This window comes from Mustela putorius, unplaced genomic scaffold (assembly GCF_011764305.1).
Source record: "Mustela putorius furo isolate JIRA1106 unplaced genomic scaffold, ASM1176430v1.1 tig00003853_pilon_pilon_pilon, whole genome shotgun sequence".
In the NCBI taxonomy this organism is placed as follows: Eukaryota; Metazoa; Chordata; class Mammalia; order Carnivora; family Mustelidae; genus Mustela; species Mustela putorius.
Window position 1 is genome coordinate 77,755,608 of NW_025422005.1, and position 120,415 is coordinate 77,876,022.

General features: G+C 36.9%; 1 protein-coding gene across 1 annotated transcript; it reads left to right on the forward strand.

Moving 5' to 3' along the window:
- Nucleotides 1–15,576: 15,576 nt before the first annotated feature.
- BTBD8 (BTB domain containing 8) lies at nucleotides 15,577–119,730 on the forward strand. The gene is made up of 18 exons (XM_004752601.2): nucleotides 15,577–15,917; nucleotides 22,431–22,628; nucleotides 41,293–41,528; nucleotides 46,331–46,448; nucleotides 72,220–72,309; nucleotides 81,678–81,758; nucleotides 82,976–83,072; nucleotides 90,546–90,634; nucleotides 91,073–91,175; nucleotides 103,231–103,413; nucleotides 104,084–104,221; nucleotides 105,086–105,215; nucleotides 107,641–107,702; nucleotides 112,213–112,924; nucleotides 113,183–113,267; nucleotides 113,651–113,790; nucleotides 115,258–117,585; nucleotides 118,863–119,730. The coding sequence occupies exons 1-18, from the start codon at nucleotides 15,769–15,771 to the stop codon at nucleotides 119,330–119,332; spliced, it is 5,409 nt and encodes a 1,802-aa protein (XP_004752658.1). The 5' UTR covers nucleotides 15,577–15,768; the 3' UTR covers nucleotides 119,333–119,730.
- Nucleotides 119,731–120,415: the final 685 nt, after the last annotated feature.

Sequence of the window (120,415 nt, forward strand, 5' to 3'; positions counted from 1 at the left end):
TTATATCAGTTTGGAATGGTGACTGGTTCATGTGGACTCATGTTAATAATATGAATCAAATGTGCTATGGCTAATTCCAGCCCATGATAATGGATGTATTCTAATTTGCTATGTATGTAGAAGAGGGCTTGTAACAGATATAAAGGCTCATGGGTGCCATCAGTTAAACCTCTTAGCATAAAGAGATATCATGGTCTCTGTAGAGATCAATTTGTAGGGAGAGTAAATGAATTTGGCTTACCAACTCCCAAAACATTTCACAGTAAGTAAACTTTACTGGTAACGGCATTTAAATTAAAAAGTTATAATTAAATATTCATCTATTTAAATTATTATATCCCTAGTAGGCATATAATATATCCTTAATATAAATGTAAGAAACCATGTGAAAATAATTAAGCCTATATGTCAAAAGGAAGACATTTAGAAAAAGCAAAAAAGATTGAACTGTTGATATGATTCTAATTCTATTACACTACTTATCATTTTTAATTTTTCTAATTTTAAGAAATCATCAAGGGTAAGACACCCTCATTTCTGATTAACCCACACTGTATCTGAGAGTTCTAATTATGTGTGACTAGAAAGGGCACTTAAATATGGGGAAGGGGTTTGCTTTGGGGGGTTGCCCTCAGACCCAGTCTACTGACATCCTGAGACCCCTGAGAAGTTGGCCTCATGGCTTGGCCATCCTTTGACTTGGAGATGGAGGTGTGAGAGTCTGCCTTCCACCACGGGATGATCAGGTCGCACAGCCCTCAGTGGCCAATCTCTCCATGCAGCCGAGGTTTATCAGCCTGTGGTGCTGGCTACATCATCTTCGCTGCGACTGTGCTGGTTCCAGTCTGGGAGTCCTGCATCGCCTTCTTCATCATCGTCTTCTGGCCAATGTCCTCACTTTCCACCGAGGGCGGTTCTGCTTGACCAGTCAACCCCGCGAAGAGTTCGGTGGAAAAAACTGGTGCAACCACCTCCCAAATTCTTGTTTCAGGCAACGTTCTGTTTAGCAGCATCCCTGGTTAAAGTGAAAGGGGAAAAGGGACCTTAGATGAGGTCCTCATCTTCATTACAGCCCCACACTCCACTTCCTTTAACCAAATCACCTCTGAGGTGATGCAGTTTGGGGGAGAAATGGATAGGAGGTGCCATGGAGGGGAGGGAGCTGTGGTCACAGAGAGAATGGAACACATGGGGGAACATATAAGAGAACACTTCCCCAAAGCCATTGGCTGAGAAATGAGAGGGGATGATTTTCATGAGTTTCTGCAACAAGTGGGGCTCAAAGAATGGAGTTTTAGAGGTTGGCAGGCTTGGCTGTGATAGTCTTAAAAGCACTGCCCTATTTCTGGAGATAAGGCAGACAAGCAACCCCAGGGCAGACAATATGATCTGAGGATCACTTAAGGAGCATGGCCAGGGGAGTAGGGGGGAGGGGGAATGGGACTATTTGCTCTTCTTGGAGCTTATCTGTGAAAGGTGGCATTCACAGAGTCATCTCTCTGGGAACAAAAGAGTTAGCAGGTGCTAACATTTCCCTCCTCTGCTCCTCAGCATAGGCACAGAGACACCTGCTGAGGGCAACTAACCAGACACTGGCTGTTTAGCCTGCTTTGCTCCAAATCCTACACTCCCGTGTTCTGGCATGACTGCCTTTCTTGGTCAAACCTGTATCCATCCCAGTGCTGCAAAACCCTCCCCCAGGAGACCAGTTTAGGCCCGTGCCACAGCACGTCCCTAAAGTTTGGAGTTTTAAAAGTCAACAGGATTGGCTGGGATAAAGCCCCAAGGGCATTGCACTGCTTCAGGCAGGCAAGCAACCTAGAGACAGATTGCATGAAAATAGCAATCTGAAAAACACCTGAGACACATGCGGAGAAATTATTCACTCTTCTGGGAGTGCTTCACCAAGAGTAGCAAGCACAGAGACCCCTCCCCAGGGATAAAGGAGCAGGCTGGCGTCATTTCCCTCCTTCAGTAAATTGCACAGCACCAACACTGTCTGCCTAGCCTACTTACACCAAGTCCCATCCCTTGTGCTCTGCTGTTGCTGGTTTTACTTGGGCAAGTGTGCCTAAGGACCAGTGCAGCAGGCCCCTTCCCAGAAGACCAGCACAAACCCCGGCACACAAAATGTCTACTGACCATAGAATTCTGCAAGGCTTCAATTCCACATCAGGTCTTATTTAACAAGTAGACCAGAGCATGCTTAGCTAAAACCACTACACTCTGGCTGAAGTCCAAACACTATCTACTGCAGGCAAGAAAAGCCTCTGCAGATGATTGACCTGAGGGATAAGTAGCCGAAATAAAGCAGCAGGGTGCTCCAGGCACACACCAGAGACCCTTGCTGAAGAAACAGGGCCTGGACACTATATGATCTTTTCTTCATAAAACCATTACTCTTCAGAGCAGGAAACACAACATGCTTTTCTGACACAGAGAAGAAGACAGAGACCTACACAAAATTCCAAGATGGAGGAATCCATCCCAAAAGAAAGAAAAAGAAAAGGTCACGGCCAGAGAGCTAATCAAAACAGATATAAGTAATTTAAAGCAGTAATCATAAGAATCTCACTGGGTTTGAGAATAATATGGACAACATCAGGGAGACTCTTACCACAGAGATAAAAGAGTTTAAAAAAAATCAGAAATGAAAATATATAGTAACTGAGATTCGAAATCATCTGAATGTAATGACTACAAGGATTGAAGAAGCAGAGGATTGAATAAGTGTTATAGAGGATAGAATAATAAAAAGTAATGAAGTTTAACAAAGAAGAAAAGAGCTGAAGAGAGAAAGAAGAACTATGGATGATGAGAATAGGCTGTGACTCCATCAAACATAGTAACATTTGTATCATTGGGGTCCTAGAAGAAGAGAAAAAATGTCGGCAGAAGATTTATTTGAGGAAATTATAGCTAAAAATTTCCCTAATCTGGGGAAGGAAACAGACATCCAAATCCAGGAAGCACAGAGAACTGCCATCAAGATCAACGAAAGCAGGCCAATACCAAGACATATTATAGTTAAATTTTCAAAATATAGTGATAAAGAAAGAAATCCTAAAAGCAGCAAGATAATAGAAGTACCCAAATTGCAAGGGAAACCCCATAAGGCTAACTGCAGATCTCTACACAGAAACTTGACTAGCAGCAAGTGCCATGATATATTCCACTGGTTGAATGGAAAAAATCTGCAGCCAAGAATGCTCTATCCAGCAAGGCTGTCATTCAGAATAGAAGGGGAGATAAAGAGTTTCCCAGACAAACAGAAACTAAAGGAATTCATGACCACGAAGCCAACCTTGTAACAAATATTGAAAAGGACTCTTTGAGTGGGAAAGAAAAACCAAAAGCGACAAAGACTAGAAAAGAACACAGAAAATCTCCAGAAATAATGACAAAATAAGTAATAAAATGGAACTAAATACATATCTATTAGTAATTACTCTGAATGTAAATGGACTAAATGCTCCAATCAAAAGAAAGAGTGTCAGAATGGATAAAAAAAACAAGATCCATCTATATGCTGTCTATAAGAGACTCATATTAGACCTAAAGACACCTTCAGATTGGCAGTGAGGAGTCAGAGAAAAATTTATCATGCAAATTCATGTCATAAGAAAGCTGGAGGGACACCTGAGTGGCACAGTGGATTAATCCTCTGCCTTTGGCTCAGGTCATGATCCCAGGGTCCTGGGATTGAGCACCGCATTGGGCTCTCTGCTCAGCAGGGAATCTGCTTCCCTTTCTCTCTCTCTGCCTGCCTACTTGTGATCTTTCTCTCTCTGTATCAAAAAAAAAAATCTTTTAAAAAAAGAAAGAAAGCTGGAATAGCAATACTCGTATCAGGCAAGCTAGATTTTAAAACAAAAACTATAACAAGAGATGAAGAGCACTACACCATAATAAAGGGGTATATCCAACAAGAAGATCTAACAATGATAAATATTTATGCCCCCAACTTGGGAGTGCCCAAATATATAAAACAATAACACACATAAAGGAACTCATTCATAATAATACAATAATAGTAGGGGACTTTGACACCTCATTTACGCCAAGAACAGATCATTTAAGCAGAAAATCAACAAGGAAGCAAGACAGTAAATGACACAATGGACCAGATGGACTTAACAGATATATTTAGAACATTTCATTCTAAAGCAACAGCATACTCATTCCTTTCAAGTACACATGTGACATTCTCCAGACTAGATCACTTACTGGGTCACAAATCAGGCTTCAACCAGTACAGAAAGACTGAGTTCATACCATGTATATTTTCCAACCACAACACTATGAAACTAGAAGTCAGCCACAAGAAAAAATTTGGAAAGACCACAAATATATGGAAGTCAAACAATATGCTACTAAAGAATGAATGGGTCAACCAAGAAATCAAAGAAGAAATTTAAAAAAAAAAAAATGGAAACAAATGAAAATGAAGACACAATTGTCCAAAACCTCTGAGATGCAGCAGTAGCAATCTTTTTTTTTTTTTTAAGATTTATTTATTTAGTTAGTTAGTTATTTGATAGACATCACAAATAGGGAGAGAGGCAGGCAGAGAGAGAGAGGAAGAAGCAGGCTCCCTGCCAACAGAGGGCCCGATGTAGGGCTTGATCCCAGAACCCTGGGACCATGACCCAAGCTGAAGGCAGAGGCTTTAACCCACTGAGCCACCCAGGCACCCCAGCAATAGCAAGCAGTCTTAAAAGGGAAGCTTATAGCAAATAAGGGCTACCTCAAGAACCAAGAAAAATGTCAAATAAACAACAAAATCACACCTAAGAAGCTATAAAAAGAACAACACGCCAAGTCTCAAGTCAGCAGAAGAAGAGAAATAATAAAAATTAGAGCAGAAATAAATGGTATATTGGGGCACCTGGATGGCTCAGTCGGTTACCATCTGACTTGATTTTGGTTTAGGTCATGATCTCATGGTTATGAGATTGAGCTCCACATTGGGCTCTGCATTGGGTGTGGAGCCTGCTTAATATTCTCTCTTCTCCCCTGCTCCTCCCTATTTCCTCTCTATGTTTATCTCAAAAAAAAAAAGAGAGAGAGAGAGAAAAGAAATGAGTGGTGTAGATATTAAAAAACCCAGCAAAACAGATCAATGAAACAAGGAACTAGTTCTTTGAAAGAAATTAATAAAATTGATAAACCTCTGGCCAGACTTATCAAAAAGAAAAGAGGAAGGACCCAAAATAAATAAAATCACAAATGCGAGAGAAGAAATAACAACTAACACTACTGAAATACAAAAAATTATATGAGAATATTATTTAAAACTATATGCCATCAAATTGGACAATCTGGAAAAAGTGGACAAGTTCCTAGAAACATATAAATTACCAAAATTGAAACAGGAAGAAATACAAAACTTGAACAGACTGATAACCAGCAAAGAAATTGAATCAGTAACCAAAAATCTCCCAACAAACAAAAGTCCTGGGCTAGATGGTTTCACAGGGAGTTCTACCAAACATTTAAAGAAGATTAAATAGGGGCGCCTGGGTGGCTCAGTGGGTTAAGGCCTCTGCCTTTGGCTTGGGTCATGATTCCAGGGTCCTGGGATCGGGCCCTGAATGGGGCTTTCTGCTCGGTGGGGAGTCTGCTTCCTCCTCTCTCTCTCTCTGCCTCTCTGCCTACTTGTGATCTCTATCTGTCAAATAAATAAATAAAATCTTAAAAAAAAGAAAAAAAAGAAAGAAGACTTAATACAGGGGCTCCTGGTTAAGTTGGTTAAGCATCTGACTCTTGGTTTGGGTTTAGGTTGTGATCTCCACTTCATGAGATCATGCCATGTGTTGGGCTCCATGCTAGGCATTGAGTCTGTTTGAGATTTTCTCTTTCTCCCTCTGCCCCTCCCCACCTTGTGCACTCATGCTCTCTCTCCCTTTCTGTCTCAAATAAATAAATAAATCTTTTAAAAATGGGCAGAAGACATGAATAGACTTTTCTTCAAAGAATACATACACATACTAACAGATATATGAAAAGATGCTCAACATCATTCATCATCAGGGAAATACAAATCAAAACTACAATGAAATATCACATCAGTCAGAATGGCTAAAATCAACAACTCGGGAAACGACAGGTATTGGCTAGCATACAGAGAAAAGGAAACACTCTTACACTGTTGGTGGGAATGCAAACTGGGGCAGTCAGTCCAGAAAACAGTATAGAGTTTCCTCAAAAGGTAAAAATAGAACTACCCTATGATCCAGCAAATGCAGTACTAGATATTTACCCAAAGGAAACAAAAATACCGATTTAAAGGGATATATGCAACCCAATGTTTAGAGCATCATTATCAGCAATAGCCAAATTATGGAAACAGTCTAAGTGTCCATTGACTGATGATTGGATAAAGAATAGGTGGTATACAGTCAGAATGACTAAAACTAACAAGTCAGGAAACACCAAATGTTGGCAAGGATGTGAGGAAAGGGGAACCCTCTTATACTGTTGGTGGGAATGCAAGCTGTACAGCCACTCTGAAACACAGTATGGAGGTTCCTCAAGAATTTAAAGATAGAGCTACCTTATGACACAGCAATTGCACTACTGGGTATTTACCCCACAGATACAAATGTAGTGATCCGAAGGGGCACGTGCACACCAATGTTTATAGCAGCAATGTCTACAACAGCCAAACAACAGAAAGAGCCCAGATGTCCATTGACTGGTGAATGGATAAAAAAGATATGGTATATATATATATATATATATATATATATTCTATCTATCTATATATCATATATATGTGTGTATATATATATACATGAACACACATAATCGAATATTACTCAGTCATCAGGAAGGATGAATACTTACCATTTACATCAACATGATTGGAACTGGACTGTATTAGGCTGAGTGAAATAAGTCGATCAGAGAAAGACAATTATCATATGGTTTCACTTGTGGAATATAAGAAACAGTGGAGAGGATCATAGGAGAAGGGAGGGAAAACTGAATGGGAAATAATCAGAAAGAGAGTCAAACCATGAGAGACTCGTAACTATAGGAAACACACAGGGTTTCTAGAGGGGAGGTGGATGAGGGCATGGGCAATTGGCTGATAGACATTAAAGTGGGCATGTGATATGAGAGCACTGGGTGTTATATGCAACTGATTAATTATTGTATAGTACTCTGCCATAAAAAAGGATGAAATCTTGCCATTTGCAATGATGTGGATGGAATGAGAAAGTATTACACTAAGCGAAATAAGTCAGAGAAAGACAAATACCATATGATTTCACTCCTATGTGGAACTGAAGAAACAAAACAGATGAACATGGCATTGGGGAAAGAGAGACAAACCATTAAACAGACTCAACTATAGACAATAAACTGAGGATTACTGGAGGGGAGAAGGGTAGAAAGATGGGTATTAAGGAAGGCACTTGTTGTGATGAGCACTCTGCATTGTACATAAGTGACGAATCACAGAATTCTACATCTGAAACTAATATTACACTGAATGTTAATTAACCGGAATTTAAATAAAAACTTTAAAAAGTAGATTAGAAAAAATACATCTATTGATAAACATTGTTCACCTTGTTCTAGTTAATATCTATCTTTTGTTTAGTGTTAAATTAAGGCCAGAGGAACATTTTAGACCATTGCCTCTTCTTCATTTTTGCAAAGAAAATATCTCATTAAGAGCTCCATTGGCAATAAATAAATACGTGTAACAATACAGTACAAGAAAAATAAAAATAAACATCAGTAAAATATAATACTAGGAATACCACTGAAATGATTATAAGTGATATGGCTGCCACTTAAAATCTTTTTCTAGATATATAAATGATTATTTAGAATGAGAAAAGAAATTACAAAAGACTACAATTTCTGGAAAGCTGATAATATTACAAACCTAAGTTATAAATTCTGAAAAATTCTACTTTGAGTCCCATTAAAGGGGAAATTTGTGTTTGTAATTGCATATTCTGCATTATTAAGAATACTCCTTTCACTCTGACTACACACCAATGAGAACTGAAGCTTCTAATCTTATACCTTCTAACTACCTATATACTTCTAGCACCCTTTGTTGTAAGACATCTTCACATGTGATGTGATGTGACCTTGGGCCCTATCCCTTTATGTCACTCTGCAAGATGAATCAGCTAAGTATTCCTGGAAGCCATTCCTGCAAATAGGAAGCAATAACTTATGTAGATGTGGAAATGATTGCGAACCAATAAATATGCCTTGCTAACTCAAACTACTGTATCCTCAACTTATTTTCATTGTGGTCATATCCCAAAAATTGCCTATAGGCACTCAGTGCCACAATATATGAGGGGACATTTGATTAAGAAGAAAGTCTTGGGGCACCTGGGTGGCTCAGTGGGTTAAAGCCTCAGGTTAAAGCCTTTGGCTCAGGTCATGATTCCAGGGTCCTGGGATTGAGCCCTGCATAGGGTTGTCTGCTCAGCAGGGAGCCTGCTTCCCTTCCTTTCTCTTTGCCTGCCTCTCTGCCTACTTGTGATCTCTCTCTGTCAAATAAATAAAATGTTAAAAAAAACGAAGAAGAAAGTCTTGATCAAATGTGGTAAAATTTCCTACCTTTGCAAAATTAAAAAAAAACATACCCCAGAAGTACAAAAAGGAAACACATTTCTAGGGATTCCACTGGAGCCTTCTTGTACAAGGTGGGGGAGGTCCCTAAAGCTTAGGTTTCATTAATTAGCTTCCTGGTATTCTGAGAAGAAAGGAAGAAGAGGTGAGGGGGAGGTGAGCAGAGGACGAAAACTTAAGGAAAGTGACAAAATATTAAATATTGTTCTGAGATCATTTGCACGCATTTCTCACCTGAGAAAGGAGGTGGGTAAGTGACATTTTATAATCCTCACTGTCTTAGTTCAGGGTGCTATTACAAAAATACTATGGACTGGGTTATTTCTTATAGTTCTGGAAGCTGGGAAGTCTAAGATCAATGCACTAGCAAATTTGGTGTCTCATAAGAGCTTGCTTCCTAGTATGTAAATAGCTGTCTTCTCACTATATCATCTCATGGTGGAAAAGACAAGGAAATTCTCTGGGGTCTCTTTCATAAGGGAACTAACCCATTCATGGGGGTTCCATCCTCATGACCTGATCACCTCCCAAAGGCCCCACCTCCATATTCCATCACACTAGGTATTAGATTCTCACATATGAATTTTGGGAGGTCACAAATAGTCATTCTATTGTATCCACCCAACTTGATGTTTCTTTTTTTAAAATTTTGTTTTTATTTATTTAACACAGAGAGAGAGAGAGCACAAGCAGGGGGAGTGGCAGGCAGAAGGAGAGGGAGAAGCAGAGAGAGGGAGAAGCAGGTTCCCCACTGTACAAGGAGCCTGATGTGGGGCTCAATCCCAGGACGGTGGGATCATGACCTAAGCCAAAGGCAGATGCTTAACTGAGTCACCTAGGTCCACCCTTCCCCCAACTTGATATTTCCATGATATTAATTCACAAAACCTTAAATTGAATATAATCTAATTGTTAGTTGTAATATTCATATTATGATGAAACTCTAATAACTTCCATAAGAATGTATAGGTAAGTAATTCTATTAATGTTGTTAGGAACCAAGAGTTTTTCAGTGCAAGAAAAAAAGAACAGAGTTTAAAAACAAAGAATCTAAAAATCTCATAATATTAAATTTGAATCAGATATAGTATAAATTCAGCAATCTTTTTTCTTATAAAAACATGTATTGCTTAGGAACAACCCAGCACCCATTATGCTTAGCAAAATAACTCAATCAGAGAAAGACAACTATCATATCATCTCTCTGATATGAGGAAGTGGAGATGCAACGTGGGGGATTTGGGGGGTAGGAAAGGAATAAATGAAACAAGATAGGATTGGGAGAGAGACAAACCATAAAAGACTCTTAATCTCACAAGACAAACTGAGGGTTGCTGGGGATAGGGGGGTAGGGAGAGGGTGGTGGGGATATGGACATTGGGGAAGGTATGTGCTATGGTGAGTGCTGTGAAGTGTAAACCTGGGTATTCACAGACCTGTACCACTGCGGCTAATACATTATATGTTAATTAAAAAAAAAAAAAAAAGAAGAAGAAGAAAGAAAGAACCCAGACCAAGATTAATGAGCATAGTTAACACCCAGATTGTGAGCTCTATCTACCAGTACACACTAAAAGGAACTATAGCTATTTTGGAGAATAGCTGGGGTGGAAAATAAACAACATATCTAGTATCTGGTTGTGCCAGAAAGCAAGGAAGATACCACAGATTAGAGAACGTGTCAAAGGGACACAAGAGCCAATACAAAGGAACTCCCATTGGTCAGATAAGGCAATTTGAGCATCAAAAAGAATAAATGCAATTGTCTTTGCATAAATAAAAATCAGTGAGTTCATGAACAAAAATGATAAACTGAACACATTGGAATTAATGAGGTTATCAACTCCTTACTTGGAAAAATGATAATTTAAATAAGAGAATTAAGTATTTATCCTGCCTTTGCAGTGTGAAACGTCTTTCTGGATATCCAGTATTTCTAACTGATGAAGGATGGTTCTTCTTTAAGGAACATTTCCAGCAAATTTCCAGCAAATGAATGATGCAATTATAAAATCATTTTGCAATCCCTAGTTGGCCCAAGCAAGAATTATCAACAGATAAAACTATTAGATGAAAATGTATGATTCATATTAGCAACATTGAGAGGAGGATAACCAAACATTATGTATCTCCTGATATGATACAAAATGAATTACCACTTGTGGGAAGCAGGATAATGCCCGTGCCCATCCTCCCAAAAGATGTCCATATCCTAATCCCAGAATTTGGAAATATGTTGGGTCACATGCCAAAGGGCAAAAGGGAATTAAGGTTGCAAATAGAATTAAGTTCGCTAATTAGCTGACCTTAAAAGAGGGAGATTATCCTGGATTATCCAACTGTACAGAATGTAACCACAAGAGGCCTTAGAAGAGCAAAGATGAGGCACAAGAAGAGGTCAGAATGATGCAATGTAAGAAGGAATCAACCTGCTGTCTTGGAAGATGGCAGAAAGGAATTCAAGAGCCAAGGAATATGGGTAGCCTCTAGAATCTGCATAAAAGAAGGAAATGTGGGGAATGCAGTCCTGCCCAAACCTTGATCTTAGCCCAGTCAGATCCATTTGGGGGTTCTAATCTACAAAACTGAAGGGAAAAAATTTGTTGTTTTTGAGCCACTAAATTTGTGGTAATGTGTTAAAGTAACAATAGAAAACTAATATTCCACCTAATATTCCATTTATTAAATATTTTTTTGTTAAGGAATTGAACCTCAATCTAATCAAGCCTCTGAAACCAACTTTTGCAGGAAATGTATGGTATAAATGAACATAGAAAGTGATACTACAAGGACACAAACAGTAAAATTTAAAATGTGGGATATTCTACAGCTCAGCTGGCCAGGCTTCTGCAACATCAATGGCATGAAGATAAAAATGGGAGAGGGAACTGCTCTAGATTAGAAGAGACTCAGGAGACTTAAGAACCAAATGCAACCTCTGAATCATTTGAAAATGGATTCAAACAAACCAACTATCAAGGATATTTTTAGGACAGTTGTGAAAATTTTACAATGGGTTATATAGTAAATAAATTATTGTTAATTTGTAAGGAATAATGTTAGAAGTTAGAAATCAGGGCGCCTGGGTGGCTCAGTGGGTTAAGCCGCTGCCTTCAGCTCAGGTCATGATCTCAGGGTCCTGGGATCGAGTCCCGCATCGGGCTCTCTGCTCAGCAGGGAGCCTGCTTCCTTCTCTCTCTCTCTGCCTGCCTCTCTGCCTACTTGTGATCTCTCTCTGTTGAATAAATAAATAAAATCTTTTAAAAAAAAGAAGTTAGAAATCATCCAATTTTTTTTAGAGATGCATACTGAAGTATGTAGGAATAAAATTAAATAATGTCTGTGCTTTTACTTTCAAAATTTTTAGAAGGAAAGAAGGAAGGAAAGAAGAAAACATGAGAAAGGACCAAAAGAAGAGAAGGCTTGATAAGGCACATATGCCCATTTTGGTAATGGGTATATTGGGGTTTATTGTATCTCTCTCTTTACTTATTTGTATATTTGAAATGTTTCAAATGAAAACATTTTTTAAAAAAATATTTTATTTATTTATTTGACAGAGAGAGAGAGAGAGATCACAAGTGGGCAGAGAGGCAGGCAGAGAGACAGGAGGAAGCAGGCTCCCCCCTGAGCAGAGAGCCCAATGCGGGGCTTGATCCTAGGACCCTGAGACCAGGACCTGAGCGGAATGCAGAGGGTTAACCCGCTGAGCCACCCAGGCGCCCCTCAAATGAAAACATTTTTAAAGAAGAAAAAAATAATGCATCCAAAAAGTCACTTTTCTTTCATAAAATGGTAGTTCTTAGAAGAGGGTTTTATTTTTTTCTGGTTTTTTTTTTTTGCCTTCCTAAATTGATTTTCACACATGAGAACCATGGTTAAGGCCAACCCAACCCAAAATTATAGATTTAGCTGTCTACCTTCAAAGTTCCTGTTAGGGTACGGAGTCGACCACCCCTCAATTAGACAGAGAACACTCTCAATAATGCAAGTCACACAGCGAGGTTTATTTCCAGCTAGCTGGGGTCCAAGTATCCACCTGGCGCAGCAGGTTTCAACAAGGACCCCAAGTCCTGAAAGCCAAGGGTTTATATAGCATTTTCAAGGCACTTCTTCATAGCTACATACATATCTTGCACCCGACTTTGACAGTTTAACTTTGTTTAACCTTTTGCCACCCCGGCGTCACCCTGGAGCCATCCTGGCGGTTAAGTGAGATTTAGGTTTAGAAGAAATTTAACTTTATTTACATTTCCTTCTGCCTCATCCTCCTTCAGTTTTATGGTGCTACCTCAGGCCTTGAGGAACTGAGCCATTTGTCTCTGGAAACTGGGCCATTGAAGAGATAGCCCTTTTTGTTGTAAATCATTGGGACATTTGCAAACCAAGGGAGATTCCTGTCTTGCAGGATTGTGATCTCTGCATGTTAACTATTTGTTTTTCTTTAACATTTTGTCCCTGTGGCACCACCACCTAACCGCCCTGGTGGTATATGATTAAGTTGTTTTTCCAGGTTTTAGCTACTTTCTCTTATCTCAAGTTACGTGTACAGTGTGGCCTGGTTAGGGACGCTCAATAAAATGGCTTCCCAGCCTTCAGGATGGCCATTCTTATGCTAACCCACTCTTACAGTGCAAGGTGCCGGCTTTTGCTTTGCCAAGATGGCTGTACTTAGGTCAGGGCTAGACTCGAGGTGGGTACAGCCTTGTTTTTCTTGGCCTCCACACCTGGAGCTCGTTTCTGGGACTTGTTTTTAAGTCCCTGGGGGAAGGGGAGCAGGGACAGTTTAAGGGTTAAACAACAAAGTTATTGTTTAAACTCAATGGAAACCTCTGGCTAAAATAAAAATATAAAATACGTCCTTGCAGTTCCCATTGTTTGTTCCTTAGGGTTCTCTTTTTTTCCTAAGTGTCTTTCAGGAAAAAAATCTGATCTCTTCACTTGCAGTAAGGTATAACTGACTCCACAGCCTGAATTAATTAAAATAAAAATAGTGCTTTAGGTAAAAATTTTCTAATGGTTAAATGGGAAGTATCATTGACCAGATTTTCGTTATTTATTTATTTATTTTTAAGTATTTTGATTTTTAAAAGGGCACTTTTTCTTTAATTACTTCACATAATCAATTGCCTAAGGTGTTTTAAGAGAATTAAATTATATGAACCAGAAACCATTCTGTCATCCTTTCCCAACCAGTGAGTTAATAATAAACGCAATTGTGGATGGTAAAAATGCCTGTTACCTCAGCTGATAAAGGGGCATGGTAGAACTCTTGCAGGACTTTGAAGGGAAAGAGTTGGTTGCTAGTCAGCCTAAGTTTTAATACTTAGACCACCACTACACTGACTGTGGCCTTTGCCAAATCACCTATTTTCTCATACCTCAACTTCCTCACCTGCAGATTAGGCTCATATTAGTGCCTAGCTAAATGGTGGTTGTGAAGATTGAGTTAATGCATTTAAAGCAGGAGAGCAGTTCTTTCACCTAATAAAAGCACTCAATAAATATTAGGTATTATTATTTTTGACACTCCTCTTTTCTACAGGAATAATTAAGAATCAGTTATCCAGTTATATTTTTCATTATTGATGTGTCTGAATATTTGAGAGGGGCATTATTTGGAGAAACAGCTACTTTCTGGCCAATCTTAAGGTACAAGGTCCATCTATTTTCCAAATACTTAGTATTTAGAAGAGACTCAGGGGACATAAGAACCAAATGTAACCTCTGACTCGTCTAAAAACCGATTCAAATCAAATCAAATCAACCACAAAGGATACTTTGTGCGAAGCTTCTGAATGAAGCGTAACTATTGAGCTTTCTTCCTTCCGAGGAGATAAGTTAAAAAATACCAAAAGATTTTTAAATGATATCTAGTCCAGCTATTTCCTTCAGGCTGAAATGTTCGAAATTCGATAGCTCACCAATCCATGCACTTCCCCATTCAATTAAAGGCTCTATCCCATTCAGCCTTACCTCCTCCCTTCCTCATCATAAATATTACGTCTTTGTATGCAAAGCGTTAGAATACAAGCGGATAGTTCCTTCGTTTTCTTCCTTTCTTTCTTCCTTCCTTCCTTCCTTCCTTCCAGTACAAAACTAATTTCCATAGGCCAAAATCTAGGTGTGGACAGGGCTATCCTCCCTCTGGAGGCTCTAGCGGAAGATTTATTCTTTGTCTGTTTCAGTTTCTGGTGACTTCCGGCATTCTTCTGCTTGTGGTCACATTGCCTTTTCCCTTCTAGGTATAATCTCTTTCTGCTGCTCTCTTATAAGAACACTTGTGATTGCGGGGAACCTGCTTCCCCCACCCCCCCGCCTGCCTCTCTGCCTACTTGTGATCTGTCTTTCTGCCAAATAAATAAATAAAATCTTAAAAGAAAGAAAGAAAAAAAAAGGAACACTTGTGATTGCATTCAGGGGCTATAATCTAGGATAATATCCCTATCCCAAGGTCACAAGCTGTTATTTCTCGGTTGAAGTTCAAGAGCGGTTATAGGAGACACTCCCTGGATTAGAAAGCGACCGGGGGCTTTTAGACTGTACACACCCTTTTCAGGGGACTCAGGAGTGTTCTCACTCTTGCTGATTTTACTTAGCTCTTTCCCCGATCCTCACATCCCCAGTTTTTCTTGCCTAAAGCAACAAAATAAGGGAGCGTGACTCGCCACCGTAAAGGGTCCTGTGAACCTATTTTTTCGTGGGGGGGGGGAGCGCTGACATCCCAGGAAGACATAACGTGGAAAGGTTCGCAGGTTGATCTGAACTTGGTTCGCAATAAAACTATTAAATTGAGTGATTGGCACCACCTCCAGCGCAAAGAGACCCAGGAAAAATAACCGGAGAGATTGGATACTCCCTAGACGTGGTTTGCTCCCAGGCAATGGGGGCGGGGTGCCTCCCGGCCTAAGTAAACAGAACTACTACGCCTGCGCACACCCTTCTGGGGTCACGTGTCGGCGCGAGCCTCCCAGATCGCCCCGCCGAGCTGCCCTGCTGCCGTAAGGGACCGTGTGCAACCGGGGAGGCGTCAACCTTTCTCTGAGGGGCGGATTCGGGTCGGACCTGAGCGTTGGGTCGGCAACGCCCCCTTCTTCCACAGCCGGCGATTGAGATCCCACACTGGGCCTGCGGGGTGCCTCGGTACCTTTGTAGGACATGGCCGGCTGTGGGGAGGGTAGCGCGGCGCCCATGGTACTTCTGGGGTCCCCTGGAGTTTGCAGTAAGGGGTTGCAAAGAAAGGGGCCCTGTGAGCGGCGCCGGCTGAAGGCGGTGGTGTCGGAGCAGCTCAGCCAGGATCTGCTCAGGTAGGAGGAGGCGGGAACTCTGGCTGCTTCAGTTCTTAAGGCATCTACCTCCGCCCCAGAAGCTGTGGCCCCTTCTCGGCCACTCCATCCCCCGCTCCTCCTTCTCCTCGCCTCAGGCTTTTGTGGGACGTCCACCAGTCTCCTCACTACAGAGCTGTTACCTCACCCTAAAAAACCCAGTCCCGAGCACCTCGGAGATAACGTACCAGATTAAAAACGGAAACCAAAATTAGTATCATAGTTATATGCAGCCCCCAGTTTATGACAGAATAAGACGACTAGGCTTAGTTCTGTTTTTTTTTGTTTGTTTGTTTGTTTGTTTTTTTTTTGACAGAGAGAGAGATCACAAGTAGGCAGAGAGAAAGGGGAAGCAGGCTCACTGCTGAGCAGAGAGCCCGATAAGGGGCTCGATCCCAGGACCCTGGGATCATGACCTGAGCCAAAGGCAGAGGCTTTAACCCACTGAGCCACCCAGGTGCCCCTAGGCTTAGTTTTTGAAAGACACATCACTAAGGTTGGAATGGATCCAGGCAGGTTTCATGGTACTGAAGAGTACACTTTAAAAAAAGAAGCTTAGTTTAAGAAAAACGTTAGGTATAAAAATGAATATTTACTTAGATTAAGGAAAAAATAGATTAGTGGAGTCTTGGAGGTCTTTTCTTCAGAATTTTATTTAAACAGTTTACCAGAAATATTTACGTAGAAATATTTCCTGACTGCAAACTGGTTTCCCCTCTTCACCTAGAACACTCTACAGCTCCCAGCAACTTCCCCCTCCCATGAGGACACAAGCAAGTGGAGGGATGTTCTGAAGCTTAACTCAGGCTCTAGTGAATCCGGTTAATGACATCTCAGTCTATAAAGAAAATAAAGCCTAGAAGTATTCCCTAGCCAATTGCCATTTCCACCAAAACTGATTTTGTAAGCTTTAGTGTGCATCAGAATCACCTGGAGGGCTTGTTAAAACTTAGATTTACTGGGTCCAAGACCATAATACTCATTCAGTTGGTCAGGAAGAGAGTCTTTGCATTTCTAACAAGGTCCCAGGTGATGCTGCTGCTGCTGCTAGCTGCTGAGTCACACTTTGAGAACTACTGAACTACAGTAAACATAATTACCACTAATAACCAACAGTTGTGCAGCATTCTGCTTTTTTTTTTTTTAAGTGCTTTCTATCCCCTACACTTAAGCTCCAGCAGCTATAAACTGTGCTTTCTATGTAGTAAAAAAAATTCCCTTTAATTTGGACTCATCTGCCAGAGATGCTGCTTTGTCTCCTCCAGTGAGGGATTAATGAAAAATATGGAGAAATAAAACTGAAGTTGTTCGGTTTCTAGGGCGAATCTGTAAGAATGAGGCACTCCTTCTTTTCAGTGACTTTATTCTTTGGATTGAATTGTAAGTGTTACGGTGTCAGGAATTTAAGGAAGATAAGATGTCTGATTTATATAAAGAAAATGAAATTCAGGTATAGTAGGTGAACTCATCTGAGCAGCAATTAAGGATAGGATCCTGAACTCCCAGGTTCCTATTACAAGCAAAAAAAAAGAAAGAAAAAGATGTAGCAGTTCTTTTTTTTTTTTTTTAACAAGAAAACTTCATATGTGTACCCAGCACCCTAATTCTTGTTCCAAATTAATCTTTTTCAAACACAGAAATAAAATGGATTTATTCTGCAAATATTAATGAAGTATCTGGCACCCACCATGTACCTAGATTTGTACTAGGTCCTGAAGAATCAAAGATTAATAAGACGTATCTTCGGTGTTGTGCTTACACTCCAGTAAGAGAGATAATAGTCAAACAAAAGTTATGGGGACTGGGGTGAGTTTAGGGAACATTTTTAGGGTGGTGTTTGATCTCTTGAGGATTAATTCCTAATTGATTAGGTAAAGATTAGGAAGGGAAAAGTCAGAGGATATCTCAGCAAAGGAAATTGCTTTTATAAAAACAGAGATTTGAAAGAGTTTGATATATTTTGGGAAAGCAAGTTGTATTAGATTCTTAAACATCAGGGAACAGAGACACCTCTGGGTGACCTGAGATAATAGAGTAGATGGAGAAGTGAGTAAAAAAACGGTTTCAGTGGTCAAAAAGCCAGATCTGTTGTAGAATTGGAAAGTTGCTTGGGATATAACAGCAATTATACAGTAAGACCTCATTGAGAAGTACACCATTATTCAGGACAGTTGTAATAAAAATACCTAAACTTATTGCTCTTCTACTATTAGCTAGATGCTGGGTTGACTACCCTGTGAAGTAAGTCTTGGTATTATTTCCATTTAACAGATAAGGAAACTGAGTATTAGGCATGAAGTGATAAGAGTCCAAATAAAAACCTTGACATTCTGACTCCAAAAACGTTAAAATAACTTGCCCAAGGTCATACAACCAGAATATGAGCCTACTCAGTCTGTTTTCTCTGCAAAAGTTATACAAAATGATTTTCTGGTAATTTATTTCCTTTATCTTTGCTTCTATCCTTACCCTTTCTTTTTCTTACTCTAGTTTGGATTTGCTCTGAAACTCTAATACAGTGTCATCACTTGGTTCCTGTTTATTATAGACCATCTCTGCTAGAGTTTACTTGTTTAACTACCACATTGGCTGATGGCTAACCTTGGCTCATTCCATTATTCATTCAGATGTCGTTAAGAGCATCAGAGTCATGTGCTACAAAGATGAGCCATATATGAATGATAAATGAATTTGGTAGCTTTTTGGGAGGGGATTGTGGGTATGGCCTGCAACCGAAGTGATAGCAGATGAGGGTGAATGGGTAAACTAAGACTAGATTGTGGAGGCCTTCTTTCTTTTTTTTTTTTTTTTTTATTTATTCATTTGAGAGAGAGACAGTGAGAGAGAGAACATGAGCGAGGAGAAGGTCAGAGAGAGAAGCAGACTCCCCGTGGAGCTGGGAGACCGATGCGGGACTCGATCCCGGGACTCCGGGATCATGACCTGAGCCGAAGGCAGTCGTCCAACCAACTGAGCCACCCAGGCGTCCCGAGGCCTTCTTTCTTTAGTGAAGGGTTTGGAATATATTGTGGAGGCAGTGGAGAGCCATTGGTGTTTTTAAAATAGAAAATTAACATTTAGTTCTTGAGTTGAGGGAAGAGAAATTAGAAACAAGGAAATTAGCTAGGAGATTTTGTAATAGTCAAGGGATACGTAAGGCAGTGGTGATGGAAAAAGGGGAAGGGATTCACATGTGCAAGTTGATGGGGTCGGTAACCAATTATATGTGGAGGTACAGGGGAAAGGAAACAAGCCAAGTCTTGGGGCATTTGAAAGGGAGGAGCATGGTGAATGTTGAGGAAGCCATATGTAGGAGACAATTGGAAATATGTCTGGAATTGAAAATGAAGGTTGGAATAGCAGATAGACAGTAAAGGTTGGTGGTATCATCAGCACCCAGTCGTTCAAGCCAAAAAAGAGAGGTTATTCCCTTCCATTCACCTACATTCAGTCACCACCTCCTGCCAATTTTATTACGAAAGTATATTTTAATTCTATTCCATAGTCTAGATCACCATTGATCTCTCCTGGCTCAAGCCAGCCTCAAGCCATCATTCATCTGTGTTGTGCATTAATTTTCTCATTCTCATTCTCATTTCCCTCTAATTCCTTGTCTACACAACTAATAGGTGATATTTTGGAAAATGAATTTGCCCATGTTTCTAATCATTTGGTGATTCGCCTTCAACTGTAAGATGGAATTAAACTCTTTGCCTCTTATTGGTCTTTATCCTAGCAGCTTCATCTGTCACTTCTTAGCCCCTCAATACTCTCTGCTGACCAGTCTGTAGCTTCATATTCACACATACCTTAGCAAGGAACGTGGAGCCAGGAACTAACTAACTATGACCTTGCCTTGCTGCCCTGACCAACTCTTATTTGATCTTTGAAATCTCATTTGGTTTTCTGGTCCTCTTTTATGCCTGTCTCTGAAAAAATTTTACTTATATGTGTTATTGACTATTTTACAGTCTTTAATTTTCAGGCCTGTCTTCCATACTATTCAGTAAAATCCTTGAGTGCACATGTTTTAGTCATCAATCTGTACCCAGTGCTTGGTACATTGAACATGCTTAATACATTTTTAGTGATAATCAGCAGTCCAAAATGCATTAGATTAGTGCAGCAGTGGGCTGAGAAATGAGATAGAAGCTGGACCTAGACATGAGTTGAGCTTTGATTCAACCTGCCCTTCTTCTAGACTTTACTATTAGATGAGCCAATAAACCCCCTTTAATATTTAAGCCAGTCTGAGTCGGATAATTCTGTTACTTATAACATACAAGATATTCTTGTAACTGATGTAAGTAGTATTATAAAATAAAAGACACTATATTTTCATGTTCACAATTTTTTAAACACATTACATTTTTTTTATTTAACAAATACTCATGAGCATGTATTAAGAACCAGGCAGATTCCCTAGTGATGTTATATGGTTACCAGCTGCATTGCTTTCTTATTCACTTGGGGAAGAATGGAGGATGGAGAAAAGGTAGATGGGAGGAAGGAATAAATTGATGTGCAGTTTGACTTTTTATTAATGTTTGAGAAACCAGTACATTATTGCATAACTCTATTTTTTTCAAAAGATTATTTATTTATTTATTTGACAGGCAGAGAGGCAGGTAGAGAGAGAGAGAGAGAGGAGGAAGCAGGCTCCCCACTGAGCAGGGAGTCTGATGCAGGGCTCCATCCCAGGACCCTGAGATCATGACCTGAGCTGAAGGCAGAGGCTTTAACCCACTGAGCCACCCAGGTGCCCCCATTTTTACACAACTTTAAAAACTACTTAATAAAAATAATTTATTGATTAAAATATTGACTAAAATGGGGGTGCCTGGGTGGCTCAGTGAGGAGCCTCTGCCTTCTGCTTGGGTCATGGTCCCGGGGTCCTGGGATCAGGCCCCGCTTTGGGTTCTCTGCTCAGCGGGGAGCCTGCTTCCGCCTCTTTCTCTGCCTGCCTCTCTGCCTACTTGCAATCTGTCAAATAAATAAATAAAATCTTAAAAAAAAATAAATAAAATATTGACTAAAATATTTCTGTTTGCTTATTGTTTCCAATGTTCTGAAAGTTTTGTGCTCTGAAGCATTTGTTTTTTTAGTGTAAAATACAACAAAATTGAACAAGCAGATACTGAGCTCTGTATACTGCATATACAGTTTTTGCCTTTGGGAATTTATTGTCTAGTAGAGAGAAATACTCAAAAAAATAATGATGCAGTGACAGAAGGGCTGTATAGAGGTATGCACTAGTTGTGTTGGGATCAGAGAGGAAGGAGCCGTTAACTTGGTCTTGGAGGAGTAAGAGTGTCAGTGGCAACATTCTAAGCTTTCACTGTAATGGATATCTTTATCCATTAGTTCTACCTCCTATAGTGTACTGGTGTGATTGCCAGGTATACCCTGTGATACGGAAGTCCTCTGAGAATACATATCTTGCCGAGGATAATGATACAGTGATATGAAGTATTATTTAGTATTTAGAGAGTAGAAATATATAGTTACCACAGTGACAAAAGATTATGACAGTTTGTATTATGATGCTGATTTCTGTTCTTCCATCACTTTACATGTAATCAGTGGGCTTTACCATAACCATGTGCATTAGTAAAGGGATTTGAATGGGTTACCCCATGAGCCCATCATTTTAATAATAGATTATAGCGTGATTTGTTCTATTTGTGTGAGGAAAAACCTGGAAAAGGGCTTAAATGTCACATTCTTGACGGCCAAGCCTGCATTTCAGACTTGATATTTAACAATAGTCAGAACAAAATGTACCAGTTTCTAATCTGTATTGTCTATTGTTATACTCAGCTTGCTTGTGTTGTTGACATTTTACTTTTTTTGCTTCTTTAGTAAGATTTTTAAAAACTTACTCTTTTCAGCAGTCAGTAACCATATTTGTGTTCTTTTTCTGAAATAAAGCTAAAGTAGGTACATTTTAAAGGAAAATCAATATAAAAAGCAGAATATAAATTTTTTTATGATCAGAAGGAATTAAAAAAATTTTTTTGAAAAAATAGTCTTACTCTTATGAGTGGAGTTACCTTTGTTTTCACAATAAATTTTATTTATTTTTTTTAAAGATCTTTTTTATTTATTTGACGGACAGAGATCACTAGGCAGAGAGGCAGGCTGGTGGGGGGGGCGGTAAGCAGGCTCCCCGCTGAGCAGAGAGCCTGCTGTGGGGCTTGATTGCAGGACCCTGAGACCATGACCTGAGATGAAGGCAGAGGCTTAACCCACAGAGCCATCCAGGTGCCCCATTCACTATAAATTTTAGAAAATTAGATTCTAAGCCAGTATTAAGCAGTGTTCTTTGGAATGAACTGAGAACAAACTCATTTTCATATTAAGCTATTTTAATTTTGTGACTTACCTTTGTATTTTTAGTGTGTGCTATTTTGAAAAATTATCTTATAGAAATGGGTATATTATATATTTCTGAGTATCACTAATTAAATTCTGGTTCCTTTTTATTCATTACAGGCTCCTAAGGGAAGAAATCCATACAGATGTTACTTTCTCTGTAGGTAATACTTTGTTCAAAGCACACAAGGCAGTCCTTTTAGCAAGGGTTCCTGACTTCTATTTTCATACTGTTGGACAGACATCTGATAATTTAACAAATCATGAGTCTATTGCTGTGGAGAACTTTGAAGCTTCAGAATTTAGAACATTTTTACAGTAAGTGCTTTATCTTTTTTCTCTCATATTTAATTCTAATATATAACTCTTTATCTTTTCAACACATATGTATGTTTTTATTTCCTGTACTTTCATATCTGTTTTATAACCTAAAAAAATCCATTCATTTACATTCCAAATTATCTTTGTAATAGTAGAGGCTAAGTATGAGTATCAGAGTATTAAGGGCTCAGTATTGGGAAAGACTAAGTACTAGTTTGAGATTGAGCATGAAAGAGGAGAAATAGTGTATTCTCTAGTAATTTGAATGAATTGCTCTGTGCCAAGGTTTTTTGACAGTGGCACTATTGACATATTGGATTGTATAATTCTTTGTTGTGGGATCTGTGCTATGCTGTGCATTTTAGGATGTTTAGCAACATCCCTCTCCTCTAGCCCTTAGATGCCAGTATTCTTCCTGAGTTTCCCCACCCCCAAGTTGTGACAATCAATATGGCCGCCAGATGTTGCCAAATGTCCTCTTGGGAGTAGAATTTAAAGATTTTATTTATTTATTTGACAGAGAGAGATCACAAGTAGGCAGAGAGGCAGGCAGAGAGAGAGAGGAGGAAGCAGGCTCCCTGCCAAACAGAGTCCGATGTGGGACTCGATCCCAGGACCCTGATTATCATGACCTGAGCCAAAGGCAGAGGCTTAACCCACTGAGCCACCCAGGCGCCCCTGTGTGATTTAGTTTATTTTTCTTCTTTTTATGCTCTGACATGCTTGAATAATCTGACTTCTTTATTATTTCAGAGTTTCTTCAATAAAACTCCTATATGCATAAATGGAAAATTATCTAACCTTGACTTACCCTGTGTATAAGAATAGTATGACATAATTTAAACAGATATTTTAAGTGCTATTCAAAAAATAATTCTCATTCCCCAGTATAGATCATCAGCTCATCATTGAGTTCTGACTATCAATTTTAAAATGTATACTTTTTTTTCCTAGTTTGTTGTGTAGTGACATTGTTCTAAGGACCAGGGTCTATAGTCAAGCCATGCCTACCACTTCTAACTGTGTGAATGTTGACTCATCACTTACTGTTAGCTTCCTTATCTGAAAAGTGGATATAATAACAGTGCTATTGTATCTCACAGTGTTATTGTGTGGGTTATGTGAGATGCTTATAAAGCACTTAGGACAGTGGGTTGGCATACAGTAAACACAGAATACATTTTATTTTATTTTACTTATTTATTTATTAAAGATTTTATTTATTTATTTGACAGAGAGAGAGATCACAAGCAGGCACCCACTGAGCAGTGAGCCCGATGCGAGGCTCCATCCCAGGACCCTAAGATCATGACCTGAGTCGAAAGCAGAGGCTTAACCCACTAGGCCACCCAGGCGCCCTGGAATACATTTTATTAAGTGTTATTTATAGTAGTAGGCCTATGGTAGGTTCTGTGAAATGATATATTTCTTGAGTGTATGTTTATTTTTATTTTATTTTCTTCTTTTTTAAAAATATTTTATTCTCAAGTAATGTCTACATCCGATGTGGGGCTCAAACAATCCGAGATCAAGAATTGCATTCTCTGTTGAGCCAGCCAGGCACCCCTTGAGCGAATGCTTAGATGAAGATCCATAGGATATGTCAGATTTTTATATATCAGAGAAAGGAAGAAACTATATCAATGTTTTCTTTTATTTATTGTCATGAAAAGTAATAGAAAAAAAATTAAGAGATAGCATGGTAGAGTGGAGGAGGCACTGGATTTGGCAACCCGGCAGAGATCTGCCTTTGGGCTGTGTATTATCTTGTTTTATGATTTCTGTGAGCCTCAGTTTTCTCATATTTAGAACAAGGAGGTTGGAGTAGATGGCTTTGTGCTTCATAGCACTTCACAGCCTCTATTTTAAGCACTTAATCACATTTTGTTTTATATTAAGTTAGTCATGTATGTCTGTGGTTATGTAAGCTCTTTGAAATGAGATCATCTCATTGATGTGAATGTCCTCAGTGGTATCTCTTGTAGTGTCTTGCACAGAGAAAGTGCTTGTGACATACCCCTTCTTTTTTCTAGCAGAGTGTATTGAAATTTCATCTATATAAAGTATAAGAAGATTATAATATAAAATATGGAGATTAATTTTTTCAGTGCAACTTCTGAAAAATAAATTTTTAAATTTTACTTATGAAATTCAGTTCTTTATTGCACATCTTTTTCTTTAGATAACCAAAAAATTTTTTTGAAATATTGTTATATTGCTACTTATTACAGAGTCCTTTGGTATTATGCACTTGAGTTAGAGTGGGAAATACAGTCTGTGAAAAATTGTTTTATATATAGCAGCATCATATATGATTCAAATGATTGACAATGGGAAATAGTTCTTGCTTCATGACCTTGTGATTAAAATTCAAAAATTCAACTTAACATCATAAAAATCTGATTTTCTAAGAAGACATACCCTGTTGTAGTTGTCAGAGAGTGTGTGTGTGTGTGTGTGTGTAAAGAAAAGAGGAAAGACCTTTTTTCTTTAACTCTTCACTTATTTATTCCACAGTCTTTTTTTTTTTAAAGAGGAATCACCTTTAAATTTACAACTTAACATCAATTACTGGGGGATGCTAAGATAACTTGTCAGTAAGGTATAAACACATAGAACAGCACAGAGCAAAAGATTGTGTTTCCTCTGCAGCTTTTTCAGTTAATGGTTATTTTCTCTCACATTTCTTATACTAGCAGGGTTGGAAGTGGGTGGGATAGGTGTCTTGTTGTATTCACTGTATTTAAGTATATTTTCTTATTTTCTGTATCATTGATACTCTGGCATCTGGAGCCTCACTGACTGGGCAGAGACTGCTCCTCTTAGGGTTGGGTAATTCATGTGAGCATACCAGGTAATCCTAAATCTATTCTAACACCTTGTCTTTCTGATTCTTATACTCTACAAGGCAGTATTCCTTGCCCTAATCTTCCCAGGGCCAAGTACTAGGCAACTAAAGACCATCCTCTTAGCCCAGAGCATCCCCCACCCACTCCCAGCCCCAATTATTAAAACTGTCTATTATTAAGCTTCTTCAGCTGTTTACTTTGCCCCACTCACTCCTTTCCACAGAAAACATAATAAAGGCTTCTGCGTTGTGCTTAGATCTCCCTCCTTCTTCTTCCAGATCAATCCTATTGCTTCCCCATGTAGCCATTCCTGATGTGGTACCTCTTTCCCCTTGGGGACTGTAAATTACAAACTGTCTTTTCAATGGCAATCATTTCTTAATCACTTGGCCTCAGCATACCTGAATAAAACTAATTCCCAGGTGCATTTTAAAACATTTAAAAACCAATTGCTGCCTTCAGATATTTTTCCTCCATCTTCCTAAACTTCTTTGAATCTCATCTTGCCAGTCTATATCAGTAGCCAGTCATCTATAGCCCCTTAAGTCAGTCCTCCTCATTTTTTCTTTCTTTCTTACTTTTTAAAAAATATGTTAATTAAGTGATTTTTAATTTTAATTTTAGTATAGTTAATATACAGTATTGTATTAGTTTCAGGTGTACAATACACAGTGGTCATCATGATAAGTGTACTCTTAATCCCCTTCATCTGTTTCACCCATCCCCCCCACCTCCCCTCTGGTAGCCATCTGTTTGTTCTTTATAGTTAAGAGCCTGCTTTTTAGTTTCTCTTTTCTTCTTTGTTCATTTGTTTTGTTTCTTAAATCCCACAAATGAGTGAAATCATATGGTATTTGTCTTTCTCTGACTTACTTCCCTTAACATTATATCCTCTTGATCCACTCATGTTGTTGCAATTGGCAAGATTTCATTCTTTTTTATGACTCAGTAATATTTTATTGTGTATATATACTACACCTTCTTTATCCATTCATCTCTTGATGGACACTTGGGTTGCTTCCATATGGTGGTTATTGTTAAAGTTTTTATTTATTTGACTCAGAGATAGAGAGTACAAGTAGGCAGAGCAGCAGGCAGAGGGAGAGGGAGAGGAAGAAGCAGGCTCTCCGCTGAGCAGGTAGCCCAATATGGGACTCGATCCCAGGACCCTGGGATCATGACCTGAGCTGAAGGCAACTGCTCAACTGAGCCACCCAGGCACCCCCATAACTTGGTTATTGTAAATAATGCTGCAGTCAACATAGGGGTACATATAATAATTTTTTTTCCAATAAGTGTTTTTGTGTTCTTTGGATAAATACCCAGTAGTGGAATTACTGGGTCATATAGTAATTCTATTTTTAACTTTTTGAGGAACCTCCATGCTGTTGTCTACAGTGACTGCACCAGTTTGCATTCCTACCAATAGTGTGTGAGAGTTCCACTTTCTCCACATCCTTGCCAGTGCTTGTTTCTTATCTTCTAGCCATTCTGAGAGGTGTGGGGTGATACCTCATCGTGGGTTTGATTTGCATTTCTCTGATAATGAGTGCGTTTGAACATCTTTTTATGTTTCTGTTGCCATCTGTCTGTATTGTTTGGAAAAATTCCTACTCAGGTCTTCTGCCCATTTTTTATTTTATTTTATTTTTATTTTTTTAAAGATTTTTATTTATTTGTTAGAGAGAGATACAGAGCGCAAGCACAGGCAGACAGAGTGGCAGGCTAGAGGCAGAGGGAGAAGCAGGCTCCTTGCTGAGCAAGGAGCCCAATGTGGGACTCGATCCCAGGATGCTGGGATCATGACCTGAGCCGAAGGCAGCCGCTTAACCAACTGAGCCACCCAGGTGTCCCTCTTCTGCCCATTTTTAAATGAGATTATTTGGGGGTTTTTTGGTGTGGAGTTATATAAGTTCTTTATATATTTTGGATACTGACCCTTTATTGGTTATGTCATTTATAAATATCTTCTTCCATTCACTGGATTGTCTTAGTTTCACTGACTGCTTCCTTGACTGTGCAGAAGCTTTTTATTTTGATATAGTCCCAGTAGTTTATTATTGCTTTTATTTCCCTTGCTTCAGGAGACATATCTAGAAAAATGTTGATATGGTTGATATCAGAGGTCTTACTGCCTGTACTCTTCTTTTCAAGGATTTTAATGGTTTCAGATCTCTCATTTAAGTCCTTAACTCATGTCGAGTTTATTTATATGCATAGTGTGAGAAGGTGGTTGAGTTTCATTATTTTGCTTGTAATTTTCCCAGCACCATTTGTTGAAAAGAATTTTCCCCATTGGATATTCTTGCCTCCTTTATCGGAGATTGGTTTACCGTATAATCGTGGGTTTATTTCTGGGTTCTCTATCCTGTTTCACTAATCTATACCTATATTTTTATGCCAGTACCATACTGTTTTGATTACTGTAGTTTTGTAGTATATCTTGAAATCTGGGATTGTGGTATCTCCAGCTTTGTTTCTTTTTCAAGATTGTTTTGGCTATTCAGTGTCTTTTGTGGTTCCATACAAATTTTAAGGTTGTTTGTTCTAGTTCTGTGAAAAATGCTATTGGTATTTTGATAGGGATTGCATTATGTAGATTGTTTTGGGTATTATAGACATTTTTTTTTTAAATATTTTATTTATTTGTCAGAAAGAGAGAGAGTGAGAGCGAGCACAGGCAGACAGAGTGGAAGGCAGAGGCAGAAGCAGACTCCCTGCGGAGCAAGGAGCCTGATGTGGGACTCGATCCCAGGACGCCGGGATCATGACCTGAGCCGAAGGCAGCTGCTTAACCAACTGAGCCACCCAGGCATCCCTATTATAGACATTTTTAAAAAAGATTATTTATTTATTTATTTTAGAGAGGGCATGAGCAGGGGGAGGGGCAAAGAGAGAGGGGGAGGAAGAGGGAAAGAATACCAAGCAGACTCTGCGCTGAGTGTGGACCCCGATTCTGGGCTTGATCTCCCAACCCTGGGATCATGACCTGAGCTAAAATGAAGAGTTGGTTGCTTAACTGACTGAGCAAACCCAGGAGCCCCTAGCAGTATAGACATTTTAACAATAGTTGTTCTTCCAATCCATGAGCATGGAATATATTTCCATTTCATTGTGTCATCTTCAGTTTCTCTCATCAATGTTTTATAGTTCTCAGAGTACAGGTCTTTCACCTCCTTGTTTAGTTTTATTCCTAAGTATCTTATTATTTTTGATGTGATTGTAAATGGGATTGTTTTTTAATTTCTCTTTGTGTTGCTTCTTTATTAGTGTATAGAAATGCAATGGATTTTTTTATGTTGATTTTGAATCCTGCGACTTTAGTGAATTTATTTATTGGTTCTAGTAGTTTTTTGATGGAGTGTTTAGAATTTTCTGTATATAGTATCATGTCATCTGCCAATAGTGAAAGTTTTACTTCTTTACCAATTTGGAAGACTTTTATTTCTTCTTTCTCTATGAATACTGTGGCTAAGACTTCTAATACTGTGTTGAATAAAAGTGGTAAGAGTAGACATCCTTGTCTTGTTTCTGATCTTAGTGGAAAGGCTCTCAGTTTTTTCCCACTGAGGAGGATGTTAGCTCTGGGTTTTTCGTATATGGCCTTTATTTTGTTGAGGTATGTTCCCTCTAAATCTACATTATTGAGGATTTTTTTTTTTCGTGAGTGGATATTGTACTTTGTCAAGTACTTTTTCTGTATCTTTTGGGATGATCATATGGTTTTTATTATTTCTCTTGTTGATGTGGTGTATCACATTGATTGTGTTGTGGATATTGAATCCTGGAAATAAATCCTACTTGATCATGATAAGTGATTTTTTTTAATGGATTGTTGGATTTGATTTGCTAATACTTTGTTAAGGATTTTTGCATCTATATTCATCAGACGTATTGACCTGTAGTTTTCTTTTCTTTTTTTAAGGTATCTTTATCTGGTATTACTATCAGGGTAATGCTGGGCTTATGGAATAATTTGGAAGCTATCTTTCCTTTTTTTTTTGAGAAGAATAGTTTTGTTTTGTTTTGTTTTTTTTTTTTTTTTGACAGAGAGAGAGAGAGAGAGAGAAAGCAAGCACAAGCAGTGCAAGTAGGAAAGGGAGAAGCAGACTCCCTGCTGAGGGAGCCCGATGCTGGGCTTGATCCCAGGACACTGAGATCAGGATCTGAGCCAAAGGCAGACACTTAATGGACTGAGCCACCTAGGTGCTGGAGAAGAATAGGTATTAACTCTTCTTTAAATGTTTGTTGGAATTCACCTGTGAAGCTGTCTGGTCTTAGACTTTTGTTTGTTGGGAGTTTTTTTTTTTTTTTTTAAATTACTAATTTAATTTCATTGCTGGTGATTGGCCTGTTCAAATTTTCTATTTCTCCTGATTCAGTTTTGGGTGGTTATATATTTCTAGGAATTTATATATGTCTTCTAGGTTGTCTGGTTTATTGGCATATGATTTTTCATAATATTCTCTTATAATCCTTTGTGTTTCTGTGGTGTTATTATTTCTCCTCTTTCTTTTTTTATGTTTATTTGTGTTCTCGCGCTCTCTCCTTTTTTATGAGTTTAGATTAAAGTTTATCAATTTTGTTGACCTTTTCAAAGTGTCATCTCCTGGTTTCATTGATACATTCTATTGTTTTTTGGTTTCTATTTCACTTATTTCTGCTCTAATCTTTATTTCTTTCCTTCTGGCTTTGTTTTGTTTTGTTTTTCTAGCTCCCTTTGGTGTTACATTAAGTTGTTTATTTGAAATTTTTACTGTTTTTGAAGTAGGCCTAAATTGCTGCAGTGTTGACCCTTAGGGCTTTTTTGCTGCATCCCAAAGATTTTGAACCATTATTGTTTTCATTTTCTTTGTCTCCATGTATTTGTTTTCCCTCTTTGATTTCTGGGTTAACCCATTAATTGTTTTGTAACATGTTATTTAACCTCCATGTATGTGTGTTCTTTTCAGATTTTTTTCTTATGGTTGATTGCTAGTTTCATAGCATTGTGATTAGAAAAGATTTATGGCATGGCTTTGATCTTTTTAAGTTTGTTGAGATTTGTTATGTGACCTAACATGTGATCTATACTGGAGAGTGCTGTGTTTGCATTTGAAGAGAATTTGTAGGGGTGCCTCAGTGGGTTAAAGCCTCTGCCTTCAGCTCAGGCTCTAGGATCAAGGTCCTGAGATTGGGCCCCACGTCGGGCTCTCTGCTTGGTGGGGAGCCTGCTTCCTCCTCTCTCTCTCTCTCTGCCTACTTGTGATCTCTGTTAAAAAAAAAAAAATCTTTGAAGAAAATTTGGATTCTCCAGTTTTAGGATGGAATGTTCTGATTATATCCGTTAGATCCATCTGGTTCCATGTTTCTTTGTGGATTCTGTTTGGATCATCTGCCCATTGATGTTAAGTGGAGTATTGAAGTTCTTTGTTATTATCGTATTACTATTGGTTACTTCCTTTATGTTTATTATTAACTGTGTTATATATTTGGGTGCTCCCATTTTGGGTGCATAAATATGTACAATTATTTTATATCTGCTTGTTGGATTGTTCCCTTTATGATTACATAGTGTCCTTCTCTGTCTCTTTGTTTTGAAGTCTATTTTGTCCAATATAAGTATTGCTCCTGTGGCTTTCTTTTCACTACCATTTGCATGATGATTGCTTTTCCCTTAATTTCAATCTGCATGTGTCTTTAGTGTGAAATGAGTCTCTTGTAGGCAGCATATAGATGGTTCCTGCTTTTTTATCTATTCTGTCACCCTGTGTCTTCTGATTGGAGCATTTAATGCATTTTCATTCTATGTAACTATTGAAAGGTATGGACTTATTGCCATTTTGCTACTTCTAATGGTTGTTTTTGTAGTTCTTCTCTTCCTTTCTTACTCTCTTCTCTTACAGTTTGCTGGCTTTCTTTAGCGATATACTTGAATTCCTTTCTCTTTATTTTTTGATATCTATTACTGGTTTTAGTTTGTGATTATCATTAGGTTTATGTATGTTATCTTACACATATAGCAGTCCATATTACATTGATGATTCCTTAAGTTTGAACACATTCTTAACTCCCCTCCCCCTAGCCCTGCCACATTTTAGGTATATGGTGTCATATTTTACATCCTTCTATTTTAGGAATCCCTTGACTGATTTTAGTAGATAAACTTAATTTTACTGCTTTTGTATTCTGGATTTTTTTTTTTAAACAGCTATTTGTGGTCATTTCTTTCCACTGAAGGAGTTCCCTTTAAAATTCTGGTTTAGTGGTGATGAATTCCTTTAACATTTGTTTGTCTGGGAACTCTTGATCTCTTCTTCATTTGTCAATGATGGCCTTGGTAGATAGAGTATTCTTGGCTGCAGATTTTTTTCCTTTCGGCACGTTGAATATATCATGCCATTTTCTTCTGGTTTGCAAAGTTTCTGCTGAAAAGTTTCTAGCCTTACTGGGTTTTCCCTTGTATGTAACTGTTTTCTTTTCTATTTCTGCTTTTAAAATTCTTTATAACCACTTTTCACCATTTTAATAACTGTGTGTCTTGGTGTGGACCTCCATGGGTTGATTTTATTGAGTACTGTCTTTGCCTCCTGGATCTTTATTTCTGTTTCCTTCCCTAGATTCAGTAAGTTTTCAGGCATTATTTTTCAGATAAATTTTCTGCTCCCTTTTCTGTCTCTTCTTTTTGGATCCCTGTAATGCAAATGTTATTATATTTGGTGTTGTCACAGCAAATGTTACTATATTTGGTGGTGTTGCAGGGTTCCTGTAGTCTGTTTTGATTCTTTTATTACTATTTTTCTCTCTCCTTTTTAGCTGGATTGCTTTCCATTACTCTGGCCTCCAAGTCGCTCATCCATTTTTTTGCTTCCTCTAGTCTGCTATTTATTCTCTCTAGTGTATTTTTAATTTCAGTTACTGAGTTCTTCTGTGATTGGTTCTTTTCCATATTTACTCAGTGTCCCACTGAGGTTCTCCACTCTTTCCTCAAGTCCAGTGAGTATCTTCATGACAATTACTGTAAATTCTCTATCAGACATATTAATCTCCATTTTGTTTAGGTGTCCTGCTGTGATTTTGTCCTGTTCTTTCATGTGTACATATTCTCCTGTCTCCTCATTTTATCTAACTCTCTGTATCTGTTTCTATGTGTTAGGAAAGTCAGCTATCTCTTCTCCTCATGAAAGTAGTGGTCTTATAAAGAAGAGGTCTTATAGTGCTCTATTGTGCTGTGTCTCCTGTTCACCAGAGCCTGGCTCTTCAGAGATATCTTTTATATGTGGTGAATGTACCCTAGTGTTGTTGTTGAACCACATTTACCTTCAGTCTAGTTGTCTACAATAGCTCTCTTTGCTTGTTGTGAGCAGGATTTGGTCCCTTTGTTGTTAGTGGGCCTGTCTGGGGCTTCCTTGGGCTTAACTGAGTCAGACCAGCCATTTGCCAGAGATGCAATTGCATGGAACCACAGGGGTTTCCCCCATGTTGTCTCCTGAGAAGCTTTCATTGGTGGGTGGGCCTGGAGTGAAACCGGATGTCTGTCCCCAGCCCACTGCTAGGGCTGCATTTAGAGTTTGTGTGTGTTGTTAATTTCCCATCTCCTAGGGCAGGAGTCACATTGAAGTGTTGATGGCTTCTGTCAGTGGCTTGTACACTGCCAGAATTATGGCACTGCTTTGGATGGGCTTCAGCCAAGAATGTATTCAATGGGGCAGGCCTGCATCAGATTGAGGGATGGGTGTGAGTAGGTCTGTGTCAGTCAGTTGTGGGTCGGGGTCTGCAGCCCCTAGGGAAAAGTCCTGCCAAGGCTGTGATGCAGAGGCATTTCTGCAGGAGAATAAGGGTGTGGAGCATGCTTTAGCGTATACATGGAGAGTGTACATGCTCTGCTTATTCCCGCAGGTGCCTTTGTATCTAGGCATTAGTGTTGGGGAGGGAAATGGTCCTGAGCAGCTGTTTGTTCTTGGAGAAGTTCCCTAAGATCCCTGCTTCTCCAGCACACACTCTTGAGATTAGTAAATAAATCCCCTTCCCATATACCTTAGATGCACAAGCTCCTGCTTTTATGCTGTATTTCTCCTGGCTGTTTGTTGTGCTCGCTCTTTAAAGAAGGGGGCTTCTGGCTATCCCAGAGCTCTGCCTACTGATTTTTTAAGGTTCCAGATGTTAAGCCCCACTGATTGTTAAGTACATATGGTTTTCAAAGCCAAATGTAATCGGGATCATCTTTCCCATGTGGCTACCCCATGGCCAGTGTCTGATCCTCTTCACACTCATGGCGTCCCTCTCTCCCACAGTCCCGAGGGCTGTTGGCTCCTAACAGCATCTCTGCCCTTCCTGCCCTTTTTGATGGGCCTCTTCTGTACATCTAGCTGTGGAGAGTCTGTTCTACCAGTCTTCACTTTGTTTCCTAGGTTATTACACAGATGTGGGTGTTATCTAATTGTATCCATGGGAGGCATGTGCTCAGTTGCTCTTGCATGAACTCTTGGTAATTAAAATTGCAATGTAGGTCATGTTTCCAATATCGTGGCCTCTTGGTTTCTTTAATTCTTGTCTTCCAGTAATCTTGTTCTCCATGTTACCTCACTACCATGTCAAATCCTAAATCGTGTCATTATCAATAACGGCAATCCTCCGTAATCTTGATCCCAGACATTTCAACTTCTAACTTGTACTTCCCATTTCTCTACCTCACTCTTTTAAAACTCCCAAATCTAATAACTTACTGATACTCATCAGGACCTGCAATGACTCTTACCACAGTTTATTGTCTTTGATCCTCTTATGTCCTTATTTCTATCCTTACTTAGTTTAAATATTTTTATCTGTCATTATATCACTTCCTTTACATACAGCTTCTTTTCCCTTGTCCCCTCTGAATTTATCTTATATGCACAGCAAAGCCCCAACCTTAAATCCATTCCCGCATTCACACAATTAAATGGCAGGAGAAAAACACGTGTTATTTGATCTCACTTTATTTTATTTTTTTTTTAATTTTTAATTTTTTAAATATCTTTTTAGTGTAACAGAATTCATTGTTTATGCACCACACCCAGTGCTCCATGCAATAAATACATGCCCTCCATAATACTCACCACCAGTCTCACCTAACCTCCCACCCCCCGCCCCTTCAGAACCCTCAGATTGTTTTTCAGAGTCCATAGTCTCTCATGGTTCATCTCCCCCTCCAATTTCCCTCAACTCCCTTCTCTTCTCCATCTCCCCATGTCCTCTGTTATTTCTTGTGTTCCACAAATAAGTGAAACCATATGATAATTGACCCTCTCTGCTTGACTTACTTCACTCAGCATAATCTCTTCCAGTCCCATCCATGTTGATAAAAAAGTTGGGTATTCATCCTTTCTGATGGAGGCATAATACTCCATACTGTATATGGACCACATCTTCCTTATCCATTCATCCGTTGAAGGGCATCTTGGTTCTTTCCACAGTTTGGTGACCGTGGCCATTGCTGCTATGAACATTGGGGTACAGATGGCCCTTCTTTTAACTACATCTGTATCTTTAGGGTAAATACCCAGTAGTGCAATTGCAGGGTCATGGGGAAGCTCTGCTTTTAATTTCTTAAGGAATCTCCACACTGTTCTCCAAATTGGCTGCACGAACTTGCATTCCCACCAACAGTGTAAGAGGGTTCCTTGTCTCCATATTTTCTCCAGCACTTGTTGTTAACTGTCTTGCTGATCTTGGCCATTCTAACTGGTGTAAGGTGGTATCTCAATGTGGTTTTGATTTGAATCTCCCTGATGGCTAGTGATGATGAACATTTTTTCATGTGTCTGATAGCCATTTGTATGTCTTCATTGGAGAAGTGTCTGTTCATATCTTCTGCCCATTTTTTGACATGATTATCTGTTCTGTGTGTGTTGAGTTTGAGAAGTTCTTTATAGATCCTGGATATCAGCCTTTTGTCTGTACTGTCATTTGCAGATATCTTCTCCCATTCCGTGGGTCGCCTCTGTTTGTTGACTATTTCCTTTGCTGTGCAGAAGCTTTTAATCTTGATGAAGTCCCAAAGGTTCATTTTCACTTTTGTTTCCTTTGCCTTTGGAGACTTATCTTGAAAGAAGTTGTTGTGGCTGATATCGAAGAGGTAACTGCCTATGTTCTCCTCTGTGATTCTGATGGATTCCTTCTCCTGTTTTCGTGGCCAAATATTTCATTGTATGATGGATAGAGAATCATCATGGCCATCCTCAGGTTTGATGATTTGTTAGGTGTCTAAGACTTAGCATATAGTCATATTCTTGGCTGTGATTTACTACAAAAAAAAAAAAAAAAAAGAAAGAAAAGAAAAGGCATGTGAAGTGAAGTCCATAGGAAACTAGGCGCAAACTTCCAAGGGTCTTTTCCAGTGGAGTCACACAGGACATGCTTCATTCTCCTAGTAATGAGTTATGACAACACTTTTGAAATGTTGCCAACCAGGGGAGCTCAGGTTGGGGGAACCAGGTGGTGGATATTAGAGAGGACACGGATTACATGGAGCACTGGGTGTGGTGCAAAAATAATGAATACTGTTATGCTGAAAATAGAAAATAAATAAATAAATAAATAAAGTTATTCTGTAAACTCAAAAAAATAGAAAAAGAAAATAATAAAAAGCTCAGTGCCCAGGGTTTTTACCAGGTGCTTGTCATGTAGGCACCATGTGTCTATTGTGCATCCATATTCCAGACCCCTGGAAGGAAAGCATGTGTTAAGCATAAACCATATTATTTGTATAACTCTTTGTATAAATAGTTTAGGTACAATGAGTCATGCTTGTCATTTATAGAATGTCAGGAACACTCCCGAAATCATTTTCCCAGATACCAGCCAAGGGCCAACCTTCTAATTAAGTCTTTTAAAAGATAGTAGTCAGGGCTGCTATGTTAAATCTTCTGTGCATATGGATATACCATATTTTGTTTATCCATTCATCAGCTGATAGACATTTGGGTTGTTGACTTTTTGGCAGTTATGGATCATTCTACTGTGAACATTGATGTACTGATTTTTATGGGAACATATGTTTTCCTTTTCCTTGTCTTATATACCTAGAAATGAAATTTCTGGGTCATGTGGTAAACTTTTGAGGAAATGTCAGACTCTTTCTAAAAAGGCTGTACCATTTTACATTCCTACAAGCATGTATGAGGATTCTAGTTGCTCTACATTCTTGAAAACACTTGTTATTATCTGTCATTTTGATTATAGTCACCATAGTGGGTGTGAAGTGATATCTCATTGTGATTTTGATTTGTATTTCTCTGATGGCTATTGATGTTGAATATCTTTTTATGTGCATATTGGCTATTATATATCTTCTTTGGTAAACTCTATTCACATTCTTTGCCCATTTTAAGTTGGGTCATTTGTCTTTATATTATTAAATTGTTTATATTTTTAAATTCTTTATATATTTGATATTCTGTACATAGTCTCTATATATGAATTTTATTCTGGGGCACTTAGGAGGCTCAGTGGGTTAAGAGTCTGCCTTTGGCTCAGGTCATGATCACAGGTTCCTGGGATTGAGCCCTGCATTAGGCTCCCTGCTCCATGGGGAGTCTGCTTCTCTCTCTACCCTGACCCCTGCTCATGTTCTCTCTTGTGTATCTGCATGCGCTTTCTGTCTCTCTCTCAAATAAATAAAATCATTTTTAAAAAAGAATTTTGTGGGCACCTGGGTGGCTCGGGTCATGATTTCAGAGTCCTGGGATCGAGTCCCGCATCGGACTCTCTGCTTGGCAGGGTGCCTGTTTCCTCCTCTCTCTCTCTGCCTGCCTCTCTGCCTACTTGTGCTTTCTTTCTGTCAAATAAATAAATAAAATCTTAAAAAAAAAGAATTTTATTCTATGTAAAAGGATTTTAAAATTCTTTATATGTTCTAGATATAAGTTTCTTTATCAGGTATGTAATTTGCAAACAGTTTCTCCCATTCTGTGAGTTGTCTTTTAACTTTCTTCGTAGTGTCTTTGAAAGTACAAAAGTTTATAATTTCTATGATTTTAACTTTCTTTTTTTTTTTTTTTTGTTACTTGTACTTTTGGTGTTATGTGTAAAAAACCATTGCCTAATCCAAGGTAATGAAGATTTATATTCATGTATACTTTTTTAGTTCTTACATTTAGATCTTTCACCTATACTGAATTAATTTTTGTATGTATTATGAGGCTAGTATCCAGCTTTGTTCTTTTGTATTTGGATATCCAGTTGTCTCAGCATCATCTTTTGAAGAGACTGTTCTTTTCCTGTTGGATTGTCTGGACACCTGTAAAGGAAAAACATTACTGTGTGTTTACTTTTAATACTCTACTCATAGAATAACTCACTTCTGTCCCTTCTGGTTACCAAATGTGTGGGAGTTTTCCTCGACACCAAGTAATTCTCTGAGGTTCTCCAGATACCAGCTGGGTGTTCTACCCATTTAATTCAATTCTGACACTACCTGGAGATATTATTAGATCCCACAGGTTAAGGGTTCAGTCCCATAAGACTGCCCCAAACCCTTTTCAGATGCCAGTTGCAAGTCCAGGGTATTCCCTGTGCTTTTGCCCAAAAGCTGTGAGTTGAATGTTCCCATGACTCCTTTCTCAGGTTCAGTTAATTTGTTAGAACACAGATCTCACAGAACTCAGCAAAAGATTTTACTTACTAGATTGCTGATTTACTTACAAGGGTGTAACTTAAGGACAGCCAGATTGTGGGGGAGGGTGCCCCGGTTGGTCAGTTGATTGGGCAACTGCCTTCAACTCAGGTCATGATCCTGGAGTCCTGGAATCAAGTACCATGTCAGGCTCCCCGCTCAGTGGGGCATCTGCTTCTCCCTCTGACCTCAGCCCTCACACTCTCTCTCTCTCTCTCAAATAAATAAAATCTTAAAAAAAAAATAAAAACAAAAACAGCCAGATGGAAGAGATGGAAAGGGTGAGTATGTGGAGAGGGGTGTGGAGCTCCCACGCACTTTCTGGGTACACCAGTCTCCCAGCTCCTCCATGTGTTCCCCAACCAGAGGTTCACTGAATCCCATCCTTTAGTGTTTTTATGGAGGCTTTCTTACATAGGCATGGTGGATGAAATCATTGGCCATTGATAATTAATTCAAACTCTTGCCAACCAGCCCCTGTCCTTGGGAACTTTCCAGATGTCATCTAGCTCATTAATGTAAACTCTGCTGTGGTTCAAAGGGCTTGTTATGGATAAGAAAAGCCATCCATTCCGCTTCTAGCCCTCTGGTGCTATTTCAGGAACTGGGAACAAAGCTAAGTATTCTAGCAAAAATGTCTCGATAACTCTTGCATGGGAAATTACAAGGGTTTTAGGAGATATGTGCCAGGAACAATGGACAAAGACCAAATATATATTTCATGTTATAAACCACAGTATCACAACACTGTTGTCCAATGCCTGTTTATGTAGTTGTAGACACTTAGTTCTCTTCCACTAATCTATGTTTATCCCCGTGCCAGTACCACATAGTACAGATGACTGTAGATTTGTAGGAAGCTTAGAATTTGGGAAGTGTGAATCCTCCATCTTTGTTCTTTGTCAAGGTTGTTTTGACTACTCTGGGTGCCTTGCATTTTAGTTTAAATTTGAGGACTGACTTTTTGGTTTCTGCAGCAAAGTAGTTGAGTTTTGATAGATACTGCATTGAATCAAATCTGTAGAGCAATTCAGAGAGTATTGCTATCTTAACCCTCTTAAATCAGCTAAGATGTGTTTGCCTTTATAAAATTGCTTTCAGCTTTGTTTTTTTATAGCTTTTGAATATACAAGTCTTAAGCTTTTTAAAAAAAAAATTATTTATTTATTTGATTGACAGAGATCACAAGTAGGCAGATAGGCCAGGGGTGGGGGGCGCGGGGGAGCAGGCTCCCTGCTGAACAGAGAGCCCGATGGAAGGCTCGATTCCAGGACCCTGGGATCACGACTTGAGCCAAACGCAGAGGCTTTAACCCACTGAGCCACCCAGGTGCCCCAAGTCTTACACTTTTTGTGAAATATATTCTTAAGTATTTTATTTTTTGATGTTATTGTAAATAGTACTATTTTCTAATCTTGTTTTAGACTGCTGATTTCTAGTATTTAGAAATACAGTTGATTTTTGCATATTGATCCTGTATCCTGCAACCTTGTAGAACTTGTGTAACAAATAGGTTTTGGGTTGGATTTCCAGGGATTTCTATATACGAGTTTGTTACTTGTAAATAGAGATAGCTTTGCTTATTCCTTTCCAGTCCAGATGCCTTTTATTTCTGTTTCTTGCCTAATCCCTGGCTAGAGCCTCCAGTTAAACGTTGAATAGAAGTAATGAGAATAGGCAGGCATCATTTCTGATCTTAAAAGGAAAGTTTTCTATCTTGTACCATTAAATATGATGTAAGCTGTGGGTTTTTCATAGATGTTCTTTATCAGGTTGAGGGCATTCCTTCTATTCCAAGTTTGTTGAGTGTTTCTTCCTGACAGGTTGTTGGATTTTGTTAAATTCTTTTTCTGCATCTATTGAGGTGATCGTATATTTTTTCTCCTGTTGATATGCTGACTTAGTCCTGCTAAGAGAACTAAACTGACAAGGTTTTATGATGTCTTTGGGCTGCTCTAAAAAAAATACTACAGACTGGGTGGCTTATAAACAACATTTATTTCTCACAGTTCTGAGGGTGGAAGTCCAAGACCAGAGTGCCAGCATGGTAGGTTTTGATGAAGACCCTGTTCAGGGCTGTAGATGCTGACTTCTCACTGTGTCCTCACATGGTGGAAGGAGGTGAGAGATCTTTTTGGAGTCTCTTTTATAAGGGCACTAATCCCATTTGTGAGGGCTTCACCTAAGTTACCTCTCAAAGGCCTCACCTCCTACCAAATATCACATTGGGCATTAGGTTTCAACATACAAATTTTGAGGTTCTACAGACATGCAGACAATAGCATGTGATGTATAACATTGATTTTCGTTCGTTTAGCTACCCTTGAATTCCTGAGATAAAACCCAGTTGGTCATGGTTTATAATTCTTTTTACATGTTGCTAGATTCAGTTTGCTGTTACTTTGCTAAGGAGTTTTTTCATCTATATTAATAAGGAATATTAGTCCATGGTTTTCTTTTCTTTTGGTGTCTTTATTTGCTTTTGTATCAGAATAATAATGGCCTCAGAATGAGTTAGGAAGTGTTCCTGCTTTCTGTTTTTTGGAAAAGTTTGTGAAGGATTGGTGTTATTTCTTTAAGCATTTGGAAGGTTCACCAGTGAAGCCTCCTGGTCCTGGATTTATTTTGGGGGAAGTTTTTGACTGCTAATTCAATATCTGTGGTTCGTATAGTTCTGCTCAGATACTCTTTCTCCTTAAGTCAGGTTTGGTAGTGTGTGTCTTTCTAGGAATTGTCCATTTTATCTAGGTTATCTAGTTTGATGGCCTTGTATATATTCCTTTCTAACATTAAAATATTTCATAGACTACTTTTAAAATGCTCTGCTATTTGAGATATTTTTCCAGTTACTTCATATACAAATGGTTTTAAAATTATGTAGTTGAGGTGTGCCTGGGTGACTCAGTGGGTTAATCCTCTGCCTTCGGCTCAGGTCGTGATCTCAGGGTCCTGGGATCGAGCCCTCCATGGGGCTCTCTGTTCAGCAGAGAGCCTGCTTCCCCCTCTTTCTCTGCCTCCCTCTCTGCCTACTTGTGATCTTTCTCTCTGTGTCAAATAAGTAAATAAAATCTTAAAAAAATAAAATTATGTAGTTGTATTATATGGAAGCAGAGCTTGGGAAACTAGCTTTGAAGAATCACCACCATTATTTTCATTAATATTTTACCTTTTCTTTTAGGATTGTATATTCATCAAATAGAAACCTAAAAAACTTTGAAGAAGAAATTCTTAGGAAAAAGATAGTAGAGAGGAGAGTACCAGAAAAGAAACATGACTTCAGTTGTGAAAAGTATACTGATAATGATGGAAGATCATCTGTAGAGTTCTTAGATAAAAAGTCATCTCCTTGTTCTCTTCTGAAGCATGCAGTTCCTGAGGATATCAGTGATGGAGAGGACAATTTAATTTCCACTGGTAAGGCAGTTTTTTGGTGGATTTTTATAAAATTTTAATGCCATGAAAGTAACTATATTCTGATACAATTGGAGAAGAACATACTTCAAAAATCAATTCTACTGATTTCTTTTTTATAGGTTAATGAAATAAAAGTAAATGAAAGTAAATTTAATAAAACTAAGTGAAAGTAAGTTTTTTATGGGTAAGTGAAAGTAATACTATAGCCAACTCCTAGTTTTCCCAAATAATTGGAGATAGGGTTATTATGAATAAATTCACAATTCTCCTCTTAAGCCTCCACATGTCATCATCATCCTTATTCTAGTCCACACCAATAAAAACTTTAGCAGACTATAGATTCAGTTCTGTTATAACACAATATATGTATTACTTAAAAACAACATGCAGTAGAAAGACAACTATCATATGATCTCCCTGATATGAGGAAGTGGTGATGCAACATGGGGGGTTAAGGGGATAGGAGAAGAATAAATGAAACAAGATGGGATTGGGAGGGAGACAAACCCTAAGTGACTCTTAATCTCACAAGACAAACTGAGGGTTGCTGGGGGGAGGGGGGTTGGGAGAAAGGGGGTGGGGTTATGGACATTGGGGAGGGTATGTGCTATGGTGAGTGCTGTGAAGTATGTAAACCTGGTGATTCACAGACCTGTATCCCTGGGGATAAAAATATATTATATGTTTATAAAAAATTAAAAAAAACATGCAGCATAAAAACCACCATTATTTTTTGTCATGACACAAAAAAATTACTGACAATTTTGTTGTGATACATTTTAAAAATAAGAATCTAATAAAAATGATCTGATTTTACACATTGAGTTGCTAAGAAATACATAAATACTACAATAAATATGGTAGTTGACCTTGAAAAGAACTCGAATTTGCTTGTTGAAGATAGTGTCAGAAGGGTTGCAGCAGCTGGTGCAACCACTCTGGAAAACAGCATGGAGGTTCCTCAAAAAGTTGAAAATAGAGCTATCCTATGACCCAGCAATCGCACTACTGGGTATTTACCCTAAAGATACAAATGGAGTGATCTGAAGGGGCATATGCACCCGAATGCTTATAGCAGCAGTGTCCACAATAGCCAAACTATGGAAAGAACCTAGATGTCCATGAACAGGTGAATGGATAAGGAAGAGGTGGTATATATATATGATGGAATACTATGCAGCCATCAAAAGAAATGAAATTTTGCCATTTGCGACGACATGGATGGAACTAGAGGGTATTATGCTTAGCGAAGTAAGTCAATCAGAGAAAGACAATTATCATATGATCTCCCTGATATGAGGAAGTTGAGATGCAACATGTGCGGTTTGGCAGGTAGGAAAAGAATAAATGAAACGAGATGGGATTGGGAGGGAGACAAACCATAAGAGACTCTTAATTTTACAAAATAAACTGAGGGTTGCTGGAGGTGTGGGGAAGGGAGAGGGTGGTGGGGTTATGGACATTGGGGAAGGTCTGTGCTATGGTGAGTGCTGTGAAGTGTATAAACCTGGCGATTCACAGACCTGTACCCCTGGGGCTAATAATACATTATATGTATTATGTATTAAAAAAAAGAAGGGTTGCAGCTTGTGAACTGTTGTGAATTGGCAGAAGGAGGATGTTAAGGACACAGGAATAAATATAGATATAAGTATAGATGATATAGATAGAGATACAGTAATAGTAGATTAGCAGGAGACTCAAGATCTCTGGTTTATTTATTATTTATAGAGCATCATAGTACAAGTTCCCAACCCACAGTCCCCACAAAGTTCTGTGGTGAGGGCCTGAAGTTACCCTGCATGTGAAGTGGTAATGCACCAATAAGAGAGGAATACTGAAATTAGGAGATTTTCATAGGCTACTGGCAGATCTGATAGAAATAGAGAGAGGGAAATAGGGTGGGAGGGAGGGGGTCTTTACGTTGGAATGTAAATAAATCTTCCTTTGTCAAGGGAGAGGAAGGAAGCTTCAACACCCTGGAGTACAGAGAAATGGTTTTGAGGGGAAGAAAATCTGTAAATCTTTCTGGAACCTCACAGTATTTCTAGCCTCCAAGGCATGTTTGTTCTTTTTCATTCTTAATCCAAGTTTTCCAATTCTCTGCCCAGAAACTATGCTCTGCCTCATACAGAAACACAGTTGGTTATGTAAAATGAGATGGAAATTTATAACACCAGATATAGAGGATTTAGGTTATAACATGCAGTTAACCGAGGTATCTGGTAGATGTTTAAGATGTTTGTGTATGTTTTATTTATTCTTACATGGCTCCATTCAGCTGGGTGTAGTTTTTTGCAGCAACCTATTGTTTCTTGTGAATAAGCTGCAAGGAAGTGAAATGCACATAAGCAGATGAAAAGGATATTCTTTTATCCTTTATTATATTCATGACCGTATCTATTGATTTGTCTCCTTAGCATTTTGTTAAGTTCATTTATTTATTTAAATAATCTCTATACCTAACATTTGGCTTGAACTCAAACCTGAAGATCAAGAGTCTCATGCTTCTTGCACTGAGCTAGCCAGTAGTCAGTAAGCTCACATTATAAAAGGGATTGGCTTTACAGTGAAAGGTTTGTGAATGAATGCATATGTCTTTTTTTTTAATAATTGGCAGGTGTTTTATTAAGATAAAGTTTTTGGAAGTGAGAGAGACATTCTAACTGGTCTTTAAGTATATTTGTCAGTGATTGGTTGGCTGCAAGAAAGCAAGCAAATGGCATTCTAGGAACAAATAAGAAGTGCAAGAGCATAGAGGCGAGAAAATACAGTTCTTTGAGGGAAATACCAAATAATTCAGTAAGACTAGAGCTCAAGGGGTGGGAGAGGGTTGTGAAGAGAAACAGCAGCAGAATTCCAGGTAAGAGCCAGTACACAAATTCCCTTATGTCAAGGGGAAGAACCTGGAATTTATATTAAGGCTATGGGAAACAAAGAAAGAATTTTAATAAGGGGAGTGCTATGATCACATCTGCAGTTAACAAATATTGTTCTACACAGTATAAATGGAGAGTGGTACAATGAGAGACCTGGCAACTAGCTGGGGGGCAAATGCTCAAGAAAAATTGCAAAGACCTGAAATCAAGAAATGGCAGGAGGATAAAGGAGAGAAGTATTGGCTTAGTTGTTAAGCATCTGCCTTTGGCTCAGGTCATGATCCCAGGGTCCTGGGATCGAGACCCACATCAGGCTCTCTGCTCAGTGGGGAGCCTGCTTCTCCCTCTTCCACCCTCCCTGCTTGTGTTCCCTCTCACACACACTCACTCTCTCTGTCAAACAAATAAATACAATCTTTAAAAAAGCAGAGAAGTATTTAAAATATTTAAGAAAGGAGCACCTGTCCAAATTGGGATACTTTTGAAAGAGTGAAAAGTGCAGAGTTATTATTGTGGCCAATAATTATTCTGGGGCAATAGGCATTAACTGGGAGCGTCCCAGGCAAACCATCTTGAGACATGTGGTCATCTTATAAGCCATTTTGGAGAGTTTAGAGGGTACTGTTTGGCAGGCTTATGGAGTGGAACGATGACTTCAGCCTGAGGACCATTGAGGTTGGAGTTTCTCTAATTTTTATTTTTTTCCATTGCACCACTTCTGACACCAAAATGTGTGTTTTCCACCACACCAACTAATTCACCAATACCAGTTGGGTGTACAGCAATTCAGTTCTGACACTAAGGGTTATCCTGTCATGTGAGGTAATAGTCATGGGCACAATTTTCACCCTGTCAGCATGCCTTGGAGAACTGTGGCCCCCCCTCCAGGGTGGAGATCTTGGGTTGGTCCCCAACCACCTGCATAGTGAGGAGCTGGATGTTGTGTGGCCTGGTAAGCCATTATAAGACCTTGGCTTTTACTAAGTAAAAAAATGGAGAGGGCCATATGGCTTTGAACTGAGATGGATCATGATTGTATTGCATTTTTAAAACATGCCTCTGTGGGGCTTAAAAGTGGTAGATGTGTTGGGAAGTTAATGCGGAGATCTAGATGAGAGGTGATGGTAGCTTGGACTGGGGTGGTAGCCATGGAGATACTGAGTCCTAGTTGGATTCTGGATCTCTTTTGATATTAGAGCCAATGATGACATTGTGGTTTATAAATATATAAATTTATAAATGTGTAAATTTGGTAGGTGGGAATTTGTCCCAAGTGATGGATTCTCAGCAGATGTACTAACTAAAGTTTCTGGACTGACAAAGCTATGATATACAGTATAGTAATTTTTTTAATATGAACATGTTTTATATTTTACTCTTCACTTTCTAAATGGTGAATCTTTTGAAGTAGAGATACTTTTAAAAGTATTTATTTTCTTAATTTTTCTATACTGTATGTAGTACTAAACTCATAGTAAGTGCTCCATAAATCCCATTGCTTTTAGTTGAATATCTGTTGGTTCAAATGTCATTTTCACCAAAAAGTTATGAACAAGAATAAAAAGGAATTAGGTAATGAAAAAGGGTATCAAAATTGGAAAATTTTCTAGTTTCCTGTGTCCGATATTCATGAAGTGGCTTCAGTTTTAGTATATAATCTTGTAATAATATTAACTATATATAACTACAAATCTATGTTAAAAGGTTTATTTATATTTAAATTAAGTTGAAATTTATATTTCAAAGCAAGATATAGATGATTTTAATGTTGTTTTATCTTGAATTTACCAGTTAAATATTGTAGTTATAATTGTTCTCTCTTAGTAGCTAATCAAGATAACTATATGGAAAAACCTTTAGTTAATATTAAAACACAAGTTTTTTGGATATTTATAATAAAGAAACCATTTATCTCTTTTAAAGATAATTATGACTTGGATCCTGCATCTGAATTAGGAGAAGATTTATTGAAACTTTACGTGAAACACTGTTGCCCAGATATTGATATTTATGTTGATGGAAAAAGTTTTAAAGCTCACAGGTAAATAGGCATGTGATTTGGTGTCTTGGTTGTGAAAATGAAGTTTATATGGGTGGTTGTCTCTTCCTAGCACAGTGGTTTTCAACCTGATTCACAAAAATCACAGGGGTTTCATGGTGATGCCTTAGCAGACCTGTGACAGGGGAAGAGGATTGACATCAGGCAGGGTTTTCTGCCTGCAGGTTCACCCAGGCTCCCATGTGTGCATGCTTCAGTTAGAGTAGATCTATGCTTTGTATTGGACTTGAACCTAAGGTTTCATTAGAAGAAGATATTCTGTTGCCCAAAATAGGTTTGAAAGCCACTGTCACAGAAAATATAATTAAATGCAGTTTTTAATTTCCAGGCATTATAGTGCTGAAAATGATTATTTCTACATGAATGACATGTATTTTCTCTGGATGCATTTGGGCTCAAAGTCTTTGATTCAGAATAGATATTCTTATGAATAGCATTGATTAGAAGGCTTAATATTTCAATGTACTTTTTAAAAACCATTATTATGCTTTAGAATTGGGTTGCTTAGACATTCTAGTCTTTTAGATTTCAAATTAAAGCCTACTCTTTTTTGCAAGTAACTAAAATCTGTTTAAAAGAAGAAAAATTTTTAATAAATACAGATTTTCTTTTGGAACTCAAGGGAAAGAAGTACAGCTGGACTTCACAATGGATAAGAAATAGAACCAGAAGACTGAGGAACCCAGTATTTTTCCTCCCTCTTTTTGTGTTTCAAATAGAATGTCTATAAGTTTTTCTGGTGCTCCAGAAAAGGAAGAACCAGGTTATTTGCAATGGCAAGAACCAATCTTCTAGGTTCAAGGGTACATAGTCTTAATGAAATTAGTGGGTTTAGATGACAGGAATCTACCATGCCAACAGTAGTGATGTTTATGCTTTCAAAAATCATATTGGCTTTGCCAGTTAATTGACAGCAGTACATTGCTAAACTCTAGGATTACCAGTTTCAGTCAGACTATTTACTACTCAGAATTTGAGCTTTTCTCTTGGGAACATGTATTTTGTAATTGTAAGTACACACATACGCATATTTTTCTAATTTTTATGAAATCTCCATTATATATAGTAAAATATAGGGTGTAATACTGATCTATTAATGTATTTTCCATATTGTGGATATGTATTTCCCAAATTGTGTGTGTGTGTGTGTGTGTGTGTATATGTGTGTGTGTGTGTTTACTTCTTTGATTCTTTTTTTTTTTTTTTTTGGAGAGTGGAGCAATGCAATTTTATTTTAAAAAATTAATTTTAATTTTATTTTGTGTTCAGGTTTTTCTTGAAACCACAGGGGCATTGTACCAAAGTTTTACTTATAGATCCCTATAGATCCTGAGGACTGTATATCCTCAAACAGTGTCTATATTTGGTCTCTCTGTGTGCTACCTGACAGTGGACTATGTTTTAGGAGCTGGATCTAGAATATTAGGTTTGTATTCCAGGAGAGCTCTTGCTTACATTTCAGGTTTATTTTGTTCACCTAGCTATAAAAAATAAGTGTATATTAACTAAAAGGCAATTTCCTGAGCATATGTTCCAAGAAGATCTGGCTTAAGTTTTTCTACTTTGTTAGTACACTTATATGAGTTACAATGGCAGAATCTAAATCTCAAGATTAAACTTCATAGTCCAAACTTGAATAAATCTTTGTTTAGTACATAATATTATTATTATTATTTTTAAAGATTTTATTTATTTATTTGACAGAGAGAGATCACAAGTAGGCAGAGAGGCAGGCAGAGAGAGAGAGAGGAGGAAGCAGGCTCCCTGCTGAGAAGAGAGCCCGATGCGGGACTCGATCCCAGCACCCTGAGATCATGACCCGAGCCGAAGGCAGCGGCTTAACCCACTGAGCCACCCAGGCGCCCCAGTACATAATATTATTATACAGTTTAAGGAAAATTATGTTAGTAGTTCAGAAGACACACATTCATGTCATGTAGTTTAAAGCCCAACATCAGAACATTCTGAATTACTTCTTGTTCTAAATGATCAGTGTCAACACTTACCCTAGTGATGTAGCTAAAAATCCATTTGTGATATGACTGTTGTAATTTTTGAATTATATGTACTCATATATTGAAATATCAGTACAAGTACTCATAAATACCAGAATTTATGATCAGAATTACATTCACATTAGGGTTGTATTTTATAACCCATTTAGTTTGCTTAGTTTAATATGTCCAAACTGCTGTGGTAATGAGGTAGTTTCTTCTTGAGTCCCTGTCTTTCATGCTCTCTCTTCATAAACATACCTGATACCTGGTTCCTCCAAGATTATCTCTCCAGTTGACTGTTATTCTGTCCAGTCTTTATCTTGATCCCCAGCCCTTAATATGCTACAATACGGTCTGATGCCAGTTACTTCCTTGTGGTGGCACAATTAAGCCAAAGAAGTTACTGTATAACAGAGTGTGGTTAAGAGTGTATGAACTGTGTGTGGAGCCTTTCTGTCTGGGTTTGAATTCTAACCCTACCATCTTTCAGCTCTGTGAATTTGGGCAAATCATTTAACCATTCTCTGCTTTAACATCCTCATCAAACATGGGTATTTTCAAGGTACTCATCTCATGGGGTGATTATGAGGATTAAATTACTTTAAAGGACTATGTAGGTGTTTGCTACCATCATCCAGGCAATAGCTCTTTGATAACAAGCTTTTGTGTAGATGGTAGAAACAACCTGTATGCACTTATGTGGGGTAAGCAGAGAAATAATGGTTTGAATCGCTTGCATTTCCCCCCAATCCAAGGATGGGACAGCAGTTTACCTCCAGGAAAAGTCACATTTACTTTACTCTTCTCCATCTACCCAGGCCTTTTCCCCTCTGAAGCATATTCTTCACTCTTCCCACATACTTGTCCTTGTTTATCTCCAATACTTGTGCTCAAAGGAGAAATGAGGAGAGCTCTTTTTATTTGAGAGAGTGAGGGTTAAAATAAAAAGAGAACCCCTTAGAGTTCATTGATCCTGTTTAGTAATGTTACTCCTTTTCTGAGTATTGCTTCCTGAGACACTATTATGCATTGCACTCTTTTGTAGACCTCTGTAACATTACTTTCCTGCCTGAATTGCTCTCAATCACCGGATGAATACCATCTGGATATTGTACATTTCTGTTTTCTTTTATTTCGTCCTTTCATCTTCAGCCTACCCCTAAGTTTGTACGTGATGCACTCTATTGCAGAGCTCCCATTTTATGGCATTATTATTGTAGTGTTTCCCTGAGAGAAATTGAATCTGTTACATTTTTAAGATGTCTGTTTGTGGCACTTCCATGTTCCATAATTAAGATTTTCTTGGGCTGCTTTATTGAAAAAGCATGGCAGCGATTCCTGATTTTAGCTTTTGACAATCTGATAGCCTTTCCAAAATACCTTTTCATTTCAGTGTGTGATATCATACCATTAGGCTTTCATTTGTTGAGTTAAAGTGTTCAATTCCCCCTTTAAAATACAGGTTTTTTCTGAATATTTAGCAAATTGGCAGTCAGTCAGGAGGTCAGTGTTCTAGTTTGTGCCATAGTATTAATCAGTTACATGTTCAGCTGAAAGCTTTCTCAGAAGTGTATAGTTTAGTAATTCAGAAGTCAGTCTTTCTGAGTTTAGATTCTGACTCCACTATTTATGGAATGGTTGAGAAGTTGCTTGATGTCTTCAAGTCTCAATTTCTTTATCTATGAAAATAATAATAATAGTAATTATAGCATATGGTGGCTGTGAGGATTGAATCAGTTAATACAAAACACAATAGCTGACATGCTGTAAGCTTTCAGTAAATGTTAGTTGCTATAAATATGTATTAGGTATCTGGAAGGAGACACACTGTTGCCTATTGTACCTGACCTTGTAGTTCAGGTTGGCAAACTATGGCTCAAATCTGGTTACTACCCTCTTTTTATATAAAACAACAAAAAACAAGCATATGCAACAGTAACCTGTAAAGCTTGATATTTATTATCTGTCCCTTTATTATCTGTCCCTTTACTTTACCTTTTTCTATAAAGTAAGTTTATAGAAAAATTTACTATCTTACTCAGATTATCAGGAAGCCTTTAATGAAATGAAAATAAAATTCCAAATTACCATGCAATAGAGTGAGTCACTAACATCTTAATATTAATTACTTTGTTAGTGATCAGTAGTCATCCCTGTCCACTTGTGAGGTTTGATGTGGTAATAACAGAGGGAAAAGAGATAAAATTCCTTGGTGCCGCAGGCCTTTGAGGGATGCTGCAGTGGGGAACCAAAGCTAAAGGCTCTGGGTGCCTGAAAGGAGACAAACCACCTGCAGTAGTGGTTCCTTAACTGAACCTGATTAAAACTGCTCTTTAGATATTCTCTGTAGAACATGCTAACAGCATAGTAGGCAGAACTGGCAAGGCTTAGGAGGCCCTTCTCTAGTGTAAATACAATTTTCCATTCCTGTCATTGAATTTGTGTCTTCCAAGAGTGACTTGGGTTATTCCCAAACCTACGTAATGCCATTTTTTAAAAAAAGATTTTATTTATTTATTTGTCATAGAGAGAGAAGTGAGAGCAAGCACAGGCAGACATAGTGGCAGGCAGAGGCAGAGGGAGAAGCAGGCTCCCCGCCAAGCAAGGAGCCCAATGTGGGACTCGATCCCAGGATGCTGGGATCATGACCTGAGCCGAAGGCAGCCGCCCAACCAACTGAGCCACCCAGGCGCCCCTGTAATGCCATTTTAACTTATTTTCACAGCATAACTTAATGAAAGATCAAATAAGGGGCGCCTGGGTGGCTCAGTGGGTTAAGCCTCTGCCTTCGGCTTAGGTCATGATCTCAGTATCCTGGGATCGAGCCCTGCATCCGGCTCTCTGCTCAGCAAGGAGCCTGCTTCCCCCTCTCTCTCTGCCTGTCTCTCTGCCTACTTGTGATCTCTCTCTCTCTCTGTTAAGTAAATAAATAAAATCTTAAAACAAAAAGATCAAATAAACCAGTGATGCAAGAAATATGAAAGAGTTATGTGGGGCACCTGGGTAGCACATTCAGTTAAGTGTCTGACTCTTTGTTTTGGCTCGGATCATGATCTCAGGGTCGTGGGATCGAGCCCAAGTCAGGCTTTGCATTCAGCATGGAGTCTCCTTGAGACACTCTCTCTCCCTCTCATGTTGTCTCCCTCTAAAGTAAGTAAATAACTCTTTAAAAAAATTATTTTTAAAAATTTATCATTCCAGTGAATGATAAAGTGAATGGGAAGATCTAATAAAAAAGTAGCACTTTAAAAATTGCTATTGAATTTGGTGTAGATGAGCAATATAAAAGTTTGAGAGGAAGTTATAGAAATTTAAAATGATTCTGTACTTAAGTTTCTTCAAAAAAGTTTTAGATTTCATTCTTCATTTTAGAAAAATTTAAATTAGAAATTGTAAGTATATATACATATATATCTATATCTTTTATGAGAAATAATGTGAGCTTACTGACTAGTAAGTAGTCAGTAAGCTCACATTATAAAAGGGATTGGCTTTACGGTGAAAGGTTTGTGAATGAATGCATATGTCTTTTTTTTTAATAATTGGCAGGTGTTTTATTAAGATAAAGTTTTTGGAAGTGAGAGAGACATTCTAACTGGTCTTTAAGTATATTTGTCAGTGATTGGTTGGCTGCAAGAAAGCAAGCAAATGGTTTGAAAAATTTCAAAAGAGAGAGAATTGTTTAGTGTTGGGGTAGAGAGGTTTTGTTTTTTTTTTTTTTTTAAGATTTTATTTATTTATTTGACAGAGAGAGATCACAAGCAGGCAGAGAGGCAGGCAGAGAGAGAGGAGGACCAGGATCCCTGTTGAGCAGAGAGCCCGATGCAGGCCTCCATCCCAGGACCCTGAGATCATGACCTGAGCAGAAGGCAGCGGCTTAACCCACTGAGCCACCCAGGCACCCGAGAGGTTTTTTTTTTGATATTGCTAATTTCCTGCAAGAAGTTTAGGGTCATTATCAAGTGAATATGGGTGGTATTCTCCCCATAAAGAGTATATAGAACTTTCTTAGCATACTTCTACCTATATAATTTGGAATTTCTGGAGTTGTTTTAATGCTCAGTAAAGTGACTTTTTTTTAACTGAATTATAGTTGACATATAATATTATATTAGTTTCAGGTACATAAACCGTGATTTGACAACTTACACAGTATGCAGTGCTCACCACAGAAAGTGTAGTAACCACTGTCCCCATACATGGTTATTACAGTATTACTGACTGTATTTCCTATGCTGTACTTTTCCATATTTACTTTTAAGTTATTATAAAATGATTATGATATGCACAAATAATTTTTAAAATTCTCTCAATTTTTTTTATTAACAAAAAACTATCATTTCTAAATAGTGCATCCATTACACTTTACAAATAATTTTTTAACTTAGAAAAGATAATCTTATGAAAGTATAATCAGTGGATGTCAAAGTGGGTGTCTTAAAAAAAAGTTCTTTGTTTTTTTAAAGATTATGTTCTGTAAGATGTTTGCGAAGAAGTGCAGTGGGTGACAGTGACAACTCTAAAAACTCTGGATTCACTACCCTGGGTTTAATCTTTATTTAGTTATATAGAACTAAAAGTTTAGAAAGCATTCTTGGAGCTAGAGTACTTAAAGAAAAACAAAAAAACAAAAAACAGTCCTAGTAAAAAAAGTCCTTCTTTATAGCTTCTCTGAGTAATCCAGGCCATTATTCTGCCTGGAGTAGTGAATCTAGTTCAGCGAACATCAGGAAGTATTAAATAGCAAGCAATGTACTAAAGCAAGAGCAAGGGGGAAATTAGGGCATTTTGACACAGCCAGAAGCAGCCTTGTCAGTTGAGATTAAATTTAATCAGAAGGTGGAAATGGTTTTTGGTGTGTTGGAAAATGAAAAATCTGGCAAAGATATTTAATACAGAGGGCCATTTACAGCACCTTTATTTTTTTAATGTAGGCTCCACACCCAGTGTAGAGCCCAATGTGGAGCTTAAACTCACCACCCTGAGATCAAGACCTGAGCTGAGATCAAGAGTCAGATGCTTAACTGACTGAGCCACCCAGGCGCCCCTTATAGCATTATTTTTCAAACTGAGGCCTGTATCCTAATTGAGTAGGAATGTTTTCTGAGTTTCTGTCCGAAAGACAGGGCAATTGTTTAAGTCTCATATGCTTTTAATCTTACTTAAATGGAAATAGCATGCTGTGTTAGTGCAGATCTTCAGAGAAGCAGACATGAGGATGGGGGTTAGACTAGTAAGATATTTAATAGGGTAAATGCATGTAAGAGAACATGGAAAGGAATCCAGTGGCGACTGAAGGAGCTGTAAAACTGCAGTGTTGATTTGACCATGATGGAAGGAGAAAGGGAAAGAAGGAAGCTTGAGTAGTAGCTTCTTAGGCTGCCGTGAGGGAAGTCAGCAGACTATTAGAAAGTTCCCAGGCGAAAGTCACCCATCAGAAAAGGCCCTGTCTCTCTGAAATAGACCTGCCTATTGTCACTGATGTGCTCAGTCACTGGCAGGGAACAGCCTATGAGAAAGTGGCCTTGGGACCCATGTGGTACTGAATGCAGAGAGCTCTGCTGGGGCCATTGGTCACTTATGCAGTCAAAGATCAGAGACTGCCATACATGTTAAGTCGTGACATGCTATATATTTACACAGGCATACCTCCTTCTATTGCATTTGGCTTTATTGTGCTTTGTAGATAGTATGGGTTTTTTGTTGTGGTTTTGTTTTTTATAAATTGAAGGTTTATGGCAACCCTGCAGCAAACAAGTCCATCAGTGCCACTTTCCAACTGCATTTGCTGACTTCATGTCTCCGTGTCACATTTTGATAATTTTTGCAGTATTTCAGTTTTTCTCATTATTTTATTTGTTGTGGTGATCTGTGATCAGTGATTTTTGATGTTATTATAATTGTGTTGGGGTGCCACAAACTGCACCCATATAACATGGCCAACTTAATTGATACATGTTATGTTTGTTCTGACTTCTCTCCCAATCAGCCATTCCCTAGTCTTTCTCCCTCTCCTCAGGCCTCCCTATTGCATAAGGCACAAGAGTATTGAAATTAGGCCAATTAGTAACACTACATTGGGCTCTAAGTATTCAAGTGAAGGGAAAAGTTGGACATCTCACTTTAAATCAAAAGCTAGAAAAAATTAAGTTTAGTGAGAAAGGCATGCTGAAAGCCAAACCAGGCTGAAAGCTCAAACCAGTCATCACATTACCTTAAGCCAAAGCTTAATTCAGAGCAAGGCCCTAACTTTCTTTAATTCTGTGACAACTAAAAGTGGTGAGAAAGCTGCAGAGGAAAATTTTGAAGCTAGTGGATGTTGGTTCATGAGGCTGAAGGAAAGAAATTGCCTTCAATACATGAAAGTGCAAGGTGAAATACACGGTGCTGATGTAGAAGCTGTAGCAAGTTATACAGAAGATCTAGCTAAGATAATTCAGGAAGGTGGCTACACTAAACCACAGATTTTCATAGATTTTAGTCTGTCAGAAGAAGATACAATCATATTGCAAATGACATATCTGTTGAAGGGTTAATATCCAAAATCTATAAAGAACATGTCAAATTTAACTCCCCCAAACCAAATAATCCAGTTAAGAAATGGGCAGAAGATATGAATTGGCATTTTTCCAAAGACATACGGATGGCTGACAGATACATAAAAAGATGCTCCGGGCACATGGGTGGCTCAGTGGGTTAAAGCCTCTGCCTTCGGCTCAGGTCATGATCCCAGAGCCCTGGGATCGAGCCCCGCATTGGGCTCTCTGCTCAGCAGGGAGCCTGCTTCCTCCTCTCTCTCTCTGCCTGCGTCTTTGCCTGCTTGTGATCTCTGCCTGTCAAATGAATACATAAAATCTTAAAAAAAAAAAAAAGATGCTCAACATAACTCATCATCAGGGAAATACAGATTTACAATGTATACTACAATGAGATACCAACTCATACCTGTCAGAATGGCTAAGATTTAATAGTACAGGAAATAGCAGATGTTGGTGAAGATGCAGAAAAGGGGAACCCTCTTACAGTGTTGGTCAAAATGCAAACTATTGCAGCCACTCTATACTGTATATATATATATATATATATATATATGTATATGTATATGTATATACAGTATCTCTATACTGTCTATACTGTTCCTCAATAAGTTAAAAATAGTACTGTGCTACAGTTCAGCAATTGCACTACTAGGTATTTACCCAAAGGATACAAAAGTACAGATTTGAAGGGGTACATGTACCCTACTGTTTATGGCAGCATTATCAGCAATAGCCAAATTATGGAAAGAGCCCAAATGTCCATTGACTCATGGTAAAGAAGATGTGGTATATATATACCCAATGAAATATTACCCAGCCACCAGAAAGAATGACAGCTTGCCATTTACAATGACAGAGATGGAGCTAGAGTATTGTGCTCAGCAAGAGAAGTCCGAGAAAGACAAATAACCATATGATTTCACTCATATGTGGAATTTAGGAAGCGAAACAGGTGAACATGGGGGGGATGGGAAGAGAGGTAAACCAGAAAACAGGTTCTTCTTAATTATAGAGAACAAACTGAGGATTATTAGAGGGGAGGTAGGTGGAAGATGGGTTAAATGAATGATGGCTATTAAGGAGGGCATTTGTGATGAGCACTGGGTTTTATGCGTAAGTGATCCCTAAATTCTGCTGAAACTAATATTATACTATATGTTAACTAGTTGGAATTTTAAATAAGAATTTGAGACTAAAAAAAATTAAAAAGATGCAGGTTAACTTAGGACTTTCTTGGCTAGAGAGGAGAAGTCATGAATGGCTTCAAAGCTTCAAAGAATAGAATGACTCTTGTCGATAGAGTATCTCTCTTCAGGAAAAAAAAAAAAACAGGTTTCTTTTAAAATATTGCTACTCGGGACGCCTGGGTGGCTCAGTTGGTTAAGCAGCTGTCTTCGGCTCAGGTCATGATCCCGGCGTCCTGGGATCGAGTCCCACATCGGGCTCCTTGCTCAGCAGGGAGCCTGCTCCTCCCTCTGCCTCTGCCTGCCACTCTGTCTGCCTGTGCTCCCTCTCTCCCCCTCTCTCTCTCTGATAAATAAATAAAATCTTTAAAAAAAACATATTGCTACTCATTGACAATGCACCTGATCACCCAGGAACTCTGCTGGAGATGTACAACCAGATTAATGTTGTTTTCATGCCTGCTAGCACAACATGCCTCCCTCTCCCCCCGCCCCACACCTCCACTCCTGTGCACTTACTTGCTCTCTTTTAACAAAAAAAATGCTTTGTCTGCTAATTCCATCATCTCTTTCATTTCTGGGTATGCTTCTTTTGACTGCTTTTTATCCTGTTTATAGTTAAAATTTGCTACTTCTTTACATACCTAGAAGTTTTTTTTTTATTACATTCTGAATGTTATGTTGTTGAGTGTTTTAATTTTGTTGTCTACCTTTTTTTTTTTTTTAAGATTTTTATTTATTTGACAGACAGACCACAAGTAGGCAGAGAGGCAGGCAGAAAGAGAGAGGAGGATAAGGCAGGCTCCCTGCTGAGCAGAGAGCCCGATGTGAGGCTCGATCCCAGGACCCTGGGATCAGGACCTGAGCCGAAGGCAGAGGCTTTAACCACTGAACCACCCAGGCGCCCCTGTTGTCTACCTTTAAAAAGAGTGTTGAAGTATGTCTTAGCAGGTGATCCATGATCCTTCTATGATCCTTGATCCATCTATGATCAAGGAGTCATTTTAACTTTCAAGTCTTATTATGTATGAAATTATTATAGGGGTGCCTGGGTGGCTCAGTCGGTTGAGCATCTGCCTTAAGCTCAGGTCATGATCCCAGGAGCCTGGGATCAAGCCCCACATCAGGCTCCCTGCTCAGCAGGGAGCCTGCTTCTCCCTGTCCCTCTGCCTGTAGCTCCCCCTGCTTGAGCTCGCGCGCATGCTCTCTCTGTCAAATAAATAAATAAAAACTTTTTTAAATTAATAAAAGAAATTATTATATAGTACATTAAATATAATATATATAATATATATTATTATATAAGGCTGTAGTTGCCATAGATAGTGATTCCTCTGATGGATGGGTAAAGTCCGTTGAAGACCTCTGGAAAGGATTCACCATTCTAGATGCTGTTAAGAACATTAGTGATTCACAGGAAAAGGTAAAAATATCAATTGTTGCAGCAGACTTCATTGTCTTATTTTAGGAAATTGCCACAACCAACCTAACCATCAGGACCCACCACCCTGACCAGTAAGCAGCCATTAATATCAAGGCAAGACCCTCCACCAGCAAAAAATGTTACAACTCACTGAAAGCTCAGATGAAAACATTTTTTAGCATTAAAGTGTATATATTGTTTAGACCTAGTAGCATTTGTATTTTATATATGTATATTATAGATAATAAACACACTATTAATTGTCATAATATATACTTAACAGACTGCAGTATCATGTAAACATAACTTTTATATGCATTAGGAAACCAAAAAATTCTAACAGTCTGCTGATTACCCTCAGAACTGCGCTGTAGCCTAGGAAGCTCCTTCCCAAGCTTTTTGCTTTTATTATGGTGGTCTGTAACTGAACCCTTTATACCTCCTATGTATGCCTATATATCTTTATCATTAGGCATAATCAGAGAAAGTAAATAGATAGAAGGATAAAATTCTAATAGCATTCATTCTTCATTAAGAATTCTTAAGCATTGATTATATACCAGGTACTATGTTTTATGCTGAGATTGAGATTTGTGTTCAAGTACATATGGATCTTCGTGAATGTTCCATATGTACTTGAAAAGAATGTGTCTTCTGCTTTACTGGGGTGGATGGATCTTAGAGATGTCAAATAGGCTGATAGTGTTGTTGAAGTCTTGCATATCCTTAACTGACTTTGTCTACTTGCTCTGTTTGTTACTGAGAAGAAGATTTCTAAGTGTAATCATGATTTTCCTGTTTCTCCCTTCAGTTCTCTTAGTTTTTGCTGCATGTTTTATGAAGCTCTATTTTTTAATTGAGGCATAGTTGACATTATATTAGCTTCAGGTGTATAACATAATGATTCAGTATTTGTATATATTACAAAATGATTGCTACAATAATTCTACTTAGATTTCTTATGGTTACTGTTTGTTTATGTGATGTATCTTTTCCCATCCTTTTACTTTTAAACTCTCTGTATCTTTATATTTAAAATGCCTTAAAATTTTTTATAGACAGCACATGTCTTACTGGTCTCATAATTTCCTTTTAATTGGATAATTTACACCATTTACTGTAATGTTGTTATGTTGGGGTTTGAGCCTACCATTTACTATTTTTTTCTTTGTTGTCTTTTTCTTTTTTTCTTCCTTAATTGAATTTTAAAAAAATTTAAATTACAGTTTATTTCCACTGTTGGCATATTAGCCATATTGTGTCTGTGTATTATCTTTATTAGTGGTTGCTCTAGTATTTATAATATGTATTATTACCTTATCATTTATGTTCAGTTAATATTATACATCTTCACATATAACATTAGGACCTTTTCCCCCTCTTCTTCTTTATGCTATGGCAGCCATACATTTCACTTCTGTATATATTCTAAACCCTACCATAAATTGTAATTATTTTTTAAAATAATTATCTTTTCTGTAATTTTATTTGTTTATTTGCTTATCTAAAAGATTTTATTTATTTATCTATTTTAGAGAGAGAGAAAATGCAAGTGAGGGGAGGGGCAGAGGGAGAAGGAGAGAAACTCAAGCAGTCTCCATGCTGGGCCTAGAGCTGATCTCACAATTGAGATTATGACCTGAGCTGAAATCAAGAATCTGATGCTTAACTGACTGAGCCAGCTGCCCCTAGGTAATTTTGTTTTAATGAGGAAATTTAAATTTATCCCCATACTACCATCTCTTGCACTTTCAGTCTTGTTAGTCTAGGTTTCTGTTAAAATTTTCCTTAGGTTTGAAGAACTTTGTTTAAATTTCTTGTAATACAGGTCAACTTGTTAATGACATTTCTTGGCTTTTGTCTAGAAAAGGTCTTCATTTAGACTTCATTTTTGAAAGATATTTTTGCTGGATTTAGAATTATAAATTGGCAATTTTTTATTTTTTCTAGGGCTTTACAGATGTAATTTTATTGTATTGTCTCTTACAAGAAGTCTGTGATCATGCCTAGTTTTGCTTATCAATGTCATGTGCCTTTTTTCCCTGACTGCTTTAAAAGCTTTTTTCCCTTATAATTAGTCTTTAGCAATTTCATTATAGTTTTCAGCAATTTCATTATGATATACCTTGTGCTTTTCTTTATGTTTATCCTGCTTATGATTTATTGAGCTTCTTGGATCTTCGGGTTTATGGTTTTTGTGAAATTCGGAAAATTTACAAAAATCATTCTTTCAGATTGTCTTACAATCCCCTTCTTTCTCTCCTTACACATGGGACTACAATTATATGTATGTTAGTTCGATAGCTCACTTAAGCTTTTTTTTTTTTTTTTTAAAGTTTCTTCTTTCTCTTTCTATGTTTTATTTGGACAGTTTGTGTTGTTATGTACAGAGGTACATTAATATTTTCTATTTTAGTTTTAACTTGAATTTCCTCATTCAGATATTGTGCATTTCTGCTATAAAGTTGCTCTTTTTCCATAAATGTTTCTTTTTTTCTCTTTATTATGTTCCTTATTAATAAAATCCTTGAGCATATCTATGATAGCTTTTTAAAATGCTTTATCCAGGGACATCTGGATGACTAAGTTGATTAAGTGTTTGACTCTTTGTTTCAGCTCTGGTTGTGATCTCAGAGTTGTGAGATCAAGCCCCTTGTCAGGCTCCATGCTGGGTGTGGAGTCTGCTTAGGATTCTCTCTCTTCCTTTCCCTTCCCTCCTCCCCACTCATGCATACTTATTCACTCTCTTTCTCTTCAAAAAATAAATAAATTAAGTGCTTTGTTTGCTAATTCCATCATCTCTTTCATTTCTGGGTCTGCTTCTCTTGACTGCTTTTTCTCCTGGTTATAGTTAATATTTGCTACTTTTTTTACATACCTAGAATTTTTTACTACATATGAAACATTATATTATATTGTTAGACTGTTTGAATTTTGTTGTGTGTCTTCAAAAAGTGTGGAAGTATGTTTTAACAGGTAATTTAGTTATTGTAGATCAGCTTAATCTTTATGAGACTTGTTTTTAAATTTTGTTGAAGTAGATCTAGAGTTACCTTTTCTCTAAATGCTGTATAGCTACTGGGATTGACTCTTTTGGGAGCTTTCCTTAGTGCTCCAGTTATTCAATTCTGGCTAGAAGGAACTTGAATGTCAACCAGCTCCCTGGCCTTTATTCTTCACCTGGTTTCATGGATCTTTACCCTGTGTGTGTGTAGATAATATTCAGACAAAACTAAGTCCTCTAATTTCTGGAGCTCTTTTTTCTTATAACTCCTGCTTCCATAGTACTACGCCCCATAGATTCCAGCTGACTCATCCTTCTGAAGCTCCTATATTAGTCTTCTCAACTCAGTAAGACAACCAGGCTCCCTCTGTGTTTGTAATCCCTGTACCATGACCTAGAAATTGTTTCTAGAAAGAAAAAGCATCATAACTGTAAGGCGTATCTCACTGGTTTTCCTTCTCTTAAGGATCAGTCCTGTACTGCCTTTCTCCCCCCAGTGTCAAATTTTATTCTTTTATTCACTATTCTCCTTGTTAATATAGAAAAGTTATCTTTCAAAAGTAGAAGAATCCCTAGTTTTTTTCTTAATATACTTTATTTCTTAGAACAATTTTAAATTTACAGAAAAACTGGGAAGAGTACAGAGAATTTTCATATGCCTCTACACTCATTTCCCATATTGTTAACATCTTATATATACATTTAGAATAGTACATTTGTTACAATTAATGAACCAATATTGGGACATTATTATTAACTAAAAGTTAATAGTTTATTCAGAATTCTTTAGTTTTTGCCTAGTGTCCTTTATTCCCCCCAGGGTCCCATCTAGGATGCCAAATTATATTTTGTGGTCATGGGATGCCTAGGTGGCTCAGTTGGTTAAGCAGCTGCCTTCGGCTCAGGTCATGATCCCAGCGTCCTGGGATCGAGTCCCACATCGGGCTCCTTGCTCAGCAGGGAGCCTGCTTCTCCCTCTGCCTCTGCCTGCCATTCTGTCTGCCTGTGCTCGCTCTCTCCCCCTCTCTCTCTGATAAATAAATTCAAAAAAAAATCTTAAAAAAAAATATATATTTAGTGGTCATGTCTCCTTAGGCTGCTCTTGGCTCTAACAGTTCATAGACTTCGCTTGTTTCTGGGCAAGTATTTTGTAATCATTTGTAATCATTATGACTTATCTCTGTTTATGTTAACCTTGATCATCTAGTTACGGTAGTTTTTAAAAAATTTTTGCACTGTAAAGTTATTCTCATCACCATCCCCAAAGTTACTTCCAACCCATCTCCCATTTGCACACTGTACTCTCTGGAAAGAAGTAACTGTACATAGCCCACACTTAAGGAATGAGAGTTATGGCTCATCTACTTGAGGGAATAGTCTATCTAAATTATTTGGAATTCTTTTGCACAAGAAATTTTCCTCTTTCTCCCCTTTTATTTATTTAATCATTTCTATATATCAGTATGGATTAATACTTATTTTGTACTTTGGCTTATTTATTTTGTTGCTGAAATTGTTACAGCTTTAGCTATAGGACCTCTTTCAATTTGTTTTTGTGTCCCTTTGACATCTCCCCCCAACATCATTGTGTGTGTGTGCATGTCTATGTGTGTGTAGTAGTTCCTTATTTTTTGGACAATAAAAATGCTCTAAGCTCATATGTCCTAGAACCAACCATTTCTCTAATGAACCCTGGTTCTTTTATTCTGATGGTATTAGAAAATAGTATCTGGGTACTGGGTGTGCTTGTTTGCTGATTCTTTTAGGTCTCTCAATGTATGTATGTATACTAATTTGCATATATGCACATAGCTATAAATATTTCTATATGAATCAATCTTTTAAAAAAAGGTTTTATTTCTTTATTTGACAGAGAACATGAGCACACAAGCAGGGTGAAAGAGGCTCCCCACTGATCAGGGAGCCCAATGAGGGCTTGATCCCAGTACCCTGAGATCATGACCTGAGCCAAAGGCAGATGTTTAACCAACTGAGCCGCCCAGGTGCCCCCTAAGTCCATCTTTGTATTAAGCTAAATATAAATTATATTGATGTCTCCAGCACTAATCTGCCATCACACAGATCATCCTAGTCTACTCTTTTACTCATCTTAATCTTCTGTAGCAGTAACAAACTTGGCTTTCATCATCCAATATGTAGAAGTTAATTCTTCAGTTCCAGTATTCCTGTATAATGGTTTCAGAATTGTTAATTCCTACTTCATGGGAAATAACTTCACCAATTGGAGTACAGTGTTCCTTTGTCTTTATTCTTATAGTCTATACTCATTTCCAAAGTTATTTAGGTCAGGACCTTTCTTTTCTACTCCCTTCAGTGAGGTTATTTCATATATTTATATGCAGTTAGATTCTTCTGTCACAGTCTACATTTCACCCTAGGGTCCCCTGACCACCTCTAGAGTGTTTTTTTTTTTTTTTAAGATTTTATTTATTTATTTATTTGACAGAGAGTAATCACAAGTAGATGGAGAGGCAGGCAGAGAGAGAGAGAGGGAAGCAGGCTCCCTGCCAAGCAGAGAGCCCAATGCGGGACTCGATCCCAGGACCCTGAGATCATGACCTGAGCCGAAGGCAGCAGCCTAACCCACTGAGCCACCCAGGCGCCCTCAAGTGTTTTTGTTTTAATTTATGTACATTAAGGTTCATTTGTGCTGTAAAGATCTATAGGTTGTATAAATGCATATTGTGTTACACCTACCATTACAGTATTATACAGAATAGTTTCAACTAAAATTTCCCTGTGTTTGATGCCCTATCCAAATTTCTGGTAATTTTTTTAAAAAAATTATTTATTCGACAGAGAGAGAGATCACAAGTGGACAGAGACGCAGGTAGAGAGAGAGGGGGAAGCAGCTCCCCACTAAGCAGAGAGTCCAATGTGGGGCCCGATCCCAGGACCCTGGGATCATAACCTGAGCCAAAGGCAGAGGCTTTAACCCACTGAGCCATCCAGGTGCCCCTCTGGTAATTTTTAAAACTTTAAAACTGTCTTCACAGTTTTAACTTTTCCAGAATGTCATATAATACAAACAGCAGTAACCTTTTCAGACTGGTTTCGTTTGCTTAGTAATACGCATTTAAGATTCATCCGTGTTTTTGTGTAGTTTCAGACCTAATTCTTTTATTATCACTGAGTAATATTCTGTTGTTAAGAATATATCACAGTTTAGTGATTCACCTATTGAGGGACATTATGGTTGTCTTAGACTTGGTGATTATGAATAAAGTTGTAGACATTTGTGTGCAAGTTTTTGTATGGCCATAATTTTCACATCAGATGGTTGAATACCCAGGAGTGTGATTGTCAGATCATATATGGTAAAATTATGTTCAACTTGGTAAGAAACTGCCAAACTATCTTTCAAAGTGCCCATACCACTTGCATTTCTTTCTTTCTTTCTATTTATTTGAGAGAGAGAGAGAGAGATGAGAGAGAGATAGAAAGCATACCCAAGAGTGGGGGGTCAAGGAGGGGCAGAGGAAGAGAGAAAGAGAACCTTAAGCAGGCTCCATGTCCAGTAGGGGCTGATTTGGGGCTTGATCTCATGACCCTGAAATCATGACCTGAGCCAAAATCAAGAATTGGTCACTTAATCAACTGAGCCACTGAGGCACCCCCAACTTGAATTTCTACTGGCAGTAGTGAGAGTTTCTTTTGGTCCTCATCTTCATCAGGAAATGATTTTGTCTATTTTTTTGGAATTCAGTCATTTTGTGTATTGGTATCTCATTTTACTTTTTTTTTTTAAACTTTTAAAAAATTTTAAGTAGGTTCCATGCCCCAAATGGGGCTTGAACTCACAACCCTGAGATGAAGAGTCAACATGCTCTACTGACCAAGCTAGCCAGGTGCCCTCATTTTACTTTTTTTCCTAATGACAGAGGATCTTGAGGATATTTCACATGATTATTTGCCATCTGTATATCATTGGGAGCTTTTTTTTTTTTCCAGATCTTTTGCTCATTTTAAAGTAGGTCGTTTGTTGTCAAATGTTGAATTTTAGGAATTCTTTTATATTTTGGATGGAAGTCCTTCATCTGAAATGTGATTTGCCACTACTTCCTCCCTGAGACTTGTCTTTTCATTCTCTTAACAGTGTCATTTACAGAGCAAGTTTTAAATTTTTTGTTGAGTTAAAGTTGACATACTTTGTTTCAAAGGTGTTCAACATTATCATTCAATATTTGTATACATAGTGAAGTGATCACCAAATCTAGTTATCATCCATCATCATACAAAGTTATAAAAAATTTTTTTTCCCTTGTGGTGAAAACTTAAGATTTACTTTTTGGGCAGCTTTCAAATATACAATAAAATATTACTGATTGTAGTTGCCCTGCTAAAGTTTTTAATTTCTTTTTCCATTAGGTTCTACTTTTTAAAAAAATTAACATATAATGTATTATTTCTTTCAGGGGTACAGGTCTGTGAATCATTAGTCGTACACAATTCACAGCACTCACCATAGCACATACCCTCCCCAATGTCCATCACCCAGCTACTCTGTCTCTCCCCTCACAGCAGCCCTCAGTTAAGTTTTTAATTTTAATAAAATTGAACTTAATGGTTTTTTCTTTTTCTTTTTTCTTTCTTTATTTATTTTTCTTTTTATTTTCTTTCTTTTTTTTGTACTTTAATATTGTATCTAAATTCATCACCAAACCCAAGATCCTATGTCTTCTTCTGAAAGTTTAGGGTTTTGTATTTTATATTTAGACCTCTGGTGAATTTTGAGTTAACTTTTGTGTGAGTAAAAGGTCTGTGTCTAGGTTTACTTTTTTGTATGTGGATGTCCAATTGTTCTGGAACCATTTCTTAAAAAGACTGCCCTTTCTCCATTAAATTGCCATGGTGCTTTTGTCAAAACTCAGTTTTAACCATATTAGTGTAGATCTGTTTCTGGCCTCTGATCTATGTGTCTTTTCTTTCAACAGTACATGATGTCATGAGTACTGTTAACTATATAGTTTCTTTTGAAATCAGGTAGTTGGAATCCTCCAACTTTGTTCTTCCTTTCCAGTTTTTATTGGCTATTTTTGCTTTTTTGCCTTTCCATATAAATTTTATTTAATTAATTTTTTTAAAAGATTTTTTTATTTATTTGTTTGACAGAGAGAGATCACAAGTAGCAGAGAGGCAGGCAGAGAGAGAGAGAGAGGAGGAAGCAGGCTCCCCACCGAGCAGAGAGCCCAATGCGGGGCTCCATCCCGGGACCCTGAAATCATGACCTGAACCAAAGGCAGCGGCTTAACCCACTGAGCCACGCAGGCGCCCTATTTATTTAATTTTTTAAAAAGATTTTATTTATTTGCGATAGAGTGAGAATGAGCAAGAGTGAGAGAGAGAGTGCACACAAGGTGGGAGGAGAAGCAGAGGGGGTGGGAGAAGCAGTCTTTCTACTAAGCAGGGAGCCCCACATGGATCTCTATCCCAGGACCCTGGGATCATTTCCTAAGCCAAGCAGACACTTCACTGACTGAGTCACTCCAGGAGCCCCTCTAATATAAATTTTCTACTTTTTTTTTTTTTTAAGATTTTACTTATTTATTTGACAGAGATTACAAGTAGGCAGAGAGGCAGACAGAGATTGACAAGGAAGCAGGCACCTTGCTGAGCAGAGAGCCCGATGTGGGGCTTGATCCCAAGACCCTGGAATCATGACCCGAGCCGAAGGCACATGATTTAGCCCACTGAGCCACCCAGGCGCCCCTAATATAAATTTTAGAATCACTTTGTCAATATCTATAGAATAGCTTTCTGAGATTTTGATTGGAATTGCCTAAATTTTTAAAGTCATAAATTGGTGAATTTTGTCAAATGCTTTTTTGCATCTATTTTAATGATCACACTTTTTCTCCTTTATTTTGTTAATATGCTAGATTACGTCACATGAATCTGAAATATTAAAGCAATCTTGCATTCCTATAATATTTCAACTTGATTATGATATTTTATTCAATGTATTTATTGCTGGATTCAGCTTGCTAATATTTTGTTGAATATATTTTCATCTATATTTCTGAGACAAGTTGACCCATGATTTTCCTTTTTTGTATTGTTCTTGTTAGGTTTAGGTCTCAGGATTATGTTGGCTTCATAAAATGAGTTGAAAAGTATTTTTTCTTTTTTTTCTATTTTATTTTTAATAAAAATTTATTTGAGGATGATTGATTTTATATCTTCTTAAATGTTTATTTGACTTCACTGGGGAAGTCATCTTGGCCTGTAATTTTCTTTCTTAAGTAGATTTTATTTTTATTCTTTTCTTACAGTTAAGTTTATTATATTTAGAATTCATTAGAATTATATAATAGAATTATTATATTTAGAGACCCTGAATCACTAAGGAAATGTTGAAAAACAAAAATAAAACTGGCGCATCACGTTACCTGATTTCAAGCTTTACTACAAAGCTGTGATCACCAAGACAGCATGGTACTGGCATAAAAACAGACACATAGACCAGTGGAACAGAGTAGAGAGCCCAGATATAGACCCTCAACTCTATGGTCAAATAATCTTCGACAAAATATACAGGAAAAAATATACAGTAGAAAAAAGACAGTCTCTTCAATAAATGGGCTGGGAAAACTGGACAGCTAAATGTAGAAGAATGAAACTCGACCATTCTCTTACACAAAGATAAACTCAAAATGGATAGAATTCACATATAATCAAATTCGGACAGTTAAAAGTCCAATTTGATGAGTTTTTTTTAATTTTTAAAAATTATAAAATTTTATTTCCACTGTAGTTATCATACAGTGTTATATTAGTTTCAGGTGTACAATACAGTGATTCAACAGTTCTGTGCATTACTCAGTGCTCATCATGGTAAGTTGTGCTGTTAATCCCCTTCACCTACTTAAGTCATCCTCCTCCCTTCCTCCCCTCTGGCAGCATCTGTTTGTTCTCTATAGTTAATAGTGTGCTTTTTGGTTTGTGTCCTTTTTTCCCCTTTGTTTTGTTTCTTAAATTCCACATATGAGTGGAATCATACAGTATTTGTCTTTCTCTAGCTGGCTTATTTGACTTAGCATTAACACTGTCTACCGCCGTCCATGTTGTTGCAAATGGTAAGATGTCATTCCCATTAAATAATATATATACCTCTTCTTTATCCATTAATCTATCAGTGAAAACTTGGGTTGCTTCCTTCAATCTGGCCATTGTAGAAAATACTGCTTTAAACATTGGGGTGCTTGAGTCCCTTTGAATTAGCATTTCTGTATTCCTGGGTAAATATCTACTAGAGTAATTGCTGGATTGTAGGGTAGCTCTATTTTTTAACTTTTTGAGCACCCTCCATATTGTTTTCCACAGTGGTTGTACCAGCTTGTGTTCCCAGCAACAGTGCATGAGGTTCTTTTTCTGCATATCCTCACTGACACTTGTTGTTTCTCATTTTTTTTTTTTTTAGTTCTTCCGACAGATGTGAGGTGATATGTCACTGTGGTTTTGATTTATATTTCCCTGCTAATGGGTGCTATTGAGCATGTTATCATGTGTCTGTTGGTTATCTGGACATCTTCTTTGTAGAAATGTCTGTTCATGTCTTCTGTTCATTTTTAACTTGGATTGTTTGCTTTTTTTTTTGGTGTTGAATTGTGTAAATTCTTTATGTATTTTGGATACTCTTTGTTAGATATGTTATTTGCAATTATCTTCTATTTCATAGGTTGTCTTTTAGTTTTGGTGGTTGTTTCCTTTGCTGTGTGGAATTTTTTCATCTTCATGTAGTCCCAGTAGTTTATTTTTGCTTTTGTTTCTCTTGCCTCAGGAGACATAGCTATAAAAATGTAGCTATGGCCTAGGTCAGAGTATTTAACTGACTGCTCTCTTCTAGGACTCTTAGGGTTTCACTCCTCTTTTTGCTAGGATTTCCAGGTCTCAGTTTTAAGTCCTTAATTCATTTTGAGTTAATTTTTTTATATGATGTGATAAAGTGGTCCAGTTTCATTCTTTTGCTTGTAGCTGTCCCTTTTCCCACACCATTTTTTTGAAGAGACTTTTTTCCCATTGTATATTCTTGTCTCCCTTGTTGAAAATTAATCCTTATCCAGATTAATCATGGGTTTATTTCTAGGTTCTCTATTCTGTTCTGTTGATCTATTTGTCTATTTTTTCCAGCACTATACTCTTTTGATTACTACAGCTTTGTAGTATATCTTGAAATCTGAGATTGTGATACCTTCAGTTTTATTCTTTTTTAGAATTGCTTTGTCTAATGGTCTTTTGTAGTTTCATATACATTTAAGATTATTTGTTTGAATTTAGTGAAAAATGCTGTTGGTATTTTGATAGGGATTGCATTAAATCTGTAGATTGCTTTGGGTAGTATAGGCATTTTAAGATTTTTTATTTTTAATTTAATTTATTTATTTGACAGGGAGAGACAGTGAGAGAGGGAACACAGCAGGGGAAGTGGGAGAGGAAGAAGCACACTCTCCGCTGAGCAGGGATCCTGATGTGGGGCTCGATCCCATGCCTCAGGATTATGACCTGAGCCGAAGACAGATGCCTAACAACTGAGCCACCCAGGCACCCCTAGACATTTTAACAATATTTGTCCATCCTATCCATGAGCATGGAGAATCTTTCCATTTTTTGGTGTTGTCTTCAGTTTCTGTTTTCAGTGTTTTATAGTTTTCAGAGTACAGTTCTTTCACCTCTTGGTTAGGTTTATTCCTAGGTATCTTTTACTGTTTTTACTACAATTATAAATGGGATTTTTTTTCTTGTTTCTCTTTCTGATACTTCATTAGTAGTGTATAGAAATGCAGTGGATTTCTATATAATGATTATATGTCCTGTGACCTTACTGAATTCATTTATCAGTTCTAATGGAAATTTGGTGGAGTCTTTAGGGTTTGCTATATATAGTATGTCAACTGCAAATAGTGACAGTTTTACTTATTCCTCATTAATATGGATGCCTTTTATTTCTTTTTCTTGTCCAATTGCTGTCACTAGGACTTTCAGTACTATGTTTAATAAAAGTGGTGAGAGTGGACATCCTTGTCATGTTCCTGACCTTAGGGGAAAGCTCTCTCACCATTGAGTATGAAGATGGCTGTGTGTTTTTTATGTGTGGCCCTTACGTTGAGGTATGTTCCCTCTAAACCTACTCTCTTGAGGATTTTTATCATGAATGGATGGTGTACTTTGTCAAATGCTTTTTAAGCATCTATTGAAATGATTATATGGATTTTATCCCACTTGTGTTGATGTGATGTATTGCTTTGATTGATTTGCAGTTACTGAATCACCCTTGCATTTGCATCTCCCACTTGATCCGTAGTGAGTGATTGTTGGATCTGACTAATATTTTGTTAAGGATTTTTGCATCTGTGTTCATAAGAGATATTGGCAGTTGCCTCAGTGGAAAAAGTTACCTAAAATACTTGGGTCAGGGACACTTCGGTGGCTCAGTTGGTAAGCGTATACTTTCGGCTTAGGTCCTGGGATCAAGCCCCACATAGGGCTCCCTGCTCAACAGGAAGCCTGCTTCTCCCTTTCCCACTCCCCCTGTTTGTGTTCCCTTTCTCACCGTGCCTCCCTCTCTCAAATAAATAAAATCTTAAAAAAAAATACTTGGGGGGCGCCTGGGTGGCTCAGTCGGTTGAGTGTCTGCCTTCGGCTCAGGTCATGATCTCAGGGTCCTGGGATCAAACCCCACATTGGGCTCTCTGCTCAGCAGGGAGCCTGCTTCCCCCCTCTCTGCCTGCCTCTCTGCCTCCTTGTGATCTCTCTCTCTCTCTAATAAATAAATAATTTTCAAAAAAAAAAACCTTGGATCTGCTCTTTTGTTTTCTCTCTTATAATTTGTCTCAAAATCTACCATGATGGTATCTTTCTGATGCTTTCAAATCATTCTTGCTTTCTTAAAAAAATTTCTATATATATTATGTATATATATATTTATATGTATTTCCCATTTTTCCCCAGCTGTTTTCAGGAGTGTTGATCTGAGACAACCTAGTAAACCATTGCCAGAAGCATATTTTTCTTCTCCTTCTAGCTCTCCATTCTTCCATACCATTCTCCACTAGAATATAACATTGTTCTGTGTATCTCCTTTAGTGCTATATTCCTAGCACTTATAATAGTGCCTAGCACTATTATACATACTTGTTGAATTAAAGAATGAATGGACATTTTATGTGAGAAGGTAGAATGAAATTCAAAAGAAAATATCTTTTTTATTATTTCTCTCATCTAAGATACTGCTTTTCTTTAGCACAATTGGGTAAATTCTGAACTTGAACTCAGGACCTTTATGGTTCTAGTGCCTTTCTTATTAATACTCCCTTAAAATGTTAAATAACATCTTTTGTTCTTTATTTCTCCATTTGCAAATAATTTATTACTCTTGCTCATGAATACAGTTTCAATCATTATTAAAGGTAAAGAGCTTTAAGAGGAAAAAATAAAAAAGATAAAAAGGACATTGGAATTAATGTTCTAATTAAATAACCAAAATATTTAGGTATATGAGGGTGCCGGGGTGGCTTAATTGATTGTGTCCAACTCTTGATTTCAGCTCAGGTCATGATCTCAGGCTTGTGAGATAAAGCCCCATGTCAGGTTCCCTGCTGAGTGTGGAACCTCTTAAAATTCTCTGTCTTCCTCCTCCTTCTCCTCTCCCTCCACCTCTCCACCCCACTCATGCATGTGCTCTCTCTCTAAAAAACAAAACAAAACAAAATTTAGGTATAAATATCAGTTTATATTTTTTATTATTATAATCCTAACAGTAAATACAAACAAGACAAATATATTATTATGTTTAAAGAGTTAAGATTTAGAGTTTCAGAGGAGCCCTCCTACACTGTTGGTGGGAATGTAAGCTGGTGCAGCCACTCTGGAAAACAGCATGGAGGTTCCTCAAGAAGTTGAAAATTGAGCTGCGCTATGGCCCAGCAATTGCACTACTCAGTATTTACCCTAAAGATACAAATGGAGTGATCCAAAAGGGTACGTGCACACAAATGTTTATAGCAGCAATGTCCACAATAGCCAAACTATGGAAAGAACCTAGATGTCCATCAACTGATGAATGGATAAAGAAGAGGCGGGATATATATACAATGGAATACTCTGCAGCCATCAAAAAGCCGAATCTTGCCATTTGCAATGACGTGGATGGAACTAGAGGATATTGTGCTAAGCGAAATAAGTCAATCAGAGGAGGATAATTATCATGTGATCTCTCTGATATGAGGGATTTGAGAGATAGGGTGAGGGGCCATGGTGGGTAGGGAGGGAAAAAATGAAACAAGATGGGACCAGGGAGGGAGACAAACTGTAGGAGACTCTTAATCTCAGAAAATAAACTGAGGGTTGCTCGGGGGTGGGGGGAGATAGGGTGACTGGGTTATGGACATTGGGGAGGGTGTGTGCTATAGTGAGTGTTGTGAATTGTGTAAGACTGATGAGTCACAGACCTGTATCCCTGAAACAAATAATACATTATATGTTAATAAAAAATAAGTTTTTTGAAAAGATGTAGAGTTTCATAAAAATTATATTTTGCATAGTACATAAATGTTTACCTGTGTTTTTTCCCCTCCCCTTCCTTTTAGAGCCATTTTAAGTGCCAGATCTAGTTATTTTGCTGCAATGCTGAGTGGCTGTTGGGCTGAAAGCTCCCAAGAGTACATAACTCTTCAAGGGTAAGCATAATTCTTACAAGGCAGCTTGCCTACAAATAATACTTCATACAAAGCACTTTTTATGAATCTGATTTCCCCATGTGTTCAATGAAATGTTTCTCATGTTGTAAAATTAATCAAAGTACATCTTCTGAAAATGAGAGTTAGTATGAAACATTTAGCAATAGAGATAATGTGTCAGTCTTCTCAGGCTCTTATAACAAAATACTACTACTAGGTGGCTTAAATAACAAAAATTTATTTTCTCACAATTTGGCAAGATCAGAGTGCCAGCAAGGTTTGTGTCTTGTGAGAGCTCTTACTAGGGTTGCAGACCGCTGGTTCTTTGTATGAGCTTAATGACTGGCCTTTCCTTAGTGCATGGGTGCATGAGGAGATGAAAAGAAGCGAGAGGGAGAAAGAGAGAGCTCTCTGGTGTATCTTATATAAGGACCCTGATTTTATTTTATTTTTAATGTTTTAAAAAGATTTTACTTATTTATTTGACAGAGACACAGCAAGAGAGGGAACACAAGGAGTAGGAATGGGAGAGGGAGAAGGAGGCTTCCTGCTGAGCAGGGAGCCTGATGTGGGGCTCCATCCCAGGATCCTGGGATCATGACCTGAGCTGAAGGCAGATGCTTAACAACTGAGCCACCCAGGTGTCCCTAATTTTTTTTAATTCTTTATTTATTTATTTATTTATTTGACTGCACAAGCAGGTGGGGCAGCAGGCAGAGGGAGAGGGAAAAGCAGGCTCTCTGCTGAACAGGAAGCCTGATGTAGGGCTCCATCTTAGGATCTTGGGATCATTATCCCAAGCCGAAGGCAAACACTTCACGGACAGCCACATAAGTGCCCCAAGAACACTAATTTTAGTACATTAGGGAGGGCCCCACCCTATTACCTCAGTCAACCTTAATTCCTTATAAGCTGCATTTCTAAATATAGCCACGTTGGAGAATTAGGCCTCAGTATATAAATTTGAATGGGTGGGGCTGTAAATATTCAGTCTACAAAAGGTAGTTTCTTTACTTTTCTTTTTTCTTTTTTAAAGAATAACTTGGATAGGTGTGGATTTCATTGACCTACCATGAGGCAATGGTGAATCTGCACAATGGTGGGGTTTATATAAACTGCCAAGATAGTTATGAAAGATGAACTAGTACCTTAAATGGTAAGAAGGAACCTTTTTTGGTCACAGATGATCTCTGTGAGATTTTGTAGTATGGGGGAGGGCTTTCTCAGTAGGAAAATTGCCTGGGAGTTCTGAGGGAAACTCTCAGCTCCGCATCTTAGCCAGAGGTTTGGGTGTAGAATAGTGATAGTGGCAATTCCATGACAATGGATGCATGGAAAGTATTGATAAAGTCTTACCATTTATTTGTCACCCTGGCCTATGATCTGGATTCTTGGTTGCAGAACATATATCCAAATGCTTATCATTTTATAAAAGATGGAGTCTTGAAATATTATTTATAAGAATATATAATATGTTTTTATTTTGTCCTTTTTTCATATTTTATTCATTTAGTAGAAATCAAACACATGCAAAAGGACCCAACCCCATTTTCTTCATACTAGGGCCCTTTGAAGATTGTGTTTTAATTATACTACTATAGTTTCAATATGCATATCTAAATGTATTTTGCAACCTGTCTTTTGGATGTAATTTCACCTGCTGCCACCATTAGTGATTTCAATTATGTATCCATGGAATTATGTGGATGCCCTTATTACAGTGTGTTTTTTAAAGAAAAAAAAAGACTAGTGAAATAAAGAGACAATAATGGATGACGTAAAATTGCATATAATCACCAACTTTTTACTTGATATTGCTACTAAAAGGAACTTCCTCTCTAACTAATTTGTCCTCCAGCCACATATGACAGATTTGTTTTTCTTCTGTTTTTCTTTCCCTCGCTACTACAGCATTAAAACATTACATGAATTGCTTTGGTGATGTTAAAAAAAATAATATTTACTCTAAGTAACCCTGTTTCCCTATTTTTCCATGGGCTGCTCTTTTTTTAAAATTTACTTAAACAAATTTTAATTGAGAAGTAATTGATATTTAACATGTATTCGTTTCAGGTATACAACATAATGATTTGATTTATGTATATATTACAACACATATTTTTCATATGAGAATTTTTAAAATGTACTCTCTTAGCAACTTTCATATACATAACATAGTATTGTTAACTATAGTTACCATGCTATAAATTATATCCCTAGGATTTATTTGTCATAACTAGAAATTTATACCTCTTGAACACCTTTACCTTTTGCCCACCCTCCTACCCCCTGCCTTTGGCAACCAGGTGGTTTCTGATTATGGAAGATTTTATATGCCAACCTAAAGAGTTTATTATCCTGTGGGCAAAAGGAATGTATAGATGGAGCAGTGAAATTTTATCATCACTATTGAAAAACAATCTGAAATGTATATATCCTACTGTTAAGATCTCTTTTTTTATGATGAATTTAAAATATCCACTGAATATAGAAAGAATAGTACTAGTAGAGGCCAGAGTCTACACTGGTATAATTTTGGAAACTTGTCCAGGGACTGTGTTTCACAGTTTTTAGACATTATTTTAAAGAACTGTCGATCCACTCTCATTAGAACTGAATTTAATAGGAATTTAAATAAAGAGATAACTAATTTGACTCAAAAATGCAACTTTTGACATTTGTTAAAAAAAATCACGTGATTCTGTGTAGTGAGATGAAAGTCAAAAGAAGGATATGATTATAGGATCTTAATTCTACAGCAAGGGAAAGTAATTTAGAGAAAGCACATGTCTAATTTTTTTTCTGGAAGAAATCTTAGTCCCTTATAGGTTTAGTGACATCTTCTACTATCTGATGCCTATTATGTAACTCTTTCTTCCTTTCTCCAAATAGATTCTGTCCTCAGCAGTAATAATACCTTACAGTAACATCATGTATTTTCTGGGCTTCTTCTACATTTACTATGCCCTTTAATTTTTAGAATCAGTCTTTCAGAAAGCAGGTGTATTCATATATTGCAGATGAATAAAAACAAGATCAGTTAAATTAAATATCTTCCTGGAGTCACCTCCTAAATAAGTGCCCATGCTGAATATAAATCACATGGTTTTTGATACTTAATTCAGTGTCCATTCCACCACAGTCACTGGAGAATTTAGAACTTTCCCACTGGCATGGGAACTCTTGAGTTAGTGCAGAAAACTCTTCTGCTCCACTGTTTATATCAGTGATTTTCAAACCTTATCCTATAGGACCCTAAAGTTCTTGGCAGGTATGTTAGGGAACATGTGACATGGGATTGGGATCTCAGGGGAAATGTGTATGTGAAGGGGCACTCCTTCAACCTTAGCTGCTCCACTTTTATCTGTTTTATATTGTTTAAGATGACCTTGGAGTTAAGCTGTAGGAATAAAAGCAGTCCCTAATCAGCCCTCATGAGAGATCAGATTAAACAGTCAAAACCCACAGCCTTTTGAAGGTGAAGCCTACTTACGAGGTCCATAGACAAGAAAGAAGTAGTACCATCAACTAGTGGTCTCCATTACCTTACATGTAATTTTCCATCCTTGATAATGATGGATATGATGGATAAATATCTCCTCTTATAATCTGGCTTGACTACCACTGACCAACTTTAGTAGCTTGCTCAAGGGAAAGCCAAATGTAAGTAGCTAAACTTGTTTTAGTTGAGCAGTTGGCTCTTGGTTTTGGCTCAAGTCATGATCTCAGTGGGTATGAGATCGAGCCCCTCATCAGGCTTGTACTCAGAGGGGAGTCTGCTTGAAGGATTCTTTCTCTTCCTCTCTTTCTGCCCCTCCCCCCAACTCCTGCGCATGCACACACACACACACACACACACACACACACACAGTCTCTGTCTCTCCAAAATAAATAAATAAAGCTTGAAAAAAAATCACAACTTTTTGGACTTTTTATATATATTTTTAAAAGATTTTATTTATTTATTTGACAGAGAGAGAAATCACAAGTAGGCAGAGAGAGAGAGAGGGAAGCAGGGTAGGCAGAGAGAGAGAGAGGGGAGAGCAGGCTTCCTGCTGAGGAGAGATCTTGATGCGGTACTTGATCTCAGGACCCTGAGATCATGACCTGAGCTGAAAGCAGCAGCTTTCGCAGGCGCCCCAGGAATTTTTATATTATACTAAAGTAACCTACAAAATAGTTCTTACTTCACATTAGCTTATACTGTAAACTTGAGTGGATGTTTCCATGGGTAATGTAGTATAGTAGAAAGATCATGGACTTTGGTGTCATTATAGACAGTCCAACATCAGTCCTAACTTGTTACATTAGTTTAGGGACATTGCTTGCCTTACCTGAGTTTCCTAAGGCTATTGAAAGGATTAAACAAGATAGTACTTGGTATGTAGTATATAATGTTTACTAATACTTGTCTTTTCTTCTTCCCTAGATTAGATTATTCTCATTTTCTGGCGAGAAAAGGGTTCAAGTAAGGGCCATTACCAATACCAGGACAGCAGTGCCTGCTTTGCTTGATCAGCAGCCCTTTTTGGAACTGTGCCATTGTTATATTGCAATGTATGCAGGATGTTTTTTGCAGTAGATTAGAATGAATTCCTATCTTTCCTTACAGAAAAGAATCATAGTGTTTTTAATGAATTGGTAACTCATAGACATAATGCACATGATATTTTTCAAGAGGGACGGCCTTCAATAAATTGAGATAGGAATAGCAGAGTCCCTAATCCTAGTTCTACCTATGCCATGGTTTTGGGAGGTAAAAGGAAATCCTCCAGTTTTGGTGGAAGAGGGGGAAATTTTCCACATCCTGCACTGGAAATTGAACCACAGCCAATATAACTAACTCCACATATTTACATCTTATGTAAATCGAAGTCTTTCAGTGGTGGCTTGGGGCTTTGGAGCAAAAATTTAGATTTTCTCAACTCCCTTGGAGATTCCTGGGATTGCACTGAATTTTCAGGATGATCTTCTAAAATATAAACTAGATGGATTTCTCTTCTGACCAAAATTGTTCAGTGCCTCCTCATCACAGTTAAAATCAAACCCAAATCTTTAGCACAGCCTGTAAGATCCTATATGACCTGGCTCCTCGGTTTTTTTCCATACTGTCCCACCAAAAGTTAACTATAGCCCAAATCTCCAGTTACCCCCTTTTATGTTATCTTAATGTGTTATTTTCATGGAACTTTTCACTATTAAAATTGTCTTCTTTATATCTTTGTTTATGTATTTACTCTCCATGTCCTCCCTCTAAAATGTAAGCTGCTTATAGCCTCAAGGTCTAGAATAGAGCCTGTCATTCAATAAATTTTGAATGTGAATGAAGTAACTTATGAGTGAGTCCTTATATTACTTTAGCCCACACACAAAGAATCCTTAAACTTTAGGAAGCATTAATGAAGCACAGAGATTTTAGAGATGAGGTACATGTTTATTCTCTGGTCTTAAAGCTCTAATAGATTTTTCTCCTTGAGTCTATGCAATGTTTTTATATCCTAAAAGCTTTTATTCTGAGAGGGACAGCATTTTAAACAGTAAACATTTAAATTTTGATAGTGCTTTCAGTTTTTCCATTTAAACTGTAGGCTTTTGAAGTGATTTGTTGTTTTTCTAGGCCAGTTGATTATGTCATTATAAATACTTTTAGTAAAAATGCAAATGACTTACAACAATGTAATGAGAATGCAGCTTAGTAAAACATCTGTAAAGCTGCAGGAAAATGGTTTCTTGTCATTTTTATAACTATCATATATATTGATATATAAGCTCAAATATGTAGAGTTTGCAATTTATTTTAACAAAACTACTTTTGTTTTTATTTAGTCAGTGTTATCTTTTACTTAAATATGTCAAGTCTTGAAAGAAACTTATTTAAACATAAATGATCAGTTCTCACTAACAATAAGAATGGCCCTTGAAATTTTGAGGAGAGGTGCATGGAATAGTATAAATTCTAGTAATTATGCTAGTGTTCTGGATTAACAGACTACAGTTAATGTGGCATAATTATTCTGAGACCAAATTTTCTCATTTCCATAATATAAAAATGAGAATATGTAGAGATTTAACTTTTTCCCTAAGTATTAAAGATGTGGAGTTTCTTAAACAGCAGAAACCAGTACTTAGCCATTGTAGAAGACAGTAAATTTGCATAAAATTAATTGAAAAATACTTGTGTATTTTCAATGCAATGTTCCTCTGAAGGGTTAGGAAGATGCCCTAAGTGCCTTAATAAGCCATTCATTAAACATTCTTCAAACATTTACTGAGCATATGTTATATAAAGACAATAGAATCAGACACTTTTCTGAGTCCTTCCCTGTGGAACTTTATTTCTTTTCTTCTTGCCTGCCTTCTTTCTTTCCTTTAGCAGATATTAGATAAAATTCTTTAAAAACTGTAGGAGGGCGCCTGGGTGGCTCAGTGAGTTAAAGCCTCTGCCTTCGGCTCAGGTCATGATCCCAGGGTCCTGGGATTGAGTCCCGCATCGGGCTTTCTCCTCACCAAGGAGCCTGCTTCCCTTCCTCTCTCTGCCTGCCTCTCTGCCTACTTATGATCTCTGTCTGTCAAATAAATAAATAAAAACCTTAAAAAAAAAACCACACACACACACAAAAATCCTGTAGGAATCTTATCAGCACTGTTCCCACTGATTTCACTGCATAGCTCCTATATTGTGTGAGTGAAGAAAATTCTTCTCATTCTGGGGGGTATTGAATGAATGCTGACATTCAGCTGCTACTAGAAATGCAAGGATGAATCTAAGACACAGCCTACCCTAACAGAACTTAGTCTAGAAGGAGAAACAAACGTGTAAACAAAAATATTACAAGTCAGTTTGATAAATGATAATGGAAATGTATAGTGTAGTGTACTGCTTTAGAGCCTACACTTTAGAGTCAGTCAGCCTGGACTTATAGTGTATCACTAGCCTTTTGGCTATGGGCAAGTTACTTAATTTCAGTTTTTCATTATAATAAATAATAATAATATATGTTGTTAGTTATTATGTTGATAAAATGAGCAAATGGCATTCAAAATACTTACTAGCTCAGTAACTGGCTCATAAGTGCTCAATGAATGTTAGTTATTACTGTTTACCATTCAGCGATTTTTTTTTTTTTTTTTTTTTTTTTTTTTTTGCTTTGGGGACATTGAAGAAACATTCAGAGATAAAAAGCCACATGTCTAGTATCCAAAAGATGAAATAAGTAGAGAGGGACAGCATTTTATTTTATTTTATTTTATTTTTTTAAAGATTTTATTTATTTATCAGAGAGAGAGTGGGAGAGAGCGAGCACAGGCAGACAGAATGGCAGGCAGAGGCAGAGGGAGAAGCAGGCTCCCCGCCGAGCAAGGAGCCCGATGTGGGACTCGATCCCAGGACGCTGGGATCATGACCTGAGCCGAAGGCAGCTGCTTAACCAACTGAGCCACCCAGGCGTCCCGAGAGGGACAGCATTTTAAACAGTAAACAGTTGTACTAAGGCATAGATGTATAAGGAATTATAAGTAGTTCAGGTATAGGAAATGATAAATATGTTCATTTATCTTGGAACAGTTGCTAGAGAGGGAGAACTAGAGGTCAGATGATAAAAGAACACTATATACCAAGCTAAGGAATTTGGACTTTTTTTCTATGGGCTGTGGAGAATTGTGGAAGGGTTTTCAGTCTAATACTAATATGGGAAATGGGATATGAAAGGATTATTTCAGGTAGGAAACCCCCATGAGAGAGAACATATAATCATAGTACAGATGAGAGAAAATAAGAGGCTAACCCAGAGTAGTTCGAAGAGAAATAGAAGAGGCTGATTTGAAGAATTTTTGAAGGTATAAGTGGTGGGATATAATGAAGGAAGGAATTAAGAAGAATCTCAGATTCTAGGTTTATAGTTTATAATCTAGATGGTATTAGAGTTGAGGTGGGTGAATAATATGCTTTATTCCTGTTCAAAATAATATGCGAGAACTAGCAGATGAAGTAAGAAAGCATTTCTGTTATTATTTTTAAAAGATTTTATTTATTTAATTTAGAGAAAATGTGTGTGCAATCAGGGGCGGGGCAGAGGGAGAAAGAGCGGGAAAGAATCTCAAGCCGACTTCCCACTGAGCAGAGAGTCCTATGAGGGCTCCATCTCATGACTCTGAGATCATGACCTAAAGCCAAAATCAAGGGTCAATACTTAACTGAGCCAGTCAGGTGCCCTAAATTTCCTTTATTACTGATAAAAACTGTTAAAGCAGTAAAATGTGTGTTAATGCAAGAACCAAAGTTTACTTGCTTACTATGTCCCTTCTATGACAACCCACCTGAAAGTAAGTCTGACATTTGTTGTAGATGCACTTCTTCCCAATCACTTCTTCATACTTGTTCAGCAGAGAAGAAGGAAAAAGGAAATCCAGTTACCTCTCATCTTGAGCTCCTCCTGACCAATGACCAGTGATTGTTGCCCATGAACCGGATAATTCAGTCCCCTTGGCACAGAGGCAGAGGGTGAGACAAGATGCAAGAAGCCCTATAACAGTACTATGAACAAAATGGGAATAGCAGAAAGGAGACTGAATCTGGGGTACTGGGGGAGGTGGGAAAGAGGAAGGAGGCCATGAATTCAGTTTGAGATCCAGTAGTTAGTAGGACATAAAAATTATCACTCCAGGCTACTTCTTAAGTCATGTCTTTACTTTTCACCTATGTAACAGGGATTTTGGTCAAACTAGAGCAGCTGGATAGGTATTACAAATTCAGAAATCTGTACAGCATAACAAGAATCTTTCTAGTGGATAGAGTTGTTTATCTGGGGCTTTAAGAAGACCAGAGGCCATTTGCCAGTGATGCTGAGGAGAGGATTTTCTAATGAGCGAGAGATTGTATTGTGACTTCTCAGATCCCTTCTAACTCTAAAAGTTTGTTACAGGGACACCTGGGTGGCTCAGTTGGTTAAGTGTCTGCCTTCAGCTCGGATCACGAGTCTTGGGATTGAGACGCTTTCTGGGCTCCCTGCTCAGTAGGGAGCCTGCTCTCCCTCTCCCTCTGCTGTTCTCCCTGCTTGTGTTCTCTCGCTTTCTCTGTCAAATAAATAAATAATAAATAAAAGTTCATTACAGAAGATGCTCAACAGGTACCAGTGATTTAATAACATATTAATAACATTGTGTAACATATAAAAATCTATAGCTGCATTTATACTTCATTTTAGATTAATGGAATAACTGCATGGATATTATTTGAAGAATATATTCTTCAGGTAAAAGATTAAAACTTTATCTTGACTAAAATTTTATGAGAAAATAGAATGTATCATTGATATCAGTTAAACTTTAATTATTTCTGGATTTGAAGTAAGTTTTCTTTTATTTTTTAGTATAAACCATGTAGAAATGACTGTTATGATGCATTTTATATATGGAGGAACTTTGGATTTTCCAAACAAAGCTAATGTTGGGTATGTATTACTTTTTAGTGATTTTAAATATAAAAGTTTTAATACTTTGTGGTTTCTGCTTTGTTGAGCTATGTTGTAAAGTATCAGTGAAGTAAAAACTTCACATTTATTATTTTGCCGTATCTTGTGTGTTGGAAATATCTAAAAACAGTAGATCACCTTATTTAGAAGAAAAAGATGATCTAGCAATTCATAGTTAGAAGACTAAGAAAAGTATTTGACTCTTATATTTGTTTTGGAAAATAGAAATAGGTTTTTATAAAGTAAAATCGAATCTTTATCAAATTTTGAACATTTATCTTACCACTTTATTTTTAGATTTTAGGATTACTCTGTTAAGCAGCAAAAGAAAAGGAAAAAGAAAAATCTTAACATTACTTCAAGAATATAGGTATCCTGAAGAACAACAATGGTTGTGGAGCTCTTCAGTGATATGCCATCTAAATTGCTAAAATCATTCTGGAAAGTGAAATATACCTTGCTCTTCTAATTTTTTTGATGTCCTCTTCTTTTATTGCTGTACGAATATCAAACAAATGAAAGCTGCTCCTTTAATTTAAATTTTCATTGGTTCCTTTAATTACAAACTGAATAAATATAATTTTGGAGGGAAAGTGTCATGAGTCACAGGGATTAAGTACTGAAGTTTTCCCCCCTGGAAACCTATATGAAATTTTATAATGCTCTCAAGGCTTGTCGGTTTCCTAAATACCTAAAGGAAGTGTGGTACTGGGAAATAAACTTGCCAAATGAAAGAAGCAGTGGAAACTATGAGTCATTGGATACTGTTTCTAATCTCAGAGTCATTGATAGGGATTTTCATTATAATAAGCATCAATTAATTACCCTTCTCCCAAGTAAGGTTTTATTTTATAAATTTGTTGCAAAGAGTTTTGTAACTTTTACAGCCTTCGAAGCAGCTTCCTGAACTTTGATATATATGGCATTGAAAATATGAGGGGATTTTGATTGAAACATCTCCAAATTTACTTCTTGTTATTCTCCACTAACCAAGTCATGTGACAGTGCTTTCAATTTTTGACCTGTGTCCTTTTTATTACCCATAAAGGATATTTATTATATAGCAGAGGGAGTTAGAGTTAAAATAATTCAGATTATTATTTTTTCTAAACAGACTATATATTATCAGGAAATTATTGTGTGTTATTTCTTGGTTTTTAAATTGGAGAATTAACATGTATCTATTTTTATTTTAGCCAGATACTCAATATGGCTGATATGTATGGACTAGAAGGATTAAAAGAAGTAGCAATCTATATTTTAAGAAGAGATTACTGTAATTTCTTTCAGAAGGTAATTATTGAGTCTCAGAAATCTTTTACCCAATGCTTAAAGTCACCCATTATTACCTACTGGATTTTTAACTCTGGTAGTGAATAGTGCTTTCAGTCTTAAAATATTAAGTCAGTTTAATTTATGGGAACTCTTGTTGAGAAATAGCTTGTATAGTATGTTTGCCAAAAACCAGAAATTAATTCAGATTATTTAGCTAAAATAAAATTCACATGCGTTTATCAGGATGACATATGAGCATCCTTTATAATTTAAAGGTAGAATATACACTTGGCACTCAATCAGGGTTTGGAATTAAGAGAAGACAGTCAAGGACCAAAGTTACCTTCTCCATTTATCAAACACATTTATCACAAGTGTTTCACTGATCCTTTCCCCTGAAAGTACACTGTTCCTTCCTCTGACTTCTCTTTATAGCATGTACTTGGGGTGGAATATAATTCTCTCAGTCTCCCCAGGTAGAATATGAACACTAACTTTAACTTTAGTTTATGCAAACATAAATTTATTGTCTAAAGAAGGATCTCATACTATGCATTTGTACAGATGTCATTTTGTACATTATTCTTAGATTCTCCATTGTTTTAATTTACTCTGTGACTGATAGGTTATTTTTTATTTTCTAATTTATGCTCTTTTACATTTTCTAAATTTTCTACAATGGTCATGTATTACTTTTTAAAATATTTTATTTATTTGAGAATGGAAGAGAGAGAGAGAGAGACAGAGCATGAGCAGTGGGAGAGGGACAGACAGAGAGGGAGAAGTAAGTTCCCTACTGGGCAAGGAGCCTGATGTGGCCTTGATCCTAGGACCCTGGGATCATGTCCTGAGCTGAAGGCAGACGCTTAACTGACTGGAGTCACCCAGGCACCCCCATATATTACTTTTATAATCAACAGAAAAAACAAATCTTTTTTTTTTTAAGATTATTTATTTATTTATTTGGCAGAGATCCTAAGTAGGCAGAGGGCAGGCAGAGAGAGGGGGGGAAGCAGCTCCCTGCTGAGCAGAGAGTCCGATGCAGGGCTCGATCCCAGGACCCTGAGATCATGACCTGAGCTGAAAGCAGAAGTTTAACCCACTGAGCCACCCAGGCGCCCCCAGAAAAACAAATCTTAAAAGAATTGTTTTACATTAACATTTCCTTCTTTTTCTTTTTTAATTTTTTAAGATTTTATTTATTTATATGAAAGAGAGAGACACAGTAAGAGAGGGAACACAAGCAAGAGGAGTAGGAGAGGAGAAGTAGGGTTCCCGCAGAACAGAGAGCCCGATGCAGGGCTCAATCCCAGGACTCTGGTTTCATGACCTGAGCTGAAAGGAGATGCTTAATGACTGAGCCACCCAGGTGCCCCTCAACATTTCCTTCTTACCGGGTACTTCAGACCACAGTATGCATTGTATGAATTGTAATTAGGTAATTTTAATAATTTGAATGATATTTAAATTTAGATTTTTGTGTTAGGTAGGACTTTGCCTACCTCTGTATAAGTTGTAACTGAGGAACCACTCCATGAATAGTTGCATATAGCACCACCTCCACTACCACTCACTCAGAGTTTACAGAGAAACAGTTATAAACTCCTCAGCTACCTTTAATCAGTCATTCACTCCAGTTGTTACAAGTAAGGGAACTAGAAGAAGAAGAGTGGTCTGTGGTGTCCTCAGCTTTGTAGAAGGTGAAGGATTAAGGATTTGATGAAAGATTTTCCTTCTCATTCATCTGCTTCCCCCATCTTCCCAGCCAAATTAAAGTTAGGAGGGAGATACAAACATATCCTGAATAAAGATTAAAGATAGAGGGTATCTGCAGTGAGGAGATAGGTATTACCCTCAGATGGACATATACCACATGTATAAAATCAACCCACTCTGGAGTTTCCATTTAAGAATAAAAGAAAATGGGGCACCTCTGTGGCTCATCTGCCTTCAGCTCAGGTCGTGATCCCAGGGTCCTAAGACCAAGCCCCACGTCAGGCTCTCTGCTCAGTGGGGAGTCTGCTTCTCCCTCTCTCTCTGCTTCCTTCTATCTTTCTCTCTCTCTATCAAATGAACAAATAAAATCTTTTAAAAAAAAGTTTAGTAAAGAAAAAGAATAAAATGGTAAGAGATTTCTTGGAGTCTGGAATATGGCTGAGAAACCAGTGAGAGTATACTCAAATGTGGGGATTTCTAAAGGGAGAAGTCAGTACTAGCTTGGTTATTAGGGACAATTCCTATTATCATATATAGAAGAGAGTATGGGGCATCTGCTCTACATTCCAGTTAACATGGTAGATAGGGAAGGAAGAGGACCTTAGCGGTTCTGTGAAGATTAGAGGATGCTGGTACAGGGTCAAATGATGCTGTGTCCCACCTAGGGAAGCACTGTGCATCATGAACCACTAGAAGAATCTTTATCCACTGAGAAGCTAGAGTGAAGTTGACTCCTAAAAGAGTCATCAGCAAAGTCCATCAATATCTTAATTAGAGCAAACTCAGTGACATCAGCCTACTGCAGTGTTGTGTCTGGTTAGTTATATGGTCATACATAGCCCTCTTCCATAAGAGTTAGACCCATAAAATGGAGGAGAAGGAGAACAGACCATTCTCTCTATTCCCTATTCCAGATCTCCCCACCTGTGAATGTAGTAAGTGATGGGGGAGAGAAAGATATAAGGTAAAATATAAGATAGGTGTTTAAACAGTATTGTGCTGAATTCCAGTACCAAAAATAACCAGAAAATACTAGAATTTGTCCATAATATCATTAAGGGATGGGAAAAAAAGGGAATTTGACACAGCATAGTTGCCAGCACTACTTAGGAAAAAAGTTTTATCTTATATCTCTGAGCTGAGATTCCTCAATAAACCAGTTACATATAACATTTTAAAAATAATCTCTTCTAGGGATATCCTTTGGACCATTGCCTCTAGTTTTTAATATGTTTATGAGTATGTATAGGTTATTATAGACTTTCCATTATTCTGTCTTCCAGGTCATTGATTTGTTCTTCTGCTTCCTCTAGTATTTATTCCATCTACTGTATTTTTAGTTTCAGTTGTTTAGTTCTTCATGTCTGATTTTTTGTTTTGTTTTGTTTTTTCTCTTTGTCGAGGGTCTCAGTGAAGTCCTCCATTCTTTTTCAAGTCCAGCAAGTGTCTTTATGGCCATTACTTTAAATTCTCTTTCAGGCATATTACTTATCTCCATTTTGTTTAGCTCACTTGCTGTGATTTTGTTTTGTTCTTTCATTTGGGACATATTCCTCTGTATCCTCATTTTGTCTAATTCTCTGAATATATTTTTATGTCTAAGTCAGCTTTATCTCCTGCCCTTGAAAATAGTAGGGTTATGAAAAAGAGGTCTGGTGTCTGACAGTGAAGTGTTCCTTGTTCACTAGAACCTGGTGCTTCAGGGGTGTCTCCTATGTGTGTTGCATGTGCCCAGCTGATGTGGCTGAGCCACTGTTGCCTTCAGTCCAGTTGTCTGAAATGGCTCTCTGCCTGTTGTGGGCAGGGGGTGGTCCCTGTGTTTTTAATGGGCCTCTTTGGGGCTGCCTTGGGCTTGAGTTAAGTCAGACCACATACATGTCAGAGATGCAGTAGCACCAAACTGCAGGGTACTTTCCCTGTGCCCTGAGAAGCTTTCGCTTTTGGGCAGGTCCTGCAATCAGACGTGGTGTCTGTACCCAGTCCACTGCTAGAGCCACATTTGGACTGTTGTGTGTAGTTATTTTTCCTTCTCCCCAAAGTGGAATCACTTTGGAGAACTGCCCCTTTCAGGGGCAAGTCTGCCCCTTGCAGACTGCCAGGCTTACTGGATCACTTTGGATGGGCTCCATTCAAGGGTGTATTGAAGGGGATAGGGCCACAGGAGAAATCAGGGGCAGGGGTGGTATAGTAGCAAGTTTGTACAGGTCTGCTATAAGAGGAGACTTGGAGGAAGGCCTAGTTGAAGAGGATGTGCCTGCAGGAGACCACCAGGGCAGGGTGAACTCTTAACAAATAACAGTAATTCACTTAGTTTTTAAAACACAAAAGGCATATTTGTTGAGATTAAAACAAGAAAGTGAAATTTTATTTTTTTAATTTTTTTTTTAAGATTTTATTTATTTATTTGACAGAGATCACAAGTAGTCAGGGAGGCAGGCAGACAGAGAGCAGAGAGCCTGAGGTGGGGCTCAATCCCAGAACCCTGAGATCATGACCTGAGCCAAAGGCAGGGGCTTTAATCCACTAAGCCACCCAGGTGCCCCAAGAAAGTGAAATTTTAAAAAGATTGTCAGTCTACTTTGTTGAAAACTTATTTCACTTTATTTTGCTTCTTTTAATATCATCTATATTGTGGTAACAGACATTTGAGACAGTAATTTTTTATTTTATCACTTGATCTTTAAACTTTTTGCTTTATATATTGTTTAAAATATATGTTTATGAATATACAAATACAATTTTTTAACTTCTAGAACTCAATTATGTAGTTTCTTGGCGGTGACTTAAATATAGTAAGCCTATTATAACACACTCTGCGGTAATACAAATTTGGGTATAAAGTAATGGGTAACTGGCCCTGGAACTACTAACAAGCTTTAGTTATTTCATTAACTTCACAATTTTACCTTTTACACAATTAAAATTTTTGGACTTAATTTATAGAACTACAGTTAGCTTTATATTATATAATTTTTGCCACCTCTTTTTTTTTTCTTTTAAGATTTATTTATTTACTTTACGAATAGCGAGAGAGAGCACACCGGTGTGCAAGTAAGTGGGGGGGAGGCGCAGAGGGAGAGACTCTTCATCAGACTTCTCGCAGAGTGTGGAGCCTCAGTTGGGGCTCAATCCCATGATCCATAAGATCATAACTTGAGCCGAAACCAAGAGTCAGACATTTAACTGACTGAGCCAACCAGGTGCTCCTTGCCTCCTCTTTAAAAACACATTTTAGGTAGTAATTTAAACATATGTTTTGGGGCGCCTGGGTGGCTCAGTTGGTTAAGCAACTGCCTTTGGCTCAGGTCACGGTCCCAGAGTCTTGGGATCGAGTCCCGCATCGGGCTCCCAGCTCCCTGGGGAGTCTGCTTATCCCTCTGACCTTCTTGCCTCTCATGTTCTCTCTCACTGTCTCTTTCTCAAATAAATAAATAAAATCTTTAAAAAAAAAATTTAAAAAAAATAAACATATGTCTTCCCAAATTCTGCAAGCAGATTTTGAAAATGACTAAAGGTCAATCATCCTGTTACAGAATACTTGGGAATTAGCATTTTTATATAAGTAAAATTCTCAGAGAGCTAAAGTTAACCTCTTAAGCCAATGGTCTGTGAACTTTTTCTGTAAAAGGCCAGATAGCAAATATTGTAGGCTCTGTGGGCCATATGTTCCCTATCACAGCTACTCAGCTCTGCTGTTGTGGAGCAAAAACAACTATACACAATATGTAAATGAACATCATAGCAATGTTCAAATAAAATTTTATTCACGAAAACAGTGGTGGGCTTGATTGGCCCACAAGTATAGTTTGCTAGTCTCTGCTTTAAGCAGCAAGTTACTTTTTTTTTTTTTTAATTTTATTTATTTATTTGAGAGAGAGGGAGAGAGCACAAGCAGTGGGGAGGGGCAGAGGCAGAGGGAGAAGCAGGGTCTCTGTGGAGCAGGGAGGCTGACACCAGGCTGGATTCTAGGACCCTGGGATAATGGCCTAAGCTGAAGGCAGACACTTAAGGGACTGAGCCATCTACACACCCCAAGTTACTTTGTATCTTAATATTTTTAATGGGAATTTTTCTTAAGTTATACATCAGTTAATGGACAGCACATTATCAAAGGTTGGTTATTCCTAAATAAAATTAGATTGCTGGACTTTTTTTTTTTAAAGATTTTATTTATTTGACAGAGAGAGATCACAAGCAGAGAGAGAGAGAGGAGGAAGCAGGCTCCCCACTGAGTAGAGAGCCCGATGCGGGGCTCGATCCCAGGACTCTGAGATCATGACCTGAGCTGAAGGCAGCGTCCTCACCCACTGAGCCACCCAGGCGCCCCAGATTGCTGGACTTTTAACTCTTGTTTTACTTTTACAGTTTATTTAGACTGGGTGTTTTTATATTTATACCAGTAATTTCTTCCCTGAGTTTGATTATCTGAAGTCGTTCAGAAAACCAAAGTATTTAACTTGATAGAATTATCACTGTATAATCTGTATACTGACAGCCATTTCTAATTTTAGAATAATCCAGAGTACCTCCAGTTATCTCAGAGGGACTAACCAAGTTGTTAATATGCAAGACAAAATATTTACATTCAATTTACTAAACACCAATATGATATTTTAGGAGAAGCATATTAGAAACTCAAATTAATAGCAATTCATAATTTTGAAAGTTGTAAATCACTGACCTTATTAGAAATGCTGAATGCGATTCTAAAGAAGCTTTTGCTGTTCTCTGAGAGCAGATCTTCAGAGGGACACATTTAGAGACCATATACATAAATTGATCAGTGATCTTTATTAAGTGTATAAGCCTCACATTACAACAAATGAATGTGTAAAAAGAGAAGTTGAACTCTATTCACCCTAATCAGCAATAGATGTCTTAGGAAATAATCCAAAGCCTGAAAATAAATGATACGGGCAATATGTAGCACAGAGGCTTAACACCAAGAGCAGTGACTTGTCACTATTTATATCTATATTTTATTTCTTTTAATTCCTTATTTCTGTATATGAGCTTTTAAAACTATGTTACATAATTATGATCTAATTCTCTCGTTTTGTTTGAGGTCAGTGTAGGACCTCCCATTGCACACGTACTAAAGTATATTTATACTTTAGGAAGCAGATTAGACCATATGGTTGCATTGCAATGTGATGTTCTAGAAATTATTACATCATTTTATTTTAAAAAATTAAGCTAAATGTAAGCAAAATAAGGCAGAGAAAGACAAATACCATACGATTTCACTCATGTGGAATTTAAGAAACAAAATAGATGAATACAGGGGAAGGGAAGGAAAAATAAGACAAAAACAGAGAGGGAGACAAACCATAAGAGACTCTAAACTCCAGGAAAGAAACTGAGGGTTGCTGGAGGAGAGGTTGGTGGGGGGATGGGGTAACTGAGTGGTAGACTTTAAGGAAGGCATGTGATTTGATAAGCACTGTGTATTATATGCAACTGATGAATCACTAAATTCTACCTCTGAAACTAATAACACAGTATATGTTAATTAAATTGAATTTAAGTAAAAGTTAAATGAAGCTAAATTAAATTAGAATTAAATGTGTGCATTCTGACAGCTGAGAGAGCTCAAATGCTATTCTATAAGACTAAAGGTTGTTAGTGATACTCAAATATAATAGAACAGACTTTTGAATTACACATATTTATTCTGAAGTTTAGGTGTATAAATCAGATCATCTTTATGAACCAAATGCTTTTAGCCTCTGTAAATTGAAAAAAAATACCTTTGGTGTTTTCTATCAATTTTAGCCTGTTCCCAGAAGGTTGGCGTCTGTATTAGAGTGCCTGATTATTGCTCATACAGTTGGAGTGGACAGTCTTTTTGCTGACTGCATGAAGTAAGTGATATGAGGTAGTGTTGATATTATTAATGTAGGGATTTTGTTCTTCCATTTTTCTAATTTTCTGGGAAATTTTGGAACTGGCCTATTTTCTTGGGCCCATTGTATGTAGCTTAAGGCTTAACTAGTTGTAACAATTGTGAGAAGTATTGACTTAGATATTACTCAAGATGCTTGGGATCAATTTTGCTTCATTCAAACCATAATTATGTTAAAATCCATGCACATCACTTAGAGTGGATTTAAAATATGTGTTTACAGAAAAGGGAGATAATTAAGTCCATCAGAGAACTCACAAAATTAACTATAGAGATTACTCATCACATATATATGTACAACTTGCATCATTGAAAATAAAAGTATTATTTGAGTATTATAATTAGAAATATTCTCATTTCTCTAACTTGGGATTCTTTGATTTTTTTTTTTTAACAGGTGGATTGTAAAGCATTTTGCAAGGTTTTGGTCTGAGAGAAGTTTTGCAAATGTACCTCCTGAGATTCAGAAAAGTTGTCTTACTATGTTGATTCAGTCTTTAGTGAGTATAACCTGAATATCCTTGTTTGTGTTTGTCATCAAAAAATTTATTTGATTTTGTATAGGTACTGGGAATGTTTTAAATATAAATGTGGCATTATATTATAAAAGCAGGATGAGAGAACCAATTCCAGATAACCCAGAACCAGTTGAGAACTTGTCCTTGAGATTCTGTTCCCCTGTACCAGATTCATTAGTTCGGGTTCAGAGATGCAGAACCACTAGAAAGTATATTTTGGTTCATGAACAAAAGAGTGGTGCCACAGATGGAGGTTATGCATTGGTATCAACAACATGGATTTCCATTCACTAAAGTGGATTTGAATAAAATGCTGAAACTTTTCTATGGCAACATTTCCCAAGAGGACCAGCTCTTAACTTAGTGGCCAGTTAATTACATTGGACCATGTCATCATGGGAAAGGCAGTGCTGTGTTCTCAGTGAAGTAGACATTTGCTCTGCATATAGATTTGCCTTCCTTGCCCACCAGTGTTTCAGCTGAAATCCCTATCTGTGGACTTACGGATTGCCTTTTCCACAATCATGGTATTTCACACAGCATCGCTTGTGACTAATGAACTCATTTCACAGGAAATCAAGTCTGTCAGTGAGCCCATGCTCATGATTTCACCAGTCTTTCCATGTTTACTATCATGCTCAAATAGCTGGCTTGATAAATACCAGTTATGACCAAGTTACCAGTTACAGAAATGAGTGCTATAGTAGTGATACTATAAATACCCATTTCCCTTTTTGATGTGAATATTTATTTATATTAACCACTCTTTGTATATACTTTTTCCACTGTCTCATATCTCTACCATCTAAGCCATGTTAATAATAGTGAATTTTATATCTCTGTATTGAAGTTACAGGATACCAAAGGGGGGAGTATGAATCAATATGGAAAACAATATCATCCAAAGACAAAAAAGGGACTTTGTATCCTCTTACTGGGAAAGGGTTAGCATGTTTGTTGTATACAGGAGAGTTATACCATGTTAGGCAAAAACGTAACTTTGTTATTATCTCCATTTGGGAATTAAGTATTGTTTAAAGAGAAGTAAGTATATGGGTGCCAAGCTGACAAAGGACAGTCTATAATGGTTTTGTAACATTGTCAGGTTGGCTAGGATAAGCTGTGCTTCCCAGAATTTCCCTCTTTGAATGTTTCCAGTTGAAGTGGCCACACGAGACAATTTGTCGTGAGATTTAGAGGATAAAAGTGAAGGAGCAGCCTTTTTTTTTTTTTTTAACACCGGGACTGTTGGGGCAAGTACTTTATTTCATATATGTTGCTTGTTTACTGGCTCACCTAGTTGGCATGAAATAGCAGACAAGCTGCAACTGCTCCACTTGCCCTGTGTCTTTTTTTGGCTGCTCTTACCCCTATGCAAAGGATATGGTTAGCTCCATGATGAAGGGCACCAGCATCTCCTCCTGGAGGACACCCATTTTATCCAGGTTGGAGGCAGTGAGAACTGAAATGAGTTCATCCTACTGGGTTGTAGTTTGCGCTCTTGGAGTCAGCTTGTTCTTGCTGTCCTATACTTTATATTTGTCCTTCCTTCTAAGCCACCTTCCCTGTGATCTTCAAACTACATCATCACATGCAAAGACTGTTTAACCAGCTCCCATGATTGCCTATGATAGAATCCCTGTAACAAGTTCCCATGTATATGTAATTACCTCCTAGTGGTTCTCTTTCTTTGATTGAACCCTGAATGATATATCAGACCAGGTGACATGGAAGATGCATCTAAACATAACCAGGAAAATAAGTGTAGGCCATCAGCTGCTGAGATACCACTGCAAAAAATAAATCTAAATCTTTATTTCTGCTAATGAAGAACTGTGTCATTTTGTTGCTTAATATTTTGTATTAGTTTCTTTGATCAGTGAATAGTTACTCTCTGTTCATGAAGGCAAACAAATGGCCCAGCTATAATTCAATTTACTAGAGGTACAAACATCATTTACTACTATTACTGCTATTATTATTGTTATTGTTTAGTAGGTTTTTTAGATCTTTACAGTTGAAAAAATAATTTGAATTTTTAAAATTTTATATAAGACAGGTATTCTTATCTCTATTTCGCATATGAGAAAAGAGAATCAGAACTAAGTGCTTTATTCAAGTTCACAGTGTCAGTAAATGACATAGCAAATCTTAAAACTAGTTGCTGCCATTCTAAAAATAATATGCTAGGTACTCACTGTGGGTAAATTTTTTTTTTTTTTTTAAGAAGTATGGACCTTGACTTCATCATTTCACAAACTGATGGAAGAAATGGTATTTAACTGAGTAAAATACAAGTTAGTCTCTGATGAGTACTAACATTAAGTTCCATGTCAAAACATAGCATCCACTCTTGATAAAAACACTCTGCAAAGGAGGGATAACTGGAATATACTTCAACATCATAAAGGCCATATTATGAAAGACCCACAATTATTATTATCCTCAATGGGGAAAAATATGGTCTATGGTCAGGAATAAGACAAGGATTCCACTCTCACCATAGTACTGGAAGTCTTAGCCTCAGTGATCAGAAAACAAAAAGAAATAAAAGGCATCCAAATCAGCAAGGAAGAAGTCAGACTTTGGCTATTTGTAGACAATGCGATACTCTATGTAGAAAACCCCAAAGATTCCACAAAAAAAATGCTAGAAATAATACATGAATTCAGCAAAATCACAGGATATAAAATCAATGTGCAGAAATCTGTTGCATCTGTACACCAATAATGAAGCAGCAGAAAAAGAAATCAGGGACTTGATCCCATTTGCAATTGCACCAAAAACAGTAAGATACCTAGGAATAAACCTAACTGAAGAGGTTAAAAGACCTTGTACTCTATAAACTCTAGAATACTTATGAAAGAAATTAAAGGACATCAAGAAAGGGAAAAACATTCCATGCTCATGGATTGGAAGAACAATTGGGAAAAAATGTCTCTATTACTCAAACAATCTACACATTTAATGCAAACCCTATCAAAATATCACCAGTATTTTTCACAGAGCTAGAACAATCCCAAAATTTGTATGGAACCACAAAAGATCCTAAATAGCCAAAGTAATTTTGAAAAAGAAAAGCAAAACTGGAAGCACCACAATTCCAGATCAAGCTATATTACAAAGCTATAAGAATCAAGACATATGGTACTGGCACAAAAACAGATAAATAGATCAATGGAACACAATAGAGAACCCAGAAATCAACCCACACCTATATGGTCAACTATTATTCAACAAAGCAGGCAAGAATATTCAATGGAAAAAAGAAAATGTCTTCAACAAATAGTGTTGGGAAAACTGGATGCAGAAGAATGAAACTGGACCATTTTCTTAGACCATTCACAAAAATAAATTCAAAATGGATGAAAGACTTAAATGTGAGACAGGAAACCATCAAAATCCTAAAGGACAACACAGGCAGCAACCTGTTTGACCTCAGCCATAGCAACTTCTTACTAGACACCTCTCTGGAGGCAAGGAAAACAAAAGCAAAAATGAACTATGGGGACTTCCAAGATAAAATGCTTCTGCACAGCAAAGGAAACAGTCAACAAAATAAAAGGCAGCCTACAGAAAGGGAGAAGATATTTGCAAATATCTTAACAGATAAAGGGCTAGTACCCAAAATCTGTAGAGAACTTATCAAACTCAACACCCAAAAAATAAACAATCTAGAAAAGAAATGGGCAGAAGATATGAACAGATATTTTTCCAAAGAAAACATACAGATGGCTAACAGACACGTGAAAAGATGCTCAACATCACTCATCATGAGGGAAATTCAAATTAAAACCAGGATGAGATACCACCTCACATCTGTCAGAATCACTAAAATTAACCACACAGGAAACAATAGTGTTAGGATTTGGAGAAAGGGGAACTCTCTCATACTATTGGTGGGAATGCACAACAGTGTAGCCACTCTGGAAAATAGTATGGAGCTTCCTCAAAAATGTAAACAGGAACTACTTTATGTACCAACAATTGCACTACTAGCTATTTACCCAAAAAAATAAAAAATACTGATTCAAAGGGGCACATGCACCCTGATGTTTATGGCAGCTTTGTCAACAATAGCCAAATTATGGAAACAACCCAAATGCCCATCCACTGAGGAACGGATAAAGAAGATGTGGTGTACATATACACAGTGGAATATTAGCCATCAAAAAGAATGGAAGCTTGCCATTTACAATGACACAGATTGAGTTGAAGGGTATTGTACTAAGGAAAATAAGTTAGAGAAGGACAAATACCCTATGATTTCCCTCATGTGGAATTTAAGAAACAAAACAAGAACACATGGGAGAAAAAAACAGAGGTAAACAAACCATAAGAGACTTCTTAAGATTAAGACAGAGAACAAATGGAAGGTTGATGGAGGGACGAGGGTTGGAGGTGGACTAGGTGGGTGATGGATATTAAGGAGGGCACTTGATATGAAGAGCTCTGGGTGTTGTACGTAAGTGATAAATCACTGAATTCTACTCCTGAAACCAATATTGAGCTGTATGTTAACTAAACAGAATTTATGGACACCTGGGTGGCTCAGTCAGTTAAGTGGCTGCCTTTGGCTCAGGCTGTGATCCCAGAGTCCTACATCAGGCTTCTTGCTCAGCAGGAAGCCTGCTTCTTCCTCTACCTCTGTGTGCCATTCCCCTACTTGTGCTCTTTCTCTGACAAATGAATAAATAAAATCTTAAAAATAAATAAATAAATAGAATTTAAATAAAAATTTGAAAAGAAGAAAAGTTCCATGTCAGTCTAGTTTACACTGGTAGCCCCAGCCTTAGAGCAGTGCCTGGCACATATTAGGCAACTCATGTATATTGTCAGGTAAATAAATGAATGGATAAGGATAAGATATAATTCAGGTATGTACTGGAATCACAGAGGTTTAAGTGATTAGAGGGATGAGAGCAGTAATTTGAGATGAAGGATAATTTCCAAATAAAATAGGTACATTAGGATATTCCTAACAACTTTAAAAATGTACCAGAGACCTGGAGACAGGCAATTCCAATATTCTGCTGTAACTGGAATGAGAAGAGATAAGTCTGGGGCGAGGCTAAGGCCAGATTTGGGAGGGATCTTAACTGAATGTCTTGTTAAAAAGTCCGATTTTTTTTATAAGTGGTAAGTATGTGAATTTAATTGTAGAATAAGCCCTTTATGTACTACGCCTCTACCTCTGTTATAATATTTTATTTTAATTTTATAACCCTAATCAGATTCTTAGAAGCATTGTGAATGTTCTTTTTTTTCCTTTCAAGAGAGATGAACAGGTGAACATCAGAACAGCGAAACATCCAGTAGCCTTTGGTATTCTGATAATTATAATGAAAATTTGAAATTATGTCTTTCTTTGTCTTTTTTCTTTCTTATGTCTTTCCCCACTGAGCAGAGAGCCCAATGCAGGGCTTGATCCCAGGACCCTGAAATCATGACCTGGGCCGAAGGCAGAGGCTTAAACCACTGAGCCACCCAGGTGCCCCCTTCATATTTTATTATGTAAATAAAATATTCTTAGATTTTGATTTTAAAAATAGGGTATTTAAAATAGTCCTGAGAAAACTGGACAACTACATGCAAAAGAATGAAATTGGACCATTTTCTAACACTATACACAAAAACAAACTCAAGATGGATTAAGGACCTGAATATGGAACCTGAAACCATAAAAATCTTAGAACAGAGGCAGTAGTATGTCTGACATGGTCATGGCAACATTTTTCTAGATAGGTCTCCTCAGGCAAGGAAAACAAACACAAAAATAAATTATTGGGACTACATCAAAATAAAAAGGTTTTGCACAGTGAAGGAAAGCATCAACAAATAAAAAGCAACCTACCAAATGGGAGAAGATATTTGCAGATGATATAGCCAATAAGAGATTAATATCCATAATATATGAAGAACTTACACAGCTCAACACCAAAAACCAAACAGTCCAATTAAAAAATGGGCAGAAGAGCTGAATAGACATTTTTCCAAAGCAGATATACAGATGGCCAACAGATACATGAAAAGATGCTTAGCATCACTAATCCTCAGGGAAATGCAAATCAAAACCATAATGAGATATCATTTCACACCAGGCAGAATGACTAGTTATCAAAAAGATAAGAAATAACAAGTGTTGGTGAGGATATGGAGAAAAGGGAACCCTCATAAACTATTGGTGGGAATGCAAACTGGTACAAGCACTGTGGAAGACGGTATGAAGTTTCTTCAACAAATTAAAAATAGAAATACCATGTGGCCCAGTAACTGCACTAGTGGATATTTACCCAAAAAAAAAAAAAGAGAAAACTGGTTCAAAAAGATAAATGCACCTCACTGTTTATTGCTACATTATATACAATAGCCAAGATATGGAAGCAATCTAAGTGTCCACTGATAGAGAAGATATACATACACATACACAAATACACACAGAGGAATATTATGCAGCCATAAAAAGGGATGAGATCCTACCATTTGTGACAACATGAATGGACCCAGAGGGTATTATGCTAAGTGAAATAAGTCAGACTGAGGGGAAAAAAACACCATATAATTTCACTTATATTTTGAAACTAAAAAACCAAATGAAAAAACAAAAAGCAGAACCAGACCTATAAATACAAACAAAATGGGGTTGCCAGAAGGAAGGGGTGGGAGGATGGACAAAATGGGTAAAAGGTAGATACAACCTTCCAGTTATGGAACAAGTAATCGCATAGAGAGAATAATCTGTCGTACTGTATTAGCATTGCTTGGTGACAGATGGGAGCTACACTTTTGGTGAGCGAACTATAACGTATAGAGAAGTTGAATCAGTATGTTGTACACGTGAAAGTAATGTGTGTCAACTATACTCATATTTAATACTATTAATTTTTTTCAAATTAAAATTTAAAATAAGTTATCCAAAAAGTGAAAGAGCAGGCGGTCTTGTTAGTCTTCTTTAGTTCTAATTCAGGTCAGTTGCAGGTGCCATGATGCGTGCTTTACTCCATAGGTGACTTACATCAGTCACCTCCATTGGTGACATGCCCTACACTGTCATATACCAAGGGAGATAAGAAAATGCTGCATTGAACTATATTTGGAGGTTTTTGTTTGTTTTTTATTAATGTGAGGGCAGTTCACTAAGATGTGACTGCTCCCTTCTCCCATGTACAACCACTGTTTTGGGGAAGAAGGGAAAGCAGGGAGGAGGCATGAGTATATGAGAGAAAGGTGTTAGAAAAGTTATGATTTTATAATGTGTAATTACTTGAACTATCTCACAATAAGATTAAATTTTTCTTTGTCAAAATATTTTGTTTAAACCCCTTAAAAAGCAAATTATGAAAAGTTTTTAAATTGGGGAAAATTAAAACAAAAGTAGGTATGGGTATGGTCACTAGGGTAAATCAAAGTTGTGTATATTATGCAGTTAGTCCTAAGGCTAAAGGATAGCTAAAGACCTATTTAACACAGTATCATAAGAATTGGGAAATAAGATGAGTCATTTTTTTGTTTGTTTAATATATGGTATTAAGACAATGAGGAAGCTAGCTAGAAAATTTTAAGTTGAATCTATACCTCACATCCTAGTATGCCAGGGATATATTCCAAATAGATCAAAGGTTCGAATGTGGGGGAAAAAGCCATTAAAATACTACAGTAAACCCTAGGAGAAATATAACCTAGGCAGGGGAGTGGGGATATAAAATTCAGAAGCCTTAAAAAATTCTGATTACATAAAGATGCAAAATTTCTGTGTAGTAAAAATGACGATAAGCAAACTGAAAGACAAATGACAGTTCATATCATACTACTTATTCTAATTTTCCTAATACAGAGGATTTTAAAAAATAGTACAGAATTAGTTCACAAATAAAATATAAACACTTCTTAATTTGATGAATAAATCAACTTCATTTAAGAGAAATGTACATGGAAATTACAGTATCAAACCATTTTCTGAGTTTTAGAATAAAAATTAGCACAACTTTTGCTGTGTTTTTCAAACTTTTTTGACTGTGACTGAGAGTAGAATTTCTTTTTACTCTGTAACCCAGTATACTCACACATACAAAACTGAAACAAGTTTCACAAAAGAATACTTACCATTATTACATGATGTACTGATATTTCCTATTTTTCACTTTTCTTTCTTTTTTGTTTTGTTTTCTAATGCTGACTGTAAGCCATTAAAAATATTTCTCTAGGTTGCCAGGAGAGAAATCTACAGTTTGGAAAACAGTTCTCCATTGAATATATATTGGCAATGGTTAGGATACTTCTGGTGCCCCACCTCATATCCTCTTGGCCTGTGTAATAACTCTAGCCCATTGCTGCAGGATCTACCTGCATATGCGTATAGTCCGACAGCACTTTCCCTCAGCCACATCACACGTATTTCTCACTTTCTGGCCTAAGTCCTCACTATCACTCAACACAGTGTACCTACAACTCAGTAATTCTGACACCCATGCAAACCTGGAAGTAGAAGGATGTTAACACCCCAGGGAATAAGCCTTGATTAATGGGAGGTGGAGCCAGTGGTCAAACATTACCTGTTTTGTCCCTAGGGCAGTCCCCAGCAAGACTGAGCCCCAGTTGTCAATAATAGTGAATGCTATATCAGTGTGTGTCAAACTTTAATATATACACAAAACACTTCAGAATCTTGATTACATGTAGATTCTAATTCAGTAAGTCAGAGGTGGAGCCTGAGATTCTGTTGTGTTTAATGAGCTCCAGGTGATTCAGATGGTGTGGCTCACACTGAGTTGTAAGGACCTAGAAAACATATCCTTCCATTGACTTTCCCTCCTTCCCTGTTTCACTCCCCTAATACCTCAGATTCTCTTGGGATCATTTCCCAAAATGAACTATCTGCATACAAGCCTGTTTCTCAGGCTTAGGGGTTAGGCAGAACCCAGGCTAAGACAAGTAGTAATGATCCATTAATTCTGTTTCTAGGAATTCATCCTATAGAAATGTTCCCATATGTATAAAATAATTTTATTTACAAGATCTTTCATTACAACATTATAACAGCAAAAAAATGGAAATAATATAAATATAAGTAGAGGGTTGGTTGAGTGACTTACTGTACTGTGGGCTGTTATACAGCTGTTATAACAATAACAAGGCGCTTTATATTCAGATAAGAAAAATATTTAAGATGTATGCTAAGCATAAAGGGTGAGGATAGAGTGTCATTCATACTAATGCCTCCTCCATGAGAGTAAAATAAAGACAATATGATATATATTTCTTGTGTGTGTATGTATGAAATAACTCTGGAAAGATACAGAAATTAAATAATATTGATTGGGAGGAGGGAAAATGCATGGCTTGGAGACAGGAAATGGAAGGAGACTTTTCTTAATACTGCCCTTTATATTTTGTTAAGTTTGGAGCATGTGTTAATTATTGGATTAAAATTTTTTGTGTTTGGTCTAGAAATGTATTAATTTTCTTCTCAGCCTTCTTTGAATGCTAACACTGAATGTTACATATTCAGATCAGTATTGGAATAAGATCACTTACCACCTATGTTATCATTTATGTCCATATTTAGTTTTCCAACAGGTTCTAACATAAATTATCACTATACTTTATATCTGTATTTTTTAAAAAATTGCCCTTGGAACACTGAAAAACATTAAATTATTGTCATAACACATAACATTGTGTATAGTAAGCACTTGGTAGCTACCTGCCAAGTTTATCTGAATACCCTGCATTTGGCTTCACCACCAGAACAGTGCCTACGGTAGAGCAAATTGCCTAAAAGCACAGTTATTCAGGATATCACCAGAGGAGGGAAGGGTGATGGTACTAAAAAATAAAAATAAAAAAATTATAGCAATGTATGATATTTTTACTCTAATAAAGCAAGGGAAATATATAATACATTTTAAAAGAATTCTTAGGAAAACAATAATTATTGGTAAGTGGGTAAAATGTTAAAAGTTTTGTTGTTCAAGTAGAGGGTATTATGCTAAGTGAAGTAAGTAAATCAGAGAAAAACATTTATCATATGATGTCGCTGATACATGGAATTTGAGAAACAAGTCAGAGAATCATGGGGGAGGAGAGGAAAAAAGGAAATGGAATGAAACCAGAGAGACAAACCATTAAGAGACTCTTAATCTCAGGAAACAAACTGAGGGGAGGCGAGGCGGGTGGGAGGAATGGGGAGGCTGAGTGATGGACACTGGGAAGGGTAATGGCTATAGTGTGTGCTGTGAATTGTGAAAGACTGATGAATCACAGACCTGTACCCCTGAAACAAATAACACATGATACGTTAATTTAAAAAAAAAGATAAAAAATGTTTTGCTGTTTAAGGATTAAACTTAATTCACTTTAGGAATTCACATATAGACTCTCACCTCCTAGTGATGCTAAAAAAATGAACAAATATTTGAGGGTCTACTATGACCCAATTCTGTAGTAGGCCCTGGGGATATAGTGGTGAGCCAAAACAGACAAGGTTTCACGCTCAGTAAACATAAAGCCTACTGAGAGACAGATATGAATCAAGGAGTTGTGTTCATGATCAAATAATTACAAATGAGTCAGGTACTCTAGAGAAAAGGGACAGGTTTATATATAAAAGGAATCTGATATGGGGCTAGAAATCAGGGAAGTTAGAGTTTGAGTTGAGATCTGAAGCATACAAAGGATGTGCAAAGTTTACATCATGCAGCCTTTGTTAAGAATTTCATTCTGTGGCTTCCAGATATTTATCAGCTATTGTTCTGTAACAGACTACTACAAAACTAAGTGACTTAAAATTACAGTTTATTATTTCTCATAATTTTGTGGATTAAGTGGGTGATTCTTTCACTGATTCTTCTGAGTTCCTTCCCACTCTGTGTGGTCTTTCTTAACCCAACTTCTTCGTGGCTTTGCGATACCAGAATTTCAAGAGCATAAAGAAAGAAGCTGCAGGGCTTCTTCAGTCCTTGACTCTGGAACTTGCACAGTATCACTACTTCTGTAAGCAGGTGAAAAGGCCAGTCTAAATTCAAGGGATGAGTAAATAAATTCCACCTCTCGATGGATAGAGCTACAAAGAATTTGAGGCCATGTTTTTCAATCTATTATAATCTATTGGGTAACTATATGTACTCATTAGTTATTTACTAAGCATTGTTTTAAGAACTAGAAATCAAATATGAACAAGATACAGTAATGTATGTATGTTGCTATTTTTTTCCTTTTCCTTGGAGCACATGGTATTTGTAAATTATCATTCTATCTTCCACAGGGATCACTATTCATGAATATTTTTTTCCCATGGCATAAAAATGAATCATCAATAAATGAATAAAATATAGAGTCTTACCTAATTAGGAGGGGGGAAAAAATCACTGGAGACTATAAGTAATTTTTAACCTTTCTAAATTTATAATAAACTACATGTATTTTGTAGTTAGAAAAGAATTAAGGTTATGTCAGTGTAGCTGTACAGTTATGAATGATATCTATAAGCACAAAAACTAATCCAGTAGTGAAGATCTCAGGTCAAGTTTTTCTCTGTAGTTATATTATACCTCTGTTCTCAGGTTTGTTTTAGTGATCTTTTAGAGGTGGTTTGTTCCCAGCTCAAAGTTTGCCCTTTTGAATATTTCTTTGTTTCTTTTTTTTTTTTTAAGATTTTATTTATTTATTTGACAGACAGAGATCACAAGTAGGCAGAGAGGCAGGCAGAGAGAGCGAGCGAGAGGAGGAAGCAGGCTCCCTGCTGAGCAGAGAGCCGTATGCAGGGCTCGATCCCAGGACCCTGGGATCATGACCGGAGCCGAAGGCAGAGGCTTTAACCTACTGAGCCACCCAGGCCCCCCTCTTTTGGATATTTCTGAATGAATGAATAAATAAATTATAAGTAATGACAAAGACATTAGCTACCTGGAATTTTGTTTTTTGTTTTTTTTTGTTTTTGCAGAAAACATCATAAGAAAACAAAGGTATTTTATTTGCTTAGAAAGTTATATTATGAATAGTAATCTAACATTTTTTCCAATTTTTTTAAAATTGTAAGAATGATAAGAATGCTGCTTTTATTCTGATGGAAAGTGACAGGCTAATCATCAGTTTACCCAGAGTGAAGTGGACAGAAGTAGCACTGACTATGGCATCTCAGCTACAAGAAGAATGTATTGCCTTTATTATAGAAAACTTCTCCAAGATCATTCAAAGTGAAAATTTTGCTCTTCTCTTACAGGTACTATGTCTAAAATTATATCCTATATTTAGCCCCATCTTTGTGTTCTGATTACTGTTATGTAAGAGTTTTTAAACGCAGGTTGCCTTTGATTAAATTAGTGTGACTTAAATAAATTCCATAGCAGATGGCATGCTTGCATAGGATTTAGAGCAATGATGGACAGGATTTTTGGCTCACAAGATAATGAAGGCAGGAGGGGACGGGTTTGAATGCACTGGCAAGGCATAATGTAACTCTGGCCAGCAGTAACCCTCAATCAGCATAAGCCATATTTTAGAAACCAGTCATAAAGATACTGTTTTGTCAGTAATACAGTTATGATCAATGCAAAATTCTTGGTCTTATTGGGGACCCACTTGTTCTAAATGTAGTTATTGAATAAAGAACTTTGATTATTTATTTCTAGTTCTGTTTTTAGGACTATTTTGGCTTCTAGGGACAGTGTATGTGTTGTGTGCAGATATTTTTTTTAAAGGAAAGGGATTTTTATAATAAGTTATTGTTATCATAATTATGTAATTATAATAATTATTAACAGAGAAAATAAGTTTTCTGGTTGACTTCATATGGGCAGTTATGATGAATGGTCTGTTGTTAAGCCAGACTCTCACATTTCTTACACATTTCACATGTATTCCTATTAAATATAAATTTCTATGTTTTGTAGTCGCAAGCAATGAGCAGCACAGCTGATCTATTGGACAAAATTTTAAAAGCAATTGAAGAAAACATTACCACTGAGAATAGTTGCTCTCTTCTTATGGCTCTGGACATGTTACTGAACTCTGACAGTACAAAGGAAATGGTATTAGTGATGAAATTCATTTAAATGATATAATATTTGAATTGTTTTAAGATTTTAAAATATGTGGACATCTTAAATGTTTCATGGTTCATTGAAACTAGATAATGGAGATTGGTTATTATCCCTACTTTCGTGTCTATTTGGAATTTTTCATAAAATAAAAATTTTTTAATTCCATTTACCTCTAAATAGACTTACTGTAAAAGTTCAGAATTTGGCAGTTTGACTCACTAATTCTAAACATAGTATGGTACTTAATATTAATTGGTATAGCATAACTCTAGTATTTCTCCTGTGTCGCTGTATTAAATTTCCTAAAATTAGAACGTATAGAAAAATTTAAATAATTTTAATCATCTTTTTTTATTTTATATTATTAATCCCTTTTTACCCTCAGAAAATCATATTTAAAATTGGATGGATTAGGAAAAAGCAAAATTAAAATAATACTTATTTTAAAATCTACTTAATCAATATTAGTAAGCTTATTGCAAATTATTGACAGTTTTTATTTGTTCAACAAGAATGATAAAAAATTTCATCGTATTTATTACTATTATATAGAGTATTTGACCTTGTAATGTCATAGTTGATTTGAAAAGGCTGTAGAAGATATTTATGTAAAGGCTATTGGTGATTTAAAATAATGTTTGGTTGCAAGGATAAGGTTTAGCTTCATGTTTACTATAAAATTCTGTTTTTGACGAGTAAGCCTTCATAAATAACATATACCCGATGATTTTAAAAATCTAAGTGATGACATCATTGATCTAGCTTAGGAGTAAGTAGATTCGGAAAGGAATAATGACTGGTTGCTATGACAATGTGGCTCTCACCAGCTGCTGATTTGTTGCTTGAACACAGGGTTTTACGTGCAAGATCCAGGCTCTGCGTGATAAGCTGTGGATCTTCCTGGTTCGGTCTTTCTATGCTGTTCGTCACACAGAAAGCTGGAAGCTGATGAGCACAGATGATCAACAGAAAATCCAAGCAGGTATATTAGCCGTGAGATTTTTTATTCTTATTTTATGATCTCTGTGATAAGAGACCTTTTGAGGGGATGCTAATAAGTGGTAGGATTAACATTGTTTGCTTCTGTTCAATAATAGCTTGCTATTTGAAACTCATGATAGTATGTTTAGGCAGTTTTAATAAATCATGCTTGACTGTTCTTGGAAAATGACTCATTTCCTTTATATATGTATTTATCAGTTTTTAATCCTACTCTATAGTAGCAGCAATGTTCCAACCAAATTTGCTTAAAAGCGTTTTTATAAAGAGGTTAAAAGTATAGGAAAATGTAATTCACGTAGAACATATTACCAAACATACTTTCTCTTCCTTTTTAAATATATTTTGCCTAAAGCTTTTCCATCTTTTGCATAATGTATCATTTCTTGTGGTTTTGTCTAAACTAGATGGCTTTATTTCACAATTGATTGGTTCAGTGATACGATGTGTGCTATTGCAGAATGTCCCTCAGGAGCCGCACAGTGCTCTCTGACATTTAATAGGTACCATTTAAAACATTAGCATTAAACAAAAGATGTGTATTGCTCAGAATGTATGTTTATTTCAAAAATATTAAGATAAAAATGTTGAGGGTGTGGAACTAAAAATGGCTTCATGACTATTTTTGGGTTAAAGCAGGTGCCTTAAAAAAATATTTGCAGATTCAGCAAGTATACTTTTAAAAACATTTTAAGAGACTATATTTTAGAAAGTGAACATTTTTTACTATAAAATACAAAAGCCATAGGTGATATATTCTTGATAGTACATAGATATGTTAAATTCTTTAATGGAATAGTCAGAATATGCTTTGCTCTGGCTTGCATTATGAACATAACATGATTGTGTAGCTGGATGTGAGCTGAGGAGCACTTTTTCAAAGACATTCCAACAAAATAATAAAAGAAAAAAATCATGAAACAATGAAAATCAAGGTCTTCAGGAATTTGAGATTTTTTCCTTGTGAATATATCTGTACTGATTTTTGGATGACGGTTAATTTTTACTACAAAATCTATTCAATGTGAAGAAATAAGATCGGCATTGCATGAGTAGGTGTCATTCAGCTCTCTTCTGATTGGTAGTAAACTTTGTTTTTCTTCATTTTAGAGGATTTCATAGTTAAGTTGTGCCTTAATATTTTTTATCTTTATTATATAAAGTGCTAATTACAAATACATACAAATACATATATACACACACATGTAAAACAAAATGTATTGGTAATTGTACTAATTGTCAAAAAGAACTTTTTAATCTATCCCATCAGTGTAATAATATCTTTTTTCTAATCTTTAGTATGTTGAATTATAATGAGTCCTGACTTATGGATAGTTACTGCATTGGGAAACCTCAGATAAAGGAGTGACTCTAGATTGTCTTTGTTACAGCATTTCTTACATTCTGATTGAGTTACTCACCTTTGGGAGAAATCTTATATTAACTTCTTTTTGTATAGGATTGTGCAAAGTCATTTGCTCACTATTAATCAGTCCTTATAATGCCATTTCTAGGATCCTGCTTTGTGTTATAGCATAGATCCTATAGGATACAAATAGAAGATGCAGTGGAAGTGTTACATATAATTTATTTTTCATCGGCTGTTTTAGTAAATATTAAATGGTTTTTTGAGATTGTATTTTTCCAAACTATGGTTTATATAGTTAGAAATATAACCCTCAAAAAAGAGAACTATATTAGCTGAACTGTATTTATAGCTCTCATCCCATTATTTCTTTATATTTTCCTGACGTCATTCAAATTCTTATTTGAAGAGAATAAAAACATGAGTTCTCCAATAATTGCTATATAAACCTGATGTAGAAAGTGAATTCTTATGTAATTCTGAAAAGGACGGTTTGAGGGTTGTTTCTTGTTTTATTTTCAACAGAACCTAATTTTTTTCTCTTTTCTTTCCTTCTTCCTCATGATATCTCTGCAAAAGCAGGAAATATTTGTAGTTAATTTCAGCAAAGTATTTTTACATTTTTTAGGATAGGATATGAGAAGGTTCTCATATTTAATGGTTTATAAAATATTACATTTGCCACAATCTGTAATTTTTTGAATTTAGAAAACTAAATGAAACCGATTATCTCTAAAATTTCACAGCTTGAGAAAATTCTGCTTTTTTGTAAATTTATGAATCCTCATGAGATTTTACATTTCTTACTTATTAATTTTAATTATGTAAAATCCATAGACACCAGAAAATAAGATTGAAAATGGGGTTCTTTAAAAAAAAGTTCTAAAATATAATGGAATTCCTTGCGTGTACTAGGTTGCTTTTAACCTTTCTTAAGTTACTTCCATTAAAACATAACCTTTTTCTGCTAGCGTACTGTTTTCCCTCTACTTTTATGGTAATGATAGTATTTCCTATAAAAATAAATTGTTTCTTTCTACAGCTGCATTTGACAAAGGTGATGATCGAAGACTTGGCAAGAAGCCTGTATTCAGTAGTTCTCAGGTAAACTTTTAAAATTTCATGGGTCTGAATGAAAAAGGATGCTAAGTAATTTAAATTTTATTTTGTTTCAGTGATTATTTAAATGTATTCATTAAAGCCATTTCTTAATGAAAATAATTTTGAGTCTTTCTTCAATCAAGCTATAAATTTTTAAATGATGTGAATTTTTAATATCCAGCTGGCATAGGAAGTGAAATATTCTGCCTTTTTTATTTCCTTGAAAACCTTTTTGGCAACTAACGTATTGAAGCTATTCCAACAGATCAGTAGTTGTCTAAAATTCTAGACCTAATTCAATGTCTAATTTTCTAATTAACCTACTTCTTAAAGAAGATTTTAGTTGTCCCAGTTTTCTCAATACTAAGATTTTAATTCACATAATACATTTTTGGTGTGAAAAAGGCAATTCATACGAAGAGTATAGTTAGTTGTGTTTTACTTTTAAAAGTTACTTGTTATATTTATATGAAGTATATGAAGTAGTCAAACTCAGAAAAACAGGAAGGAGAATAGCGGTTGCCAGGGGCTAAAGGTATAAGGAAAAGGGCAGTTTTTCAGCGGGTATAGAATTTCCGTTTTACAAGACGAGAAAGTTCTAGAGATTTGTTGCACAAGGTCTATATAGTTAACATTATTGTACTTCCCACTTAAAAATGGTTAAGATGGTAACTTTAGTCATTTTTTTTTTTTTTTTACCACTTCCCACACACAAATGACTTGGTATATTTGTTACAATCTGAGCCATTTTTCTTCTGCTAAGCATGGAACACTTAGACTCCCCGCTGACCATTCTTAGGTATATGGTACAGTACCATATAGTCTTAGGACATTTTTCTAAGAAAATACTCTTAGGACATTTTTCTCTATGTACTGATTCCCTCTGTGTTATCCTCAGTGGTTTTTTTTTTGTTGTTGTTATTGTTGTTTGTTTTTTGTGTTTTTTTAGGCTTCCCAAGAATTATTTTATCTGCCTTTCTTTCTGCTTTTCTACTCACTGTTATCAGCCAAGCTTGTCCTCTTTTCTTGCCTTAACAGCAAAAGAGAACAGTCTCATTGTTCTTCTTCCCCTCCTGACATTCAGGTGGCCTGGGGGTTTATACTGTTAACCATGGTGGGAAGAAAATAGGGTAATATTGTAATACTGTTTCCCTGAGAAAGGCAGAATACTGACAGGGGTGCTGGACTTGGGATAATAAGAGTTAAAATCTTGACTTCACTTTTTCTTTTTTTTCTTTTCTTCTTTTTTTTAATCCTTAGCTAGATTTTCACTGGTTTTGTGAGGGAGTGAAATGGAAAAGGTGTGGTCTCTATGAGGCCAGAAGACTGAGCACAGGATACAGGTTTCCTGGGGGGTCTTTTAGCTCCATTCTTTATCTTCTAAGGTGTTTTTTTCCTACTGGGAAAAACAGGGGCGGGAAGTGTGTGTGAGTGTGGGAGGAAGCCTCTTCAGCCAAGTGCAGGGATTGCAGCACTGCCGACCGGCACAGCTGCCAAGACAGTGCAGCCTTGATTTCGAGTTTGTTATCTCTGCCATCTGTGAGCTAGCTATCTCTAAAATGGACTAATAAAACCTAGCAGAATTCTTGGGGAAATTAAGTGAAATAATTTATGTGCAATTATTTGGTACATAGTAAGTGCTCAATAAGTATGGAATGAATAGATGTGTTTTACGAGATGAGATGAAATCTGGAAGTGGGAGAAAGATAGTGAGATAAGACAGAGAGAAAGGTTAAAGAAGAGTGCTGGTACTAGAATACTTAAGGTAATGTCTGGGACTTGTTTCAAAATAAAAGGGAAATTTATTATCCGAGTAAATGTTTTAAAATAAAAAAAAATAAAAATACAAGGGAAGTTAATATATGAAACAAAATTGGCCAAGAGCTGATTGCTGTTAAAGCTGGGCAATAGGTACCGGGGGTTCATTATACTAGTCTATCTTCTTTTGATTATGTGTAAATTTTACTACAATAAAAAGTTAAACAAAAACCAACAAACAGAAGGAATCATACTGGAACCAAAAGGGTGTCTAAGGGGAATTCTCTAGAGGATAGCTCTCTTTTCTCATTTTTCTCATTAGCATGTGGTCTCATTTTTGTCGGTAGCAGGCATCTTCCCACCTGGCCATTTGTATATAAGAAATATATGTAAACTTCACAGATGTAAGTTAGAGAATGCCTAGATGTATGTGTATACATTGAATCCTCATCATGCTATACTATGTTAATATAAAGTTTCTAAAGGAGTATGGTTACCGCATATACTACATAGATCTCACCCATAGCATGATGCTTTAAAAGAGATAGATTCAGGGCGCCTGGGTGGCTCAGTGGGTTAAGCCTTGCCTTCGGCTCAGGTCATGATATCAGGGTCCTGGGGTGGAGCCCTGCATCAGGCTTTCTGCTCAGCAGGGAGCCTGCTTCCCCATCTCTCTGCCTGCTGCTCTGCCTACTTGTGATCTCTCTCTCTGTGTCAAATAAATAAATAAAATTTTTAAAAAATAAAAGAGTTCGATTCAAGGATTTGGTAGATTAAGTAGGATCACTTTTAAGGGTGAGAAGAAGTCTAAAATCAGAAGTCTGCCTGGTTTTAGGTATTAAAAATAGAGAAAGGATTTTTAAAAAAGATTTTATTTATTTATTTGACAGGCAGAGATCACAAGTAGGCAGAAAAGCAGTCAGAGAGAGACAGATTGGGAAGCAGGCTCCCCGTTGAGCAGAGAGCCCGATGCGGGACTTGATCCCAGGATCCTGAGATCATGACCTGAGCCAAAGGCAGAGGCTTAACCCACTGAGCCACACAGGCACCCCTTTTTTTTTGTTGTTGTTTTGTTTTGAGCTAAGATTTGATCAAGAAAACAAAAAATGAGGACCAAACCTATTTGAACTTTTATAAATATTACATAGAATCCTGGAACACTGCACTGAGTAGGACCAGTCTCTACCCTCTAGAAATAAATAATATGAAGCCCAGAGAGGTTAATAACTTCTTAACTATCCTAAGTCAATAAAGCTACGACAACCCAATGATTCCTTTATTAGGACTCTACCTCTCTTTTCCCTAAACTCAGACAGGTTATTTATTACTTTGTGTGTGTGTGTATTCCCACCCCCATATATGTTACCTTAGACAGATTTTTAATGTAAATGGAGGTTTTCTATATTCAGAAATATTAGCCCTTGATTTGTATATCAATATATTCTCAGGTTTGAAAACATGTGTCACATTTTCTTGAGTATCCAGTATGTTATGGGCACAGTATTAAGGGATACAAAGATGAAGACAGCATAGGCTCCTCCTTAGACCTTTGCAGTCTCATTCAGCTTTTCAAAGAGGGGGCATATTTCATAAAGAGTGGCAATATAATCTTAAAATTTTATTCTGCACTTCCCAGCACTTTTTAAAATGTTGCTGTTCCCTTGTATAGCAAGGTTGATTATAACCAAAATGATACAGGCACATTGTCTTCAGTGTCTTAACTGTTCTTCTCTTTTCCTCTTTTTTACCTACTTCACCTGTTTCTAGGATCCTTTTTCCTCCACTTTCTCCATATTGCTAGTGTTGTGTTACTATTTTGTTTCTTCCAAAAGCCAAACTTTTCAGATGTACTGTCTGTCTTGTTTCCCAGAGGCTTGCAGCCCAAGAGCCCACCCCCAAGCATTAAATCTTTAGTGATAAAATTTCAGACATTTGGGATAGGATTGAAGAGACAGTTTTTGGTGAAAATCTTTATAAATGTACCTCAAATTATACCATATAAATGACTGCCTGCTTAAAGCAGTAAATCATGAGCTCAACTCCCACTGCCATCCCTACAAGCATGTGACCTTGGTAAATCACATATCAGCTTTAATCCCCAGTTTCTTGTTTATGAAATAGAGATAGCAACAGGAGCTCTCTCATAGGAGTGTTATGAATATTAAGTGGGATAATGCGTGAAAAGGGTTTTAGCACAGAACCTGGGAGTGGGCCTCAAAAAACATTGGACATTGTTATCATTGACCCAAGCCATCCTGACACCTTTAGGTGTTAATCTCTACCGTAATTTCACAAAGCTAAATAGTATGCCTTTTTAAAATAACATTGTCTTTTAATTTTTTATGCTGTATTTCAGATTCAATTAAGGTAATGTGACCAAAGACACATTCAAGTGATCAAAGATGATTCAAATTTTTTTTTTTTAAGATTTTATTTGTCAGAGAGAGAGAGGGAGAGAGATCGAGCACAGGCAGACAGAATGGCAGGCAGAGGCAAAGGGAGAAGCAGGCTCCCTGCTGAGCAAGGAGCCTGATGCGGGACTCGATCCCAGGACGCTGGGATCATGACCTGAACCCAAGGCAGCCGCTTAACCAACTGAGCCACCCAGGCATCCCAAGATGATTCAAATTTTGAGTGGCCCTATATTGTAATGTGATCTTTACTTTCTCCTCTTTGAAAAGCTGCTTATTGAAACAAAGTATTGTAAGTCAAGTACTTCCATCAAGTTATAAAGAATTTTTTTTCTTCTTTATAGCAAAGGAGACAAGTTTCTGACTCTGGTGTTATAAAAAACAAATCTTGGAGAGGAAATACCAAGAAGGATTGTTGGAGTTATCCCTCTACTAAGCAAAAGATGAAATCTGATGGATTAGTAGCATCTGGTCATTCATCAAGTACTAATAGAAATACTATAAATAAAACTTTGAAACATGATGATTTAAAGGAAAAGAGTGGTACAAAAACAGCATCTAAGGTTACAAAAGAACTTAAAACTGGGGGAAAGAATGTTTCTGGAAAGCCCAAAGCTGTAATAAAGTCCCAAACAGAAAACAGTGATAATGCTAAGTCAGCAAACAAGTCGCCTAGACAAGCTGTGGAAAGGTGTGCAGCAGCGTCAGCAAATGGACAGAAAAACTCATTAAATGAGAAAGGAGTGAGAAATCAGGAAGGGCACATTACAGGTGCCAGGCCCAAGGTACTCACTGGAAACTTAAATGTGCAAGCCAAAGCAAAGCCTTTGAAGAAAGTGACAGGAAAAGATTCTCCGTGCCTCAGTATCGCAGGAGCTTCCAGCAGATCGACCAATTCAAGTATGGAATTTCTGATTTCCACTGAATGCCTGGATGAACCAAAAGAAAATGGATCTGTAGGAGAAGAGAAGCCTTCTGGTGATAAACTGACCTTTTGTGACTCTCCAGGACAGAGAGTGAAAAACAGTGTGGAAAGTATCAAAACTTCTACTGTAGGTGGGTTTTAGTACTCTCACTTTTAATAGCTCCTGACAGTTAAAGTTCCCAGAAAAAAAATGATTCTGTAGTTGGATGTTTATTTAGTTTCAAATTCCAAAAAACATTTATTTACATGTGTTCATGCAAACTGAGAGAAAATATACTTCTTCCCACATTAATGTTTATTTTTAGATATAGTGTCTGGCCAGTGAATTTATGCATGGCTTTTACATATTCAACGTTCGGTTTCATGATGGACTTTTTCTTAATTTACAGTGGTAAAATCTCGACCTGCTTCAAAAGTTACCAATGGAACTTCAAATAAAAAAGGCATTCAAGAAGAAACTAGTATAAATAACAAGTAAGTCTTCATTCACTATTTTACATGTACATTAGCTTTCTCTGCAAGTTAATTATGCGCTAACTTCTAGCTAAATACTTTTAAAACATCTTTTCTTCTTTGTTAGGGAATGTATTTATTTACACAATATTTTAAAACTTTATTAAAAGAAGATAGTGTATGAAAAATGATATATTACATTTGTGACACTTGATACGTATTGCTTTGTCATACTTGACCTGCAGGTTTACAAATTTAAAGACCTATGAACATAAGATTTTTCAATTTTTAGAAAAAAAAAGATAAGTTTTAATTTATTTGAGAAAAAAATATATTTTGTAATATGAGTCTTAAAATGTCATGTGTTGCTGAGTGCAGTACTGACTGCAAATCATTTTTCTTAGTGTGCTAAAGAAGGTCACTAACAAAGGATATAGTGATCCAGTACCACAGGCAATTTTAAAGAAAAAAGGAAATGGCAGTGGATGTGCTACAGCCCAACAGAGGACAAAAAATGCCGCATCTAATCTTGCTAAAACTCAAGGTAAAGCTGATACAGTCCTGGGTATTACTTCTGTGTTTAAATTGAATAAGCAGAACTCTGATGTGGAACTTTAGCAACAAATAAGAATATAACAGGGTTTCACTCGTTTTACATTTGTGTCACACTATAGAGATAAGACTTTACCCTTTTACTTTTAGATAAGTATTTTTAAAAAAGATTTATTTGAAAGAGCGTGGGAGCCAGCACGTAGGGGGAGGGTCAGAGGAAGAGTCCCAAACAGGCTCTGGAGGGCAGAGCTGTGGAGGAAGCAGGCAGATGGATCTCAGGGTCCTGAGATCATGACCTGAGCCTAAGCCAAAACCAAGAATGAAACCCAGGCACCCCTATATAAGGATTTTGGTATTTCAGGGTGTGGGTTTGGTTTTTATTGTCTTTTATGAGAAATAATTAAGGGAGTCAATAATTTATCTGTATTTTTAGTCCTTTTATAGATTATGCCTAGGTTTCTTCAGTTTCATTGATATCTATAGGAATTCCACGTGCAAAACCAGCACTAATATTAGAGCCTTTTAAAAAGTAATGGTACAGTCTTGAGCACTGTGACATGTAGGGAAGAATTTTCCCTCTGTGCTGTGCCTGTTTTGCCATGTTCTAAGAGAGAAAAGCATACTGATCAGATTGCATAATGACATGCAGATGACATAACAACTGATTTTAAAATTAATTTGCTTTATGTATTAAGCATTCACATAAGTGTGAGCAGTTTGTAAAAACCTAAAAATAATTTTGAGTTAGATAATTAATGCTGAAAGTGAATTTTAAAATAAGCTAGAGAAAAATTATCCAAGTTTTAGTAATAAATATTAACATTTACAGAGGTTTGGCAATTCTGTTTCATAGTTTTAATTATCATCTCTAGGACTCAACCAGTGTAAACAAATAGATTCTCAAAATTAATCCTTGCCCTCCAATTAGCATTTTTAGTTTCCACTGTACATCTAAGTTGTCAGTCCAAATGATCTACAATAATAATGGTCTTGTTATGAAAAATAAATTAGTTTTGTTCATGTTTGACAGGAAAATAACCACAGGAATTTCAACATTTCTATTTTATATTTAGTTTGATGCTCCTTTTAGCTGTGTGGAACAGTCTTTTTCTCCAAAAAACTTCAAAGGGAAGACCCTTCCTGCTCTTTTGATATAAGAAAATCAGATTTTTCCACCCTCATATATTTATGCAAATCTAATTCTGGTGTAAGGATCAACACTCTTGAGGAAAAAAGATCCTATTTAAATAATTTTACTAAGATGCTACAGTAGTCCCCTATATTTGTGATAAAAATTTTTTTATTTTATCATGTTCCTGACACCTAATCTTCCATAGTCCATGTCACAGGTACATAATTTCTTGTTTATTTTATTTCTTCTAATGTAATTGAAAAACAAATACTGCATTTCATTCACAAATTGGAAAGTACTTTACATTTTTAAATTTTCTTTTCTTAGGATCTCAAGGAGAGTCACCAAATTCAGTAAAATCTTCATTATCTTCAAAGAAGTCTGATGAAAATGTGACAAAATTGGACCACAATACAGCTGCAGATAAACAAACACCTAAGAGAAAACCTGTTAAGCAAGGACACACATCTTTGCCTAAGGTTAATGCAAAAATAGCGGCAATGCCTAAAAACTTAACAAATCAGTCTAAAAAAAGTGAAAATTTGAGGAATAAAGAGTCAAAACAGAAAACACTTCCTGGACAGGTTATATTGCATACTAAGCCTTCTTCTCAAAGACCTTTAAAAAGTGAAATATGTGTTGTCCAAAAAAGCAAGCTTCATGATGTACATGATAATAATAATAAGGATGATATTTCTGAACAGAAGCTTCATGAACCTCTAATTAATGTCACATCAGAAATCAACGGTAGAGAAGCATTCCAGTCATCATGCAAACCTGACCCACAAAAGCCATTAAACAATCAAGGAAAAGAGAAGTTCGTATTAGAATGCCAAAGTATTTCAAATCTGGATAAATCAATAAAACATGAACTAGAATCAAAACGGATTTGTTCAGATAAAAGTGAAACAAAATTTTCCAGCAAAGAATCAGATCAATACAACACAGCTAAAATACATTGTCTTTCTGATAGGAGTGATAACGTAGATCCAAAATTTTACAGCACCACTGTCCTAAAATCCATGATTTCAAATCACAGTGAAAACTCCTTGAACTCTAATCCTGTTTGTGATTTAGATTCAGCAAATGCAGAGCAAATCCATCCAGTATCAGATAGGGAGAAGCAAGGAGGGAAACAAGTTATAAACAAAAAATTAAGCACTAAATGTGTCCAAGATGTTCTACCATGTGTTGCTGAAAGGACAAATGGTACTTTAAATTCTGTCCAAGATAACAGAAAATCTAAAATTCATGTAGAAGAACAGAAAATTCCTAGTTACTTGTCTGATGACTCTGCTATGAGTGAAATCAAACATGCTACAGCAGACTCAGATATTTCTTCCAGCTGTGTTTTGGAACAAATATCGGGAAAAAATTCTCCTAAAGATATGGAAACAACAGAAACTCCGGAGAGCCATGAAACTCCAGAAATTCCCTTTATGAGCCACTGGAATTTGAGTACCAGTGGTCTGCATCAGAGAGAAAGCCCTGAATCTGACACTGGCAGCGCTACCACATCCTCTGATGACATAAAGCCCAGATCTGAAGACTATGATGCTGGAGGGTCTCAGGATGATGATGGGTCAAATGACAGAGGTATTTCTAAATGTGGCACTATGCTGTGCCATGATTTTCTTGGAAGAAGCAGCAGTGATACCAGTACTCCTGAAGAATTAAAAATATATGATAGTAACTTAAGAATTGAGGTGAAAATGAAGAAGCAAAGTAGTAATGATCTTTTCCAAGTTAATTCAACAAGTGATGATGAGATTCCTAGGAAACGGCCAGAAATTTGGTCTCGATCTACAGTAGTTCACCCTAGGGAAAAAGAAAATATTCGACGTGGCAGTGTCCAGTTTGCACAAGAACTAGATCAAGTTTCTTCCTCAGCAGATGAAACAGAAGATGAAAGATCTGAAGCTGAAAATGTTGGAGAAAATTTGTGTACATCTAACTCAGTTCCTCAGCAGTTTCAGGGAATAATTAATTTGGCTTTTGAAGATGCAACAGAAAATGAAAGCCACGAGTTTTCTGCAACTAAAAAATTCAAAAGATCAGTCTTACTTTCAGTAGATGAATGTGAAGAACTAGGATCTGATGAAGGGGAAGCCCATACTCCCTTTCAGCCTTCTGTGGATTCTCTTTCACCTTCTGATGTTTTTGATGGCATTTCTCATGAACATCATGGAAGGACTTGCTATTCCAGGTACACACAAGGAAGTGAAGGTAGTATTTTAGAATGTAAACAAGATAAAGGCAACAGTGTTTATAAAAACGAAAGCTCTCTCTTGGGTCCCAGTAGCATTGACCCATCAAGAAAAGATAAACAGAGTGCTTCAGCCACAGGAAAAAAGTTCACAGTAGATGTCCTGTTCAAAGGAGGCAGACAGCTTCTTCCAGAAGATAAAATAAACAGTGGAAGCAAGGTAGATAATGACTTTCAGCAACGCAGCAAACTCTCAGATAATGATATAAAATCTCAAGAAAGACCATGTCATTTGGAGCTTCATCAAAGAGAACCCAATTCTGACATACCAAAGAACAGCTCTACAAAATTTCTGGACTCCTGTCGGAGTCAACTTCTGCCTCAGGAAGGTCAAGTGAAAGAGAATCATTCTACAGCTACCAAAAAAGCTAATATTGCTTTATCTGCAGGTAATGTACAGAAATAGAAATGCTAAATCCGTAAGAAAATGAGTATATAGATTTTAAAGTTGTAAGTAGCCCCAAATGTTATATTTTAGTTAGAATAATTAAGCAACAGATACAAATTTCAAATGAAAACTTAAATTTCTTAATAATATGAAAACTAGCTAGTTAATCTTTATTGTTCACTTAAAATCCTAGTGCAGAGTTAAGATCTAGCAAAATTTTGGTAATTATTAGAGGTAATCTATTAAGAGATTTTACTTGAAATAATAAAGAGAAAAACTTAGTTTGCTATTACTTATTTATGTCTAATTTAACATAGAATTCTTGACTATTAGAAATTTTATTATACAATTGGATATGATTTATGGACTATGCTAGTATATATCTAAGAGGGCTGTGCAATAACTAAAATAATATAACTAAAAGCACTGAACTATTTTAACTAGATTAATTATTATAATTTATATGCATTTTACAGAGATTAAGACTTTGAGGATCACTATAATTCTAAAATTTTCAAGTAAAAAGATAAATTTCCTAAAAGAGATTATATTTAGAAGTAATGATAATATATGAAAAAAGCCCAGGCTTATTTCATATGTATAGATTATTTCCTGTCTAATTGTTTTGTGTGTTTGTCTTCCTTATTAAAATAATTTGAACTACATTTAAAATATTTAAAATATGCAATAGTGACTGACTGCATAGCTATTGTATATCAGAACTAAGAAAGACACTGATCAATAGCCCTTGTTCAGCAAAATCACAACAGTAGGGAGCTCTTTAAAGTTGTATTTTTTGTTTGTCCTTGCTTGCATCCTCTTTTGCATGTGCAATATACAAATAAGGCTTTAGATAAAATGTATTTATTACCCTTTTGGAACTGACTTAACTTAAAAATCACCATAAAATAACCATGTCTTTTTTTCTCTTTTAAGTTCATATTATAGTGAATTAGATACATGTGCGCATTCTATGTTTATGTTTAAATAATTTTTGTTTTCTGTATCACACATTTTAAAATTAAAGTATGGAGAATTACTGTTAGTTGCCTATGTTGATTTTGCTGCTAAACATCCTTCGGTGTTTTTGTTTTTTTTTTTAATATAGAAAAAGAAATGCCTCAATAATCTTGTCAATTTTGTATAAGTGTTATTTTTTCCATTCTGTTTTTTTTTTTGGACTATAACTGTTACATTGTTTTAATATTGTTCTACAAAACTCTGAGGGGTACCAACATGAGCAATTTTTACATTGTGTAGTATTATGAATTATTTCAGGAGACATAGATGATTGTGACACACTGGCACAAACCTACATGTATGACCATCGGCCTTCAAAAACCCTCTCTCCAATATATGAGATGGATGTAATAGAAGCATTTGAGCAGAAAATGGAATCAGAAACACATGTTACAGACATGGATTTTGAAGATGATCAGCACTTTGCAGAACAAGATTGGACACTATTGAAGCAACTGCTCTCTGAACAGGATTCAAACTTAAATATTACGAATTCTGTTCCTGAAGACTTAAATTTAGCACAGTATCTAATCAAGCAGACACTACTTTTAGCACGAGACAGCTCAAAACCTCAGGGTAAAGCACATGTTGACACTTTGAACAGATGGAGTGAACTAACCTCTCCCCTTGATGATTCCTCAGCAAGCATCACCATGGCTAGTTTTTCCTCTGAAGACTGTTCACCCCAAGGGGAATGGACAATTCTGGAACTGGAAACTCAGCATTAATAGTATTAACACTTTGGAAAATTTTGAACTCTGCCACCACTTTATTTTTTGATGCTTATATTATATCCAAATAATTGCATTAGCCAGAGATAGACTGTCCTTAATATTGAGGGAGTCTTTCCAATTTGTTGAGGTAAACATAATTTGTTTATTAATATATCATATGTAGAAAAAAGTGTTTTTCTAAAATTTTTGAGCATGTTTTATTAATTATTAGAGGAATTAGTAGACTTACAAAGAAACCCTACAGTTTTCCTTTCCTAACTGATCATTAGTTCACTTGTTTATAATTCAAGGATTTAAAATGTGAATGCACAAGTAGATCAGTTCCTTTACTTTTTGCTCTGCATATGATAACAGTAATTTAACAATAAAAAAACTTGCTGTGCTTGTGTCAATTTATGTATAGTTAATCAGTGAGTAACATTCAAACTCAGGTTGGTGTGATTGAGCCTGATAACTGAATATTAGAAGAAACTTTCACTTTCCTAACAGTGCAGGTCCAGGAAATTGTGAAGTAAATGCACTTCAAATTTCAATCACATTGCTACTAAAACAGAGAAATGGAATCCTTTATAACTATCTTTTTTGGGACATATCCAAGGAGAGGCATATGCCCTTGTCCATTTGTTTCACCTATACAGACTTAAGAGTTAGTTAATTGCTCTTCATTTTCCATCCCATATTAGAGATGATGTTTTGGAACTATTCCAGCAATAAGCCTGCACTAAATATTAATTTTAAAATGGGTACATGAGTCATTTGAGTAAGTTAAACTGTGTGTGTATGTGCACACACATGCATATATGTTTGCTTTCTCCATGTGTCTGTATAATCTGGTTCCTTATTTCCTGGATCACATTGTCTTTCAGTCTATAATTTTGGTAGCAAGACAAAGATAAAAATCTCTTCTACAAAATGGTACTGGAGAGCGAACGCTTGGATACTTACTTCATTATGTGGACATTGCTCTTAGGATGATAAAATTTAGTAGAATTAGCCTCTCTCAAAGATATGTAACTAACATAATTTCTCTAAAATATGTCAAAAGTAAAGAAACCTTTTGGTTTAGAATTCCTTTTC

Bases quoted from the DNA above. Each gene is read 5' to 3' on its own strand.
- BTBD8 (XM_004752601.2), top strand. From the start codon at position 15,769: ATGGCCGGCTGTGGGGAGGGTAGCGCGGCGCCCATGGTACTTCTGGGG. The intron at 91,176-103,230 runs GTGAGTATAACC...TAAAATTGTAAG, and splicing joins CTATGTTGATTCAGTCTTTA to AATGATAAGAATGCTGCTTT. The intron at 112,925-113,182 runs GTGGGTTTTAGT...CTTAATTTACAG, and splicing joins TATCAAAACTTCTACTGTAG to TGGTAAAATCTCGACCTGCT.